At 55.5% G+C, this 114976-nt stretch overlaps 3 protein-coding genes across 5 annotated transcripts; 1 reads left to right on the forward strand and 2 right to left on the reverse strand.

Moving 5' to 3' along the window:
* The first annotated feature begins 801 nt into the window (after positions 1-801).
* EMX1 (empty spiracles homeobox 1) lies at positions 802-15269 on the forward strand. Of its 2 annotated transcripts, XM_039333917.1 has the most exons (3): positions 802-1492; positions 5026-5210; positions 14583-15269. In XM_039333917.1, the coding sequence occupies exons 1-3, from the start codon at positions 1099-1101 to the stop codon at positions 14748-14750; spliced, it is 747 nt and encodes a 248-aa protein (XP_039189851.1). In that variant the 5' UTR covers positions 802-1098; the 3' UTR covers positions 14751-15269. The 2 variants fall into 2 exon arrangements, 1 of the variants encoding a protein (XP_039189851.1); XR_005555561.1 differs by lacking the exons at positions 802-1492; positions 14583-15269 and adding an exon at positions 1502-4497 and having other exon boundaries at positions 5026-5147.
* A 4375-nt stretch (positions 15270-19644) lies between these two features.
* On the reverse strand, positions 19645-74831 carry SFXN5 (sideroflexin 5). Of its 2 annotated transcripts, none has more exons than XM_039333854.1 (14): positions 74634-74831; positions 70480-70548; positions 61555-61632; positions 57459-57485; positions 56613-56667; positions 55467-55492; positions 52633-52686; positions 50130-50186; positions 48658-48753; positions 47235-47325; positions 46284-46399; positions 44683-44768; positions 37858-37975; positions 19645-23415 (listed from the first exon to the last, which is right to left on the reverse strand). In XM_039333854.1, the coding sequence occupies exons 1-14, from the start codon at positions 74688-74690 to the stop codon at positions 23338-23340; spliced, it is 1008 nt and encodes a 335-aa protein (XP_039189788.1). In that variant the 5' UTR covers positions 74691-74831; the 3' UTR covers positions 19645-23337. The 2 variants fall into 2 exon arrangements, with proteins under 2 accessions (XP_039189788.1, XP_039189789.1); XM_039333855.1 differs by having other exon boundaries at positions 48658-48723; positions 74634-74828.
* Positions 74832-76329: 1498 nt separating this feature from the next.
* Positions 76330-109565, reverse strand: RAB11FIP5 (RAB11 family interacting protein 5). The gene is made up of 6 exons (XM_039333866.1): positions 109069-109565; positions 96982-97418; positions 95691-96357; positions 88678-90843; positions 79026-79212; positions 76330-78241 (listed from the first exon to the last, which is right to left on the reverse strand). Exons 1-6 carry the CDS (start codon positions 109446-109448, stop codon positions 78041-78043), a joined length of 4038 nt encoding a protein of 1345 aa, XP_039189800.1. The 5' UTR covers positions 109449-109565; the 3' UTR covers positions 76330-78040.
* Between the last annotated feature and the right edge of the window lie 5411 nt (positions 109566-114976).

Raw genomic sequence — 114976 nt, forward strand, 5'->3', positions numbered from 1 at the left:
ACAGGACGGGGGAAACTCCGGAGCCGAGGCGGTCCTCAGGCGGCCGGGTCAAGAGGAGCCCCCGACCGTCTCGCTTCTCTCCCGGTCCGCAGGTAGCGAGGCCGCTGCCGCGGGCTCCACGGGAGGGGCGCGAACGGGCCTCTGTCGGTGGAAAGACGCCGCGCCCGCCCCGCGCTGGGCTTGGGGGCTCTCAGTCTTCGGAGACGGACAGAAGCGGCCGTTGCACCCGGCGAAGTTCGGCTCCTCAGCCTGCAGTTCTGCCCCGAAGCGCCTCGGCGGAACTCGGAGGGCGGCTTCCGTGCCTCCGGCTGCGCTCGCGACCCACACCGCTGCCCCTCCCCCTCGAGAAAGTGCGCGAAAGCCGACGCGACGGAGAGCTCCGTCGGGGCTTGGAGAAGCCGCCCCTGGAGGCCTCAAGGCCCCCGGGAGCCGCCAAGGGTCTTCGGCCTCGGGAATGGCCCTTCTCCTCGACAGGGCGGCGCCGGCTCTGCCTTCTGCCAGCCCGGCCTGGGCAGGGGGACTCGGGATGCGGGCGCCGCGAAGAGCCCGGGCGGGCAGCCGAACCCTCCCTCTGCCGAGCGCGATCGCTCTCTCCGCCTGCCTGCCTTCTGGCCAGCGCGAGGGCGGGGCGGCGGGGGCGGATCCGGAGCTCAGCGCAGCCTCCCGGGCGCTCCAGTCCGCCTTTTGGCGGCGACCCCGCTGCCTCCTCCCCTCCGCCTCCCTCCCTCCCTCCCTCCCTCCGCCTTTCCCACATGCCCTCCCCAACCCTGGGGCAGGTGAACCTGGCCAATCAGAGGGGCGGGCCGCAGGTACCCGGCTTATCTGGACGGCTAGCCAAGGAGCGCGCCCACTGCGCACCGGGTGGATGGGGTGGGAGGCGGGCGCGCGGGTGAACCACGGGTGGGAGTGCGGCTGCCACCTCCCCAGAGCCGCCTGGCGCTGCCGCTGCCGCCGCCGCCGCCGCCGCCGCGCCCTCCCCGGTCCAGTGCGCCCGGATCTGCTGCCGGTTCGGGCCGGTTGCGCGCCGAGCCTGACGTGGATCCCTCGTGTCCCCGCGCCCGGGTCCGCCTGAGCGCCGCCCTCGCCCGGCCCTGAGTCATGTTCCAGCCCGCGGCGGCGTCCAAGCGCTGCTTCACCATCGAGTCCCTAGTGGGCAAGGACAACGGCCACCCGCTGGCAGAGGAGCCTCTCCGTCCAGCCGCCGCCGCCGCCGCCGCCGCCCTCGGATACCCGGCCAGCGCCGCCGTCGAGGCCTTCGCCCACAGCTTCCAGGGTTCGGCCGCCGCCGGCGGGCGTTCGCTCTACGGCGGCCCGGAACTGCTCTTCCCGGAGGTGGTGAGCCACCCGCCCGCCCTTGCCGTCCATCCGCCGCCGCTGGGCTCCTCGCACCTGCCCCCCTCGCCTCACCCCTTCTTCGGCCCGCAGCCGCGCGACCCGCTCAACTTCTATCCCTGGGTGCTGCGGAACCGCTTCTTCGGGCACCGCTTCCAAGGTAAGCAGCGCCTTCGGGGAGCCGCGGGCACGCGGTCGGGGCCCTTCGGCGCCGGCCTTGGCGCTTCGGAGCGGCTGTAATCGCCCGGCCTGCAATCCGTGCCAGGTGGCAGCCGAGCCCCGTCGGTCCCGTAGGGAAACCGAATCGCGATCCGGGGGCCGGGAGAAGTTCCCGCTGGCCAGAGGCAGCGCCTCTTCCCACCCGAGGGGGACTTTGGCAAAGGGCGGCCCGAGTTTCTCACCCTATCAAGGCAGCCGCGGCCTTTGCGCTGCCTTGGCGCAGCCAGCTCTCTCCTTCCCGGGCCTGTGGGCGACCGGCGCGGGCCTCGGTGCCCGCGGGAGGGGCGTTGCGATTCAGACCCCCGCTAAGGCGCCCCTGTCGGGCAGCGGCGGCGCTCTTTGAACCTCTTCCGAAATCCGGCCCAGCCCGGGAGCTCGGCGGCAGCAGGAGCAGCCCTGGGTTCAGGCGGCACCTGGGGCCGGGGCTGTCCTCCCGCCAACGGCTCGCTTTGTCCTCCTCCGACCTGGGAAGGCCCGCTGCTCAGGCGTCGCTTCCCCGGGGAGCGTTTAGGAGGGAGCGGTGCAAGGGACTCAACGAGGCCGCGGCCGCGCAGGGGCGAAGTGGGCGCCCAGAGGCAGCGAAGGCCCTCGTAGCCGCCTCTTTGGTGGAGCCCCGCAATCCCTGCTCCGGCGGGGAAGGACGGCCCTCGGGAGTGACAGGGAGCGGCGCCCCGCAAGGGAGCGATCTGGACCCGCCGTGCAGGCCCGTCCAGATGCTCCTCGCGGCGGAGAATGGCCTGGCTCTTCCCGGCCTCGCTGCGCTGCCTCGGAAGATGCATTTTGAGCGTGAGGAAGACTCCAAGTTCAAATGGGCGCTGAGGAATTACAGCCGCTTCATTCGATCCGCCGGATTCCGACCTCCGCCAGGCGGGAAAAGGGACTCCCAGCGAGTGCGGAGCGGTCCTTGAGGGGCGCGGGGAAAGACTTGAGGTTCAAGGAAGCCTTTTTCCCCGAACAGAGGCTCCTTTTATTTTTCCGGTCGCTGGAGGGAATGCCGGCGGACCCCGGGGTGGCTCCCATCCATCCCAGCGGAAACCGGCGCCGATCCGTTCAGAGAAGGGGGCCTGAACCCCGCCAGGAAATCTGGCGGACGTCTCGTCCCTTCCCCTCCCTCCCTCCCTCCCTCCCTTCCGAGAGGGGACCCTCTTGGTTGGTTGGGACCCTCCGCAGGCGCAACCCAGGAGAAGAGTGGCCCTCCCGGCCCAGCAGAGGAAGGCCGGCCCGGTTGTCATCGGGGAACCACGGGCGGCGCCGGGCCTGCATTCCACCCGCAGCTGGGCTGTTTCGGAAGAGAGTAAAGTGGTCGCAGAGAAATGTAGCGCTGCGACCTTCGCTCCCGCGGGCAAAGGGGGACCTGCGAAACGGGCCGGGAAGCCTCTCCGGGCGCGTCCGGCTCCCTCTTCGCGGCCTACCGGGGGAAGTGGCTGCGAGCACAGCCTGGCACCAGCCCGCCTTCGCGCCCGACCTCCGCTGCTCGCCTCGCTTCACCCAAGAGCCCCCCCCCCCATCGCTGGAGCCAGGGTCCCTCGTGTTTGCCCGGGAAGCTGCTCGGCCGCGGCCTGGAAGGAGCGCGCCTTCGAGGCCTCTGTTCGTCGGCCAGGAGGGCAGAGCAGGGGAGCCCTCTTCGCCGCGTCCCGGGGAAGGGGCAGAGGCGGCGCGAGGAGCCCCAACAGGGCAGCCGGGGGAGCGCTGGCCGGCCGAAGGGATGCCGGGCGTGGACTGAGGGAGGCTCTGCCTTCCTGCCACCCTCGGGGGCCGTTGGGCTCCGCTCCTTCTCTTCCCCTTTCCGTCAACGTGAGCTGTGCCCACCCGGTTCCCTTGCCCGGTGTGCGCGACCCTCCCCACCAGCTCTCCTGGAGGAAGCGCCTCCGGGCGGCGTGCCGCGCCCCGGAGACCCTCCTGCGGGTTCGACCTCCCCTCCAGCAAGCCAGGCGCTCGGAACGGACTTGGAGGCCGCCTTCCCGGGCTCGGCCTCCACCGAGCGCGCCGCTTTCGAACCGAAGGAGCGACTCTCACTTGACCTGCTTGGGGGGTCCAGGCTGAAGGAGGCAGACCTCGCCGGCCCCGCCGAGTCCTCCCCAGCCAGGAGCCGCCCCGGGCAGATCCAAGTGTCCCGCTGCCAGAAGGGCAGGAGACGAGCCTCCTGCAAGGCCCTGGCGGGCCAAGTGACCTTTAGACTGAGCGCCGGCCCCTCTCGGTTGCGTTAGGCAGGCGGAGAGAGCGACGCTCGCCCAGAATTGCCAGCTCCGTCCGGACGTCGCTTCCGACCAGTGCCCGGGGGAGAGGGCGCGCTGGGAGCAAGGCCGGAGCGTTCAAAGGAATTGGGAGCCCTTCCCCGGAGGCCCTTCTTTCCGAATCGGGCTCTCAAAGCAGGAAAGGGCGCCTGGGCCGAAGGGCGCGTCTCAGCGCTGAGCCCGGCCATTTCCCGGCCTTGGGGGGTCTTTAAGCCGAAGGCGCAACCAGCGAGACCCGAGCCAAACCGGAGGCAGGGCTTGTTGAACCAGCTCCCCCTCCCCACCCCTTGCGCGGGGGGGGGGCATAAAGTCAACCACCCCCTTTCTTGGCTGGGGGTTGGCCCCACGCAAGACCGAGCCATCTGCCAGGACAGTTCCTTGCCTTCCTTGAGGTGGGCCTGTGGGCGTCGAATTGCTCAGCCCCGGAAAGGAGAACCCTTTAAACGGCTCCCTCTCTACCCGGGTCCCTGCTCCTCCCGCGCCCTAAAGAGAGGGATGGGCTCTTCCTGGCCGCCAAAGGCAGCCGCAGCTCAGCCCCCGAGGCTCGGTGTCGACCCTTCCTTTCACACAAATACAGAGAGAGAGAGAGAGACAGAAACACACACACACAAACACCGAGAACTGGGCTCCTCCTTTCCCTTCCCACAGCCTTTTCCGCGTGGAAATGTTGGCTTCCTCCTGACTGCCACTTCCTTCACAACGTCCTGACAAGGTAGGCCTCCAGTCCCTCCATACGGTTGTCGAATTGCTTTCGGGGAAGAACAGCCGAAAGCGCCGAGGAAAAAGCGCCCGTGTCAGGGTCTGCCTCTCACCTCGCTTTTAACGGCTGCCTCGGCTCCCGGGGAATTGCAGCAAGGGGGGGCGCCTGGTTTCTGATCTAGATCCAGCTTTAGGGCGTCCCAGGATTCCCCCCTGAACACGCATCCCGCCCGAATCCTGCATCTCCGCTTCCCCCTCCGCCATTGACTTCCCGGCGCTGAAACGCCGACCTCTCACCCCTGGGTGCGCCTCGCCTCCTCCGGGGGCTCCCCTGCTTCGGCCCTGCGGAAAGGGGCAGCAGCGTCCGCCTGGGACCCACCTCCCGCCTCAGTCCCGCGTTTGCCTGGTCCGGCAGCGGGTGGCGGCGGGAGGAGGGTCGGCCTGGGGTCTCTGGGTGCTGAGGGCCGGAGAGGCGTCCAGAGGCGTCTTGCAGGGGCCGATCCTGGGCGGTTGGCGCTGACCGGCTGCTTTCCCTCCGCAGGCGGCGAGGTGTCCCAGGAGAACCTGCTCTTCCACGGGCCCTTCGCCCGGAAGCCGAAGCGGATCCGCACCGCCTTCTCGCCCTCGCAGCTGCTGCGGCTGGAGCGCGCCTTCGAGAAGAACCACTATGTGGTGGGCGCCGAGCGCAAGCAGCTGGCCGGCAGCCTCAGCCTCTCCGAGACCCAGGTGGGCCGCGGGGCGGGGCGGGGCGGGGGGGGACACGGGGCCCTTCAGTGCGCGGCGGCACCGGCCAGGGCCACGGAGGGGAGAGAAACGGGGGGGGGGAGGCCGGGAAGGTCCGTTTATCTAAAGCAGGGGTTCTCAACCTTGGCAACTTTAAGACTTGTGGACTTCAATTCCCAGAATTCCTCAGCCAGCAAAGCTGGCTGAGGAATTCTGGGAGTTGAAGTCCACAAGTCTTAAAGTTGCCAAGGTTGAGAACCCCTGATCTAAAGACTGAAGCTGCCAGGGAGACGCTGCTGGTTGCCCCCGCGCAGAAGCGCCCCCCCCCACCCCACGCAGCCCTTTCCCCCTTTTTCCTTTTGCCGCTGTTGTTCTACACATTGCTTGCTCTCTGGGTCCCTATAAAGTTTTCATCTAAACATTTGGATCCTTACACCCTCCAATGAGCCAGCGTGACTCAACGATTTATCAGTCTATTAAGCCTCGCTTCCCTGTACAGTTTTGAAATAATCCAACTCGTTAAGGTCAATTTCGCTCGTGAAGTCATGCGTGGAGAGCAGGGTAGTTGATTTAACCGTTCCGGCCTCAGGATTGACCCTGCCTCTTCAAACTTTTTCTGGTTCCTGGCAGACTCACCAGCGCTGTACAAAAACTCTGTTGATCTGAGCCCATTTCTCTGAAAACCAAGGTGTCAACCAGAAACGTCCTCCTGAGCGTTTTAAGCGGATGCCGTCCTTGCAATCCCCTGGGGGGGGGGGGAGGCTTTCCGATCCCTTGGCAGAGCCACAGGGCAGGAGGGGTCAGAGAAAACCATTCCAGTTGGGGCCCATAGATTCCCAGTTATGCTTCCCACAGAAGTGGAGGACAGCCGTGTCTCAATGTCTGTGTATGTGTTCGTGTGTGTGTGTGTGTGTGTGTGTGTGTGTGTGTGTCTGTCTGTCTGTCTGTCTGTGTGTGTGTGTGAAGAGGCTACGCAGGGAGACTCCGGAAACAAAATAAAAGCGACCAAACGGTTTGGGATGAAACTGAAGCGAAGGAGGAAGCTTTGAAAGGAATAATTGTAGAAACATGGACGGGACTGTTGCTGAGATGCCAGAAACTGGCAAAAACTGAAAAATCCCTGGTCCAAGGAGGAAAAAAAAAATCCAGAACAGCAGAGTCATAAATGTGGAGAGAATATTGAAAAACGGTAAAGCTGCAGGTTTAGATGGTGTGACTAGAAAGAAGGCCGGCTGCAACCATAGCTGACAATTGGGGGAAAAAAAACCTATTATCGGTTCCCTGCGCACGTGGGGGGGGGGAGGAAGCAGGGCAGAAGGCAAACGCCAAGGGGTGGGGGTGGGGGTGGGAGTGAAATACGTCCTGGAAGGTGTTTGGAAGAATTCCGTACAAGAGGGAGGAGGGAGGAAAGCAGGAGAAACAGGCAGCGCGGAGCAGAATTTGCTGTTCAGCATGTCGCTGGGAAATGCAGGAATGTGAGAAACACAATTTATGTGAAGCTCGTGGCTTGAGACAAAACCCCGGCGCTGAATTGAACAGGCTTCCGTCGTGAACTGTTTTGCACCACCTCGGAGCGGAAGGTTGCTGCTGCGTGTGAGGTGACGGGAGGAGAGTGTGCGTGTGCATGGATAAATGGGAAGCTTGCAAAAGGCCGGATGCTGAAGTGAAGGTGTTTCGTGCAATTACAAACAAATGCAGACGAAACACTTGGGGTGGAATTAAGAACGTCCCGGTCGGAGGCATGGGTGTGCCTGTGTTTTTGCACGCAGGGGAGGTCAACGTGTTGAAGGGTTTGCAGTGAGTACCGCGAGGAATCGGGACCTGCAATTCACTACCTGGGAAACCGCCGTTTTCTTAGCAGGGAAAACGGAGCGAGCAATTGCAGGTTGCACGAAAACAGCAACTGGGGGCTGGAGAGGAGCGCCGGTGCCTCGCTGGGACGTTCGCCAAAAGGAGGAGAATAGATGAAGAATGTTTGGGGCGCCCAAGTGCTGGTGGGGCCATCGCGGCTGCTCGCGGGAGGAGACGTGTCGTGAAAGCGGCGGTGGATCAGCGGGGACTTCAGGCCGTATTTGTGAAACGCGACAAATAAATAAAACCCGGAAGTGAGAGTTAAGAAGGTCAGGAGAAACGGCAAAAATACTGGGACTTTAGATATGGGAGATGAAACAAGAAAGCAATTGGACCAGGGAATTGAATATTATTTTGCCTGAAAAGCCAGCGGTCTGCGCAAAAGAGATTTTCTGAGAGTTTGGTCGCAGAAAGAAAACAAGTGAAGATCACTCGGAAAATAGAGATAGGCAGGCAGAGGAGGAGGAGGAGGAGGAGGAGGAGGAGGAGGAGGAGGAGAGAAGAGACGAGACGGGGGCGCCTAGCCGCTCCTGAAGAAACAGACAAGGGGAGACAAGCCAGAGGACCAAACGGGGGATCGATCCACTGGAAGGAGGCGGTTTTGCCAAGATAAATTTCCACGGGGCTTCTCCATCCAGGTCAGAGTGGTCCCAAAGGTGTTTTTTCAGGAGACAACTGGACTTTGTTTTTCTTTGAAGACCAAACGTCTTTAAAAATAAAAAAAACAGTCCAATTGCCTCCTGAAAAAGCATCTTTGGTTTTGCCAGGATAGGAAGCTACCGAGAGGTATTTGAGGATTTTGTATTAGTTTAAATTTAGCTGTATTTGCTTTCCCTTTTTTTGGCATAACTTTCGTTTCTGTGTCTCACTTTCCCCTGCTCCCTTTCTGCACTCAATACGCCATTCCCTGGCATGGAGTAGCAGGACGGTTGTGTGTGTGTGCAAATGGCAGCGTACATGGGAAAGGCAGCTGTAGGATTAGTTTCCTGGATATCCACCTATGTATGTGTGTATGTATGTGGTGTGGGGTGTGTGTGAAGGTGCCCTTATGCAAAGACTGCGATTTGCACACAGTAAAATCAACTGCTGGCGCCAGATGCATCATGTCCTTGTAAGGGCCATCACTGGGAGGCTGGCAGGGTTTGTGGGGGTGCCGTGGCTGCGGATTGTCAACTTCCCAGTTGCCTACAGTGGTTTATGAGCCCCTTAGAAGAAGCCCAGAGAGGAGTGGCCCTTGTGGAAGTCGTTGGATACAAGGCAGGCAGCAGATAAGTGTCATAATAAATAAACGGGACCCTGCGCCGGTCCCTCGCGGGTGAGCGTGGCTGGGCTTTCACAGTTGCTAATCCTGCTTGGCCTCACTTCACCAGCTGCTTTGCGAAAAGGAGACCCACCTCGCCACATTCCGGCCTCTTCCGGCCCCCTTGCCTTCGGGGGACGGGCAGGGGCTCCCTGCGGCCCCTCCACCGACTCTATTTTGCACAGACCCGGAGAGACCCTCCCTCAGAAACCGGCCCCCAATGGGCTGGGAGGAGGCCGGGTCCCCACGAGCAGCCCTTGGTCTCCTCAGTAGACCTGGGGGGGGGTTCAACGGCCTGCCAGAGGGGTTCAGGGTGAGCGGACATTTCTCGGGTCCAGCTGAGTGCCGTCGGCTGAGGCAGCTACAGGCGGAACGGGGGGGTCCTTTGTGCGGAGCAGGATAAATGGCCTCTTCGCTGTGTAAAAGGTGGCCTGGGAGCGGCCGAGAAGAGCAAAATTCCCCCCCCAAAGGTTCGCCTGGCTGGGGGTCCGGCGGTGGGTCCACGGGGGGGGGTGTAAGGTGATCCGCCTCCCCTGACGGGAAGGTAAGCGCGGGTGAAGTGGGCAGGTGTGTTTTTGGCAAACGGGTGTAAGGATTGGATTTCAGAACAAACGGCCCTCCTTGAAAGGCGCTGGAGCTTTTTCTCTGGAGGGGGCGACCCCTTCCGAGGCGGGGGAGGAACGCGACCCTCTTGGTCTGGAGGGGGCGGGGAGCAATGCCGAGGGAAAATCCCCAGGAAACCAGAAGGTGCAACACGCGCTGTTTGTTTAGGCATCTCTCGCCGGCTTTAAATAATGCGGGATATTCCTGAATTATCATCCTGATTCACAGCTGAGCATTTATTTTCAGGCGAGGCAGAGATTGGCAGCTGTTCTGCGGGCGGGGGTGGGGGGGTTAGACTCCAGCGTTACTTCTGGGGTCCAAGGGTTGCGGCCTGTTGTATGTTGCACATACACAACGCGCTGGGGGGGGGGGAGAGCAATCAAGCTTTCTGGGGCTCCATTTTTCTCCCGTTCCTCCTGACAATTTAGTCGCCTTGAGACTCAATTTTACTCCTCACCTGTTTCCTCTCCGAAATTGGTTGGAAACCAGATTACAAACGTTCCTTCCGATTTCAGCCACGCGGTTGCGGGGAGCAGACTTGGGGGGGGGGTCGCCCAAAAGCGGTTTGGGAGGTCGATGCGATCCTCAGCCTCTGAATTGCTTCTTTTTGATCTCAAGACCCCCACCTCGGTGTGTCTGTGGGTGTTCCTGTGCAGGTAGACTCAGAATATTCTGGAACGCACCACAAAGGCAATATTTGTTTTTTTAAATAAGAATAGATTTTGTGGGCCTTCTTACTTATTTTATTGCTATAGGTACAAAATTTAAATACTTTTTTTCTTGGAACGGATTACAGTTACTGCGATAACAAGGAATTTGCATGTTCAAAGATAAACTGTGCCCAGGCCAAGGGCCCCGATCCAGGGAATGTCGCTGTCCTTCAGAGCAGGGAGGGGTCTCCAACTTTGGCAATGCTGGCTGGGGAATTCTGGGAGTTGAAGTCCACAGGTCTTAAAGCTGCCAAGGTTGGGAACCCCTGCTTTAGAGAGAGAGAGAATTGGGGGGGGGGGCAGAGAGAAATGTTGCCGCTGGAGAGGAGTGAGCAGCGCGGTGGGGCAATGCTGACTTCCTGGGACAGGGAAGAATCCGTGGATGGACCAAGGAATAGGGCGAGGTACAGTAGCCGTGACGGAGGCCTTTTTAATTTGAGGTTGGTACTTTCTAATTAATCAGAGGGGGGGGGGGAACATGATCAGACTGTTTTGGAAACCTTTTAAACTTAAGGAAATTTTGTACCAGAAATTTTCCTCCTTCCATGCCTCCGTCCGGGAGTAAACTTCTTCCATTCTCGGAGGAAAAGGAGAGTCACAGAGCCGTCTCTGACTCCCCCCCCCCCGCAGGTTTCTCTTCGGTCCTCTCAGACAGACCCGGAACTCTGCAGCAGCCCGGAACACCCGGCGCACCTTTGTTGCTGACCATTAAGGAAAGTAAAATGTGAAAACAGAAACTGGCAATTCCGCAGAGGGGTGTTTTTTTTTTTTTAGGTAATTTAATGGGTACTTAGGAACAGAGCGTAACCACGTAAAAACAAGGTCATTTACGGTGAAAACAGATAGAAAACAAGTTTTCCTGACCAATGCCAGGAAAAAAATATTTCTTCATTTTTACCCTTTTCTTTGCAAAAAGCGCAATTCTTCCCAATTTGTCCTTTAGCACTCTGCCGCAGGCGCTTTGGACGTGTCTGGCTTCTCGGTAGACTGCGCTGAGCTGGGGAGGGAAGTTGCTTCCTCCCTCTATCACAGACTACAACTCCCAGCATTCCCTCCTCCCCCCCCCAGTTCCACCACGAGGATTCTTCCAGCACTGCTGCCCAGGCACTGGTTGACTCACTGTGGTTTGTGCAATAATTTTTGTAGCAAAGTAGGAGGACCGCTTATTTTATTGCCACGGGAATAATAATAATAATAATAATAATAATAATAATAATAATAATAATAATAATAATAAAGTTGGAAGGGACCTTGGAGGTCATCTAGTCCAACCCCCTGCTCAGGCAGGAAACCTTACACCATTTCAGACAAATGGCTGTCCAGTCTCTTCTTAAAAACTTCCAGTGTTGGAGCATTCACCACTTCTGGAGGCAGGCTGTTCCACTGATTAATTGTTCTCACTGTCAGGAAGTTTCTCCTTAGTTCTAGGTTGCTTCTCTCCTTGGTTAGTTTCCATCCGTTGCTTCTTGTCCTGCCTTCAGGCGCTTTGGAGAATAGCTTGATTCCCTCTTCTTTACGGCAGCCCCTGAGATATTGGAATATCCTTCCTCCCAAAACAGTTCAGAGGAGTTTAGTAACCCCACTTTGGATTAAATAACAGATGGAACAAAATAATGTACAGATAGTCCTCCATTTATAACAGTTCATTTAGCAACCATTCTAAGTTACAGTGGCACTGAAAAAAGTTACTTATGACATTTTTTTTCACACTTATGCCTGTTGCAGCATCCACATGATTTGGCAACTGACTCATATTTATGACGGTTGCAGTTTCCCAGCATTATCTGATCCCCTTTTGCGACCTTAACAACTGCAGTGATTCACTTAACCTGTGGCAAGAAAAGTCGTAAAATGGGGCAAAATTAACTGAACAACTGTCTCATTTAGAAATGTTGACCTCAATTTTGGTCATAAGTTAAGGACCACCTATATTATGTGCCATTGTCCCAACTGACTCCTAGCAACCTCCTCACCCCCAGGATGACCTGTCCTGAGGCTAATCCTGAGGTCTCCCAAGGGTGTCCCTCCGCCCCCATCACCGGAACTGATATTTATTTGTGATATTTTAGTGCTTATTGTTATCTAAATTCCAAAATAGGCCTCCGGTAAGGAGGAGAATAATCAGTGAGTCAGGCTGGGTGATGAGTGATGGGTGTTGGGCTATGAGCAAGATCACCCACGGGAGTGTGTGTCAAAGCATCTAGAGATGCCGCAATTGTGTGGCCAAAATTCTGCCTCCTTTTCACGTGTGTTGACTGTGTGGGCACCACCAGCACCTGGATCCCTCTGAGAGGATGCCTGGGAAATACACTTGGGGTCTGAAACGCAGACTGTCCTGCAGAATCCCTTGTCTTTTAAAAACAGTGCAGATGCTTCATGGTGCACACCAGTGTTTTCTTGGGCCCGTCCACCACCACTGACTGCAGCCCCTCCGAGAATCTGTCTCTTCTGAAGCCCCCTGCAAGAGGGGCAGTCACTGTTCTCACGGTCAGAGTTCCTAAAGCAGTGTTTCTCAACCTTGACAAATTTAAGGCACGTGGACTTCAACTCCCAGAATTCCACAGCCAGCATTGCTGGCTGTGGAATTCTGGAAGTTGAAGTCCACATGCCTTAAAATTGTCAAGGTTGAGAAACACTGTCCTAAAGGAAGAGTCCGGTGTAAGAAAGAATTCTTCCGTTTGATTCTCATGAGGCTTCATTGAGATGCCCCCATTCTGAACGGGGAGACACCCGTCTTTCTTCAGCATCTTCTCTGTATTAAAGGCCTCGATCACTTCCATGCGTCTCATGCCTGCGGCAAGGGGAGGCCCCGGTTCTGGACTTGCTGATGTGAGAACTGAAGCCCAGCATGCCAGCAAGAGGTAGCTCTGGGTGGGTTTGGCCACCTGAGGGCACCAAAGACACTTCCACGTGTGGCTGGCACAGGCCTGCGGAAAGGATGCTTGACCGGCCACACCAATCTCACAGATTTTCCACAGGGACAGAGTCGTATTAGAATGGTGGGGATTTTGGAAAGACCCCCCCCCCAGGGGTCCTCTGCATGCTTCGGGGCACATCTGCAGGAGGAACCATGCAGCTACCACATAAATCAGGTGTGTTCCTGAGCACGACAGGCTGGCTGTGAGTTCTCCTGCAGCAGCTCTCATACCTTTAGGAGTTGGGCAGAAGAGAGAACTAGGGCTCTATGTGTTTGTGTGTGTGTGTGTGTGTGTGTGTGTGTGTGTGTGTGTGTATCAGCCAGCAGAGCTTTCTAGAACAATTGGAGCCATCAGGAGCCTCTGTGTGGGGCTCTTGATTCCTTCTCCTCCACGGCTAACACACTTTGCAGAAACTTTACGAGTTGGGGACCAAAATGGCTCTTTGGGGCAGATTCATGCAAGACTCCCCAGAGGGATTTCAAAAGAGCAGCCAGGAAGCCCCATGGCTGGAAAGAGGACCTTGAGGGTCTCCCCAGCCATTCCAGGAGGGATGCTTAGGAGAGACCAGCTGAGTAAGAAGAGCAGAATGAGGCAGAATCGCGATGGAGGTCAACCAAGCACCAGCCCTACAAAACACATCTCTTTCCCCAGCTCCCTCTCTGCCTGATGTCTGTTTACATTTGGATTCTCAGGTGTTGTATCCTCCTCCCGTGATCCTTAAGTGGTAAAATTCTCCTCCGGGGTCCTCTGATGCAGCTGCCGAGGCAAATCTGGGGGGGGGTCTGCTCTGTGCCAGAGATGTTATCTTAGTCCCAGATCCAAAAAATTTAAAAACCACACAAGTCAGCTGGTTTCTCAGGAATCCTTCATGCCTTTCCTGGCGGGCAGCTTCTCAAACTGGCCAAAATTGTACCAGATTCTGGACAACATTTAGATAAAATTCACCGGGTCTTTATTACCATTGTCTTTCTTTGTGTGACTTAGAGGTATGTTTTCCTATTTAAATGTCTCCGTTATTTCTTTTAATGCCAAGTCAATGTAATTTCCACCACCAGAGTATGGCTGGCAGGCTAAGTCTTGTGTGGCTTCTCCAGAGGCATCTCCATCCTCGAGGAACGAGATTCTTAGTCTCTCCTGAACATTTCCAGTCTCCGCAACTTCCTCTGTGATGCCCTTGTGTGTTTGTATTTGTACTTTGACCCACAGCAAATAAACAGAGCGAATTGTGGCTGTTCTTAGCAGTGTCCTGATAGGCCCCCTTTTCTTTGACTTCTGCTGAGTCCCAAACCTGAATGAATCCACTCTGATGTTAGAGGCTATGAAATGTGCAGATCCACAAAATTTGTTATGTATGTGCAGGTATATATATGTGTGTGTATGCACAAACACACATATGCATATATTCTGGATTTATATAAATGGCAACATAAATTCTCTTCTATTGATAGTTCTGACTTTTGGTTTATGGAGGCCGTGGATCTCCTCCCCAGGCACTGGGCATGCAGCCCCTTCCCCTCCTGGCAGGCAGACCCTCCCTTAAGGCGTTTCTCCCTCTGAACCGGAGGCTTGTGGTAGCCCTGAACGCTGCTGGCAGCACCCTGCCCCCCCCGCGCTCTCCCCAGATGGAAGAACGCCCCCCCCCCCGTCGCAGAAGCCATGGGGCTGGGAGAACTTTTGCTCTGGGTAGAGTTGGTCCATTTGGTTGGTTTTAGCTGGGTTTTTAGGTGCCTCTTTCCAGGTACAACTTTGATCCTCTTGGACAGGGAGGTGAAAGTTGAATAGGCTTCCATCAATGACTAAGCACCGGATCCCTGAGGGTGCTTCAGTCCAGAGGCGGTGAGCCTGCAAGCCTTGGCGCAGAAAATGCTTCCCCCCAGGGGTGGAAATTCTCCACTCTGGTTTCCAAGAGTGGAGAATTTCTAAATTCTAAATTTAGAAATTTCTAAATTTCTAAAAAATAACTTTTTTCCCTTCCTTCTCTACTTTCGGCCAGGTGAAGGTCTGGTTCCAGAACAGGAGGACCAAATACAAAAGGCAGAAACTGGAAGAAGAAGGTCCTGAATCAGATCAAAAGAAAAAGGGATCCCACCACATCAACCGATGGCGGATCGCCACAAAGCAGTCCAATGCGGAGGACATTGATGTCACGTCCAACGACTAGCGAGAGACGGGAAGAGGCGGCCACGGGCGAGCAGGGCCCGGAAAGGACCGTGGGGGAAAGCGAGGACCCAGCGGAGACCCAGCTGCTCTCCCCTCCACCAGGGGCGCCCCCTTCTCGGGGAATCTGGGGGGAACCTAAGGACACTCTAGGAAATCATCGCTTCTCTCCTGGGATCCTGCCTGCTGCCCAGCTGCCCCCAGGCAGCCTGTGGAAGCCTGGGACATGCCCAGCCCAGCCGGTGTGGGGGGCCGGGCAGCCAGGGAGGAAGGGAGGTCCTCTGCCAGCTGCGTGAACAAATACATTCGTCCACCAAGCCCTCCGCCACACTCCCGTCCCCTCGCCTTTGTTGCACTTTGGTGGGATAATTTTTTAATCAACAGAAAAGAATGCATTTTTACTTTAATTTATTATTTTGTGTCTCTGCATTTGCTGGGGCTGTGTACATACTCTGATGTCATAGATAGCAAGCAGCTGTTGTGTGTGTTGCTGTGCCGTGAATAAAAATAACCTGGGTTGGAAGTGCAAGGCCTGATTGCAGATGGCTCCCCTGCAAAGAGGCTCCTTGACCGGACCTGGGGCCCCTCTCCTGGCCTTTGGCACCCTTCCGGACACCCCCCCCCCGAAGCTTTAGAGACGGAGGGCAGGGGAAAACTGCTGGATTCAGATATGGGGTGCCTTCTGGGGCAGGTGGGGGCAGCTTTCCTTTTGATTCAAGGGGGGGTTGGCTCCTGTCTCTTCCTCTTCCATGTCCAGGAACCCCCCTCCCCCCCCCCGGCCAGGTTCTGCAGGAAGAGGCATGCTGGGGGCCAGGTGGTGGAAGGGACAAGCCAAAGCCCTGGCAGTTGCCTTGTTCCCCAATTCCTGGTGTGCACACCAGACCCCCAAGTTTGGGTCACCAGAAATCCTTTAAGCAGGAGCTGCCCCCCTTCCGACAGCATCCATGGGTTGGGACTAGCGGGGTGCAGAGCCTCCCCTCTCAACAACCGGGCGGCCTTTGTCCCTTTAGGGAAGCCCCCACCCACCCAGGATCTGCTCCTTGAAGGGAGCTGGGGGGAGCAGCGCCACGTGAGGACCTTGAACGGGTCGGCTTCTTGATGGGCGGCCAGGAACTTCTGCAGTGGAGACCCGGCTCGCCTGGTCAAGGCGGTGGGTCGGTGCAGGATCTCCACGCTGGCGACCCCGCCAAGAGCCCCTGCTCCGCCCTGTCCAGCCTCACCCGTGGGGGACCAAGGAAGGACGAAACAGCCCTCCGTGCCCCCCCCCGTCCTGCCGGCTCTGCCAAGGGAGGAAGCGCCGGGACTTCGGCGGGAGCAGCGCGGACGTCTCTGCGGGCGCCTATCCGGGGCTCGGCCGATCAGTCGGCAGCTTTCGGCCGCTCGGCCGCTGCCTGCCCTGGAGATGCAGCCGGGAGGAGCGCCCGCCAAGGCTTCTTTGCCGGGACGGCTGAGCCCAACGCGGGTGGAAGAAGGGGTGCGACGCCGAAGGGGGGGGCTCCAGGGATAGATTCCCCTTCCAGGAGACCCCCACCCCGGATTAAAACGAAGGAAGAGGCGCCAGTCCCGAGACGGATCTGTGAGAGTAGGACAAGGGGAGGGCGAGGGTCGAAGAGGGTTACCCCTTGTGAGGCAGCGTCAACCCCCAGATGTGGACAGCGGAGACACGCAGAGGGCCCTTTCCTCCTACAGTCGTGGCAAAGCGCTTCCTCCTCCCCCCCTTCCTCGTGTTCGTGAGGACTGGGAGGGTCTCGCCCGCCCGAGAGGCTTTCTCAAATTCCACTTCTGTCCCCAGACTCAAGTTTTTTTAAAAAAATCTTCGGCTTGATTGGCTCAAGGTTATTTCTTTGCTCATGAGAGGGAGTTGAATTTCCCCCCTTCACACTTCTTGTAAAGTTGGTCATTCTGGGGGGGGGGGTGAGGGGGAGAAGGTCTGGCCATAAATGGAGGCGCCTCTGGGTCCCAGATGACATCGGGAAGAGCCTGGGCCTGTTGTCCCTGGGGAAGAGGGGGGGCAGGTGAGGGCTGCTACCTCACCTGGGGGCTGGCTGTGTCTTAGCTGGCTTCCTCTGAGGTGGGGGGCTGAGAGACGGGTGAGGGTCTCGTTGGGTGAGGTCTGAAGGGGGCCCAGATATGGCCTCTCCCCAAAGGGTTGGCCTGGAGTTCAAGGTGCCGGGCAACGATCATCCATGGTCCACGCTTTCTCTTTTGGGGCAAGGGCTGCAAAGCATCTGGAAGAATTAGAGCTGGGCCGTTTGCATTCAGGACGCCTTCAGGACCTGGGATGGGATCGTGCTGGCCACTCTCATCAATTATAGATTGGCCAAAGTTGGAAGGGACCTTGGAAGTCTTGGTCCAAGCCCCTGCTCAAGCAGGAGACCCTAGACCAGTGATGGCGAACCTTTGAGAGACCGAGTGCCCAAACTGCAACCCAGAACCCACTTATGTATCGTCGGGTGCCGGGTGGTCGTGGCCCATTGGCAGGTGTGGCCCATTGGGTGGGCGTGGCCCATTGGGTGGGTGTGGCCCATTGGGTGGGTGTGGCTGCAGTGGTAATGGCAGACTGGGTGGGACTAAAAAGTTCAATCAATCAATTCCAACTTTGCGAGATCTTTTTTTTTCTCCTGCAAAAAATTGACTGATTGAACCTTTCTTTTTTTTTTTTTTTTTTGCACACTGGCAAAGGCCTAAAGCGAAAAGGTTTTATCAAACCCAGCTGAAGGCCTAGGACTGGGGCGATGGCATGCGTGCCCACAAAGAGTGCCACCTCTGGCACCTGTGCCATAGGTTCGCCACCACTGCTCTATCCCATTCCAAACAAATGGCTGTCCAATCTTTTCTTGAAAACCTGCATTGATGGAGCATCCACAACTTCTGGAGGCAGGTTGTTCCACTGGTTAATTGTTCTCCTTGTCAGGAAGTTTCTCAAGCATGGTTCTCTCCTTGATTAGTTTCCATCCGCTACTTCTTGTCCTGCCTTCAGGTGCTTTGGAGAAGAGGTGGACCCCTTTTACCATTACTTGAATCAGGACTTATGTAAGGGACTGCGACCTTACCTGTCCAGGTGGTTCTCCTCATGGCCGAGAATACCCTACTTCTGGAACACCTGTGAGGGTTAGAACTGGAGCCACCGTTCTGTGGTGGTGCAAATTCCTCCTGAGTGGTTACTCGCCAAGGTTGGGGCACCTGAACATGCAGTGCTGGATGGCTTTAAGTTTTCCTCTGCCGCCTTATTCAACCTCTGTAGGAAACCACTAGGAGACCTTTGTTGACTTTTGAGCTACAGTAACATCAAGTAGATCTTACCTAGCTGTACATCTCTGCCCCCAATGTAACGGAAGCGGTGAGCATCCAGGCGGAAAAGATGGAGGCTAATAGAGAAGGCAGGCAGGTGGGCTTTCACAATGCAGACCCCCTCCCTCAAGGGCTGAGCAACTGCCCGGCTGCTGATTCTGCTCTCCCGGAGGGAGTGGGTCCAGAGCAGTGTGTTTTATAAACGAGGTAGGATCCGGCAGCTACCCAAGGCACACAGGAGCCCCACTTCCTGCCAGGGACAGCAGGAGGGGACTCTAAAGTGGGCACCCCTTCTTGAATTCAGCCCCCCCCCCGGGAAGAAGCCATCTCCGCAGTTTAGGGTGAGCCTGCTGGCCTTTGCCCTTCAGGAGGCCTGCAAAGACGCGGCTGCTTTTGCAAGATTTGGGGATCCCGCACCTTGCCTGCTGACTTCTTGTTATTATTGCACTGAAATTGTGTGCAGAAAAGGAATTTCTGCATTTCTCGTTTTTTTCTATGAGGTGGATTGGCGCTATGCATTGGTTGTGAGCTGCTTACGTTTGCTTGATAGAAGCAGCAGAAAAGCCCTTTAACTCAGAGGCCCCCAACCTTTTGGGCACCAGGGACCGGTGCTGTGGAGGGAGGTTTTTCCACGGACCGGAGGGTGTGTGGTTTTGTGTGCTGCCTGCATCCTGCGGACGGGGCTTTGCTTGTTTGTGCGGACCGGTTGCTGGCATGCCTCAGCCCTGTACCGGTCCACGGATGGGGGGGGGGGGTTTGGGGACCCCTGCTTTAATTCACTTAATAAATAAATCCTGACCTGCTACTTCAGCAAAATCTTCCACTGTGACCACAGGTTGGCATTTAGAACAGCTCAAGCTTTTTCCTCAAATGGGCGCCAGGTTAGAGAAGGGGGCAAATGAGGTTCTCAGCTGGGTGTTGCTCCCCCTGCGGAACTGGAGTGGCCTTGGGGCGTGGCTGGATCACCCCCTGGTAGAGAAGACAGAGGGGTCAGTTGACTTTGGAGGCCAAGGCAGGGAGAAGCAGGAAAAAGATCCTGAAGAAGGTTGCCACCAGAAGGACCGTCTCAGAAGGACCATCTCAAGAAGACTTAGCCGCCCTGGTGGCCTTTTTCCGCCTATTCTTAGCCAAGGCGATTGCAGGAGTCCCTCTGCCCCCCCCCCTCAGCACAGCGGTGTCCTTCTGCCCTGCTGGTGGTGAGCTTCCCAGGAAGAGCTGGCAGGACGGACGGGCAGGACTAGATCAGGTGCACCTGGGGCTGATGAAGGAGATCTGAGATGCTTTCTGAGCTTGGTGGTTTTCTTGCAGACGGTTCATGACCCAACTAGGTAATATCATCAATGCTAGGAGGGGGGGTTGTGGAGAGGAGGAGGAGAAGGAGGACGCCACCGACTATGGGGTTCTTGGTGCTCTCTGCGCTTGGCTGTTTTTTTGCAGAGGTTTCATGGCCCAACCTACAACTATTCTACGTTCTCCTTTATTGGCAGGGGAGACCTTCCGAACACCGTAGGCAGCGCCCTCGAGATAGCGAGGTGGGCAGCGTGTATACGTTTAATAAATAAATAAAACAAGAGAGAGATCGCCTGTAAAATACCGAGGCAGAGATGAGCAGTTTGAGGTGTGCTTTTATTCTAGAGTTTAGAAGTGTTACAGAAAGTGTTATGATGATCAATAAATCTACCGAGGAAGTTACAAAAGACGCTCCTGAGCACTTCGCAATTGGCTCACCCGGACGGAGGCACCTGTGCTCAGAAAGTGAGGTCGTTGGAAGACAAAGGATGGCGACCGCCCCCGACCGACGGTTTTGGGGCTCAAGAGAGCCGTAAGGTGCGTTGAGATCAGTGCGGATGCCGGGAGGCGCAGGGCAGACGCGGTTGCTGCAACCGGTTGTGTTTCCCTACCTTCGGCGGCTCTGCTGCTGCCCACCCGGTGGGCTTTCACAATGCAGACCCCCTCCCTCAAGGGCTGAGCAACTGCCCGGCTGCTTAAAAGCCTAGTCCCCTCCCCGCCCCAGCAGTAAATGCATTTGTGTGACCCCACAGAAATTAGGCTAACGGTTTCACCGGGGTTAGAGTTGCAAGACACGAAAATAACGCTAATTACATTTTAATTCCTGTATTCCAGTTCTTTGCGCAAGCAGAACTGCCCACAGCCCCTGTCCAGGCTAAGAGGCAACGCAGTCTTAAGTAAGTGTTTACCCCCTCCTCCCCCCTCAGCGCACAGAACTCCCTGGAGATCGAGACCCACGGAGGACCCCTGACTTAAGCCGGTTAAGACGAGACCACTCCCCACAGGAGGGAGGCGCGTAGGAGCTATCCGGGTGGGAGATGAAGGCCAACGGGCTGCACGGCGTGGCCCTTCCTGGCCCCACAACTCCTGCATTGGGGCTCCCTCCAGCTGCTCTGTGGGCCCAGCCTCTTTGCCAGGGGACTGGCTGGCTGTGGAGCATGGGCCACCCAGGTGCCATTGGCCAGGAGGCCGAGGCCGGGTGCTGCAGCTCCGAGGGAGGGGGACACGGTGAGGACCCTCTCCCCTCCCAAGGAAGGCCGGGAGTGGGTTGCGCATCCCCCGGCCCCGCTTCTCCCCGCAGGGCCAAAAGCCGGTTCCTGCAAGCGGGGTCTCGGGGGCTCTTGGAGCCCCGCGACCCTCGCCGGCCCCTCCCTCATCTGCCGCGGGTGGGGGCGCGCTTGGCTCCCTCTTTCCGCTTCACTGCAGCCCTCATTATTCCTTAATTAACATACCCAACAAATCAATTAACTACTCCGTTCCTAATTAAAAGCTACAAGAGACGATCATCTCATTATTATTAGCTGCTGAGCTGAGCATCAGCCCGCCCGCCTCTCCGCCGCCCCCCAATTACGGGAAGCCAGGAACGCGAAGGGCGTCGCGGCTCCTTTTGTGCTCTCGGAGCGGCGGCGGCGGCATTAATGAGCCGCCGGGCCGGCGCGTTGCGAGGGCGGCACTTGGGCCCCGCGCCCGGCTCTTCTCGGGGATGGCGCGGGACGGGAGCCCCCCGCCAGCCCTGGAGCATTGGCCGGGCAGAGCCCAGACCCGACCAGGCGCCCTCCGGGGCCCTTCCCGGGAAAAGGGGGGCTTCGAAGTGAGAGAAGGTTCGGTTGGGCTGCGCTAAAAACATCCCTGGAATCCTTGGGGGGGGGGAGGGAGGGGTGTTAAAACAATCCGCTGGGATCAAGGTGAAGCCCCTCCCGCTGGGAGAGCGAAAGCCCCCGACGGGCTTGGATTTCACGACCAAAAGAGGTCCCTGGGCGGAGGGCGGGAGGCTGCACGCACATACACAACACACACACACAACACACACACACACCGACCCGGCCCCGGGCACTGGAGAGAGGCATTTCCTGCCACATTCCCAGCTGGGAGATGGGAGCTGCTGAGTTTGAGCGCCAGGGGAGGGGCTCTCGGAGGGGGGGGGGCTCTCTTGCTCCCTGCGGGGTCTCGGAGCAGCTGCCCTTTGGGGCACCTTCCCCACTGACAGGTCTGATTAGGCGAGGACCAGCAGGGCTCCCCGTAACTCTGAAGAGCCCTGGCTGAGCCCCCCCGCCCCACATCCCTGGGAAAGACAAGACCCAAATGCACCCAGCCCCAGACTGCGGGGGTCCAAAGAGGGGCTGGGGAGGGCTGGGAGGCTGTCAGGATGGTGCCAGGCCTATTGGTCCTGCCTCCCCCAGCAAGGCCAGCTCTGGCTGGAGGCGCCATCTCAGCCCCCTCAAGGCACAAGGGCTGCGTTCACATGTTCGGGGTTGCCCTGAAATTGAATCTCATAATACCTGAGTTTTCACACCACCCAAAACAAGAGCAAGGACAAAGAAGGGAGATTAAGACTAATGAATGCTGCAGAAAGTCACTCAGCCGCTGACTCCGCCAAGGACCTGATTAAGGATGCCGTGTGAGCTGTGGCACTTCCTGTGGCACTCACTCTGTTGTGAAAGCCTTTCTTTCTCTTTCTTTTTCTTTCTTTCTTTCTTTCTTTCTTTCTTTCTTTCTTTCTTTCTTTCTTTTTCTTTCTTTCTCTCTCTCTCTCTCTCTCTCTCTTTCCTAATCAACTAACCAACAGTCTTCGGCACTTAGCCTCAGACACCAAAGCTCAGCCCCCCCCCCAGGAAGGGGTCAATCAGAGAAAGGCCCTCCACAAAGGGCCCCTGGGCTGCAATCAGTCCTGCCTCTTTAGCACCTGCAGCAGCCACAATGCCCAGAGTGGGGGGGCACAGCCCTGGAGCCCTTCAGGGGGAGCCAGAACAAGGATTTCCACCCTTCAGGGGTGGGGTGAACAGGCCACCTATTTTCAGTGGGGTAGAACCAGCCTCTTTCAGCCCAACCTCTAAGGCTCTAGGGCTGTGATTGCTGCTGCCCCAGGTGTGGCTGCCTCTCCAGCCTGTCCCCACCCCGAGACCCTCCCAGTGGGGGGGGGAAGGCAGTGGGAAGAGCTCTGCCCTGGCCTCACTCCCACGGCTGGCCCCATAAAGAGGCCCTCTGCTCTCGGAAGAGCCCGTGGAAAGGGCCACTGCAGGGAGGGTCTCTCTCCACCGTGAGAGTCTCAAGCCAAAGAATCTGCCCCCCCAGCACAGAAAGCTGCAGAAGACGGCTGTGCACAGGGGGAAGGGAGTGGGGGCTGGCTGGGGCCAGAGGTTGTGGGGGAGGAGCAAGGAAAGAGGGCCATGCAGACCCCCCTGGGAAGGGCTTGGGACCATAGTGACCCTCACAGCTCCGGCCAGATTCTGGGCAAGCCAAGCTGGACGGGGTCCTCCTCGAAGCCCCCCAGCCCAGGGACTGAAATGCCTCCTGCCCAGAGTTGCAGCTCAGACCCCCATGTTCTGCAGCTGTTTCGGCTGCTCCCCCCCAAATTGTCTGGGACTGCAGCTCCCAGTGTGACTGTGGGAGCCTGGGGACTCTGAAAGCTGCATCTCCACACATCTGGTGGGGGGTGCCAGACTGGCCTGGAGCTCAGCAGAGCCAGAGGAAGCCAGACTTTCCACCAGCCCCCCCCCAGTTCCTGATTCTTCCCCCCCCCCGTCTCTTTGTGCTGTTACTGTCGCTAATTGAGAACTTTAAATATTAATCTTTTCGACCAACGTGAGATACCGGGTCTCGGAAAGTGCTAATTTACACTCCGTTCTTGACGGAGGGAAGATGTTACAAGCCGCAGCTTTGTCGTCTCCTCCTTCCTATTGTATTCCGCCCCCTCCCCACCCACCCCCTCCTCCCTTCACGCCTCTCGGTGCTGCTGCTGCTGCTGTTGCGCAGTCTTGGGTGCCGCCGCCGAGAGCTGGGCTTGCTTCCACTTACAGCCCTTTGTTGTAGGTGACGGTCTGGCTGGTGGTGGCCTGGGCGATCTCTGGCTCCAAGCGGGCAGTCTGGATCTGCAGAGAACAAGGCATGAAACGGGGTTGGAAGAGGAGCCGGCGGGCCCAGGGATGGGGGCTGCAGGGGCTGCAGAGAGGAGGAGAAGCCTGGCCCTGTGGAGGGTGCCACCCCAGCCCACTGGAATCTCCTCTGCTCACACAGCCCAGTTCTCCCATCGCACCGTCCCTCCCCCTCTCAGCAGCCCACGGACTCCATGCCAAGCTGCAGCTCTGGGCACCTTTCCCAGCAATACCTGGAGATACCAGGAAGGAACAGGTAGAAGGTGCAGGGTTACAAATAATCAGGTAGTTTAATAATAATAATAATAATAATAATAATAATAATAATAATAATAATAAACAATTGTCGATAAGAAAGACAAAAAAGTCTGGATAGTGGATGTGGCAGTGCCTGGAGACAGCAGAATAGACGAGAAAGAACTGGAGAAGATCACAAGATACAAAGACCTACAAATAGAAATAGAAAGACTGTGGCAAAAGCAAGCAAGGGTAGTACCAATAGTCATAGGCTCCTTGGGTGCAATCCCAAAACAACTGGAGCACCACTGGAACACCATCATCACCACTGACAAATTTGCTATTAGTCAATTGCAAAAGGCGGCCTTACTAGGAACTGCTTCCACCCTGCGACGATACCTGAAATACCATCAAACATCCACATCTGCCTATCCCAGGTCCTGGGTAAGGACTCGATAGGTAAACAAAATGCCAAATCCAGTCTGAACATCTGGCTGACTGTGCGATGATCCATAATAATAATAATAATAATAGTTGGAAGGGACCTTGGAGGTCATCTAGTCCAACCCCCTGCTCAGGCAGGAACCCTACACCATTTTGGACAAATGACTGTCCAGTCTCTTCTTAGAAACTTCCAGTGTTGGAGGCAGGTGGTTCCATTGGTTAATTGTTCTAACTGTCAGGAAGTTGATTGGCCCATTAGCCACAGCTCAGCCGGGAGCTGTCAGGAGTGGCCAGAGGGGGGACATTCAATGGAGACGGACCCTTTCCCAAATGAGGAAGCAGGGTTGAGGCCAGAATGCCTGAGCAAACGCAGCTATCCAGACGCAGCAACTTGGGGAGGCCAAGGACAGCTAGAAGGTCCCCCCTCCAGCCACTTCCCTCACGTGGAAGGCAAAGGAGACGTTTGTGGCCAGGTCAGGCCTGCCAAATGTGGACAGGGTCTCCATCCCTCTCTTCACTGAGACTCAGCCCTCGACGCCTGATGGCCGGGACCCATTTCACCCGAGACAAGCAGAACTGCCCACCAGAGCATCTGGGTCACAGCAATGCTGGGTCCTTGGCAAGTGAGGCCTGCTGTGGGCAACCGACGGCAAGTCTCTTGGGCTGGCCTTAACCAGGAGTCTCCTAAGGTGGCCACTTTAAGACATGCGGACTTCAACTCCCAGAATTCCCCAGCCAACAATGCTGGGAGTTGTAGTCCACAAGTCTTAGAGTGGCCACGTCTGGACACCTCTGGCCTTGACCGTTCTCAGAGGAGCCTGAAGAAGCTTCTGGAGCCCGAGAGCAGCACCTCCTCCAAGGAGAAGCTGGGCCTCCCCTGAGGTGCTCGGAGCAGCCGAGGCAACGAGGCGTCTTTTGATGCAAGGCCTCCCCACTGCAGGCGAGTAACCCGAGAAGGGGCTTTGTCTTCACTGTCAAAGCCAGATTCCTCTTTCGAGCAGGTGTTCCTCGTGAGAAGGACAGGTGGCTTTAGAAGGCTCAGCGAAGCCTGTTTGGCCCACTGCTTGAAAGCTCAGGGGGTCTCCGTCGTTCTACTCGCTTCTGCTAGGCCCTGGGCAGGTGGGAGGTTTTGTTACCTGCTGGGCATCTGCGTCGTCGTGGGACGCTTCGGGGCCTGGAGGGCAGAAAGGCGGCCAGCAGCCAGTCCCAGCCCCTCCTGCTGGGCTAGGTGCAGGGGGCTTCTGCTCTGCAGTGCCTTGGCTCTGGAGCCCCTTCCCCAGCAAGCCGGGGCTGAGAGGCATGGTGTGTGCAGACATGCTCCTGGAGCACAGCTACCAATCATCCCCGGCCAGCATAAGCGGAGGCCGAGGAACCCACCCATTTACGCTACTCTAACTAGCAACAGCAAAAGCACTTAGACTTATCTACCACTCCCTAAGGGCTTAACGGCTCTCTGCGAGTGGATATACATTTTAATTCACTTCCCCCCCCCCCCGCAAAGTTACACCAGTTGTACACCAGTGAGGTTAGTGGAGTCTGTTAATACACAAGCAGAGTTCTGCAGGAGCCCCCGTGGGTTTTCGCTGTGGGGCAATCCCTGGGCTTGAGGGCCAAAGCCTGCCCCATCGGTAGCCACACCTACCCGGTCTTCCCAGGCAAGAGGGATTGCCACGTTCAGCACCCCCCTTCCCCCCCCCCCAACCTCGGCGGCTGCCTTTGGCTGACTGTCTCTTGGAGGGACAGGTGGGAATCAGAGGAAGTGGGAAGAATCATCTGGAAGAATCGCAACAGCACAGCTGTGATGCCGAGCCCAGAGGAAATGCAGGCACAAGCCAGCATTCGGAGTTTGGAGGCTGAAAGCAAAGGAGGGCGGGGGGGGGGGAATAGGGAGGTCCCTCTGGTGCTTCGACTGAGGGTGAGGCGCGCCCAGGATGAGGACCACCTCCCTGCAGTCTATAAGCCACGATGGGGCCCCAAAGGATCTGCTGCCGTGTCCAGCCAGGGCTGTCCCCTCTCCCTCTGGGCTTGTTTCTTTGGGGATCCTGGGAGATACGGGGGGACCACCTCTTCTCCCAGAATGGAGGGCCCCATCACCCCCCTCTAAACAAGACTGGCCCTTTCACCCTTACAGACCCCACACCAGGCAGAAACCTGCCCTTCCTTCTCACATGCATGTGTGTTCTCGGCGTCACAACATCCCACGCTGGACGCTCCTCGCAAGCCACCTCAATGCTGCCCCTAAGCAAAGTGAAGCGGGCCCTGCCCCTCTGCTCCCCATGCCAAGGGATGGGGGGCGTTGCTTCCCTCGGCATGTCCTTCTCTCGCTTCAAAGACCCCCCCCCCAGGCATCCCCAAATGCCCACTCCTCCATCATGTGCAACTCACGTGCCCCATTTTAGTCGGCTCCAAGATCCCAGGTGGAGGACTTTTAAAGGGCGAAATAGGTTTGCAAGACTTAAGGAAGCCGGATACCTCTTTTAATCCCCCCCCCAGACCCTTTTGGCTTTTCTAAGACTCTGAAGACAGGGCGGCCCCCCCAGGGTTGAGGGAACCCATCTCTGGGGGGGGTCCAAGTGGTGCCCTCCCCTGCCAGTCAGTTCCGTTGGCTTTGGATAGGGGTTGCTTTTATGATTCTTGCAAGATGGTTTGATTTGTGAGTTGAATGACCATGTAAGTAAAAGAAGTAAATAAAATAAATACTGCCCCCCCCAGTACTGAACCCTTGTTTTGGTCTGCCAAAGGGGTGCAGGGCCTGAAGACCACCCTCTCTGCACCCTGAAAGGGGCAGAAGGACCCTGGTCTCTCCTTCGGAGGCTCACCCGTGCAAAGCAGGACACTCGCTCTGCTCCTTCAAAATTATTATTTTGTAACTTTAAAATGGTACCGATGCGTGGCAGTGCCAAGGCTGACACAACAATGCTAGGAACCTACATGGAAAACCTAAAAGCTTTTGAAAATGTTTAACCTAGTTAGACAAATTAGCAAAAATTTGTGCAAAACAATTTAGGTATTTAAAATATTCAATGTTTTTAAAAACTGAAAAACTGTTCTTAGCTTTCAGCTGCAGAAACCCAACAAAATATAACATCCAAGAAATCTTAACATGAGGTGCAACATAACCCTTCACCAAAGCTGTTAAACAGTTCCTGGTGCATCCTGGGAAATAGCACTTCATTTATTCAAATGCACATATGTCAGGTTTTTGCACCATATGTCATTCCAAGCTATTTACAGTAATAATTAAATCTTAATCAACGTTTAACCTCTGTAAAATGTTTGAAGGGATCTAATCACCCTTCAGTCTGCACTAATGAAGCAGAAATATATAAACATAAAAAGAAAATGATATACACCAGAAAAAAGAAGTAATTGCAAAATTGTATTTCTTTTAAATATCATCAGCAAGTTATGTAAAGGAAGCCGAGGGGGTATTTTAAGGGAAGACATCTTGGGTGTCAGAGGTGTGAGTAGCTAATTTTGTACTGCTATCCATAGCAGATGTAGCATATTTTCTCTTACAGCCATTATTAGCAACTTCACCATTCCTTTTCTTATTTAAACACAAAGCAGAACGCGGAAAGGGGGACGCGGAGTGCTCCTGCGAGGGAAGGGGGGGGACCGACTGCCCGGCTGACGTGGAGGAGATCCACTGTGCCAGCTGCTGGAAAGTGTGGGCCCACCAAGCCCAGAGTCCTCTTGGCAAAGCCATGGAGGCCACCTCTAGCTGGCACCATCTTGCCCTGCTCCCTTCCAAGGGGCCAGAGAGGCTGAGATGGGCAGCACCGATGGGATGTTGGCTCGTACCACAGACAGGCAGAGAGAGGTCCGCCTACAGCCTCTGCCCACAGGGCAGCCCACCCCTCTCTGGGTCACCAAAGCCCCTGCTGAAGGGGTCTTCACGTGAGGAAGATTGGCAGGTCCTGTACTCCGAAAATGGGCAGAAGAGACTTCGGCTTCCTTTCATGACTCCTGGGCCAGCCGGTCATTTCCAAGCATCCTCTCTGTGTAGGATGCTCTCCAGGTCTTCCTCCTTCTCCCGCTGTGAATCCCTTCCAGTTTCGCTACATCCTTCCTAAAAGGGGGTGCTCCGGGTTGAAGCCCCACAACCCTGGAGGTGGGGTATAACCGAAGCAGAACAATAGAGGAGCCCAATGCGAAGTTGCCTTTCCTATTCTCACCACAAAACCTGCTGACTTACGCTCAGTTTATAATCAGCTCAGTGTTTCACTTCTGCCTCATAAGTTGAAAACCTCTGCACAGCAGGTGGCCCCTAGTTTGAAGCCAGATGCTTTGATCTCTCGAATTTTCCTGAATTCTGAATTTTGTTTCTTTTTAAGTTGGTTCAATCTGAACCGATTCGTCTGAACGGGAGAAGTGTGCATCCCACTCCTCACTGATGTCATAATAAAAGTATTACACAGGGCCCAGAACCAAATCCTTGGCTTTTCCACACAATACTTACTCATACGATAAGGATTGACTGAAAAGCATGATTTGGGAGCAATTTTTGGACCAGCCGTCTAACCACTTTTAGATCATGCCATCCATCTGGCATCGCCACGAGGGACTGTGTGAACTGCTCGCTTGGAACCAGACATATTATTACGGCCCCAGCATTTCCACAATTGATTAAGATCCTATTCAATCAAACAATAAGATGAGGATGACCTGGCAAAACTGGTTATCCATTTCGGAAAGAAGTACTACATGAACAATTCCTATTTATTTTAAAAACCTGAAAAAGAGATGTCAACTTAAGTGGGCCTCTGGATTGCCTAAACAATAAATTGTATAATTAATGCAATCTTAATTATGGTGCATTTGAAGGTATAATGGTAAGTATGGTGGTGCTTAAGAGTTTGTGAATTTGTATTTTCCATATTTCTGCATAAATATGATCTAAAACCTGATCTCTTCTCCATCCAAGTCCTCCGATTGGATAAAGAGCACCCAATTAAAAAAATGATTCAAAAATATTATACTTGTTCGTTGATTTATATTTTTGACTCCTGAGTTTAATTAAGCTCTTTTTATCTAGTTTGAGGACTAATGTGGAAAACAGTAACGTTTTAGATCGTGTTTATGCAGAAATATTGAAAATTCCTAAAGGTTCACAAACTCTTAATGTCTATGGCAGGGGTTCTCAACCTTGGCAACTTTAAGACTTGTGGACTTCAACTCCCAGAATTCCTCAGCCAGCAAAGCTGGCTGAGAAATTCTGGGAGTTGAAGTCCAAAAGTCTTAAAGTTGCCAAGGTTGAGAACCCCTGCAAGAGTCTCAATCCTCCAGGTGCTAACTCTTAAGTATACTCTAAATGGGTATTTAATGCAAAAGGAAAAAATATGGTTCCCGACAAATCTACACTGATTTCTGGTAAGTACTACACTGTTTTTAAGGGAATTATAGAGCAACTGCACCCGGTCTGCTTAACCAGCTTTCCAGGTGCTCTTGCCCGCCCGTCTGGCTGCAGTTCCCCAAATCCTCTGCTGAAGGAGAGGATCCTCAACGCCTCCAGCAGCCAATTCCTGTAGCACCCTGGAGGTTGAAACTCGTGGAAAGCGAATAGGGATGCTCCAGGCACACTTCCTATCAGTCTCGGGTTTGAATCCTACCCTTCTTTCTTTTTTTTCTGGCTGCCTGATGGAACAGAAAGCTTCAGTTGAAGAACACTGAGCAATGCAGTCTTTTCTCTGATCCCTGGAAGAATTTTTTGGTTTGTATTTCTGAAAGAGGTCTTGAAGATCATCTAGACCAGAGGTCCCCAATCTTTTGAGCACCAGGGACCGGTTCCGTGGAGAGAGGTTTTTCCGCGGACTGGAGGGGGTGTGGTTTTGTGTGTGGCCTGCATTCCACGTGTGGGGCTTTGCTTGTTTGTGCAGATCGGTTGCTGGCATGCCGCGGCCCGGTACAGATCCAGGGATGGGGGGGTGGGGGGTGGGGACCCCTGATCTAGACTGAGCAAAAAGGCCCGTGTTTCAGGTCCTCTGCCGAAGGAGAGCCCCATCTGCAGCTCAGCGGCTCTCACTGTTTGTTTGTTAATGTCTCAGCAAAATCTTCTTCCTTGTAATTTAAACTGTTTCTTGTCTAACTTCCTGGAGCAGCTCTGGACAGTCCGGCCCCATCTTCTACGGGGCGGCCCTGGGGTCCCTGCCCCGGCTGGGAATACCTCAGCCCAACAGGGAGAACATTTTTGGAGCCCAAGGATGGAGGTCGGTCCCAAAGCCAGTCGAGCTGGGCATTCTGCACTCCGTCCACTGTCTCACCTGGGACAGGCCCACCCTTCAAGCAGGGGAGGGGCTAATGGTCCCCTCCAAGCCCCTGATGACCAGAGAGGGGGTCAGGCCCCGGGAAAGCCGGCTTAGCGTCTTCAAGGGGGCTCTTTCAGCCTGGAATGGGCCAGCTTTCCTTTCAGAGGCACAGAGAGAAGCCACACCTGGCCAGCCTTTGTTTTCCAGCAGTGAAGACCGCCAAGGGTTTGCCTCACTCCGCCCCACCCAGCCTGGAGAAAGAGTCGCCCAAGGCTGGGGTGTCTCGCCTGCATTTTCCTGAGGAACCTTTGGCCTCCGAAGGTCTCCATCTGCTCCTCCCCACAACACCTGGCCTTTTAGTCTCCATGGCAAAGGGGGCCGTGGCGGAGGTGCCCGCTGGGAGATCCCAAAAGGGCCATTACCTGCTCTGGGGCGCAGAGCGGGGCCGTGCCGCTTCCGGCCTGGGCTTTGATCACCTCCGAGTGTTTGACGTTCTAAAGCAGGGGATGTCCGAGGGATGAGTGATGTTCCCCAACAGCTTTCAGAGCCTCCACTTTCTCTTTGCCAAAGGAATCGGGAGATTCTTCCTCTCCTTTGAGTTGGCAGCTGAGCATCCAGCTCAGCCTGCAGGTGCAAGGTGTGAAAAGGTGCCTTTGAACCTCTTGTCCTGATCCTCCCTGGGGGGGGGGAAGAATCCTCTGTTTGCACAACAGAGCCCGGGAGGAGAGGACGATATTTGGGAGGGCGGTAGGGGGAGGGAGGAAATGACCACATCTGCAGCATCGGGCCCAGTCTCCCTCCCCACAGTTTTGAGGCTTCAAGGAAGGGTCCCAAGCCCAGCGAGGAGGGGGGAAACCACGTGGTGCAAAGGACAGTCGAAAGGCTGGGAAAGCAGAGCTTGGAGAAATTTGGGGAAAGAAGGCCGTGGGGGTCTCTCCAGGGTCATCTGGAGAGGGAGAAGAAGCAAAGCCACGAGGTGGCCAAAGGGTCAAGGGCATTTCCTAAGAGAAGAGCTGGTCCAGCAGGGACCTTGGCTCTGGTCAGCAGAGGCCAGAGGACCCTCTTCCCCGGACGCCAGGCCCCCAGGCTCTGCAGGAGGGAGGCTCACAAGGACGATGCTGAAGGGAACAAATCTTTAAGAAGATTTGGTTCCGTATTAATGTTTAACTCCTTGATAGAAGCTTTTCTTCCTTTTTTTTGAATACTGGACCCTTCCTAGGCTCATGCAGGGCAGCTTTGGATTCAATCAATCAATCAGAACAGAACTGGAAGGGACCTTGGAGGTCTTCTAGTCTAGCCCCCCGCTCAAGCAGGAGAACCTATACCATCTCAGACAGGCGACTGTCCAGTCTCTTCTTAAAAACCTCCAGTGATGGAGCAGCCACAATTTCTGAAGGCAACTTCTGTTCCACTGGTTAATTGACTTCACTGTCAGGAAGTTTCTCCTTAATTCCAGGTTGCTTCTCTCTTCGGTCAGTTTCCAACCATTGTTTCTTGTCCTGCCTTCAATCAATCAATGAAACAATCAATCAATCAGAATTGAGCTGGGGGGACCTTGGAGGTCTTGTAGTCCACTGCTCAAGCAGGAGACCCTCTCCAATATCTTCTTCAAAACCTCTAGTGTTGGAAGACACACAACTGCTGGAGGGAAACTGTTCTACTGATTAATTGTCCTCACTGTTAGAAGTTTCTCCTTAATTCCAGGTTGCTTCTCTCCTTGATTGGTTTCCATCATTTCTTGTCCTGCTTTCAGGTCCTTTGGAGAATAAGTTGGCCCCTTCTTTGAGGCAGCCCCTCAAATACTGGATTAAACAGCTCATTAAGTTCTTCCTGGTGGTTCTCAGAAAATCAGCACTCATCACGGGAAAGCAAGCGACTCAAGAGGACGCAAGACTGCAAATCCAGGTGGATCCTGTGTCTGCAGATATTGTGGGTCCAGGTGTGTAAAAAGAAAGCCAAGCTAAGCCAACAAGGTGTCCTTTGTGGAGTTTTTTCTTCCTGGGAACCATATGCAGCATTTGAGGGAGCTGCTGTCTTGCAAAGTCCCCCCCAACCACCTCAAGCCAGTTCATAAAGCCACAGCATTAACCGCAGGAAGAATTCACCTACATTTTAGGTTGTAAGGGAAAAAGTGGGGCTCTGTGTTTTTCGATTTGATGAAACGTGTGACTCCTTTGTGGGTTCTTCTTACAAGAATTCTAGTCATCTTATCACCATGTCCATCACCTTTCTTTCTCTGTTCCGTGCCCCCATCTTTTAAGCCAGACATCATAATTTGGGATAAATCATGCAAAATTCACCAGATTCTTGCTCACCGGCTGATCCAGAAGCTGTTTCAGAACCCCTAGTGTGAAAATGCCTTTCAGTGCCCCCAGGTTCACGCTGAGAGGAGTATCTTGGTCCATCTCTGGCCGGACTTCTTTGTCACACCCAGCAGGGAGACAGTAACCAAGATCCATGCCTCTGCCTGAAGCCTCCGTGGACAGAGGCAGTTGCAGCCTCTGTGGAGGTCAGCCAAGGAGGTGTCGCAGCACCTTTAATGACCTCCAGAGAGTGCAGGCCAGGAGGCGCAGACCCCTGGGTCCAGTGTCTTTGGGCCTGGGGAGGCCAAAAGAGGCTTCTGGAGAAAGAACCAGATCTTCACTTTCCTGTTTCCTGGGAATTCTTTGCAGCCGCCTTCATCCTGCTAGCAGCCACTTTGGCTGGCAGACACGGCCCTGCGTGCTGCTGCTCCCTGAGAAGCCCTGGCCGGCCAGAGGGTCACTAGAAAGAAGACATTTGGCTGCCTGAACGGAGGGGGAGCAGGAAGGCATTATTTTTTGGGGGGGGAGGGGCTGGAACGGGCAACAGATCCAAAAGCAGGCACTTTAGCAGCTCATCTCTGAATGACAAAACACACACACACACACACAAACACACAGCAGGACCCAGCTCTCCCTGCAAGACTCTCACCCCCCCCCAAAGGTCAGCAAGATCTGGAGATGCAGGAGGGCAGTGGGGGCCTGACCTTCCTCACCGGGGTGGAGAGAGAGATAGAAACAGCAGCCTCTGGACGGACTGAAATGAGGCAAATTCTGACCTCCAATGGGGGGGGGGGCTGCGTGAGCAGGAAGAAAGCCAGAGCGGGGTGAATGGGGAAGGCTGCCCGGTGCTGCCAAGACTGGCATCTGCCCGTCTGCAGGGCAAAGGCCTTCCGGGCGTCTCTTGGTGGGTTCAGCCCTCCAGCGGTCTCAAAAGAGCCCGAGAGAAGCAGAAGCATGAAGGGGCCTCTCTCTCTTTCCAGCAAAGTCCATCCAGACCAGTGTTTCTCAACCTTGACCATTTTAAGGCATGTGGACTTCAACTCCCAGAACTCCACAGCCAGCATTGCTGGCTGTGGAATTCTGGGAGTTGAAGTCCACATGCCTTAAAATGGTCAAGGTTGAGAAACACTGATCCAGACGGCAGTGAAGGAAACCTCCCAGGCTCCAGGCAGCCTTCTGGTGGTCCGCCTCTGGAGACCCTCAGCCGTCCAGGGCTGCCCCCAAAGGGTCTTCTTCAAAAGGCAACCGGACTTTCCTGGTGTTTCCTTGAAGACGTTTCGCTCCTCCTTCACGAGGTGAAGAAGCTTCTTGGAGGAGGAGCGAAAACGTCTTCAAGGAAACACCAAGAAAGTCTGGTTGCCTTTTGAAGAAGCCCCCTTGGGACTTGCTGAGATCTCCACGTCTGGCCACAAAAGGAGACAGAGGAGGGCACTGCGAGGCACCAGGGGGGACCTTCCCTGCCCTCCGGGGATCCTGCTGCCCCACTTCCACCAGAGGATCCCAGCCACACAGAGAGGCTCCGGGGCTGGGCCGCCCGTGTGGCCTCTCCCTCCGGGACGAGTGCTGGGTTGATGTTTGCCCAGCAAGGCCAAGAAGGAAGGTGCCAGGAGGGAGAGGGCAGGTTCCCCACTCCTCATCTGAAGCCTCTTCCGCACTTTCCTGACTGGCACACCTGGACTTGGAAGGGGCCCCTCCGAAGCGGCTGAGCAGTTTCTTTCAAAAGAAGGATTTGCCCCCTCTGCTGCTCCTTCCTTCCTTCCTTCCTTCCTTCCTTCCTTCCTTCCTTCCTTCCTTCCTTCCTTCCTTCCTTCCTTCCTTCCTTCCTTCCTTCCTTCCCTTTCTTTTTCTTTCTTTCTTTCTTTCCTTTCTTTCTTTCTTTCCTTTCTTCTCTCTCTCTCTCTCTTTCTTCTTTCTTTCTCTCTTCTCTTTCTTCCCTCCCTCCCTCCCTTCTCCCAGGGAGCCCCCAGGCCGAGCAGTGCCAACCCCTTGGTCCCACCTCTTGGCCCAGGAGAGACCCCTGCCTGACTGGTTCTGGCAGGGCTTGGGGCACAAGGGCCACCCTGTACCCAGAGTCTCCAACTCTCCTGCCCAGGATGAGGTCCAGAAGGAGCTCCTGCTGCATCCATGCCAGTTCCAAATCTGGGGACAAGGCGAGGCCTCTGGGGCGGCGGTCTGGGGCTGGGCTGAAATCCTGAGGGCATCCTGGCCACACTCTGCAAGGGCTTCACACAATGAGCACCAGCCACATTAGGTGTTGGGCAGCTGACTTGCTCAGGCGACTTGCATGAACGCCAGTCCTTTGTTCTAGCAGGATCCAATTCCTGCAACGCAAACGGCTGACATCTTTCCCTGACGCTGCGCCGGTTCCAGCCCTCCTGATACCTGGGAACAGGCCCTGCGCTGCACGGCGAGACCCTCCCACCTGCCCTGAGGCAGCGGACAAGGCTGGTCCCACCCCAGCCTCCCTGCGGCCCTTCCCATCAATGCCGCCTCCTCCTCCTCCTCCTCCCCCCCCCGTTTCCCAGGCAGGAGCGCCTTTTAACTGTGGACACATTTCAGCCTCACCAGATCTGCTAATTATTGACAGTTGGCAGAAGAGGAGATGTCACTCCCCCCTCCTGTTAAACTGCATCTAATTAGTAATTGCTGCTTCACTGTCATCGTGCGGCTGCTGCGGCAACACCACGGCTCGTTGGCTCATTAACCTCTTGCTTCTCCAATGGCGCCTGCCAGCAACGGGAGGCTCAGACAGATGGGCGGAGCTGCCCTCCTGGTCGCAGAGCCTTCAGAAGGAGGCCCGGGCCTGGGCCAGACCTTCAGCTGGCCTTCAGTCCGTGGAGGGGCAGCTTGGGGTGGTCCGGCCGGCTGCGGAAGGAGAGTTGCTCCCAACCTGCGCTGGGCAAGGGCTGCGCCAGGCAGCTCCTCACAAGGAGAGGCTAGAAGGTTTGGGCGACTGAGGGGCACCTGCTGACGCCCATAGAGAGGAGTACCATGGGGGGGGGAGGAGGAGGAGGAGGAGGAAGAAGAGGAGGAGGAGGAGTTTATTCCTTGCTGGAAAAAAGCAGCAGCACCATCCAAGGCCCCCTCCTTCGGGAAGGAGTTTGAAACTTGAAGTGGGCATCACGCAGGGCATGGCTGCTGACCTGAGGGGGGTTTCAAGGTCCTGGACCTGGCAATGCCCGCTGACTCGGAGGGTTTCCAACTCATCTCTCAGGCACTGGGGGGGGGGGAACTAGGAGTTGCCCTCTGCAACTCCTGTGCCTTCCACCCCCCACTTAGCAGCATCTGGCTGGCCCTGCAGAGGAACCCAGCGCTGGGCTCCCCTTCAGCATCCCTGCTCTGTGCTGCCACCCCCTTCCCGCCCCCCTCCCAGACTCTCAACTGAAGCTCTGGCAAGCCAGAATCCCTTTGGATGGGGGGGGGTGAGCCAAAGAATTTTAATCAATCAATCAGTTAGAAAGATTCCCTGGAGGGGGGCCAAAGGCAAGACTCAAAGGGGCGATGAAGCAGCCAGGGCAGGGGGCACAGCTGGGGGGGGGGGCTAGGCAAGGGGGACGAGGTGGAGGAAAAAGGGGCCCCTTTTGCAAGCCCACCCCAAGCGCCCCCTTTTCTCCAGTCTCGGGGCCCCTCCGGGAGACTCTGGGAAATGGGAGCCAGCCAGGAAGGGAAGGGCACAGCTCATCACAGGTCCACTTGCTGCAGGAGAATTCAACCATTCAATTTATTTAAAATAGTTTAAAAATATTTTAACTCTTGTCATTCACATTTCATTTTGTCTCTCCTTTGACCTCCTTTCTTGAAGGAGTCTGTTCCTCTATTTCTGTGATATTAGTGTCACTCTTGTCCCGTGGCCAGTTGTCCCGTGGCCAGTTGTGGCAGGTCCCCCAGGAGAACCCCCCTACCCTTTCTGGCCCTCCTGCTGGGCACCGGGAATGGCCGAGGCCTCATCCCTGTTCGCTCCAGAGCCACTTGCCCTCCCAGGCAGGCAGGCAGGCAGGCAGGCAGGCACCGCCTCCACCCCGCTGGCCCTCCCAGCCCTTGTCTCAGGAGCCCCGGGGAAGGGGGCTCCAAGGGGGGGGTCCTGCAAGTGGGACTTCCGGTCAGGTGGCCTCCTCCATCCCTGCCTCAGGAGCCTAAGCCAAACCCCCATTTCCTGCCCAGAAAGGCCACCTTCTCGGGGTGCCGGGCTCCCAGCCTCCGGGGCCCAGGGTTGCTGCTGGCCCCTGCCCCTTTGGGGGGGGCTTGCAAGGGGCCGTTTTCACTCCTCCCCCCCAGCCCCATTTCCTGCAGGGCAGAGCAAGCAAAGGCGGAGTCCCTGCCCCTGCCTGAGAGGGGCTCTTGCCTGCTCAGAGGGCTCCCCTCGGCTTATCCGGGTAACCCATTAAAGTCCTTTGATCAATTAAAGTGCTGCTCTAATTAAAACGGGGCAGCCCACCCCCACCCCAGCCCCGCTTTTCATGAAAGGGCTTCAGAAATTCCAGGTGGCCCATTGCAAAGCCAGCAGAGGGGCGGGGCGGGGGGGGGGCGCGGCGGCAGTCCTCTGAAGCTGCCCTTCCCTGATCTGGGGACACAAAGGAGGAAAAGATTTTTCCTGTCCAACTGTTGCCCAAACCGGGACTTTCACATGCAAATCCCGTGCCAGCTTCACCAATCCAGAGAGATTTAAACCACCACATTTTATTTACTTCTCAAATCTGCAGGCAGCACCATTGCCCTCCCGCTATTTATTTACTAGTTATATTGGTTAAACCCTTCCTACAGTGAGTTGTTATTTGCAATCAAACCCAGCACCCCATAAAGTTAAAGGGACGCCCTCCCAAACAGAGAACCACCTTCAAGTAAGGGCCACACCTGCCACCTTGGGACAAAACCATCAAAACCTTGTAAATGGCTCAACAACTTCCTGGGGTGCCACGCACTCTCTGTCGCCCACCCCAAAGACTACAAGCAGAGATCTGACCTGGGGGCTCCTGGAGGGTCCCAGATCATGGTGGGGGTCCCATCCATTCATGGAAGCAGCCCTGGGTGCACTCCAAGCGGGATCCACAGGTGAGCAAGCGCCCTGCCCACGGAGGCACTGAGCTGGGGCTCTGGAGCAGGCGGGCTCAGGACATCCACGCCCGCCCCTCAGGGATGCCCCTGGCCCCTTCCACAAGAGCGCCCCCTTACCCCCCCGGGGGGGGGACCAGAACGAGCGTGTCACTGACCTCGGACATCTGGGGGAAGAGGCTGATGGCCATGGGCAGGGCGAGGCCGAAGGCGGCAAGGCACACGAGGCTTTGGACGGGGAGAAGCATCCGAGGTCGGGAGCGCAGGAAGGCCGTCCTGCAAGACAGACAGACGCCACCGTCAGAGAGAGAACCCCACAGGGACCCCCTTCTCCGCCCCACTCGCCTCCCAGCAGCCCTCTTTGGAGAGAAGACCCAGCAATTTAGCCCTGAGGGTCCTGCGGTGAAACAGAGTCGGAGGCCATCTTTTGGGTGAGGGACTGGCCCTTGTCACCCACCCTGGCCAGAACGCCCCGATTCCCCGTCCTGGCCAGCCAGCCAGCCACTGTCTGTCTGTCTGTCTGTCTGTCTGTGTCTCTCTCCTTCTGTTCCTCAAGGACCCACAAAGGGCGAAGCAGGAATCAGGACGAGATTCAGGACCGACACAGGAAGATTTTCTTTGCCCCCAGCAAAACTTTGTGAGGGATGGACAAGACAGTGAAGGCTCTCAGTGACCCCCCCCCCGCGACCCTGCCTTGGCTCTGAGGGGCCCTTGACAATTGCCCTCTTTGCGCCCAGAGGATGAGGGCAGCATTGTCCACTGAGGACATCAGGCCCCTGCCCTTGCAACCTCCATTTACCTGCCTTGCCTTCATCCCTGAGAGCTTTGGCAACGGGGTCATCACCTCCCCAGTCGGGCAAGGCCCTGAGGGGCTGCCCTTGCAAAGAGGCCGCCATGCCTAAGGGGACTGGACAAACCAGAGCCGTGGAGGCAGGGCAGAAGGACGCAGGCGGTCACCCCCCCTTTTTTTCTCTCATCGGGGGAGCCTCTCCCCTCCATCCCCACATCTGGTAAGGGTGACGGGAGTCCCTCGAAATTCCACCCAGCACCTTCGCAACCAAAGCTGGCAGCCCACTGGGGCCCGAGTGGATCACGCCCGGCCCCTCTGGGCTGCTGCCCCTCTTCCCTTTTGGGGTCTGCCTTCACTTAATTACAGCCGCTGGGCTCCTCCACATTTATGCGGGGAGCAGAACCAATTTAGAGCGTTGCTGGTGAGGCTCCCAGGTGTGACTTCCACCCTGGGCGTTTTCAACTCGGACCCATTCAGTTCACAATGGCTGCGGCCTCCTAATTAGCAGGAGTTATGGCCTGATTTAAAGAAAAAGCCTTAATTATCACATGAAGTGCCACGTCTTAATTGGGACTCAGATCTCAGCATTTGTAAAGTTCAGGCTAAATGACTCACAATTAAGCGAGAGGGAGGCTCGCCCCCAGCCTTCAGATCCCTGCTCTTAAAATCGCAGCAAGCCCCAAACGCGGCCCGCAAGGACGCCACCCTCATCCTGCACACCAGCCAGGGCGCGCCTTGCCCACCCCAGGCCTCTGCCCCCCACCTTCCCTGGCTTTCTCTGCCAGGTGTGGGCTAAGGAGCAGGTCAGCTTTGGATGGAGGCCGTGAGGTCACCGAGCCCCAAGTGGGAATTCACTGGCGGGAATCCGGTGGCAAGGGGAGCCCTGGGAAGCAGAAGGGCCTGGCGGCTCAGCAGGCCTCTCAGTGGGAAGGTCCAGGACAAAAGGCCGGGCTGGATTCTTTGGACTTTATGATGGAGCTATGGCTGTTTCCATTATCTGCGGAGATTCTCTGTCATCCGGGATCCTGGTTGTCCGAAAGGGGTTTTTTCCAAAAGGCAACTGGACTTTTCTTGTTGTTTTACTTTGAAAATGTTTCACTTCTCATCCAAGGAACTTCTGCAGTTCTGTTCTTTTTCAAAACTGATGAGGTGAAATGTTTTCAAGAGAAAAAAAAAAAAAAACAAGAAAGTCCAGTTGCCTTTTGGAAAAGGCCCGTTTGGATTGTTCTCACTGCAGCCGAGATCACCAAGCCTGTGTGAGGAGTCCCTGGGTGTCATTCACGTCCGTGATGCTTCCAGAAGCTCAGCTGGAGCAAAATAAAACCTCCGTCCTTCTGCGGGGCAGCTGGGCAGCGCCTGAATCTGATATCACAATCCTTAGCCAGGGGTAGGCCACCTTGGCTCTTTTATGACTCCTGGACTTCAACTCCCAGAATTCCTGAGCCAGCCATGCTGAGGGGAAAGGGAGAGGTTTCCAAGCTGAGCCATGCTGGCTCAGGAATTCTGGGAGTTGAAGTCCACGAGTCATGAAGGGGCTAAAGTTTCCCTCATGCTGGCTCAGGAATTCTGGGAGTTGAAGTCCACAAGTCATAAAGCGGCCTAGACCTAGGCCAGGGGTAGGCAAGTTTGGCTCTTTTATGACTGGTGGACTTCAACTCCCAGAATTCCTGAGCCAGCCACGCTGAGGGGAAAGGGAGAGGTTTCCAAGCTGAGCCATGCTGGCTCAGGAATTCTGGGAGTTGAAGTCCACGAGTCATGGGGGCCAAGGTTGCCTACCCCTGGTCTTAGCCATGATGAAGTCCTCTTCTGTGTGTTTCCAACCCAGCTGATACCCCACAAATAAATCAACGGCAAGGAAAAGCAGAGTGGAGCCCTTGGCCAGGCTCGGGGTCATCCCCCTCCCCAGGGCCAGGCCCTGCAGGACCTGGGGGCCGTTGGAGGGGGCAGCTTAGGCTGAGCCTTTCCCGGTGGAGAAGACTCTGAACATCCCCTCCAGAATATCCCCCCTTTGAACAGTCAGCAGGAATCAGCTGGACTAGAAAACAAATCCACTTGGGCACGCAGTTAGTCCTCAACTGAGCCCAAAATTCCCATTGCTAAGCAAGTCAGTGATTAAGTGAGTTTTCCCCATTTTACGACCTTTCTTGCCAGAGTTGTGAAGTGAATCGGGCTTCCCCCCCTTTGACTTTGCTTGTCAGCAGGTCACAAAAGGGGATCCTGCAATCGTCATAAATATGAATCAGATCAAGGGCAGCCCTCTCACTGCCCTGCAGCCCCTCCTGGCTGGGGGCAGGGGGGTGTCAGTGCTGGTCAGCCCACACCATGCAGCCCCCTGGGGCTCTCCAAAGTTGACTGCTTTAAGACTTGTGGACTTCAACTCCCAGAATTCCCCAGCCAGCCGGAATTCTGGGAGTTGAAGTCCACAAGTCTTAAAGTGGCCAAGTCCGGAGAGCCCTGCTTTGGAAACTTGATTTGAAAAGAACAACTGGCATCGGCCCAAATTTCCTTGGGGTTCCCAGAATGCTTTAAAAGGGGGCCCTAATACTCGGAGGCCTGGAAAGAAGGGGGCAAGACTGGGATGGGAGGCAGCGGACCCTCCCCCTCCAGCAAGCAGTAACAACCACAGTGGAAGTGGGGGTCTCCTGGACTGATGACCAGGAATTAGGGGACAGTATTAATTGTGAATACGTATCGATGGCTTCTCTCTCTTTGGTCACTTGTAATCCTGATGCAGGGTCAGCAAAGGACAGCAAGGACAACCCCCAATGTCCTAACCCACCCAAGAACACACGATATCTTTAAGGAACACCCAAAAGGGAACATGTTTAGCTACTTCTGCTTTCTGCCTTCTTATCTACAGTGTGCCAGACTTACTGGGTGCAATCTTTATCTTATGTGTGTCAGCTTTGCTGGATGGGTTGCTTATCTAATTATACAGAATAAATACAAGGGTTTCTTGTCATTTGTTGCTCCCCTCATTTAGAGGAGGCTGTCTCTATTCAGCTGAATAATAACGTAAAACTTAAAAGGCACTTTCTGGCTTCCTGTATTTCTTTAACCAGCAAAACCTCAGAACCTGCATATCAGGACCGATTGTTGCCACCCTGAGTGGCCTCTGCCCCCCTGCCAAGAGAGACAGGGTGCCCTTCTTCACAGCAAGGGCCCCCAGGGCCTCCCCACAGAGCCCCCTCATCTTGGAGACAGGAAGCCCCTTCTAACAGCTCAAGGGGGGGTCGGCAAGCCAGGGCCTCCACCCCCAAAGGGACTCGGAGGAAAAGATGGTGCAGACGGTACATCTGTGCTGCAGACACGGCATGTCACTGAGCTCGAACGCGCACCTTCCCTCAAGTTTCAGCACATGGCTGATTAGCGGTTCACGTTCTGCATAATGCGGCAGCTGTCACCGGCGTCTTCGGAGGGTCTGCAACACCTTCCATATGGAAGTTGCACTTGGGACGCCCAGACCTTCTCGGGCTTGGTGCTCCCGACCGGCAAGGGCCTCGGAGGTGGAGACGGAGGCGCTGAGCGGGAGACGGCGGGAGTGGGGGAGCTCAGGGCAGACTCCGGAGCTGGCAGAATCCGGGTGGGGAACGAAGGGCCGTGTTTATAGTCAACAATGCTGGCATTCGATGTCTCTGGTCAGAGCCACGAAAGAGGAAATGAGGGGTGCTGGGCGCTCTCTGAGCTGGTTGCTTTCTTGCAGCCGTTTCATTGTACGAACAGGCCACAGCATCACTGCTACAAGGGGAAGAGGGCTGGGGAGGAGGAAGAGCAGGAGGAGGTGGAGGAGGAGGAGGTGGAGGAGGAGGGGGGAGAAGGAGGAGGAAGTGGTGATCCTTGGGTTATTTTCTGAGTTCGTTTTTTTTTCTTGCAGATGTTTCATTACTCAAACTAGGTAACATCATCAGTGCAACTAGGGTCATGAAACATCTGCAAGAAAACCAAGCTCAGAGAGCACCCCCCCAGTCCTCCTCCCCACCTCTTCCCCCTCCTCTCCATAGCCCCCCCTCCCTTCTAGCACTGATGATGTTACCTAGTTGGGCAATGAAACAACTGCAAGAAAACAGCTAAGTTGAGAGAGCACCAAGCAGCCATCATTTCAACCCTGAGCTGTAGATGTTCTCCTTTATTGGACTGGGGAAAGGCAGGGGCTTCTGGGGTAGCAAAGGGACCCTTGTGGGCATCCTCCCCCGACTGCTGAACCCCTGGCTCAATACAGGCTGCCTTGCTCCCCCCCCCCGCCCTGACCTGGCAATGGAGGCACCGTCTCCCCAATCACAGGATCCTCAATGCTCAAAGAGTAGGAAACTCTCAAGATCTGCTTGAAAGAGGGGGGTCACCACAAGCCCCCCAAGCAGCCTGCAAGAGGGAGTCTCTTCTCAGCCACTGCCCCCCTCCCTCCCTGCTAGAGCCACCTTCATTCAAGGAATCTGATCTAGCAAAGGTCGAGATGGCCAACTCACAGTGAGCAGGTTGGGCAGCCATATAAATTTGTTTAATGAATAAACAAACCGTTTTGATTAGAGAAGAGACAATATCTATATTTATTGCTGACTGGAAACCCCTTATGGGCTTTTTGCATAAAACAGAAAAAATGAACGTGTGAGCTGAGGCTTTGATGGTTAGACAGGACAGATTGTAGAAAGAAGAGACTCGCGATGTAATTTTAGAGAAGGAAGTAAATCTACAATTGTACTTATAACTGCTGCAAAGAAGACTGGGAGTCTCAAAGGTGGTTTTTCAAAAGACAACCAGACTTTGTTTTTCAAAAGCAAGAAAATGCCTTTTGCCTTTGGGATAAGCAAGACCCTGAGGGACTGGGAACCGCCACAGACAAGACCGGAAGTCAATTTATGTCTTTTTTCTTTCTTTTCTATTTTTCTTCTACTTGAGTTATTTTCTTTTTCATTTTTTCCTCTCTTCCTTTTTCTTTTTTTCCATCTTTATTTTAGTTTTTAAAACTTTCAATAAAATGAACTCAGACTATATAGAGCAGGGGCTCCCAGCTGGGGGTGCGAGACGATATTCCAGGCGGTGCAAAAACTTGGGTTTTCAAAATTATAGCATATATGCATGATTCGTTGCCGTTATCTAGAACTTTTGTAAGGGGTGTGAGAATATATCAGAAGCGTCTTCGGGGTGCAGGGTTTAGAAAAGGTTGGGAGCCCCTGATATAGAGGTTTAGCACAGACTGGGAAAGAACATGGTGAAGGCCCGCTAGGATGGGGCAGGTGCTCTTTTATCCAGTGCGAATGCTGGGCAGTCCCACAATATATGACAGACTCCACCCCAGTTTCAGCTGGGGAACAGTGAGCAAAAATCCAAAAGCTCTAAGGAATTCCTCTTGGCACCCAGACAAATCAGCCATCAACAGACACACAGTGATAAACCACATTTACCCACCATTCGAAAGAGACAAAAAAAGCTAAGAAGGAAAAAAAAAAAAAAGACCAGAGCACATCCTCTCCAGCAGCCCACGCCAAGATAAGCAGGGATCAGCACCAGACAAACAAAATGGGTGGAAAACAATACCCAAATCCAAGTAACTACCAAGGAGAAAACCACATCCCCACCAATAGTGGCAGGGCAAACTACTGTATAAAAACAGGGAGCCAAGCCCACACTCGCTTGCACCGTTGATCTTAACCAGTAAAGTAGCGAAGCATCTGCAAAAAAGCCAAGCTCAGGGGGGCACCAAAGGACCACCCCCCCAGTTCAACCCTGAGACCCCTCTATTGTTCCTGCTACATGGTGCATTTCCCAGACACGGATGGTCCTTCCGTCTCCTCGTTTTACTTCTACTTCTACTTTATAGGTCGCCCAGAGTTGGGTAGCTTCTAAATGTAGTAAGTAAATACACAGAAATTAAGGAGCTTCTCATCAATTATGCAGATGACATAAAAGTGGATGACGGAATGAGACGGCAACCTGCGTGGCTGGAAGTTTCTCTGCTGTGTGACTCCCTTTCCGTTTTCATTGTGAGACATGGGAGACTGTGCTACAAATGGGGAGAAGTCAGGAGAAGCGTCCCTCCTTCAGAAGCCTGGCAGGTCCCTGTGCACTCATTATGTGGAAAATTACACCCCAGAGCACCCCATCTCCTCCGCCATCCTGGGAGGCCTTGACTCCCCTCCCTGCTCCTCCAGCCCCATAGGGAGCCCCCCCTCCCCAGGGCCACCTGCGCCCCACTTACTTCTCAAGGAGAGACATGATGATGGGAGGTAGAACCAGGATCGGCATCGGCAAGACCACTCTCGTGAGCGCCGTCTCCAGGAGGGCCTGGGGAAACGGGGGGCAGTTGCTTAAAGGTTCGTCGCCAGCCCTCCCGGCAGAAACAGTGGGGCAGGACTGGGCCTCTCTCTCACCCACCACCAGGGAGAGCCCTGAGGGGTTTTTCCAGCTGCGCTGGGTCAGTCTCAGCCCACCGTTTGGGCATCCCACTGGGGCAGGGAGCCGCCGACTCTGGAGGGCTCTGGCAGGTGGCCGCCAAAGGGACCATTTGGGGGTCACAAGGACGAACACTCCAAGAATGTTGCGCTTGTGCAAATGGGCCTTCCGCAGGCTGTGCCCACCCTGGTGCCTTCGGCATGTCTTGCCGGCACCTCCTTGCCTGCTGGGAACAGGGCTGAAAGGATGCAACTGATGAGGACCCCGATCTCTGACACCTCTCCCCCCATCGCTCTTGATGCCAGCCCTGCAATTTGCAAAGGTGCCCTTAAAGTGCCCGCCCACACCCACATGAGCCGCTCGGTCCAGGACCTTCTGGACTGCCACAGAGCCTGGGCCTGTGGGTCATCTGTCTGCCCAGGTGGGTGTGCTGAGGCTCAGCCTCTCCCAGATTGGGAAAAGACCCCCATCCAGGTCTCCCATGCCTGCCCCTTCTCATTCTTTGCAAAATGCCACCCCTCTGCATCCTGGAGGAGGCAGCAACTGAGGGGGCAGCCCCCCCGGTGCACAGTGTGACTGCTGCAGAGCAATGCTTAGATCTTCTGGGTGGGGCTGGCAGTCCAAAATAAAAAGCAGTATAAAAATGTTTTGAGTGAGGGGGCTGCAGGGGGCAGGCTTGACCTTGACCCGGGGTCTCTAACTTCCCAAAAGCCGGGGGTCTCCATCTCAGAGGGGCTCTGCCAGCTGAACAGGCGTCCTCTTTTGGGCGGTGTGAAATACAACAGTGACAGAGTCGTGCCCATCAGTGACACAATATGTGAGGCTTTGTGTAGGTTATCTTGGCAAAAAGCTGCCCAGAAACAGAAAGGCCCGGAGTGTCTGCAGATGGTAGGGCTGAAGGAAGAGGTGGGGGCGGGGGGAGGAGAACCAGGCAGGTGTGGGTGGGGTGTCAGGAAACATCTGGAGCATCTTCCCACAGACACAGCTGGTGATCACTAATTAATTCCAATCAGGGAAGTTAGAATTTCTCCTCCCATCCTCCATTTGCCACCCCACAATTGGGCATCCGGACCCTTCCCTCTCGGGGGTGGGGGCAACTGTGGAGGGAGGCAAAACGCCTCCTGCTCTCCTGGACCCCCAGATAATGCCACCCCTCTGCTGGCAGGGCAGAGTGTGGGGGTTGGGGGGTGGGGACCCCCCAAAAGCCTTGACCAGCAGCGGAATGCCCCTTCCCCATAGCACAGGCCCTCCTCTGCCAGTAGCAGAAATTCTCAGAGGGGCGAAGGGGGTGGGCGTCTTTCCTCTCTCCCTGCGCAGTCTGGCCTCTGCACGCCCATCTTGGTGGGACCCCCGATCCCCCCTGCCCCTGGCAAAAGAGGCCAGCTGGGATCCCTGAGAGGCACGTACGTGTCTGGCAGCGATCCGGGACGATCCAACCACGTTCCCTTCCGCATCCAGGACGTTGATCCCTTCCTCCAGTTCTAGGTGCCTCATCAGAACCACGTTGCAGATGTTGGCACTTGCTGGGGGGGGGGAAGAGAGGGAGAGAGAGGAAGAGCTGAAAAGCCATGCTGGAAGGAGGGGGGAGCCCTCTGCCCCACTGCTTTCGATCCCAGAGAAAAGGGTGGCGATAGCTGAATTTGAACTGTGGCTTTCTGATTCCTTCCCCCCCCCCCCGGCCTGGGTGAAATTGCTGGGTTGGGGGATGGCGTCATAGCTTGGGTAAGCCCCCCCTGCCAGCTCCATCTGAAAGCACTTCTTGCAGCCTCAAAGTCTCCGCTGGAGTCATTGCCCCCACCCCATGCCACCCTCTTCCCCCCCCCAGACCACCAGATGCCCACAGGTGCTCTGGCAGAGCTTTTCCTTCCAGAATTGCTGTCCACCCCCCCTCGGTGTCTCTCCTCCCCCAGAGTATCTCGGGCACCCCCAGAGTCCCCCCCAGACCAAGCTGAGGCTGTCCCCAAAGCAGCAGAGAGGAAGCAGCCTGGAGAAGCTGTGGGCACAGCCATGCCTGGGGGGGGGGGGCTGGCTCCATTCCTGCCCTCCTGCCCCGCAAGGTGAGTCTGGGAGGCCCCAGTCCGGAAGCCCCAAGGGCCTGGTCCTCGAGATCAGGGTAAACAGAGGCCGGGCCGCCTTCAGTGACCCTTGCAAATCCCAGGGTGGGGGTCTCCGGGATACAGCAGCCCCGTGTGAATCAGGGGAATGTCTTACCCTGCTATACCTCCTGCCCAGCCCAGGGGATATCCGCCCCTCCCAAGCCTGGACACCCTCCAGCCTGGCTGAAGCCTGGCTCCAGAGCCCCCCAGGACCCCAGCAGCAGCAGCCTCTGGGAGAGGGCGGGGGGGGGGGGTGTCTCACCTACGGCAGGGAATGGCACGAATCTCTGGATCAGGAGCCGGGTGGCTGGCGTAAACTGGTTGGCTCTCTGGATGAGAACGTTAAGGCCCACCTGCAGGGGAAGCACACCGAGGGAGGTCAAGGGGTCACGTGCTGGGCGCCCAAGGGAGGGATTCTTCCTGCTTCTCCCCCCCCCCAAATTCCCTCTGCTAAATGCTCATCAACTAAAGACAGACCCTTCCTGGAAGTCTGAACATGGCAGGTCGCTGAAGCCCCCGCAAGCCATGAAGAGCAAAAGGCTCCTGTGAGATTCAGCCCTGCAGTACCGCACCATGTTTAAAGGGGCAACCACAACGTACCTAAGTAGGGTCCACGTGGCCTTTGCTCTTCACAAAGGGGCCCACTTGGCCCATCAGAGTATGTGGGGCAGAAGTCAGGCAAACGGAGACCTTTAATTCTACCCACCCCCGCAAGCTCAGAGGCAGGAAAGCAGGCAAGAGGACCCGAAGCCCATCATCCACTCCCTTTCCCAAGGAGGAGGTTGATGGCTTCAGCCAGAGAGCTGCAGAACCGGGACGGAAGCTGCTGCTCCTTGCTGCCTGACCGGCCTCAAGGCTGTGTGCGGTTCCCTCGCGGTGTTAAGTGGTCAGCAGAGCCAGGCCGGCGGGGGTCCCCTGCTCCACGGCAGATGCCGGTGGGGGATTCGCAGACTATCAACGCATCTGCAGCAGCTCCTGACAGACAATTATCAAGGTGGGCCGAAGCAGGGAGGACGCCGCAGGGCGCCGTCACCAGTGAAGTGGTGTTGCTGAGAGGCGGGGTGGGGCAAGGGGGGCGGGGGAAGGAGGGGAAAGGAGAGCCGAGCAGGGGGGGCTGGGTCAAGCAGCCGCCTTCCTGGCGCAGAAGAGGGGCGAGGGTGGGCAGAGCCCCGGGGGCTCCTTGGCATGGGCATCTCTGAGGTCAGCCGACTGCCGAGGGCTGAGGAATTCTGGAGTTTTGTCCGGGAGTCCTCAAGTCGCCATTGTTGAACCGTTGTACGTCAGGGACTCCCCATGTTCAGATCTGTCCTTGCAGTCCCTGTATGTCTGTTGACCTTTGCTCTCCCCTCACGAGGGGCAGACTCCCCCCATTCCTCCCTCCTCCAAGACCGGGCCTGCTCATTGGCTGAAACTATGGAACAGGGAGGGACTCTCTTGGGCCCGCCTCCACCTCTGTGGGGCAACCCCCGGGGTCTCCCCGAAGACCCTGCCTTCCTCCCTACAGATGCTGGGTGCACAAACTGCCTCCTGTGGGGAGCCCTGTGGGGACCCTCACTCCACAGGCTGTGGGGGGGGGGGAATCTTCTTGCAGCCAGGGAGCTGCCCCCCCCCCGAGCCTAAGTAAGCGAGGGTCTTCTGGCTCCCCCTCCCCTGCCCAAGAGAAAAAGCCTTAAAGGGCCACTCACCGCGATGGAGACGGCACTGACCACAGCCCCCAGGTAGCCCTGGATGAACTTGAAGGTCGGCGACGGCTGGGAAGGAGGAGGAAGAGGAGGCAGCGCCTGAGTTCACAAGCAGGAAACGAGGGGGGGGGACAAAAGAAGGCCTGAATGGAAATGGGGGGGCGCTCCTGGGGTGTGCAGGGCCTCCAAAAGTACGTGGGAGATGCTTGGGCCCCACAGGGTGGCTCAGGGGCAGAGAAGGGGCAAGTGAGCCCCGCCCCAGCCCTTTGTTTGCAGCCCCCGAGACCCCCCCTCAATACAGCCCCTTCATGTCCCCCTTAAAGCCCAGCTGTCAATGTTGCTAACATCGGATGTTCTTGCTTTGACAACAGATGGAAATGCAGCCATTTTCTCGATTGCTTTTAGAATTAGTCGATGCTGGGAGGGGGGATGTGGATGAGAGTCTAGCTAGTCCCAACAATAATAACTCAGCTGTGGGAACCCAAGGTCATTGGGCCCAGAGCTGATAGAGCAGTGTTTCTCAACCTTGACAATTTTAAGGCATGTGGACTTCAACTCCCAGAATTCCACAGCCAGCAATGCTGGCTGTGGAATTCTGGGAGTTGAAGTCCACATGCCTTAAAATTGTCAAGGTTGAGAAGCACTGTGATAGAGTTTTGGTGGGCTGGAGGGCTGGGGAGAAAGCCCCTGCTTCAAGCTAATTGGGGAATGTGATTTATGACTGTTTATTGGAGGAGGGAATTGCACTTTGCTACTTTGTGTATGTGGGGGGGGGGAATTCAGTTTTTGGCTTTAACTATGTAGTGCCGATTCTCAAATAAAAGATTCTTTAAGGTAAACAATGCCTTGAAGTTCCTTTGAAGAGTTCCATCTGTCGGAACCATGACAGACCAGCACAGAAACTGGGGCTTTTTTTCTGCTGGTGCTGTGCAAGAGCTCGGAAGGAGCTGTGGGCCTTGTCCCTCAATTCCCCCAAGAATGAAAGCAGCCCACCCCAAAAAGATTGGGGGGGGCTCTGAACACCTGGAAAGCCAAGCCAGCTGGCGAAGCCCAACTGGCCTGGGAGGCTGAGGGCCCAGCGACAGGGCTGTCTCGAGCGCTCTGGGGCCGGAGGGCTGAGTGGGGCAGGGGTGGCTGGCTGCTTCCACAAGCCTAGGGTTGGGCTCCAGAACCGGCTCCAAGAGCCGGTTGGTGGGCCTCTTAGAGGAGGAGCGGGGTGGTCCCTTCTGGGCAGCGCAGCTGGCAATGGGGCAGGAGGCCCTGACCTTCCTGAGGGACAGGCAGATGCTGTGCCCAGCCCCAAAGGACGGCAGAGGGGCCTGGCGGGACCTGGCCTCTGGACCTTGGGCCAGGGGGTGATGGGCTGACCAGTCCCAGACCCCGGAGCTCTCCCCGCACCCCAGGAGGATGGTCTGGGCTGAGGGAATCAAGCTGGAGACGCCCCCCCCCGGGCGCTTATGTACAGCCCCCCTCACCTTGGTAGCGTTCCGGTTTGCATAGTTGACACAGGCATTGTGGCTCTGATTCAACCACTAAAAAGAGAAAAGAAACGGGCAACGCTGGTTAAAGGCCGCGGGGAAGAGGGTGGACACAGGCAAGAGACGGCCGGGCTGGGGGCAGAACCGCCAGAGAGAAAAGAGCCGGATGAGGGGGTGAAGCAGCCCTCCCAGGGGAGCCTCTGGTTGGCGTGGAAAGCCTTCAGTTGTCCAGTCTAGGCGATGCGGCTCTGTGTATCTGCGACAGAAGAGCACCCCCCCCTCCGAGGCACCAGTGCCCAAGGGCTCACCTCTCTCTCCCTGGCCATTCACTTGCACGCATGCACGCACACACCCACGCCCAACTCCCTGGCCTGCCTGCTTTTCCAGGTCAAATCGGGTCCCGGCTGGCAGATGCTGCCAGGAAAAGAAAAGAACCCCTGACGGGGACTGGGGAGTCCAGGTACCCCTCCCCCCACCTGACTGGCTAGGCCAGGGAAAAGGGGCAGACAGGTGTTTGCCCAAGCCAGTTGTGGGGGGAGGGCCCCCAGGCGAGCAGCCTGCTCGCTCTGGCCCTGCAGATGCCCTCATTCCCAGGGCTGCCAAGGGAGGGGCCCTGAAGAGAGAGACCCCAGAGCTTTGGGCTCGGATTCTGAGCTTGGAGGGTCGGCTACGCCCCCTTCAAAGGAGGCGAGGAGGCAGCAAATTCTGGGGCGGACCCTCTCCCCTCTCCCAGGTGGCACCTGCTGCCCGGCCCCCTGGGTGCTGCAATCGCCCCCACTCCCTGCAGAGAGCAGCTGGAGAGCAGGGCGGGGGGCAGGGAGGGGAGCATTCTGCCACTGACCTAGGACTGGGACCGCCCCCCCAAAACCTGTTCCGAGGAGGTCGATCCGGGGGGGGGGCTCCCCCAGGCCTACCTGGACAAGAGACCTGCCGAGGCCTATTCCTGCAAAGGGGATACTCTATCACTACTGGGGGGGGGGAGCACGCCAGCCCCCAGGGGCTGCCCAGGGCCGGCTCCCCCTTGGCTCATGTTGTCTGCCAAGGGGGAGACAATTCAGTGGCCTCCTCCAGGCCTCCCCTCCTCTGGGGCACAGGACCACCATCCCTCCCTCCGTGATGGCCTTGGAAGGAGAATGGCGCCCTGCTTGCTGCCTTCCTCCTGCAGCCCTTCCCAGGGTATGGCGGCTCCAGCTGTGGCAGGACAGCCCCCCCCCCAGATGGGGGCAGTGCACGTGTGTGTTGCGTGTCCCCGAGCAGCCTGGCACTATGAGCTGAGCTGCCCTGGGTGCTTACCTCCCGGCCCTGCCTGCCCTTCTACTAAGGCGGCTCTGCAGGGGCTGCTCTGTCCCTCTCCAGCTGCTGGGAAAGGAGGCCAAGCTGAGAGCAGGGAAGAGAAGAGAGAGAGAAGGAGGGAAGGAGTCAGAGAAGCAGGGAGGGAGGGAGGGAGGGAAGGGGCGGGAAAGGCGAGGGGGGAGGAAGGAAAGGGGCTAGAAAGGCAGGGCAGCCTGTGCCAGGCAGGAGAAGGTCTGGGGGGGGAGTGGGGAGGCAAAGCCCCCCCCCCCTCTCCTGGGTAAAACAGTTTTCCAGACCTCTTGCAGAAAGCGGCAAGTGAGAGGAGGATTTATCCTGAGTTAGCCACTTTTACCTCGGCCTGAATGCCAGACACCCTCACCTGCCACCTGGAAAGAAACCTCTTTCACAATACAAGCACAAACACACACACACACACACACACACACACACACACACACACACACACACACAAATTCAGGTCTGGCTTTGCACAGGTTCTTCTGCCCTTCCAAGCTGCTGAGAACGCAAAACTGGCCGTTTTCTCGGTTTCTTTTTCTGCGGGTCCGGCGGGCTCACCAGACACGGCCACACGTTTCGGACACATCCTCACAAGCACAAATGAGGGGAACAGCTTGCTTTTCAGGAGGATGACAAACATTCTTAATTGGTCTAGCCCTGTCGGGGGTTTGAACACAGACCATCTTCGGTCTGTGTGTCTCAGCCGGAAGAGCCATGGGACCCTTTCAGCTGGCAATTGGGGGGGGGTCCCTCAGTTTGGTCCAGGACTTCCCCCGTCCCGTCCCCATAGCTGGAGGACTGGGGAGCATCCACAGCAGCCCCTGGACCCTTGCCCAGGAAGGCCTGGTGTGCTGTAGCTAAGGGGAGGGGGAAACCCTGCAGAACGGATGAGGATCCAGAGGGCCAGGGAGGGAAGACAATGGATATAGGATGGAGGGAGGGAGGGATAGATAAGGAGGGGAGGGGAGGGCTCACCCAGGGATGGGCCCAGAAGGGCAGCAACCATTTATGAGCGATGACAGCTGCCCCAGGTCCCTTTGCAGAATGAGAGGGGTGGCACAGAAGATGAACGAACGGAAGAACGAACGGATGAATGAGCAAACAAACAGCCTGAGCAGGAGACCACTGCTTGAAACACACAGGTGGCAGAGGCTCCTCCTCCAGGCAACGATGGGCACACAGTCCTTACCTGCCAGAAGATGGTGGAGGCCAGAGTCTGGTTTGGCAGCAGGAGACCCACAACCTGTGGGGGGAAAGGGGAGGTTTCAGAAAGAGGAAGGCGCAAATGCCAGGCAGGCCAAGCCTCTCCAGAGGGCCCCAAAGGTTCCCTGGGCATAAAACGGAGGTGGGCGAGCACCGGCCGGGGGGGGGGGGGAAGCCTCCGCCCTGGGCACGCCTGCCACCTGCAGAAAGGGAGGGCCTGTTTCAGCACCCATCCAGCCTGGCTGATGCTGAGGATCCCCAGGCACAGCCCCTCCCCGGACCCTGACTTTGGCCCACATAAAGCGGCCAAACCAGTGCCCCACTCTGCTGGCCACTGCTTCCCAGACTTTTGGGGAGAGGATGCAAAGGGCTGCCTGCATGGGGGAGGCTGCCTGCGTGGTCAAGGCCGGCAGGGATGAGGGACTTCACCCTGCAAGCCTGCGTCTATCTGCAGAGCACACAGGGGGCCCTCGACTTATAAACCATTCATTTAGCAACCCTTCAGCTACAGTTGCTCTGAAAATTATTCACCAGGGGTCCTCGGACTTACAACCGTTGCAGCGTCCCCTTGATCACGTGATCAAAATTTGGGCACTCGGCATCCAGCACGTATTTACCAGGGTCGCGGTGCCCTATCTATGGTCACCCAATGGCCGCCTGGGGCTTGATCCGCCGGCTTCTGGCCAGCCAAGCCAAGGGGGGGGAGGGGGGAAGCCAAGTTCATTTAGCAATTTTGAAATTCGCCTCACATACTTAAGAACCATGGGAAAAAAAGGTCATCAAACTGCCTTGCTTAACACGGAAAATCTGGTCCCGACTGCGGTCGTAAGCCGAGGGAGATCTGTGCTCTAGATCGTTTTCCTTGAGTGGCGGGTGGATCCTGGGGGGGGGGGGTGGAGGCGGGGAATGGCTGCAAATGAGTGAGAGGGAGCTGCGCACCCGCCTGCAATGGGGGGGGGAGGCGCGGGCGAGGGGCTGCCTGCCCGTCTGCCTGCAAGAGGCACGTGGAGCGCAATTCCTCCATCTGGGCCGGAATCTGCCAAGAACCTACGGCTTCCTTTCCCGTTCCTGGCGGAGAGGAAGACAATAAACGAAACCCCAGAAGCGGATTCACTGCGGATCTGCGCCCACAAAGAGACGGAGAAAGTGTCCTTGGGAAAGGCAGCCGTTCAAAGCCCCCCCATCCCACAGCCCCATTCATGGCTCCCACCGGAGACAAAGACTCAGTTCCTGGTGAGGAAAACGGCACACATTGATTGCTTGGCTTCAGATGGCCTCCTGGCCTCTGGATGAGGCAGGCAGAAATTCAACCAGTGTGGCTTTCGGCAATGCAGACACATTGTGTGGGCCATACATAAGTGGGACCCAGGCCTGAATGGACCAGCATTCCCATCCTGCTTTGGCAAATGCCTTGGCCAGCAATGATGGGAGGTGCCAGGTGGGCATGGCGGGTCGGGCTCTAAAGCACCCAGGACGCTGCAGTTCTGGAGCAGCCAGGCCCGTCTGCTGGGGCTGCCCTTGTAGGCCAGAACCCAGGTGGCTTCTGAGGCGGCGGGGGTCAGCTGATTCCAGAAGACTGGATCGTCTTAGCTTCAACTGCTAAGAAAGGGGAGGAGGAAGAGGAGGAGAGGAAGAAGGAAGGAGAGGAAGAGGAGGAAGAAAACACGGACAGGAAGGGAAGAGAAGGGAAGGGAAGGGAAGGGAAGGGAAGGGAAGGAAAGGAAGGAAGGAAGGAAGGAAGAAAGAAAAGAAGATAGAGGGCTCCCAGCCTCCACCCACTCTCAAAACACCCCCTCCTTCCTTCCCAGTATGCTCAGTTGAAGACTCAGACGGGGATTAAGAGAGCTGCCAATTATGTCACTACATTTCACAGATCAATTGGCATAAATGTTAAAATTAAAATGTAACATTTGAAAATCTTTTTTTTTTTTTTTTTTGCTTTATGACAAGGGGTTCCAGTTTATCATTTACAGCTTGCGAACGGAGCGCCGCTGACAGCTCTCAGCTCTTCTGACAGGTCTGGATTTGGGCCGATTCTGGTGTCAACCTGATCGCTAACTCAAATTTGTGTTTAACTTTTTGCAAAGTTAATTACAGATTACCACCCAAATGTTAAACATAAATAAGGACACCTTTCCCCTCTTTGCGCTGGGAACCCTGCCATGCCTTCCTTCAAGAGATCATTACTGCGAGGCCCATATGTCTCCGGCAATGTGGCCAGAACGCTCCCCGAAGAGCTGGAGGGAAAGGCAGCCCCCCTGGGGGAAGATGGCGGTGATGGCGGCAACGGGGGCCTATGCTTCCCCCGGAAGGAGGTGAGGCGAGGAGCTGGAGCCGCTGCAGACCCGGACACGCACAGGACTGCCCCAAGCAGACATCTCCCCACCGGCTTCGCCTACTCCCTTAAAAAGTCCCGGAGCCCCAGAAAATGGCAGCCAAGCATGATTCCACCTCTCTGACTGCAGGTCTCCTCTTGCGTCCCTGTCCCCGAGGCTGCCTCCACTCGCTGAGCCGGCCTTCCCGTTTCCTGGTCCTTCACCCCCCCCCCCCCGCCAGCAGCAGCCATGCCGGGCGGAGGCCGAGGGCAGCCCGCCCACTTCAGCCGGGCGCCAGGGTCCCAGAGAGGAAAAGGGTCTTTGAGGCCGATGCTTCACAAGCAGCCTAGTAAGGCAGCAGCAAGCAGTCAGGTGCCTCCCGGGGGCTTCTTGGCGCCTAAGGACCCCGTCAGGAACATCCCGACTGAGCCAGAGAACCGGGAGTCAAAGCTAAAAAGGGCATTTCTTGCTATGCAGAACAAAGGTGCGAGGCTTTCACACTTACAATAGGCGTGCCAAAAGGAATGTAACCTAAGGGAAAAAAAGAAAGGCATTGTTTGAGACCCAGATGCTCTGGATGTGGGTTGCAAGAACTCAGGTGAACACTGGAGGGCAGCACAGAGAAGTCCGCCTCTGCCATCTAGTGGCCAGCCAGAGTTTTGCAGCCCAGATTCTCAAATGGGTGTAAACCAGGGGTAGGCAAGCTTGGCTCTTTTATGACTCATGGACTTCAACTCCCAGAATGCTGGCTCAGGAATTCTGGGAGTTGAAGTCCACGAGTCATAAAAGAGCCAAGCTTGCCTACCCCTGGTGTAAACCAGGACTTGCAGAAGGTCCATGAGGAATCCTGGGAGGTGTAGCCTGAATGCACCTAGAACCTGTTGGGTCAGGGACGGATGGCCAATATAACTATTTCCTTAGTGAACCTAGGTGGCCTTTCCTTTCTCCCACCAGACAAGCAACAGAATAACAGGGTTTCACTTCGGTGCACACAAGGGCAGAGTGTGAACTTATAGGCACGGGACACCTGAGTTGAGGAAGGTCACGTGGGCTCATTAACCTGCTCTCAATCGAGGTCACCCAGGGGGATGAGAATCCAGGGTTGGGTGCGACTCCTGTGGCCACTCAGGGCAGGAGGCCAATTTCATGGCTCTCTCTGGTGGAATATCTGGGACCCCTCAAGCCTTAGGGCAGAGGTCCCCAATCTTTTGAGCACCAGGGACCGGTTCCGTAGAGAGGGGGTTTCCCGTGGACCGGAGGGAGCGTGGTTTCATGTACTGCCTGCATCCCAAGGATGCGGCTTTGCTTGTTTGCGTGGCCTGGCTTCTGGCATGCCGTGGACTGGTGCTGGTCCACGGACCGGGGGTTGGGGACCCCTGCCTTAGGGTGACTGATCTCATCATCCTCTCCCTCTTTTAACTATCTGATGGTTTACAATGGGATGGAGGCAAGGGAGGTGAAGGGGCCCTCGGCTACTGGGATCAGACTGGGCTTGCTACGGTCCTTCCCACCGAAACCGAGGGAGAATTTCTCCCGCTGAGCTGGAGACGGGTCATGGAGTAGCTGAAGGAGGCACTGACCGCACACAGAAGCACCAAGGTTTGGAGAAGGAAAGCACCCCGAAGCCCAGCAAATCTCCACAGGGCCATACCTGACATTCGGAAAGGCATGAAAATGGTCTGGTTCGTGTCCGGGTGGATGATGGCCTAGAAAAGCAGGAGACGCAGTGAAATTGGAGGCCGCTACCCCAGAATCTGCCACCCTCCCAAGTAGGCCAGGCAGGAAACCCCCCCCCCCAGGTGAGCTAATTCTTTTTTATTATAAGGCTACAGTCACCAGGTCTCCTTGCAAATGTGAAGGTACAAACCTTCCACTGTCACTTTTACGGACTGATTAAACTTGGGCAGATCCTTTCTAAGTTTCTCCATCTCTTCTTCCTCAGTTGCATCTCCTTCCCCTCTTACCAGACCATTCCCGGGACAGCACCTCCCCACCCTTTCTGAGCTCCTTCCCATAGTCCATTACAAAAGTCTGTTTCTTGGTGTGTGTGTGTATGTGCGGGGGAGATCAAAATCACACCCACCCATCAGCCATCCAGGCCGAAGTCAAGCTATTTGGGGAGGTGGAAGAAAAGAACTCCAAACTCCAGAGACTGGACAGCCATTTGTCCGAAATGGTGTAGGGTTTCCTGCCCGAGCAGGGGGTTGGACTAGATGACCTCCAAGGTCCCTTCCAACTTTACTACTATTATTATTATTATCTTTTCCCAACCCAGGCTCTGGAAGGGCTGTTTCCCCCCCCCCCAAGTCCTTGCACTTTGAAGAAGCAGATGGGAAATGGAAGACCAGGAATCCCTGGGGGAAAAGACTCTCTCCCACGGTGTCCAGGATGGCTACTCGGGGACCCCCATGGTCACAAGGGCGCCCCGCCTTCTCTGTCAGGGCCAAGGGCAGCCCCAGTAGAAGCATTCTCCATTCCCCAGGAGGGAGCAGGTTACCTGTTTTATTTTCTGTGCTCTCCAAAGCTGGAAAAGAAAAAGACAGGATTAAAGTCGCTGGTCCAAACACGCAGGCCGAAACTGACAAGGGAGACCCTTACCCAAAAGGCAGCCTCGAGTGGGGGATGGCAAGGAGGCGAGCAGGAGGTCAGATACATTCTTCCGGGGTCAGCTCTGGGGGGACACCCACCTCATCCCTTAATACACTGCAGGGAAGGGGGGGATGACTAACCCTGTCCTACAACGGGACCCGGAGAGATGTGTACTGCTGGTCAGGTGGGGCCGTGGCAACTTTGCCCCCTCTTGGGGCAAGGAAGGGTCTCTTCCTCCCAATAGGCCAGGGGTAGGCAACCTTGGCTCTTTTATGACTCGTGGACTTCAACTCCCAGAATTCCTGAGCCAGCTATGCTGAGGAGAAAGGGAGAGGTTTCCAAGCTGAGCCATGCTGGCTCAGGAATTCTGGGAGTTGAAGTCCATGAGTCATAAACGAGCCAAGGTTGCCTACCCCTGGCCTAGGCCAGTCATGTCAGAATCCCAGGCCGAAGGGTCCTTAGGAAAAGAGCTGGCTAGGCGTCTCCAGCCCAGCCCTAGAAGGGACACGGGGTTCAAGGAGACGGTTTTTGACGTCCCTCTTGGGTTCGACCCTGTCAGCAGCCGAGGGCCTTTATGCAGCCCATTAAAAGTGTTTCCAAAATCAGAGACGCCTCAGGGGCTCCTGCTGGACATCTGGGCACTTCTGTGGCCGAGACGTGAAGGCATCACAGTCGGCATCTTGAGAAGACCGTTTCTCGTGTCTCTATTTGCCACACAGAAATGTTTGGGGTGCCCTAGCCAAGAAAATAATCGAATAAAAGAAGGAAAAGGGTGTCATACAAGAAGGGCTTCCGTATGAGACTCTCACCAACGACCCAAGGATCCAAACTGAAATAGGTCTTTCGTGGTTCAGGGTCCGATCAGTGAACAAGGGAATATGCACTGCTTTCAGCTTCCTGTAAGCTCTTCTCTTATGGTTTCCACACACAAACCTCTGGTTTTTTGGGAATTGTTTTTGACCACATCCACAAAATTTAATGGAACTGCAATTCAATATTCAGCTGGCTGACAAGCACTGCCCCCCCACTCGGTGCCTTCTTCCCAATGCGCTCGGCCAATTCATCGTCCCAGCCAGTAAGGCACATCTGGAGTCACCAGGGTGTCCGAGGCTTAGCAGGCCACTTGCTTGCCCATCCTTCATCCTCCGGGCAAGAGATGGCTAATGGGAGGGACCCTCTGGATGACCCCCCTCCCCAGTCTCCTCTTTCCCATCAGCCTTTTCCTTCTCACAACAACCTCCGCTTCAGAGCAGACCCCGCTGTTTTCAGCTTGGTCGGCTCTCAAACAGCTTGGTCGGCTCTCCGTGTCTTAGATGGCGCTTAAATTGGCCTCCAAAACACTTTTTAGCACCCGAGCAGTCATAGACGCTCCCCCTGACTGGACGTGTGTGGCTGACTCAACAGACATCAGGGCTGGAATAGCTGGGGTGGGAAAACCGGCAGAGGTGCCTGGCTGCCCTCCAGCTGTGCAAATCAGAGGCTCAATCTTCTCCTGATCACACCCGGCCGGGCCAGAGTGGAGGGGTTTTACACAGAGGTAAAACAGCAAAAGCAACGGCAGAGCAATTCTGTAAGTGACGAGGTAATAAAAACTCCGAGCACTTAACTAACACTTTACCTCTGCTAATTAATTAGTCCTGACAACATCCTCAAAGGAAGTTAGGATGGGAAGCTGGGAAGGATTCAACCGCTGCCTGGTCACTAAATGGAGCAGATCCCAAAGGCTCTCCCAGGGGGGCCCTCTCACACAATTGTGTGGACTGCAGGGGGCACGGGCAGGTGAGAAAAGGCTCTTTTCTAATGTTAATTACAACTGGAAAGAAAAGGGAGGGGGTGGGGGGGAAAGGACTATCCTAGTTTGGTGGGGAAACAGCCACCGTGGAAGGCAGAAGAGCCCCCCCCCGCCCCTTAGGTTGATTCTCTCCCAAAAGATCTCTGATTCTGTTTGGAATCTTTTTGGTGGTTTTCATTGTCATCCAGTTTGCCTTCTTATCTTTTTTGGTCTCCTCTTCACATTTGCCCCTTACAGCCTCTTTTGTTTCCTTCCACTCTCTCTCTGAGATGGGGGGGGGGGTTCTTGAAGAGGGGAGACCTGTGCCAAGCCCGGAGCCACAGGAAGCTGGATGGCTGACCTGGAAGCTGCTCACAAACCGCTCATGGTCCAGGGGATCAACGCCCGAGGCCAGCCAGGGCTCTCAGCCCTGCAGCTTCAGGGCTGTTCCACAATCTGTCCAGGCCAGGTCCGGCCCTGGAGACCCCTGGCCTGAGGGCTGACCCTGGCCTCCCTAGGGACAGCTGGAAGCAGAGCTAAAGCATGGAGCCACCAGGGAGAGCTGGGATCTGGGCCGGGAGAAGCTCCTTTTTTCAGAATTCAGCTGCTTTAGACCGGATCACGGGCGTTGTAGGAAAAATCTTTATCAGGGTCCAGTCCAAGCTGGGAATAAACAACATGGCGGCTGCTTTGGAAAGAAGGTTGCAGTTTATTGAAGAGGAGAGCCAGACAGAAAGATGGCTTTGGAAGAAAAGAGAGTGAGCACATGTAGGGAGTGGGTTTTTATACCCTGTTGGGCTTTTGTTTGGAGTTGTTTCTTGTTCCTGTAAAAGTCTTTGTATTTCCTGTGTCATGTACTTGGACCTGACTCTGAGTGTGCCCTTTGGCATCTGTGGGTTAATCCCATTATGTCCTGTCTTAGAGTTTGGGTGGGGTATGTAGATTTTAGGTGTCTTTGTCTTCCTAAGCTTTCTAGCTGGAGGCCTCCAACCTTCCTGAATGGATTATTACATCTGCATTTCTACAGAGCTAGTTTCTGCTTGGGGGAGGGAGACTTGCGGCTATTAAGAAAAAACTGGGCATGCTTTTCTGCCTCTCTAAGATCCTTTGAGGAAATATAATATTCTGCCCTTTTAATATTTCCTTCTCTGGGGGGGGGGGGGGCTGACTTCCCACACAGGCATCTGTGAAAAGTGGCTAGTCCTCAGCTTTCAACCGGCCACTTAGCAAACACTCGAAGTTGCGTCCTGCCTGGAAAAAGGGAATGATGACCCTGTTCTGAAATTCGAAGGGTTGCCTCCCCCCCAAAGGCCATGGGGGGGCCTGGCCACACAGCTGCACTTATGGGTGTTTGCAGTGCGACTGTGTTTGATGATATTTCCGGAAAACTGTGACATAGCAAGCAATGGTTTGCTTAACGACCATGGTGCTCATTTTATGACCACCAGGTTCACTTAATGACATCACAAAAAAAGGTTCTCAAATCACGTTACATGGACAACCTCACTGATGACAATCACGACATATAACCGAAATGGGCTGGCTACATCGTGATTGTGTGCTAGGGGCTCCCTGTATGGACCCTTGCCTGGCCAAAGCATCAACTGCAGCTGGATACCACCCATTCATGAACACCAGTTACAGAATCCAAACCCTCAAACGCTTCAGCCAGGATCAATGAGGATCAAAGGAAAATGCTTGAAAAAAACCCGGCAGTTCCACCGGGCACATCTCTGCCCTTCTGGGGGATCTTTTGGGATCTGGCAAGGGAGGACCCCTCCCTCAAAGACACCGCCCTCCACAAACTCCCCACCCGGCCACTCTTGAGCAGAGACCTCGAGGGCCTTGGTGGCACCGTTGCAGGGCAGGAGGGCGCAGCTAGCACACACCTGGCCTCCACATCGGCCTCTGACTACCTAGGCCAGGGGTAGGCAACCTTGGCTCTTTTATGACTGGTGGACTTCAACTCCCAGAAATCCTGAGCCAGCCATGCTGAGGAGAAAGGGAGAGGTTTCCAAACTGAGCCATGCTGGCTGAGGAATTCTGGGAGTTGAAGTCCACCAGTCATAAAGGGATCATAGTTCCCTATACTGGCTGAGGAATTCTGGGAGTTGAAGTCCACGAGTCATAAAAGAGCCAAGGTTGTCTACCCCTGGGCTAGCCTCTGGCTGTCCCCAAACCAGGCCCACGTCTCTCCTTCAGGAGATGGCCGAGCTCCGTCCCCTCTGGTCACCTCTTTGTTGCTGGTCCCCGGGGGCAGTGAGCCCTGCTTGTAATCCTCCAGCAGCTGCATGGCTTCCTTGAGGCGACTCTGCAAAGAGACAACAAGCATCACACACATACACACCCCTTGAGGAAAGGAAGGCATCCTGAGAGGGCCAGGCCGGTGCCCACGCTGCCTGGCTTCCCATCGGAAGACGCCACTTGGCCTCCCACTTTTGGGCCATGCCCTCCGCCAGCTGGGGGGAGTGGGGGCAAGAGAGGGAGATGCTCTGGGAAGAGTGGAGAAATCTGGCAGATCCAGAGAAGGGCAGCACCCAATGGCCCTGGACAAATGACCAGGGAGTGCCCTTTTCCGTCTCGTAAGCTGGACTTTCCACCAAAGGGTCAGCCACCCAAACTGCAGCTCACATCCCCCGGTGCTGCTGCTCTCAATGGGGTAGCCCCAGAACAGCCCTGGAGGCGGAAGGAGAGGGGGGCATTCGAGGCCCAGAGAAGGAGAGCCAACGCCCCCCCCCCGCCTGCTGGTCTGAGCCTCTAGAGCCAGGCCGGTGAATGGTAGCCAGGCAGCCAAGGAAATGACCCATTTTCCTGTGAAAAGACAGCCGGGCTCTGCTTGGCATTCCGGGGAGACTCTCTCCCCTCATTAGCAGGTTTTGGGACACCCCGTCTCCGGGCCTCCTTTGCAGCCGCTCTCTGCGGTTCCCTCCGCTCTTCTGAATGGAGGCTCAGAAAAGGCATCAATGGACCGTCTTGTCTTCCGTTCTCTCCCAGTTACTATAACAACCTTGGCAGGGCTCAGCTGGCTGCACAGCACGAAGGCCCTGAGCAGCACAAAATGGCCCCCGGCTGGCCTAAAAGGCTCTGGGTGCCTCTGTCCCCTCTTTTTGGGGGGCTGAGAGAGAAGCAGCTTGCCCTGAGGGAAGAGACAGGAGTGCAAAGCTCCGAGAAAGGTGGGCCTGGAATGCCCCCCCCCCACCTTGCCCTAACCCACAGGTCGGCAACCTGCGGCTCCGGAGCCGCATGCGGCTCTTTGAGCCTTACCCTGTGGCTCCCAGCCTCCTCTGCCATTTACAGAGAGACAGAGACAGAGAGGGGCACTTGCGCTACCCTTCTCTCTATATCTGTCTCTCTCTGTGTTTGTGTTTGTGGTTTTGTGCGTGCGTGTGTGTGTGTGTAAAAGAGAGTAGACTCACGTTCTCCGACAAGGTGAAAAGCTTTTTGGGCGGGGCTCCTCCCTTTGCTGCGTCTCTGCAGGAAGCAGGAAGGGCAGGAGAGAGCTAGCTAGCCCAGCTATGCTGACTCAGGAATTCTGGGAGTTGAAGTCCATGAGTCATAAAAGAGCTGAGGTTGCCTACCCCCGAGCTTGTTGGAGAACAGCTTGAAGGCAGCTTGCCAGGTGAGCAGAAGATCGGAGAGAGGGAGGGGGGGAGAGAAAGAGAGAGAGAGTGGGGGAAGACGACTGGCAGACCAAGAGCAGAAAGAGAGAGAGGGAGGGAGGGAGGGAGACAGAGAGAGACCTTTTTGACATCTAAAATGAAGATAACACTGCATACAGTATATCCTGTTTTACCTTTATGAGATATATGTATATGTATGCATGCATGCATGTATGTATATTTTAAAGGTAAAAAATGATATATGCAGTGTTATCTTCATTTTAGATAGCAAAAGGGTTTTGGGGCTCCCAGTGTTTTGTTTTCGGTGGGAAATGGGTCCAAGTGGCTCTTTGAGTGTTTTGGGTTGCCTACCCCTGCCCTAACCCTTCACGCCACTGCCTCGGCCCACTTCCTTCACAGTGGCTGCTCCCGGGGTGGCGGGCACCCCACACTGCTGCCCCATCTCTGCCACCTTTCACAGGCAGTGCTCTGCTTACCACCAGTCACTTAGTGATTGCCTGATGTTGCAACAGACCCCCCCCCCAGGTACTTAGCATCTGACTGCTGCCCCCATCCCCACCATCCTGGGATCGCATTTGGGGGGCTCGGGAACTGGCCGGCATTTGCACCTGCTCACCGTGTCCCACAGTCCCAGGGATGCTTTTACCCAAAACAGCATTTGCACCTGGGTCCTGGCACAAGCAGCCCCTCGCGAAGAAGTGTCTGCGGCTGCCATGAAAATATTGTGAATCGGGTCAGTCGGATGGTGACCCACTTTACAACCACCACAGCTTATTGACCGTTGTGGCCAGGCTCCATTACAGTTGTAAGTCAAGGACCACCTACGCACAATAACAGCCCCCCAAAGACAGAAGCCCCCGCAGGCTGGAACCAGCTTGGCCATCAGAGAGGAAAGAGGCCTTTCAGTACAGCCCCTTTGGCCCCTTCCTTCTGTGGGGGAGGGGGAGAAAGGCAGGATGCCCCCCTTCTCCCTCCCCCCCCCCGCCTGCCAATCCCCCTCCAACTCCCCAATCCCCTGCTGTGCGTTAGCAGGAAATGTCGCATGGACTAAATTAGCTTCACAAAAAATCTGCTGAACTCTTCAGATAGTCCCACACAGTTTCATTACAAGCAATTAAGAGCCTAATTTTAAGCAACGAAGTCTCACACCTGCCAGGAAGAAGGCAGATCCTCTCAGCACACACACACAGACACACACACACACACAGCTCAGCTCCATAAGGGGGTCTTGAAAGAGTTTGGCACATGGAGCCTTACTCGGCAAATGGCGGATCTCTGGGGATCAGGGCCAAAGCCTAAGAGGCAGGGGGCTCACCAGCTTACCCAGGATATATGTTTGTTTATCCTGACTTTTTGTGGCTGTTGTTTAGCAACACTACATGCCATTCTTTTGGCAGGATTCAAATTTAACGTCCACAATGAAAGAAATTGTTAACATGCTGTAAGTTGTAAGAGGGCTAAGGGTCTACTACGGTCTGGATGCTGAGAAAGGGAGGCTTTGCAAGCTTTGCACAAAAGAGGAGCCCAGCGCAGGAACCAAATAGTCCAGCTGGAAGGAGCGGCCACTCTTCCCTCACACATCTGTCCAGCAGCCTCCCATGGCCCCGAGGTCACCAGAGTCTTTGCCAGGAGAGCCACCAGTACCAGAGCCGGCTTTAGTGGCACTTCCACACTCCCCGCCCCAAATGAAAAATGTTAATTCAGGAAAAAAATCACTGGCATTTTCTCCTTCACGGATTAATCACTCTAGAACAGGGGTCCTCAACCTTGGCAACTTTACGACTTGTGGACTTCAACTCGCTGAGGAATTCTGGGAGTTGAAGTCCACAAGTCTTAAAGTTGTCAAGGTTGAGGACCCCTGCTCTAGAACAGTGGTTCTCAACCTGTGGGTCAGGACCCCATTTGGGGTCGAACGACCATTTCACGGGGGTCGCCAAACCATGCTGTCCGCCATTTTTCCCCCTTTTCCCTAGCTGTCCTACTCCCTCTTATTGGTGGCCACGCCCACTTGGGGGTCACCACAACATGGGGAACTCTATTATGGGGTCATGGCATTAGAAAGGTTGAGAACCACTGCTCTAGAAGGACTAGGAGAAGGTCAGTGTTTGGGCTCCGTGGACGCTCATCACTTAGTCGTTGGTGCCTGCAGGTGGGTCCCCACAAAGGAGGAATGTATGGGGGAGGGGGAAATGACGTGCACACTTGGTATCGCATCCAGTGCGTAAGTGCGGCTTCCGATCAAGAGGGGTCCCTTGCAAAACCTGGGGTCTTCCTGTCTGCACAAGGAAGGTATAGGTCAGGGGTAGGCAACCTTGGCTCTTTTATGACTGGTGGACTTCAACTCCCAGAATTCCTGAGCCAGCCATGCTGAGGGGAAAGGGAGAGGTTTCCAAGCTGAGCCAGGCTGGCTCAGGAATTCTGGGAGTTGAAGTCCACAAGTCATGAAGGGGCCAAAGTTTTTCCCATACTGGCTGAGGAATTCTGGGAGTTGAAGTCCACGAGTCATAAAGCGGCCTAGGCCTAGGCCAGGGGTAGGCAACCTCAGCTCTTTTATGACGCGTGGACTTCAACTCCCAGAAGTCCACGAGTCATACAAAGCCAAGGTTGCTACCCCTGGATAGGCGGGTCTCCTGCTTGAGCAGGGGGTTGGACTAGAAGGCCTCCAAGGCCCCTTCCAGCCCTATTCTGATTGACTGATGAAGGTCAGGACCTCCCCCCCTTTGCTTGGGAAGAGGGCAGAGGCACAATCCGCTCAGGCAGAGCAACTGCTCTTCCCTTCTTGAAAAAGACTTTTTTATCCTGCCTTTTATTATTTTTATCAATAACTCAGTGCAGCAAACATAACACAGGTAGGCCTTGATTTACAACAGTCCATTTAGTGACCGTCTGAAGTTACAACGGCACTGGAAAAAGTGACTTAGGACCGTTTTTCACCCTTACAACCGTTGCAGCGTCCTCGTGGTCACGTGATGCAAAATTCAAACTCTTGGCAACTGACTCATACTTATGACGGTCGCAGTGTCCCGGGGTCCCTTGATTCCCCTTTTGCGACCTCCTGACAAGGAAAGTCAATGGGGAAGCTGGATTCTCTTAACAACCGGGTGTCTGAACAACTGCAGTGATTCCCATAACAATTGTGGCAAGAAAGGTCGTAAAATGAGGCAAAACTCACGTAACAAGTGTCTCATTTAGCAACAAAAAGTTTGGACTGAATTGTGGTTGTAAGTTGAGGATGACACATAGTCGCTCTTTCCCAACACTTCAAAGCAAGGTGTTTTTTGTGCTGGGGGGGGGGACGGCTGTTCACAGTGCACCCCTTTTTCTGCTCTCACCCTCCGAAATTCAAAAATTAATACTTCAGTGGAGAAACCCGAAAGAACTAGTAAAACTACAGCTAAAGGTTTTCTCTTTGCAGAAATCTAAAAACAAACCCTGTTCAGTGGGTGCCTCCTTTATTCCCTTTGTTTTTACTGCTATAACCAATTATTTCTGTCTCCCAACAAGCTGGCGTAATTCTGTTACCTTTCCACTATACTAAACAGGATGACAAGTGTGATCCTGCCAACTATCTGCCAATTTGTCTTTTATCTATAATTAGTAAATTGCGTGCTAGATTTCTATGTTATAAATTATTGGATTGGGTGCAACTGGAGGGGATGTGCCTTCTGAACTCTCCAGAGCTGTGTTTTTCAACCTTGCGGGTTTTAAGTTGTGTGGACTTCAACTCACAGAATTTCCTCAGCCAGCATTGCCTGTTGCTCTGCCTTCAGGTGCATTGGAGAACTGGTTGACCCCTTCTTCAATTTAAATTTAAATAACAGAATTGGACCTTGGAGGTCTTCTTGTCCAACCCCTTGCTCAAGCAGGAGACCCTGGATAAATAGCTGGTCTCTTCTTGAAAATCTCCAGGGATGGAGCACCCACAACTTCTGGTGGCAAGCTGTTCCTCTGATTAATTGTTCTCACTGTTGGGAAATTTCTCCCTAGTTCTAGGCTGGTTTTCTCCTCCATTAGTTTTAACCCTGTTCTGCCTTCAGGTGCTTTGGAGAATAGGTCGCAACCCCTTCTTCAATTTAAATTTAAAGTCCACTTAAATGTCCCTGTTAGAATTGGGTAATGGAATCGTGTGTCATTACCTAAGTAAACAAAAACAATTTGGGGTAAGTTTGGAAAGGTTTGGGAAGTGTTGCCCTATGGGCTACCTTGAAATCAATGGCACTAAAACTGAGTTTTCAGTATTCTCAAGAAAGTGTCCCAGAGGTCCAGCCAGTTCTAAGAACGGTGGGAGATGTATTGATCCAATCATTTAGGTGCTTAAGGGCCCACGTTTAACTTTCTACCTGCTGGACCAGGGGTCTTCAAACTTGGCCCTTTTATGACTTGTGGACTTCAACTCCCAGAATTCCTCAGCCAGCATCACGATGCTGGCTGAGGAATTCTGGGAGTTGAAGTCCACAAGTGATCAAAGGGCCAAGTTTGAAGACCCCTGGTCCAGAGCAAATGGCAGCTCCCAAACTCTGTCTTTCTAGTCTTTCCTCGTGTGCATAACTCTGATCTGAGGCTGTCTGGTGCTCAGTCCTGTGGCCTCTACAAGGACACCACAGGCTTCCAAGTCATCCAATTACAGTTCAGGAAAGCCATAAAAGTGAGTCCCTGAAGCAACTCTGGGGACATTCAAAGGGCAGAATTCAACAGCCGTCTTCCTCCCCCGGGGACTCATCAGAGGCTCTGGCCTCTGGCCAAAGCAGATCCCTTAAGGGACTTCCTTGGTGCACTGGACCTTGTTAGAAGGGGGTGTTTCTTCCCCAGGGAGAAATTAATCCTGATTTGGCTTTTCTGTCCTGGCAATATCCACCCTCAGCCTTAATAAAAACTGTGCAAATCTAAAAAGAGTATTTGGGACATCTAAATGGATAGACAGAATTTCCCCACCTCCACTGCACTGCAGGTCCCATCGCCGTTATTGGGATTATCCCTATTTTTTTTTTGATGTTTGACATGTTTGACAAGGGGGTTGTTTTTCCTGGCCAAAATTATGGGCTCCCGTTAGGATATCGAAGGACAGATTGTCTTTCCTTGAACAATTCCAACTTGTGTAGACTTCGATATGGAGAGTAACTCTGGATCATGTGTGTTGTTCAGGTGCCCAATTGTCAAAAAATTAATCTTTTCTTGCACTCAAAGTGTTACTGTTCTCTTTTTCAGTGACCAATTTCTAGATGCCTCCAAGAAAGTTGCCAAATTCTTATCAGGTTTAAGACTTGCAGTTGTTTCATCCATCCCTGCCACTATGAGGCTTGTTTTTTTAACTCTCTGTCTAGATCAGGGGTGGGGAACTTTGCCCCTTTTATGGCTGGCTCAGGAATTCTGGGAATGGAAGTCCACAAGTCACAAAAGAGCCAAAGTTCCCCACCCCTGGTCTATGTGTTAACACACCATCTTTGTATCTGATGGAATTTTATGACTGCTCTTGGATTGTAAACAAATCAACTAACCAGAATCTCTATTTCCAAAGCAGGCAGCAAACAGCTGGGGAGGGCTGTGCCTTTGCTACTCTGGAGCAGCTGTTTTCAACTTTGGCCACTTTAAAATAGGTGGATGGTCAACTCTGGGGAATCGTGGGAGTTGAAGTCCACACATCTTAACATTGCCAAGGTTGAAGACCCCTGGTCCAGAGCAAGTGGCAGCTCCCAAACTCTGCAGTTATAAGTGTCTTTCTAGGTCTTTCCTCGTGTGCATAACACAACATGGCCTGGTTGGTTGTGATGTTTCAGTCCTGGGGAGTGATAATTAGTTTTTTTGGGCAATTACTCCAAGGATATATCAAACTCTGGCACTTTTCAGGCTGAGTTCCTCTGCCTTGGTCAGGATGAGGCTCCAAAGAGTGGCAGCCACATGGAGGTGTTTACCAGGAGAGAGAGAGGAGAGAGAGAGAGAGAGAGAGAGAGAGAGAGAGAGGAGAAGAGAGAGAAAGAGGAGAGAGGAGAGAGAAGAGAGAGGAGAGAGAAGAGAGAGGAGAGAGAGAGAGAAAGAGAGGAGAGAGAGAGAGGAGAGAGAGGGGGGGAGAGAGAGAGAGAGGAGAAGAGAGAGAAAGAGGAGAGAGGAGAGAGAAGAGAGAGGAGAGAGAGAGAGAAAGAGAGGAGAGAGGAGAGAGAAGAGAGAGGAGAGAGAGAGAGAGAGAGAGAGAGAAGAGAGAGAAAGAGGACAGAGGAGAGAGAAGAGAGAGGAGAGAGAGAGAGAAAGAGAGGAGAGAGAGAGAGAGGAGAGAGATAGAGATAGAGAGAGACAGCGAGAGACAGAGACAAAGACAGAGACAATAAAACCTACACAACAACCCTCTCCAGGGACTCATCTTCTCTGCCCTCCCATTCTGTGTCCTTAATTCTCTTTTTCCGTCCCCCTTGCACACAAACACACAGGCACACATTTTAAAAAAACATTGGGGAGAAAAAATGGGATCTCTGACTGGTCCCCAAGTATGTCACAATTTTCTTCAGGGACTGTGAGGTGTAAGAAATCAATGGAGATAAATAAGTGCAGAGAAGGCACTAATAACGGAGGACAGAAATTAAGGGTGCTCTGGCCGGGTAATTAACTGCTTGCCCTCCTTAAAGTAGGAATCAGGTCCAAATGTACTTATACATCTATTAGCAGGTTAAGGTCTTTATAGGCATTTAATCCTTCCACAAAATGTTGATGAAGCTAATTATTTTGGAGGCCTCACACACAAACACCGAGAGATTTCACCATTCCTAGCTCCTAATCCATTTCATGCCAAACCAGTGAAAATGCATCAAACCATTTCACAATATGAATATTCCTAAATGCTAATTGCATAGTGAGCAGCAGAATTCCTGCCATGCAGAAGGAATCTCTCCCCCCCAAGTTCCCACATCCCTCCCACCAAGGGGTCTTTCTGGGGCCTGCAGCAGCTTCCTGCAGGGAGGCGCCCCAAGAATGAGGACTCCTGGGCAGCACCTGATGCGAAGGGAGTCCAAGTGGGGGCAGGTCTGCCCCACTGCGAGAGACCGAGGCATGGCAAAGTAGCGCAGAGGGAGAGGGCTGGAGGAGGGGGCAGGAGGGGGGTTGTTCCCGACCCCCATTAAAAGGGAGCATTCTGGGACGGGAGGAGGTGGAGGATGGGATTGGAGCCCCCATTCCCAGCCCCACCCATTCTGGGGGACAGCTCAGCTCCCACAATCCCAGCCGGGGTAGGGGGTTGCTAGGAACCAGGCAGGTCCCGGAGCCTTGCAAGGAAACAGGATGGCGGATGGCTTGGAAAAAGGGCGAAGGGGAACAGTGAACAAATCTAGACAACCCCCCCCCCCAGGCATCAAGGCCGCTTGCTGTTCTTCAGCTTTGCCGGGAGCTCAGCTGAACATGCCCAGGAAGGCAAGCAGCTCCCAGCTCCAGAATTAAACCGGATCCAGAGCCAAAGGGGTTTTTTTTTGCAGAGAAAAACGCCCAGGAAGCATCCAGGAGTGAAATACTCTCACTTCCAGGTGAGAGAAACGCCCGAGGAGGTGCAGAGACTCTACCTTGGTGACGAAGAGTGTGCGAGGGTCAATGATGTCCAGGAAGTGCCTCAATCTCCCATAAAACGAGGCCTGCGGGGAGACAGAAGCACCGGCATCAGAGAACTAGAGGGGCTCTCCTTCCCCTGGCCAAGCAACCCCCCCCAAGGCTGGGACCCCTGGCAGCCCTCCTGCCTCTTCTGCACGCCAGGCGACTGTGGCCCCCACAGACGAGCCCACCCACCAAAGCCCCGGGCCACTCTTTGCGCCGAAAGGCCTGGGGACCCCACCTCACTGCTGGGGCGGTGAGTGCAGGGGCCATTTGGGGCACAGTCTGGCCTGCCCCATACTCTTGGAGACCCAGGGCCCCTAGGTTGCCTGGGGGAAGCCCCCTGGCCCCTCAGCGTGGGGAACCCTGAGGCTCCCTGAGGCCATTCTGGGGACATTCCTATCACTCAAAGCCAGGATGTTGGGGAACCTCAAGCTCCACTTTTGAGTCCGAACCCCCAGATTTTTGCAAGCAGCCGGGGCCTCAGTGAAGAAACTGAGGCACCGCCGGGCAGAGCACCAGAAAGAGGCTGAGGCTGGCACTTCACAAGGGAAGCAAGGGTCGCCCTCCGCCCAGCACCCCGAATCTTCCCCTCCTCTTCAGAGGCAGCCTGAGCAAAGGTGGCCCTTCGATGGAGACCCCCCAAGGAGCCCCCCCCAGCAGTGGCACAAGAGCGGGTGAGGGCCCCCCGGGGTTCCTGGCCAAACGGCCGTTGTCCCAGCCCCAGCTGCCCCCTCTATGCCTCCCTGAGCAGGAATTGACCACCACACGCGGAGTGTCCATCTGGCAAAGACTGCTCTGCTCAGGGGGGGTACAGATCCCTCCCGGGCAAGGCTCCCCACTTTCTGTTGGAGCTTCTGCCAGCAGAAGTGCTTTTTTTCTGCTTGGAGCCTGAGGCAGGAGCACCCCAGGCGGCCCCAGGCAACGGGCCCTCGTTTGAAGGCACCCACGGCCCTCGGCTCTTCCTCAAGGGGCACCCGGGCACTTTACGTCTCCCTGGTGCAAAAGCTGCTCTGAAGGGGTCACCTGGATCAGCACCTGGACTGCCAAAGGAGGCTGGCACCCCCTGCCCACCTGCGTGCATTGCACAACCCTGGCCTTTTGGGACCTCAGCACGCCCAAGATCCCCCGTCCTGGAAGTGCTCCAGGCCCCTTCCAGGAGAGCATCCTTGCACCCCCAAACCCAGGCAGGTGCCCAGCCCATCCCGCGGGCACATCAAAGTGGCGATTCTCAGTCCCCCCAAGGAAGTGACCGCAGTGGAGTCCCTCCCTCCCTCCCTCCCTCCCACGCCCTGCCCAAGCCTGAAGAGTCTGAAGAAAAACTCCGTTAATCAGCACTGAAAAAAAATTTAATTGGTGCAGAACACCTCCAGCTTCTCCCTCTCACATGGCTTGGCTCACTTACAAAAGAACAAAACTAATTAAGCAAATCTTTTCATAAAATAAATTAGTTCTGGGCAGAGACACAGCAGAAAACAAAGCAGCCGCTCTCGTTAGCTAACCGAGCCAGACAGCTGGCCCGGCTCCCCACGCCTGTGCCACGCCGGCAGACTGGCCCGGAACCGGCTCCGTGGACCCAGATCGTGGATCCTCAGAGAAGGCGCATTCCTCAGGAACGTCACTGTGAGCAAGAGAGGATCAAAATCTTCGGTGCTTCCGACTCTCAGCCGTTTCCCAGCAGATGTCCAGGCAACCAAAAGCCTCAATTATTTCTGTCAGGCCACGTGGAGAGGCAGCCATTAGTGGCAGGCCACTTCCCCTGCCTGCCCTGGGAAAACGAATTCCCACAGCAGGAATCTTTTCCTTACCCAAATATCTCAAACAAGATTTGGATGGTCCCTTCCTGAATTTTTGAGCAAGTATGCATTTTTTTTTTTTGTATGTAAAGTGCAACACACCCATCTTATTCAGCCTGGAATTAAATGTAGCCTACCTGCCAATTAAATTTCAGGGATGCCCTGCTTCCTCTTTGGCCCTTGGAGTCAGGATCTCTAGTTCTCCCTGTGTGTTTCTCATGGAAATACACAGCTGAGCAATTCCAGCCATCACCCTCTTCTCTAGCCGGTTGACCGTCTGCTTCATTAACCTCAGTTGTTCCACATATACCCAAAGAGGCTTCTTTGTTGTTCATCGCTCATGCTGACCCCTTTGCCTTCCTGACTCCTTCTGTGCAGATTCGGGTTATTTGCTGATGTTCTGCTTTCTCTATGTGCTCCGTTCCATTTGTTAAACTTGTCCCTTTTTTCAGGTCTCCCTTTTCATTTCTCTTTGGGATTGATTGGGTTTGGACTTTAATTATCTCATTTCTCAGGTTCGCCAACTCTCCTCAACTGTTCCCCCCCCCCCCCAAGGACCTTCATCCATAGAATCCTTTCTGGTTTGCGCTTCACTAGTTGGGATTCTGCTCTCTTGAAATCTAAGCTATAATCTGCAACCCTCTTCAAACCCTCAACCCCACCTCCCATAAAGACACAAGCCCCATGGCAGGAGGTCACAGGGCTGCTTCCCTACTTGTTTGGGGTACCTGGGGCCTTCCCTGCTCCTCCCCTCCCCAAATTTCCTGCAACTTCTGATTCTGTTCATTCAGACTGCGGCCTCCCACAGCTGCCCCGCTGGACAAGGGCAAGGCTGGGGTGAAAAAGGGTGGCAGAAAGATGGGATAACATGTGGAAAAGGCTCCTGCTTGACTCCCTGGCCAAACCCTGCCTGTTCTCCGTTTGCTCACTTGGTGAGGGGAGTCAGCCCAGCAAGACCCCCAAAGGGTGGTGAGCCCCTCCAAAGGGATCGGCCCCTCTTCCGCAAAGGAGCAAAACAGCCTTGAGGAAGAAGCACAGGCTCCACCACACCCTTCAGAGGGTTCAAGGTCAGGAAGAAACACCCAGATAAGGTTTTCTCTCTTATCACCTGGGCAGGTTGAAGCCAGAAGGCAATTTTACGTTTATGAGCAAAGTCCACTGTTTAGAGATGTTTATGGAGACTGAACTTTGAATACAATCCATGGCAAACAAATCTGCAAAAAGGCCTTCCTGCCTGCTCTGGGCCAGAAGTAGGACAAGAGGCAGCCCTTCAAGGGCTCTGGCCCAGAGAAGGGCCAGAAGGAAAGGGAGCCTTTTGTTCTGCATCCCCGAAAGGCCGAAATTCCCCAATGGCAGATCAGGGACACTCCCGCCCCCCCGCCCCCCCCAGCAGCCTGGAATACCCCCCAGCAGGGCACCTTTGCTCCAGAAAGGCTGGCATCGCCAGGCAGGAAGACCCCGCAGGCCCTTCGTGGGGCGGCAGAGGGAGGAGGAGGAGGGGGCTCCCTTTGGCTGAAACTCCCCCCTCCTTCCCAAGGACTCGGCCGCCCCCGACGGCTCCCCCCCCGCCGAGGTCTCCGAGCGTGGGGGAAGGGAGGAGGGTCCCTGGGGTGCAAAGAGGGCAGCGGCGCTTCCAGGCGCCCCGGGCGTGGGTGAGCGCTTCCCGGTCTTTCTGTCCTTCTCCAGGCTCGCGGAGAGGGCACCACTCAGCGATGCCCAGATGAAGAGCCCGGCCCGATGCCCAGATGAAGAGCCCCGGGCCGGCTTCGAGGAGAAGGGCTCCCGCTGACCCCCCCCCCGCGCTGGAGAACCGGCGCCCCCGCCTCCTCCCTCGGGGTCAGCGCCCTCCGCCGCCAGCTGCTGCCATGCCCGGGGGGGCAGCACATCGGGGGGGACAGCTGTGCCCTGCCAGGGGTCGCACAGCCCGGAGCCCCCTCCCGCCAGGGATGCTGCCCCCACCGCTGGCACAGCCGGCACCGGCCCCTGCCAGAGACGGACCCTGCCCCCCCATCCCTCCCCCCCCGTGCGAGGGGCTACAGCGCCCAACTGCGGAGGCGCGCCCCCGGCCGCCTTCCCGCACGGACATTCGAACTCGCCACCGGAGAAGCCCCGCCCCTGGGGGAAAGTAACTGCCAATCAAAAGCCCTCCTCGCAACCAGGAAACAAGCGACAGCGGCGGCGCCCAATCACCAGGCGGGCTCGCGGCAGGGGGCGGGCTCGCGGCGGGAGTCGCTCTGCCTGGGCAGCGGAGCCCCCCGGGCGAGGGGCGGCGAAGCGCCCGCCCAACACGGCGCCCCCTCCCCGGTGCCGGCGCGCGCAGCCCCGCAGCCCACCTGCTCGAAGCGCGGCTTCCCCAGCTGGAAGGCCGGGTACCCCGCGCTCTCCGCCATCCCCGCTCGGCGCCACTTTCGCGTGCGGATTCCTCCTCGGAGCCTCGCCCGGCCCCTGGCAGCGCAGCCGGCCCCCGATTGGCTGAGGCGCACCGCAGCTCCCGCGGAGCCTGCCGGGGCGCGTAGTTCCCTCTGGCGCCCCAAAGGCAGTTCCGTGGCCGGACGGGCGTGGCCCCGCCCCCTCCGCGCGAGGGGTGCCTTGGGAAGCGTAGTTCTCCGCGCGGCCGTCGCCCCCTTCCCCAAGGAGGCGCCCCTGGGCGCGCAGGCGTCCTTTACGAACCGTTTTTAAAGAAGGTAAAAACTAACACCGATGTCAAGTAAGGAGGAAAAAGCAAAGAGGGTAAGAAAAGAAAAATCTTTGGAAAAAAAGTAAAGTGGCTTCTGATATTCTTCGTATCACCTTTAATATAAATAATCAGATATAATCACATTTCCGTCTAAAGTTAGGTCATATTACTCTTTCTATAATTTATCCAGTCTGGGCCTCGAAACTCTAAATCACAAGTCCCTTTTTTTATATTTTTAAGCAAAATCCCCAATAAATGTAAATGTGGCTTTTTCTCTAATCAAAGACGCCAGTTTACCCATCCCGGCTAGATCTGCCCAATTTCACCAGCCCCCCTCCCCCCTCCCCCGTGGGCAGTGCCAAATAACCTCTCCAGAGCAGCCATCTATTGAAATGATCTTCCACGACTCTTTTCTAACTGCACATCCCACAATCCTAGAAGCTTTGCTTTCAGTTTAAGATTGATCTTCTGTAATAGGATTCTGCATCAAGGTTTGCATGTCCAAACTTTTTTTTTTTAGCTTTTTTAAAAGCCCACGAAGCGTGATACAAGGGTCCTTCGTGTTCCTATCTCCAACGTAAACATGCACTGCCTGCGTGCGTTCTATATAATTTCTCTGGCAGACTCTGAGGAGGGGGCTCAGCCCCCGAAGGAAAATCCCATTCCCATCAGCAAAGCAGGGGGACCAGACGGAGCAAGCAGCCCCCCCCCCAAGAGAGAAGCTCCTCCAGCCCTGCCTGGCTCTGCCCTCCAAGCTCTGCCCCTCGGCCTCTTCTGCAGGGGTGAGCAGTCTGCACAAGGGGGTGGGGAGAGCAGTGCCCCCCCAGCCAGTTAGGAATAGAATAGAGCTGGAAGGGACCTTGGAGGTCTTCTAGTCCAGCCCCCTGCTCAAGCAGGAGAACCTATACCATCTCAGACAAGTGACTGTCCAGCCTCTTCTTAAAACCCTCCAGTGATGAAGCACCCACAACTTCTGGTGGCAAGCTGTTCCACTGGTTAATTGTCCTCACTGTCAGGAAGTTTCTCCTTAATTCCAGGTTGCTTCTCTCTTTGTTCAGGTTCCAAAGAACATCCCACAGAGCAGGAAGCCGAGAGAGAAGCCAGCCCACTCTCTGCAGCCCCCAAGCCTGGGCTGCTGGAAGGGAAGCAAGATGGGGCAGGGTGCACAGCCAGCTCCCAGCCCTCCTTATGCTGCGGTCTCAAAAGGCCATTTCCCACCCCCCACATCCCCTCAGCTGGGCACTTCCCCACTCCCTACAGTGGAAATCTGGGGATCCTGGAATGGGGGGGGACGCAAATTAGTCAGGACACCTGTGAAAGTGGCTATTGGGAAACACAAAGGAGAACTAAGCAACAATTCAACTATTTTTATTTTGTCTTTAAAGTGCTTAAAACAGGAAAGAATCAAAACTTTTATTAAACATCATCAACAGCACTTAACATGAGCCCCCCCCTTCCTTCCAGAGGCCACGCAGGACAAGGCGGAGCCTGCAATGGAAAAAGTTTCCCACGGGAGGGGGGGAGTTATGTGGCTACTTCCAGAGGTGAGGGGGGGGGGCTACACTGGGAGCCTCACCAAAGCAAAGGCAGGCCACGTCCAGCCAAGGTCTCCGAGACGGGGTCCACTCAAGAGATGGCCGGCAATTCGAGATGGCAGTCCAGGCGGGGGCACTCACTGCAGGCTCAAGGGTGACAGACACCAATCTCAGCCTAGGATCGCCAGCCCTGCCCACGCTCTGAAAGCATCCGGTGGTGCCCCCTCACCTGTCCCCCCCTCCAGACTCAGCAGCACCAGGCACCCAGTGCTTAAGGGGCAAGCAGTGAAAACATTTGGCAGAAACAGGACGAACAAAGATCTGGGGAGCCTCCTTGCCCAGCCATTTCCTGAGGGTGGACTGGGGGTGGTGGTGTTAGGGGCTTCCTTTCGTTTGACTTCCCTCGTGGTGATGGGCATCGGGGTTGCCTTGCTTCAGGCCTTCAGTAGCCCCCCCCCCCCAAGCCTTCTTGGCAAGGGAGCCAGGCTACCAGGAAGGGCCTGAAACCTCTAGACCAGGGGTGGGCAATTTTGGCTCTTTTATGACTCGTAGACTTCAACTCCCAGAATTCCTGAGCCAGCCATGCTGAGGGGAAAGGGAGAGGTTTCCAAGCTGAGCCAGGCTGGCTCAGGAATTCTGGGAGTTGAAGTCCACGAGTCATAAAAGAGCCAAGGTTGCCTAACCCTGGTATAGGATGCTCCAAGGGGACCAGGGATCAACCCCCCCCCAACTGCCCCCCAGGAGCTAAGGCATTCCTCCCGACTTCCAAGCATTTGTGCCTGCCTTAAAACCAGCCTCTCCTGGCTGTGAGACTTCTGGGGTCAGTAAATAAGGGGAGTGCCTATCCTCACATGCAGGCCAAATTTTGGGAGGTGGGAGTGTCAAAAAGGCACGTTTTTCTTATTACTTCAGGCAGCTGCCCCTTCTTCTGTTAGGGTGACGCTCCAGGCCAAGTGGAAGATGCAGAAAGAGGACAGATGTGGATGGTTTGGGCATGCACAGCCAGCCCTTGGTACTTCTCTGGGGCAGGCAGAGCGCCCCCAGGAGACGGCACAGGGAGGATCCGGCTGTGTGCTGGCAGGTGCTGTGTGCTGGCACCACCTTCAACACTTCTCAAATCAAGAGGAAGACACTAGCCCTCATGGAGCAAGGAAAAGCGTGTGTCCCAGGAGCTGTCCACCCAGGCAGTTTTTTCTGGGCCAGCCACCGGTGCCCTTCCCTTCACCCGCCCCCCAATGCAGACTCCCATTTCGGCTTGAGGGGAGGGGGGCATAAGAGGGCGGCAAAAGCCACCTGACGGCAGGGTGTTTGAGGTGACAAAGTCTGCAAAGGGCCAGGAGGTTCCCAGGGCCGCCCCTCGGCCAAGAAAAGTCTGTGATGCCAACAAGCCCAGAGACCCGCTGCCGGGGGTGGGGGAAGTGAGGAAGCTGGGCATCCTGGGGCGGGGGGGGGGGCTGCTATCTGCGCCAAAGGAAGGGAACCAAACCCAGGCAGGCAGGAGTGGGCGAGGCATTCCCGATGGGGGAGGCTACTGGGTGGCCTTGGCCCCCTCCCCGAGGGGGATCTGCAGCAGGGTGGGCGACTGCTCCATGATGCGCACCAGCAGCCGGTCGATGTAGCTCTCCAGCTCCTGCACCTGCTGCTCCTTCTTGCCCAGCTCGGCCTCCCGTCGCAGCAGAAGCTGGAGCAGCTCCTCCCGTGTCAGGTGGTGGTACTTGGCAGGGGGGCCCTGGAGAGACACGAGGGGGGGAGGAGAGAGAGAGATGGGGGGCTGAGGAGCAGGGTCTCCTGGGGCCACAGAGGGCGAGCTGGTTGTAAACTGCCTGATCAGCTGGAAGGAGTCGTGTGGGGGGCCAGTCAGAGGCCTGACCACCTACGAGAGCAAAGAGCCTCATCCAGACCTTTCCTGGGGGGGGGGCAGTCTTATAACATCGGCAGAAGACGATAAAGCGAGCAACTTGGATGGTTCGTTTGTGGCTCTGGTTGCCTGTGCCTGGCAAGGGCCCCCCTTCCCCCGGAGGGCTCCTTCTCTTTCCCCAGAATCCCCACCCCGGAAGGCTGCCACTCAAGGGCAGCCCTCATTTGACCATCCTCTCCCTGCCTAGCAGTCCCACCGTACCTGGGGCCCCAAACCCCAGTCCTTTGCCAGAGCCCAAAGACTGGGCAGAGGTGCCCCTGGGGAGAGGCTGCCCAGGAAGCCTGCAGGCCTCGTGACAGGTGCCAAGGGAGCCAAGAGGTTCTGGGGGGGGGCACTGAAAATCTGCAGCAGGAAACTAGGCCAGGCCTCCTGGCGAGGGGGGAGGGGGGAATCAGATGTCCAGAGTTGAAACCATGAGCAGTTGTGCCTGGCCAAGGAACCCAGAAAGGGCGCAGGGTGGCCTCCTCCTGGCTGGGCACAATAGGTGGAAGGCACAACCCAGGCACTAAAGATCCAGCCAGGCAAGTGCTCTCCACATTCAGGTGTGGATTCCCCAGGAGCACATCTGTCCTCAGCGGCTCAGCCATCATCTCACCTGTTTGGGCTCCGTCTTCTCCAGCTGTACTACAGAGCCCGCAGAGCTCCCACCAATGGCAGACTTGGGCACGAGGCGCTCCTGGCCAGCCGCCTTGACGGGGCTCGGACTGCAAGCCTGGAAGGGCTCCTCCTTGTGTGGGGACTCTGGGGCGGGCGTGCTTCTCATGGGCTTGACTGGGTGTGGACTGCAAGAAAGCAGAAGCACCATTACGCTCTCCTTTCAGATGGAGGGCTGAGAAAGGAACACCATCCCTGGCAAAAGCTATGGAGAAACCTCCATGAGGGCCAGGAAGCTGTAGAAAGCTCCCAGGGTCAGGCCCAAGAACGACAACCCAACCAAAAATCACTTCTTTACTTACTCACACTATGTGGACGGAATCTTGCCAGACTAAACCTGTACTACTCTCACAATAATGAATATAATAGAGTTAGGGTTATGTCACCATGAACTCATAGAGCAAAATGGACATAGCCAACAAACTCGGAGTGCTTGGGTATGGTTAGGAGGGCACTGACTTTTCTAGGCTGCCCTATCTATGTTTCCTGGTAAAATACATGGGAAAATCCCATTGGAGGAAAATTCCACTTAGGGTTAGGGTTAGGTCACCATGAACTCATAGAGCAAAATGGACATCGCCAACAAACTCGAGTGCATGGGTATGGTTAGGAGGGCACTGACTTTTCTACGCTGCCCTATCTATGTTTCCTCCTGGGAAAATACATGGGAAAATCCCATTGGAGGAAAATTCCACTTAGGGTTAGGTCACCATGAACTCATAGAGCAAAAGAGACACTGCCAACAAACTCAGAGTGCTTGGGTATGGTTAGGAGGACACTGACTTTTCTAGGCTGCCCTACCTATGTTTCCTGGTAAAATACATGGGAAAATCCCATTGGAGGAAAATTCCACTTAGGGTTAGGGTTAGGTCACCATGAAGTCATAGAGCGAAATGGACATCGCCAACAAACTCGGAGTGCTTGGGTATGGTTAGGAGGGCACTGACTTTTCTAGGCTGCCCTACCTATGTTTCCTGGGAAAATACATGGGAAAATCCCATTGGAGGAAAATTCCACTTAGGGTTAGGGTTACGTCACCATGAACTCCTAGAGCAAAATGGACATCGCCAACAAACTTGGAGTGCTTGGGTATGGTTAGGAGGGCACTGAGTTTTCTAGGCTGCCCTATGTATGTTTCCTGGTAAAATACATGGGAAAATCCCATTGGAGGAAAATTCCACTTAGGGTTAGGTCACCATGAACTCATAGAGCAAAATGGACATCGCCAACAAACTCGGAATGCTTGGGTATGGTTAGGGGGGCACTGACTTTTCTAGGCTGCCCCACCTATGTTTCCTGGGAAAATACATGGGAAAATCCCATTGGAGGAAAATTCCACTTAGGGTTAGGTCACCATGAACTCATAGAGCAAAATGGACATTGCCAAGAAACTCGGAGTGCTTGGGTATGGTTAGGAGGGCACTGACATTCCTAAACTGCCGTGTCTAGGTTTCCCGGGAAAATACATGGGAAAATCCCATTGGAGGAAAATTCCATTTAGGGTTAGGGTTAGGTCACTATGAACTCATAGAGCAAAATGGACGTCGCCAACAAACTCTGAGTGCTTGGGTATGGTTAGGAGGGCACTGACTTTTCTAGGCTGCCCTATCTAGGTTTCTTAGGAAAATACATGGGAAAATCCCATTGGAGGAAAATTCCACTTAGGGTTAGGGTTAGGTCACCATGAACACATAGAGCAAAATGGACATTGCCAAGAAACTCGGAGTGCTTGGGTATGGTTAGGAGGGCACTGACTTTTCTAGGCTGCCCTACCTATGTTTCCTGGTAAACTACATGGGAAAATCCCATTGGAGGAAAATTCCACTTAGGGTTAGGGTTAGGTCACCATGAACTCATACAGAAAAATGGACATTGCCAACAAACTCGGAGTGCTTGGGTATGGTTAGGAGGGCACTGACTTTTCTAGGTTGCCCTACCTATGTTTCCTGGGAAAATACATGGGAAAATCCCATTGGAGGAAAATTCCACTTAGGGTTAGGGTTAGGTCACCATGAACTCATAGAGCAAAATAGGCACTGCCAACAAACTCGGAGTGCTTGGGTCTGGTTAGGAGGGCACTGACTTTTCTAGGCTGCCCTATCTATGTTTCCTGGTAAAATACATGGGAAAATCCCATTAAAGGAAAATTCCACTTAGGGTTAGGTCACCATGAACTCATAGAGCAAAATGGACATTGCCAACAAACTCTGAGTGCTTGGGTATGGTTAGGAGGGCACTGACATTTCTAAACTGCCGTGTCTAGGTTTCCCGGGAAAATACATGGGAAAATCCCATTGGAGGAAAATTCCACTTAGGGTTAGGTCACCATGAACTCATAGAGCAAAATAGACACTGCCAACAAACTCAGAGTGCTTGGGTATGGTTAGGAGGTCACTGACTTTTCTACACTGCCTTATCTAGGTTTCCTGGGACAATACATGGGAAAATCCCATTGGAGAAAATTCCACTTAGGGTTAGGGTTAGGTCACCATGAAGTCATAGAGCGAAATGGACATCGCCAACAAACTCGGAGTGCTGGGGTATGATTAGGAGGACACTGACTTTTCTAGGCTGCCCTACCTATGTTTCCTGGTAAAATACATGGGAAAATCCCATTGGAGGAAAATTCCACTTAGGGTTAGGGTTAGGTCACCATGAACTCATAGAGCAAAATGGACATCGCCAACAAACTCGGAATGCTTGGGTATGGTTAGGGGGGCACTGACTTTTCTAGGCTGCCCTATCTATGTTTCCTGGAAAAAAAATGGGAAAATCCCATTGGAGAAAAAGTCCACTTAGGGTTAGGGTTAGGTCACCATGAACTCATAGAGCAAAATGGAGATTGCCAACAAACTCGGAGTGCTTGGGTATGATTAGGAGGACAGTGACTTTTCTAGGCTGCCCTACCTATGTTTCCTGGGAAATTACATGGGAAAATCCCATTGGAGGAAAATTCCACTTAGGGTTAGGGTTAGGTCACCATGAACTCATAGAGCAAAATAGACACTGCCAACAAACCCAGAGTGCTTGGGTATGGTTAGGAGGGCACTGACATTTCTAAACTGCCGTGTCTAGGTTTCCCAGGAAAATACATGGGAAAATCCCATTGGAGGAAAATTCCACTTAGGGTTAGGGTTAGGTCACCATGAACTCATAGAGCAAAATAGACACTGCCAACAAACTCAGAGTGCTTGGGTATGGTTAGGAGGTCACTGACCTTTCTACACTGCCCTACCTATGTTTCCTGGGAAAATACATGGGAAAATCCCATTGGAGGAAAATTCCACTTAGGGTTAGGGTTAGGTCACCATGAACCCATACAGAAAAATGGACATTGCCAACAAACTCTGAGTGCTTGGGTATGGTTAGGAGGGCACTGACATTTCTAAACTGCCGTGTCTAGGTTTCCCAGGAAAATACATGGGAAAATCCCATTGGAGGAACATTCCACTTAGGGTTAGGGTTAGGTCACCATGAACACATAGAGCAAAATAGACACTGCCAACAAACTCAGAGTGCTTGGGTATGGTTAGGAGGGCACAGACCTTTCTAGGCTGCCCTATCTATGTTTCCTGGTAAACTACATGGGAAAATCCCATTAAAGGAAAATTCCACTTAGGGTTAGGTCACCATGAACTCATAGAGCAAAATGGACATTGCCAAGAAACTCGGAGTGCTTGGGTATGGTTAGGAGGGCACTGACTTTTCTAGGCTGCCCTACCTATGTTTCCTGGTAAACTACATGGGAAAATCCCATTGGAGGAAAATTCCACTTAGGGTTAGGGTTAGGTCACCATGAACTCATACAGAAAAATGGACATTGCCAACAAACTCGGAGTGCTTGGGTATGGTTAGGAGGGCACTGACTTTTCTAGGTTGCCCTACCTATGTTTCCTGGGAAAATACATGGGAAAATCCCATTGGAGGAAAATTCCACTTAGGGTTAGGGTTAGGTCACCATGAACTCATAGAGCAAAATAGGCACTGCCAACAAACTCGGAGTGCTTGGGTATGGTTAGGAGGGCACTGACTTTTCTAGGCTGCCCTATCTATGTTTCCTGGTAAAATACATGGGAAAATCCCATTAAAGGAAAATTCCACTTAGGGTTAGGTCACCATGAACTCATAGAGCAAAATGGACATTGCCAACAAACTCTGAGTGCTTGGGTATGGTTAGGAGGGCACTGACATTTCTAAACTGCCGTGTCTAGGTTTCCCGGGAAAATACATGGGAAAATCCCATTGGAGGAAAATTCCACTTAGGGTTAGGTCACCATGAACTCATAGAGCAAAATAGACACTGCCAACAAACTCAGAGTGCTTGGGTATGGTTAGGAGGTCACTGACTTTTCTACACTGCCTTATCTAGGTTTCCTGGGAAAATACATGGGAAAATCCCATTGGAGAAAATTCCACTTAGGGTTAGGGTTAGGTCACCATGAAGTCATAGAGCGAAATGGACATCGCCAACAAACTCGGAGTGCTTGGGTATGATTAGGAGGACACTGACTTTTCTAGGCTGCCCTACCTATGTTTCCTGGTAAAATACATGGGAAAATCCCATTGGAGGAAAATTCCACTTAGGGTTAGGGTTAGGTCACCATGAACTCATAGAGCAAAATGGACATCGCCAACAAACTCGGAATGCTTGGGTATGGTTAGGGGGGCACTGACTTTTCTAGGCTGCCCTATCTATGTTTCCTGGAAAAAAAATGGGAAAATCCCATTGGAGAAAAATTCCACTTAGGGTTAGGGTTAGGTCACCATGAACTCATAGAGCAAAATGGAGATTGCCAACAAACTCGGAGTGCTTGGGTATGATTAGGAGGACAGTGACTTTTCTAGGCTGCCCTACCTATGTTTCCTGGGAAAGTACATGGGAAAATCCCATTGGAGGAAAATTCCACTTAGGGTTAGGGTTAGGTCACCATGAACTCATAGAGCAAAATAGACACTGCCAACAAACCCAGAGTGCTTGGGTATGGTTAGGAGGGCACTGACTTTTCTACGCTGCCCTAGCTATGTTTCCTGGGAAAATACATGGGAAAATCCCATTGGAGGAAAATTCCACTTAGGGTTAGGGTTAAGTCACCATGAACTCATAGAGCAAAATGGACATCGCCAACAAACTCAGAGTGCTTGGGTATGGTTAGGAGGGCACTGATATTTCTAAACAGCCCTATCTCGGTTTGCTGGGAAAATACATGGGAAAATCCCATTGGAGGAAAATTCCACTTAGGGTTAGGTCACCATGAACTCATAGAGCAAAATGGACATAGCGAACAGACTCGGAGTGCTTGGGTATGGTTAGGAGGGCACTGACTTTTCTAGGCTGCCCTATCTATGTTTCCTGGTAAAATACATGGGAAAATCCCATTGGAGGAAAATTCCACTTAGGGTTAGGGTTAGGTCACCATGAACTCATAGAGCAAAATGGACATCGCCAACAAACTCGGAGTGCGTGGGTATGGTTAGGAGGGCACTGACTTTTCTACGCTGCCCTATCTAGCTTTCCTGGGAAAATACATGGGAAAATCCCATTGGAGGAAAATTCCACTTAGGGTTAGGGTTAGGTCACCATGAACTCATAGAGCAAAATGGACATCGCCAACAAACAGATCAGAACACATTCTCTCTAGCAGCCCACACCCAGATAAGCAAGGATTAACACAAGACAAACAGTCAAACAAAAAAAAATATCCTAATAAAAAAACTACCAATAGGATAAAAACCACATCCCCACCAACTCTGGCAGGGCAAACTATTGTATATAAACACTTGCCCACATTGATTATGCTACATGCTTGGATAATGAAGTGTCTGCAAGCAGACAACTGAGCTCAGACTATCAAGGAATCCATATAGCAACAGCCATAGCAATAACACTTAGATTTATATACTGTTTTACAGCCCTCTCTAAAGGGTTTGCCCCCCAACAATTTGGGTCTCATTTTACCCACCTCAGAAAGATGGAAGGCTGAGTACACCTTGAGCCAGTCAAAATCGAACTGCTGGCAGTCGGCAGAGTCAGCTTGCAATGCTGCATTCTCATCACTGCGCCACCATAGCTCTTAATATACATCCACTAGATCAGTGAGGGCGAACCTTTTAGAGACTGAGTGCCCAAACTGCAGCCCAAAACTCACTTATATATGTCGGGTGCTGGGTGGGCATGGCCCATTGGGTAGTTGTGGCCAATTGGGTGGGCATGGCTGCATGGTAACCGCAGACCAGGTGGGACTAAAAAATTCAATTAATCAATTCCAACTTTGCGAGATTTTTTTTTCCCCCGCGAGAAGTTGAAATTGATTGATTGTTGAACCTTTTTCTTTTTTTTGCACGCAGCGGCAGAGGCCTAAAGCGAAAAGGTTTTATAAAACCCAGCTGAAGGCCTAGGACTAGGGCGATGTTGCGCATGCCCACAAAGAGGGCTCTGCATGCCACCTGTGCCACAGGTTCCCCACCATGGGAATATATCCTGAAAGGCTGGAGGAAGCACCTATCTTGCATCTTCCTCCATCTCCCTTCCTGCTCCGGGCTTTGCTGGCTCCGGCCTGCCCCCCCCCCTCCTTGGAAGGTACTGTCCCCTCCCCTCCTTCAGATCAAGCGAGCAAAGGGGGAGGGCCGGGAACCTCCCTTCCTCCCCAAACTCCCTCCTTCATCTCTGACCAGCCAAGGAACCCCCACTCCAAGAGCCTCACAAGAGGGCAGCCAAGATGGCTCCCGTATTGATCTGAGCTAGACCCCAGAAGATCCTCCTGGCTCATCTCAGCCCAGCCCCAACCAGGCCCTGGGGAGCACCCAGGTGGGCAGCTGCATCAGCACCCAGGAGACCCCTTTTAAGGAGGGGGAGGGAGCTCCAGGGCTGCATAATCATCCCTACAACTCTCTTGGTAGCCCACCGATGAGGGGTCCCCCCCATCCTGACTTACTGCAGGCTGAGAGATTTTTGTGCAGCACTAGTGCCACCTGCTGGCAACTGCGCCAACCGCTTTGCCAATGCCAAGGTAATTCCAGAGAAGGAATGTTAGCTCCCTCCAGACAGCTGTGCTAAATTTGTTGCAGCAAATCTCAAAACAGTCTGGGGTCATCTTAAAAGATTAACCTGTTTGTTACGGCACAAATCCAAGAATGTTTTGAAAACTGTTCACAAATTATAGTTAGGACATAGATATTAATTTGAAACATCTTTTTGACTTTACAGCTTGGGCTGAAATCAACATTTGGAACGCTTAAAGTATTGATGCAGCTGGAATCAAAACTTAAACAGTGTATTCAGCTGTATGTGGCTAGTCTGCAATAACAGAGTTGGACTATCCTGTTCAGAAAGCAAAGAGATTTAAAAATGTTGAATTAGTAACTTCCGGTCTTAAGGTGCAATTAACACCACTAAAATGTTTTTATTTCTCATTTGAATAGAACCCTCCAGTAGATATGCAGGAAGGACAGTATGAAATCTTTACATGCTGGAAGTGTTAATATTTTAGGAGTGACAGTAACTTGAATGAATAAATGAGGTTTTGTTTTGCAGCAGTGTGATTTCAGTTTGATAACTCAAGAATTAAAGGTGAAAAAGAATGATATTCTGAACATCTGGAATCTATTAAACATGAAGAATTTGGGGGTTTAGCATACTAGGGCTGCAGCTAAAAATAGTTTTTACGCTCATGAAAACATTCTATCACACTTGATTTAAAATCCTGGCTAAAAGAAATCTGTTCATTTTTTTATACAGAAAACTAGCCTCATATAAAACTGAGCTTTTTATTTTACATTTATTTCAACATATCTTTTTTTCCGATTCATCTGTTTTAAACTTTGTGACTGCCATTCTTCTTCCTGTTTATATTATAACTATGGGAGGAAGGAGGGCTCTGGCAGAGGAAGTGGAGGGATCGGCCTTCCCTCCGCAAGGGCTGCAAGGGTCAATGGGCTGAATGCAGCCCCCAGGAAGAGCAGGGGTCAGAGGTCAGCAGCCGTGGCAGCACCTGAAGTGGAGGGAGGGACGGGGGGGCACCCTTTTCCCTGCCTGGAGCAACCCAAGTGAACTGGCCGAGGAGGGGGGGCCCTTCTCTCCCTCACCCCCTGACCCTTTCCTACCAGACAGAGCTGGACAAGCCACACCGTCCTTTTCCTTTCTCACCTTTGACTTCAGCAGCTTTTCTGCTCCCCCACCGGCTGCCCTTGGGGAAGGAGAGCTGGACGCAGGGCCCTGACCGGCAGGCTTCCATTCGTCTCATTCTCTTAATTTTTTCCCTTGCACTGGATGTGTTACCCTCTCTCAGCCACCCAGAGTCGCTTATCAAGCAGTATAAACAGATTAAACAAACACAGGGGACGCCCAGCATTAGTGAGACTGACTCGGGCAAGACAGGTACAATAAGGCTAAAGCAGCACAACCAGGAGGCGGTTGCTCAGTTCCTACCCCTCCCCTTACAGGAAGAGGCAGGAGAGCCGGGGGGGGGGCAGGAGCTCCCACCACACAGCACCCCACGGGAGCTGCCGCCTGTCTCTGCAGGGGCAGCCCTGTCCTGGCTGTCCAGGCCCAACCAAAGGCCCCTCCATCCTTGGATCCTCTGCGGAACTATGCAAGACTAATCAAAGAGAGAAGCAACCTGGAACTAAGGACTAAACTTCCTAACAGTGGGGACAATTAACCAGTGGAACCGCTTGCCACCAGAAATCGTGGGCGCTCCATTGCTAGAGGCGTTTAGAAAGAGATTGGACAGCCGCCTGTCTGAAATGGTTGAAGGTCTCCTGCTTGAGCAGGGGGTTGGACTAGAAGACCTCCAAGGTCCCTTCCAACTCCATTATTCTGTTAAGAATCGCAGCACTTCCTCTCACAACCAGGGATGGATGTGAAAAGGCCGAATTCAAACTCCCCTCCTTTCCCCTGGGTGGGTGGCCCTTGCAGCTGCAGAGGCTGGGCTGTGGGGAGGGGGAACACTCTGCACCCACTCAGAAGCCCTTCAGCCACTGGAACACAGCTGCACCCAGGTCATCCTCTGGAGGCACGGGGACTACAATCCCCAGGATCCCCAGCCTGCAGAGCAGCTGGCCTTTGGGGCTGAGAATCTGGAGCACCGCAGGGGCTCCTGTTATGGGAAGGCCCCGTTTGGGGAGGGCTCCGGCCTCAGAGCCAAACGCTGCAGGGGCCTCCCCGGCTGGCAATCCAGGCCCACTGCCGGCCTGGCCTCAGGCACCATCCCTGCCAAGCAATGCTGGTTATTTCAGCTGAGGAGCCTTTGGGGAGTCAGGGACCCCAACGTTTTCCACCTCGCCCCTGACCAAGAAGTGGTGGCCCTTACCATCATCAGGGGGGCTGGCCTTGCACACGAGAGCCCCCCACCCGCTAGGGAGGGAGAGAGCCCTGTGCAGCTGGGAACCAGGAAGCCAGCTCAAGCTAGAAATGGGGAGGGGAGGCCAGAAATACGGGCCCCCGCCCAGGGACCCCAGCACACAGCACAGCCTGGCTCAGCCAAAGGAATCAGCAGAGAGGCCCCAGGCAGAGAGATGGGAGGCACACACTTGCAAAGTAGCGCACACAGGCACGGACACACAGACACACACCTGGGCACAGGGCCCACCCTCACCTGGCCATTTGCTGGCGTGGGGCGTCTTGAGCCAGCAGCATCTCCACGGGCAGGACTGAAGGAGCCGAGGCGTCCGTGCTGGGGGGCGAGAGCAAGGGGAACGGGGGGCCTCCGCTCTGGCCATCCGCTGCAGCCCCTCCACCGGTGGCTGGGGGCCTCAGGGCAGAAGGGAGGGGGCAGTCCGTGGGGCTTGGGAGGGACTGGAAATAAGGGGTGGAGAAGGCCAAGGGCCGGGGGCCGGGCCAGCTGGGGGCCCCCGGGAGCTCCGCAGAGAAGCTGTGAGAATGGAGCTGCCTGGGAGGGCTGGCCGCTGCAGGAACCCCCCCGGGGCCCTGGGTGTCGACTGTGGGGGAGAGCGGAAGGATGGCAGCCTGAGCCCAGGGGGCCTCTGCAGCAGGCACCTCCACGAAGGGGTTCTTCTGTGGCGAGGGGGCGGCCCAGGGGGCAAAGGGGTTGCCTGGGGTCAGCGCAGGGTCCTCGTGCTCGCTCTCTGGCTGCCCCCGGCCCTCCTGCCAGAAAGAAGCCTTCCGGAAATCCATGGCTTGGTCGTGGGGCAATCCTGAGGGGAGGTCCGGCTCGTGCTCTGGCTGCAAGGGGGCCAGCCCAGGGGCCACATCGCTCTGCCCCAGGCCGGACAGGGTTTCCAAGCTGGAGCCCCCTCCAAGCAGCCCCCGCTGCTCTTCCAAGGCGGACCAGAACGGCAGAGACGGGCTGGGCTCAACCTGTGACTCAGGGGGTCCCTGGGGGGGCTTGGGGGGTCCCTGGGGGGGCTCGGGGGGTCCCTGGGGGGGCTCAGGGGGCTGGAGGACTCTCTCTGAGCTCCACAATGAGGCCGACCCGGGCAGCCCCATCGGCCAGGCACCCTCCAGCCCCCAGGGGGCAAAGCCGGCCTCCCCATCCTGCCTGGGACTCTCAGGGACCCCCGAGAGGCCTAATCCGCCCAAGGAGAGCTGGGAGGAGCAGGTGGAGAATGGCAGGGCCTCCTCGCTGGGCCCCTCGTTCGTGGCCAAGATGGTGTCCCCTGAAGATGCCTCCTGGGCCCCCCGCTCATCATCCCCCCGAGCCTCGCCCTCTGCAAGGGCCAGTGGGAGGTCCTCGGGCCCCCCCGAGACGCCGGCTCCAATGATCACTGCTGGCACCAGGGAGACAGCAGCCGCTGGAGGGGAACCAGCTGCCCCCACCGGAGGGAAGTGCTGGTGGGGCTCCAGGTCTGCCTTTCTCAGCTGTGGACTCTCCGGCGTGCCCCAACCAGCCCCACTGGCTTCCTCGGCGAGCTGGAGAGGGGGGACCCTCCTTGCTGGCTTTGGAGGAGGGGTCCCTGGCCCCCTCGGCACCTCAGTCTGTGCTGGCCCCCTTTGCTCCTCCTGGGCAGGGCCTCGGTTGATCGGGGCGGCCCCCTCGGCCCCCACGTCCTCTCCCCTCTCGGGGTCCCACGGCAGCCAAGAGGGCTCGCTGCTTTCAGCGTCGGGGGTCGGCTGGCCTCGGGGCAACGTCTGATGCTCTCGGCCCCAGTCCAGCTGCTCCGAGGAGGGGTCAGCCAAGGACGGGATGGTCCGGTTGCCTGGGCAGCTCTCCGGTGTCCAGCTGAGCGCTTCTTCTGGGGCAACAGGTACTGTCTGCGCAGAGGAGCCCAGGTGCACCACACTCTGGCCACGGGCGGCTTCCCCTTGGGCCCGCTCCTCTCGGAGGCCTCTTGCTTTGGGGGCAGAGTTCGCTCCCTCCCCGAATGCCCCCCTCACTAGCAAGGCCTCCCCAGACCCACTCCAGGCCCGGCCTCTGTCTCCAAAGGGGAAGCCCAGCCAGTCCGGAGTCTCCAGTGAGACCCTGTCAGGGCTGGGGGGCCCTTCCTCCTGCTGTGGGGGGAGACCAGCTGCCCCCCCTGCTGGGCCCAGGGGCTCCGTGGTGGGAGGGGGTGCGGGCCCAGGAGCGGCTGGCTGAAGGCGGCTGGCGGCAAAGGCATCAAAGCCATCGTCCCCTTCCACGGGTGGGTGCGCAGGAACGGCAGCAACGGCAGCAGGCGGCGATGGCTGAAGGTGGCTGGCAGGTGGGGTGGGGGGCTCGGGCTGCGCTTCTCCGGCTTGGATGGAGGGAGGGAGGCCCTGAGCCTCAGAGACCACCCCGGGGTCCTTGGCGAGCTCTGGAGTAGCAGGCAGGCCAGGCTGGGAACTAGGGAGAAAGCGAGCAGGGAAGCAAGTTTAGTATCTGGTCGTCAAGGAGCTAGTCCTCAAGGAAGGGCCTGTCTGGGGCAGGGCTGGGGGTCTTGTAGGAGGGGCCCTCCAAGGGGTGCCCTTGGCAGTCAGGAGGGCAGAAAGGAAGGGCGGCTGCAAGGTAGCCAGCTGGGCAGGCAACTTGGGGGGCTGAGCAGAGGCAGCTTCCCGGATGACCCGGAAGGCCCTGGGAAAGAAGAGAAGGGTCCCCCCCCCAACTCTGATCACACACTGGTCACAATTCAGTGCCACAAACGATTTAGGTCCACAACAGCCACACACACACACACACACACCGATGCGATACAACCCCCCCCCCAGTGCCCTCATGGAACCACAGCAAGCAGTCTTTGCAGAAGCCAGAAAAATGGAGAACTTAAAAGCAGCACAAAGCAGCGGAAAAAAAGTGGGTCCCCCCTTCACGGTTGGGGGGGCAGGCTGGGCCTCCCCACACAAGGGTCTGGACTACTCCAAGGGCACGGTCCCTCCCAGACTCTGCCCCCAACGGGCTTTCCACTGGGGACTTGCCCCCCCAAGCTTCTTTGACCTTGCCCCCCCACAGCCCTGGGACTACCCCCCCAGGATGGCTTTGAATTCCCTCCCCCCTCCTGAAAGTCCTTCTTTTCCTGTCTCGAAAGTAACAATGCTGCACCCTTTATTGGGGGTGGGGGGCCTTGCAGGGATTCCGGGGACTGCCTCTACTCTCCCTTGAAGCCCCCAAGGCTGCCGTGGCTCCCCCTGCGCCCTGGCTTCCTTCCTCCATTTTTTATTTTACAATTTCATGCTTTTATTCTCTTCCCAATGCAGGTCTGGGGAGAGGGGCACTGCCAAAGCCTTTCCGAGAAGCTCAGCTCAGGAAGTCAGAAAGTCAGCCGGACAGTGCTGGCCCCCTGCCAAGACTGTCTGCCCTTCCACAGAACGAGCCCCTCTGGCAGCAGAGAAGCCCACCCCCACCGCGGACCTTGGACAGGCAGAAGGCGGCTGGGGGGGGGGGAAGGCACTGCCCAGCCCTTCGGCTAGATGGGCAGATCTCTCCCTCCGGACAGCCGACACCGTTTGCCTTCAGCACAGCTGCCCAATCATCCGAGGTGGAGGGGGAGTGGGCACCCCGCAGGCACCCCAGATCCTCTGTCATTCTTGGAGCTGGGAAGGGCAGCCCAGGCCTCCTTCTCCACTAGACAGGCTGAGACCAGGCTGGATTTGCCTACCAAGGGTAAACCATCGTGGAACCATGCCCCGTCCTCTCTGCCACGGGGTGCCTCCTCTCCTGCCTTGGGGATGCTCTAGCTTCTCCCCAAAATCACTTCTGACTCTGCGGAAGAGCCGGAGGGCCAGGAAACTGCAGGAATCAGCCTTTCAGGATCCTTGGTCAGGTGCCAAAAACCTGCTCCACACACACAAAGGCCCAATTTAACCGACTTATGGCCGGCACCCACTTGGAGTCCGATAAGGGTCAATGCAATTTAAGGGAGGTTGGAGTTAGTTCCTTTGTGCCTATGTGACAATTCCAGGCTGATTCCCCTTTTCACTCCTCCCCCTAGCTCTGCCGGTCCTTCTCCGACAGTCTTGGCCTGATCCTTCCACAGTTCTGAGCTGCTCACTTGCCTCACCTTCCAGTCAAATTGTGGCTTTTCTGGCCACTATAAAAATTCTTCAGTGGGCACACGGATTGAGCTACCCTCTTATGCTCCCTTTTTAAACCATGCACAAGTTGTGATCTACAGTACAGATAATCACGGACTCTGCTGCCTTTTCTGTTACCCCCCAGAGGCAGGCAAAGTGAATCAGGGATGTCTGTGGGGGGGGGGGGGGACTGTCTCCCCCAAAGGCACGTGAGAGAAATGCAAGGGGGGGGGCCTTTGGTGCTTTGCATGTTCCTCAGCCGGGCATCTTCCTGAGCCCTGGGCCACAGTTGTATTTCGCTCGCCAAACCCAAGTTGTGAGCAGCTTTGCCAACTGCACCATCTTCCGAAGAGAGATGGAAAAACAGCTCAGCTGCTCTTTCAACCACGGCTGCAGCTGAGTTTTTAGAAATGGTTTCTCAGCCCACTTAACTTCCCCCCCTCCGGATCATCTGGCTCTGCTTCAGCGGATAAACCTGTTGCTGAACTAGCCAGACGGGTGGCATAGAAACGTAATAAATAAATCTATCTTCATACACATCTTTAATTTGGGATTGCCCCCCCCCCAGAGTTCTTCAAAATGGCCCAAGGTCTTCCTGTGCTGCTCTTTTTCGGTCTTCTCCCGTTTCCCTCTCGGCAGAAAGGTTTCTGAGATCTTCTTAAATAAAGATCTTGTCCTGGCTGTCCAAGGGCTGCTTAGGTGGCAGCAGTTCCTGCCCTCCGCTTGGGGCAATTTTTCCTCTGGCTTTCTTCGGCTTTTGTTTTTTTAACCTCTCCGCTGAAGGTCTTTCCCCCTTATTTGCTTAACAGCATTTTGGAATAATTTTGCTTCCTGACATCATTTCAGTTACTCATCAAGTCTAATCCGCTGCGTCTATTTTTAGCTCTATCTTGTGATGATACGGAATACAGCGGAGGTCACTCCTGGCCGGCCTGACCTTTTCCTTTCCTGCCGTTGGGAGAGGCAGGGAACCGTTGGGAGAGGCAGGGAACCGGTGGTGGGTCTCCTCCTTTCTGATGGCCCAGCAGAAACCCTGACCTTCCCTGCCCCCATTGGGAGGTTGCAGGGGGGGCTCCTCTGGTGGCCTTGAGGCCGGGCCTGCCACGAATCTGGATTCTTTTTTTTCCTGGCTGAACTTCCTCCCCTCCTCCTCGTGATGCCCTGAAGCCAGATCTCCGTTTCTTTCCAGATGTTTGTTTACTTCCCACTTGAGCACTCCGGTCTCCTGTAATCAGGATGGCGGCTCTTTTGGGTGCATTGCTGAGCACACCCTCCCTCCACTTTTGTGGGTTGCTGTGATACAGGCAGTCCTCAAAGTTACAACCGATCTCCCTGGGGATGCTTACGATTCAGTTCCAAAGGTCCAATGGCCACACCCCCTGTGGTCACGTGACTCAATTTCGGGCAGCCGATCCGTATTTACAACCGTCTGCATTGTCCCATGGCCGCGTGACAGTGTTCTGCGGCGTTTCTGCCCAAAACCGACACTTGCATCCAGTTTTCAGCAAAACCAGACAACGGTGAACAACCAATTCATTTAATGACCACCACAAAAAAAAACTTTGTAAAATCAGGCCAGACACGTGGCTGACCTGTTTTATGGCCATCACAAATTATGACCATAATGGGGAGCTTCCGTTAAGAGTTATAAGTCGAGGACCACCTATACGAATAAGGTTAGCTGGGTTTTGAATTGAGGTATGTGACCCTAACACCATTGTGTTCATGATGGTTACTCCGTTTCTTCTGCTTTTTTCGACCACAAGAGACAACTTGCTACTCTTCGGTTGTAATATGAGGTGACCCATGCCAAATGGCCAGCATATCAACTTCCAGTCTGGCCAGGTCGCCTTCCGCCGTGGTCCTCTCCTTCCCTCCAGCCGGGCATCGTTCCCAGCTTCAGCCCAGCCACTTCAGAAGCATCGAAGCTGCTGCTGCTGCTCCCGTTTGACCTCCACTTTCCTCCCATAGCTTCTTGGAGGCCGTCTGACCAGGGCTCGGGGTCATCGCCCACTATCACGTTGACCTTGACATGTGAACGCCCACTTGGTTTTCTCACTCAAGCAGTGGGAACCGTTTCCAGCGGATGGTCACTGGCCTCCACCCCAATCTATGCAACCAGGCCAGAATGTTGGAATGGGGGATCCCCTCTGGATGGGGTGGTGGACCCTCCCTCCCCCAAAACTGCTCCAGAGGCCTCTGAGACACGCAGGCCCTTTCCCCGCCACGGAAGCCCCAGACCCAAAATGGGGGCCCAGCACTACACAGAGGCTGCTTAGTCCCTGCAGTGCTGGCTCCTCCGTTTTAATCCCGTTTTCCCCAAAGGAACTCAGGAAGTAGCTCCAGGGGCTCCTGAGGGTCCGGAAATGACCACAGCTCCATTCCAGTGGCCGCCATTTCCAGAGAGAGGTGGAAATGCTCTTTTGGGGCTGCCAGCAGATGGATTCTTCCACCCAGGGGGGGCCTCCGGGGGCACACGGGGTGGCCAGGAAGCAGGCAAGGGAGGAGTGGAAGCCCAGCGCTGCGCGTCTCCTACTAGAAAGCCATTACAGCCGTGCAGGGGGCAATCCAGAGTGATGGGCTGAACTGGGACCCTGTTCTCTTCGTCCCAAGCTGACTGGTGCAGCAAAGAGTGGTGATTTTCATCTGGGGGCCCCCACCCCCACCCCCACCTGCCCCCTTCTAGATTTCCTCCTCCCTTTTGCTGCCCTTCCAAAGAGGGCCCCCCCCCGGACTCAAATGTCCAGCTGCCGTAATGACAGAACAGACCCCATTACAATCAGGCAGTGGCCAAGCACAGGCGGTCCCCAAAGGTCCTCGCGGGCCCCGTTCCCCCCTGGGCAGGGGTCTCGGAAGCAGCTGCCACAGTAACGTTGCCTCGCAGCCTTGCCACAGGTGTCGCCCTGGTTCATCTCCCACCTGGCCTTCCTTTCCACAGCAGCTGGATCCTGGCCAGCAGCTGCATTCATGCCAATTGGGGATTTCCAAGGCAATCCTGGCACTGGGAAGGTTGGGCAACCCCCCAAACTCAGGCAGCTGCCCCCGGCTCCGCAATCAGGCGCCTGAAGTGCCCCCGTCCAGGCAGCTGCCCCTCCAGGCGTTCCCTCCCACCTGCAAAGGGTCAGCAACAGGGCTGGACCAGAAGTGCCCCTTCCAACCGCCGTCCCACAGATGCCGGCTCACCTGGGCTTTCGAATCGGCTCTCTGGGATCTTGCTGGTAGATCCAGCCGCTCCGAGGTTCTTCTTTCCCTCCAGCTGCAGCCTCCAGACTCGACCCGGGCTCGGGGCTCTGGCCCCTGCCGTCCCCACGATGGCCCCTCTTGTCCTGAGGCCTCACCCTCCTGACCTCCGGGGGGAAGGCCAGGGGGGCAGCCATGGGAACGGGCTGGCTCTCGGCCTGCAGGCCCTCCTCCCTCCTGGCTCGGACCCGCTGCTTGTTCAGGGCGATGGTCTTCACAGACAGCTTGTCTTCTTCCTGCGCCGCCAAAATGGGGGGCGACGGGATGAACCGGGGGAGATCTTTCGGGGGTCCTTTCTGGAAACTGCTGGCAGCCCAGGGCGGCAGGTCTGGTTCAACAGCAGGCGGTCCGGCCACCGAGGAGCCCCTCTCCTGCTTGCCGGGATCGCTCTGGGTGGGAGGACGGGGGGCCAGCGAGAGGAAGGAGGGCTTGGGGGAGGGCTCCTCGCAGTAAATGTGGCTCCCATTGATGCAGAGCGAGGACCCGGAGGAGGAGGGGTCTTTGGGGGGCCTCAGGCCCTGCAGGGCTTCTGGCAGCAGGTTGATCTGGGCCACGTCATCGCTGAAGGCCCTCTTGTGGGTCAGCTGGGGGGAGGGCAGAAAGTCTCTTCCTGGGAGGGAGGGAAGGAGTAAAGACCGGTCAGCCCAGCTGCTCTGCCCCACAAAGGGAAAAAATGGAGGAAATCCCCTTCATTTGGAGTATCATCTTTTCCAACTCACACATTTTATTGAAAATCAGAAGGTTTTGTGGCCCACATCTTACGCCTTTAATAAAAATTGTAATTGGAAAAAGTGCTACCAAACCTTTTGGGGGTTTCCCCCCCAAAAAACTGGGTAATTCACCCAGCTTAAAAGTTGGGTGGTGCTGAAATGACCGTCAGACGCTCCATACCCGGGGGGGGGCTCACTCCCAATCCCCTGCCTTGCTCCAGACGGGCCACGAACGTCTCTCCTCTTGCACCCAGGCCTCCAAAAAAGCCCCCCAAAGCCCCTCCTCCCCAAGACGAGACCCAGAGGGGCCCCCCTGCCGGATACTGCAGCCGGGCAGCCGTCCGTTGTTCCCCCTGGGGGGGGCACCGAGAGCAGCAACTCAGCCCTCTGACTCAGGAGGGCAAAAGGAGCAGCATCTGCGGGAAGGGGGCGGGGGGGGCATCCTAGAATCCCAGGGAGGGTCTTTCCAAGGCCAGCCGGCACAGCCCCATCCCTGGCCACCACCACCACCCCGGCTTACTTACCGGCAGGGTCGGTGGAGAGGCTGCTGTGCCGGCTGGGCGAGGCCGCCCCCTCGGCGCTGCCCAGGCCCCCCAGGCTGCTGGCGGAGGAGAGGGTGCTGGCGGAGCCCAGGGAGGTGCTGGAGCCGGTCAGGGAGGAGCGGTGCAGCTGGCTCCTGAAGAAGAAGCCCCCCCGGGCCTTCTCCTTGGGGGGGCCCAGCCGCAGGTCCTCGTCCAGGGCCCCGCTGCTGCTGGGCACGATGGCGGAGGAGGAGTCCAGGTCGTAGCGATGCTTGCCCGTCATCTTGTCCCTCAGCCGCCGGAAGGGCGAGCGCGGCTTCTCCTTGACGGACAGGTCGAACATGCTGGCCGTCAGGGTGGGGCGGGTGAACTGCAGGCTCAGCTGGATCTCGCCCCGCTCCTTCTCCTTCTTGCCGGGCTTGGAGTGGAGCTTGTACCACCTGCGGGGACAGGAGGGAGGGCAGGGCATCAACCCAGAGACCCTCGCAAGGGGCGGGGGACGTCCTCGCGACCCCTCACTCCCAGCTGCCCTTCCCCGCCTGGCCCTAACGCTGTCCGGCCCCTTGGCAGGGACGTCTGGGAGCTGCCACTCCAGGGGCACGAGGTTGGGGAGTGCCCAGAGAGTGCCCTGCTCTCTGCCACCCTCTCCCGGCCTTCTCTTCCTGGGACTTGCCCTGATCAGGATTCGCACGGAGGGCCCTCTCTTCTGCTCCGGCACACCCCACCCCGTAAAGAGGCAGGCCGGTCCCTCCTCTGCCCCGTCTCAGCAGGGCTGTGCCCAGGGTGTGTGTGTGTGTGGGGGGGTTCTTCTTCCTTTCCACCAAGAAAAGCCAGCAGCTGCCCCACCCACACAGCTGGATGGCCACAGCTGCCAGGCTGCAATCTACCATCCTCCCACAAAGGGTCCGCTCTAACTAAGCTCTGGGCCCCCCACCCTTGCAGGTTCCCCTATGAGATGGCGGAGACCCTGCCTGGTCCCACCTTTGCCCGTGTGCCAACTCTTGCAAAATGCCCCCTCTGTGCCAATGAAACAGATGCCAGGGAACTGGATGCAATGGCTCTCCAGAATGACCTCAGGGGCAACAGCAGCAATATGGGCAGGTCCAGAGGCTCAGGAGAACCCCTCCCTTGCTTCCTGGGCAGTAAAGGGGATGGGGGGGGGGACGAGTGAAATGGACTTTCAGATTTGCAAGACCCCGTTAATGTAACCCAGTGTTTCCCAAACTTGACAATTTTAAGGCATGTGGACTTCAACTCCCAGAATTCCACAGCCAGCAACACTGGCTGTGGAATTCTGGGAGTTGAAGTCCTCATGCCTTAAAATTGTCAAGGTTGGGAAACACTGGTGTAACCTTACAATAAAGCAGCTCCTCACCTGAAGTCTGAAAGTCCACTTCTCCTCCCCGTCCCCTCCACAGCCCCCAGACTAGGGAGGGTCTCTTCGGTGCCTCCGGCTCTGCCCACATTCCTGCCCAGGGCAGGGCAGCTGCCATGACTGCTCCCGGATGTCTCTCTCCGCCCTGCAGCAGGAGTGGGCGACTGTGGCCCCTTGAGGACCTGTGGACTTCAACTCCCAGAATTCCTGAGCCAGCCAAGCAATTCTTCCCACAAAAAGACAAAATGTTTATACACCGTTTTGGAGTCCAGATTAAATGAGCCCGCAGCTTAGCAAACGACTGGCGAAAGGGGGCAGCTGTGCCCTTCCCTGTTGCTACCCTCGTGAAGGACGCTTTCGGACAGACTCAGCCCTGCTCTTTGCCCTTCCTCGTGCAAGGCACCGGCCAGCCTTCGCCAGCACACCCAGGCAAGATGGTGGGCAGAGAAGCTGCCACAGAAGCACAGAAAGCAGAGATGGAAATGACCATCAGGCCGCCTGGTCCTTAAGGAAGGGGCACTGCGCATATAAAGAGAAGTTATAATGCTTTAATACAGTGTTTCTCAACCTTGACCATTTTAAGGCATGTGGACTTCAACTCCCAGAATTCCACAGCCAGCAACGCTGGCTGTGGAATTCTGGGAGTTGAAGTCCACATGCCTTAAAATGGTCAAGGTTGAGAAACACTGCTTTAATAGAATTGGATTCGGAAATGGATTTAGTTAAAGATTGTATGGTAAAATGGGCCCAAAATATTCAAGAACCGATTCCATTGGATCTATGGGAGGTAATTTGGGTTAGAAATGTACCCAGGTCCAAAATTTAAGAGAAAATTTTTATAAAATGTTTTATAGATGGCATCTGGATCCTAAAAAGTTGTCTTGTATGTATCCCAATTTACAGCCCAAATGTTGGAGATGTGGTAGCTTGGATGCTACTTATTTTCATATCTGGTGGACTTGTAGAAATATAAAAGCTTTTTGGATTAAGATTTGGTGGAACATTCAAAGGATTTTTAGGAGAAAGATAAAGTTTACTCCACAATTATTTTTATTGGGTGTTATTGTAGATTGTGATGCTAAAGAAATTAACTTGATGTTGAATTTGATAACAGCTGCAAGGTTATTGGTAGGGCAATATTGGAAGAAAGATTCCTTGCCTACTATAGAAGAATGGACGCTTAAAGTGTCAAATTTAGCAGAAATGGCGAAAATTTCTGCTTACTTGAAGGATCATTCACAAGAAAGATACATTTCGGTCTGGAGAAGATGGATAGATTATATTCAGAATAAATATGGGACTAAAAAGTTCCATTTTGTTTATGAGTAAATTTTAGAGTATTATTATTATTAATAGTTTATTATAGTTGAATTTTTTTATTCGTTTTATTATTATTTTTAATATTAGTATTGTTTAACAATTTGGATATTGTATTGTTTAATAATATTGACTTGTTTATATTATGTTTATTTTTAATAAAGGGGAGTTAAAGCGCATTATGGACTTGGTTATTTATACAGTTGGTTAATGTTAGTTAGAGTTTGATTATTATATTGGTAACCCTGTACTCAGCTCTGGAAGTGGGGGAGGGAGGGGGGTTGGGGTGGGTGGGTTTTGGGGTGTATACTGTAATTTTTATAAAACTTTTCAATAAAAAAAGGAAGGGGCTCTGCAGATCTTGACCCCCACCCTTTAAACAAAGCAGGGCATAACTGCCGCAACCCAATTTATATAGCTGCCCATCTCCAAGGTCCCTTCCAACATCGTCATCATCATCATCATTATTGTTGTATTATTATTATTACTATTACCATCTTTACGGTCTCATTAGAACAGTAAATGCCATTAGCACAATCATAACTACAGGAAAGCCAAGGAAAACTTCGCAGTCAGAGGCACATCCAGGAGTCAGGTCTCTTCACACATTCAGAGCCCCAGGCCCAGCCAGGTCTTTAGGCATTACTTAAGGCCAGCAGGATCAGGCCCCCCCTAATCGCCAGAAGTAGAATATTCCAGAAGGTGGGCACTATGGCAGCAAAGGCCCATTTGCCAGGCCCAGCAATCCCTGGCCGATGGGAGCCGAGCGTGCCCCCCCTGCCAGACCAGACGGGATGGGCAGAAACAACTGGGGAGAGACCCCAGTCCCATGAGTCCCCCAGCCCCAAATCGTAAGGGCTTCACAGCTGACAACTAGCTGGAAGCAGACAGGGAACCAATGCAGCTGGCAGAGGCGTCCCACGCCTTGAAATCCGAGACCGTTAACTGTGCCTGCAGCCCTGCTCTGCGCCAGTGGAAGCTCTCAAATGGACCTCAAGGACGACCCCAGGCAGGTCACCCTTGAATTTTGCTTCCGTAGACTTTATATTTGCATAAACCGTTGCTTGCTCTTCTGCCTCATGTTCTCTTGAGGCAGCATAGATGGGAAGGTCCTCTGTCTAAAACAGGGGTAGTCAACCTTGGCTCTTTTATGACTCGTGGACTTCAACTCCCAGAATTCCTGAGCCAGCCATGCTGAGGGGAAAGGGAGAGGTTTCCAAGCTGAGCCAGGCTGGCTCAGGAATTCTGGGAGTTGAAGTCCACGAGTCATAAAAGAGCCAAGGTTGACTACCCCGGTCTAAAAGGTTGAGCTGAGAGGGGGGGGGGTGGTGGTGTTTGTGTGTGTGTGCACTGTGGGCCAAGGAGGAGAGGGAGGGAGGGCCCATCCCTGCCCCAGCTGCCTCCCAGCCAAAGGGCCAAGGAGGATTTCCTACCGGGGCAGCCTGCAGGCGTCCTGCCTGTGCTTGGCAACGCAGACCAGCTTCCCCAGCTCATCCCTGCCAGCCCGTTTCCAGAGAAATGTTTATTTGGAGAAGCTTCAGGAAGGTGGGGAAGCACTTCCCAACACATGACTCAGTGGAGGCCTGTCAACATCACACTTTTTCCAGCCCACAGCGAAGGAGAGGACAGATCCACCACAATCCAGCCTGGGCAATCTAGGCAGACCTTTCTCCAAAGCCCGGGCAGAGCTGCTGGGCCAGTTTGCTGCTCCTCTGTTTGCTTGAACAGGGCTTTTCAAGCTTTTTACCCATTGTACCACTTTTAGGATATGGCAATATCCAAGTAACACCAGTTGCCTAGCAAGGTGTCAAAAACCTGATGACCCCCCCCCCAAAAAAGGGAAAAAGTGATAAAAGTACAGGTAGTCCTCGACTTACAACAGTTTGCTTAGTGACTGTTCAAAGTTACAGTGGCACTGAAAAAAGTGCCCCACAAGCCACAGCTGAGCAAGACACCTGCCTGCCCACCCAGCGGCGCTCTTCCTCCTGTCCGAGGTTTTCATTGTTGTGAGCATTTCTGTTGAGGAGTGGCAGCGGGGGTGGGGTGGGGGGTGTTTGGTTTTTATTCCCCCCGTCTGCTGGGTGGTTACAGCAGGTTTTGGACACTTCACATGACCCTGGGACACTGTGACTGTCGTAAGTATGAATCAGTTGCCAAGCATCTGAATGTAAATCACCAGACCCTGGAGATGCTGCAACATTCCAGCTGATCGGCGCTTTTTCTGGGCTCAGCAGAAGCACCAGGATCAGCGCTGAGCTCCAGCTGGAGCCTGGCGCTGATCCTGGTGCTTCCACTGAGCCCTGACAGCCCCAAAGAAGTGCCAATCAGCTGGAAAGCAGCACTGATCCTGGCGCTTCCGCTGAGCCCTGACAGCCCTGCAGCTCCAGCCATCTCTTGCTCAGGCTTGTGCGGTGCTGCCACCGGTTCAGCCCATTCCTCTCCCCTGCTACCACTTTTCTAGGATGGTCGCGTACCACCTGCCAGGTGCTAATGCACCACAGGTGGTACCCGTACCACTGGTTGAAAAGCCCTGAACAGGCAGCCACCGGCTTTGGGACTCTGCTCGCCCAGTGCAAAAGGGCCCGAGGGAAAGGCTGCAGGGCCATGTTGTGGGGCCCCGCAGATCTGGGCCTCAAATGGCCCCTGTACCTGGCAAAGAATCTGCTTACAATTTCCAGCTTCTCTGCTCCATTCCTTCCAGGGAGGGGCTTGCTGGCTCAGCCGCTGAATAGCCCCCCCCCCCGACAGCCCAGAAGGGGCTCAGCGGGAGATGCTCCGGCCAGGGCTGCCAACGGCCCACAACCCTCCCCACAGCTTCCGACAGGCCTGCACGTTGCTTCCCCAATACTGTCCAAAGCAGATGAGTGACAGACGAGCAAGGCAGAAAAGGGTCCCCCTGCTCCAGAGACAGAAGAGACCCCCGTTCCCTCTGGGTGCCACTTGTGGGGTTCGAACCCTACGTCCTTCTGGCTGCTACTCTCCTCCCTGCCCTGCATCCGGGAGGCCCTGCTCGACTTCTCTTTCTGGAACTGGCAGAGCCAATTCCCACCTGCCGGCTTCGGCCCTGGCATCCCGAGTGCGCTGCCAACCTTGGAGACGTTGCCCAAGGTGCCCAGCAGGCGTGGCAACAGAGGGCTCCCTCCCAGCCAGACATCCAACAATGCCGTGCATTAAAGCAGGCAAAAGGCAACCGTTTTTCTACTCTCAGAGGGCAACGCCTCAGCATCGCACACTTGGGACACGGGTTATTCCGGGATTCCCAGGCCCGCCTTGGGGGACACCCCTGCCCCAAGGCTTAGTCTGAGCCAGCCCTCTTCTCTGTCACTTCTCAGCTGCCAGAACAAGCCAGCCCCTCCCCATCCCCGGGATGCACTGACTGACATGCTCCAACGTGTATCTTACAATATTCCAGTTAAACCAAAGCCAATAAACACAAATTTTGGCAGAACAGCAGCAAAACCCAAGGCCACAAATACACTCCTTAGTGCAGGGCTAGGCAACCTTGGCTCTTTTATGACGGGTGAACTTCAACTCCCAGAATTCCTGAGCCAGCTGGGAGTTGAAGTCCACGTGTCATACAAGAGCCAAGGTTGCCTAGCCCTGCCTTAGTGTCTCAACTCCGTCAACCCTGGGAAAGACTAAAAACTCCACAAAGCAATTCCAAAAGCACCACTTTGTTTCCCGAACGTCAGGCAAGAAAACGCCAAGCGTTTTTCTGGGGAAGGAGCCCTAAGTGGAAAGCACCGGTTTGGGGTCTCCGCCCAGAATGGGATGGGAATTGGGGGCTCTCTTTGGGGTGGATGGGCTGGGTAGAGAGGGGGCACTGAGGGCCAAGCCACGCAGGAGTTTTTAGGGCAATATGAGCAGCTCAGACGCCTCCCAAAAACCCAGCTGGCATCACCAGTGTTATGTGAGCATGGTGGTTCTCCCCCAGGAGGGGCTGTACCCAGAAGGAGTCTTCAAAGGAAGCCCCATACAGAATATACAGCAGTAGTCTATTCTCTTGCTAACAAAGGTAGGGCTGAAAGGTCTTGTGCTGAGTGTGGTTGTTTTCCTGCATTTTATGACCCAACTAGGTAACATCATCGAGGCTAATAAGGAGTTGGGAGTTGCTGAGTTGACATTCTAGTGGCAGGCCCGGTCAGTGCTGTTTGAGTGGTCTCAGAGGTTGTTTAATGTTGGCTTGTTTGTCGGTTTCTTAACTGGGGTATTGTTTACTTGAGGTAATCTTTGCTCATCTGGGTGCCGATTGCTGGTGGGGAGCAGTTTTGGTGAGACTTGCTGAGCAAAGGCCAGCTGCTTCTGTTTCCCACCTGCTTCCTGAGCGCTTCCCGCGAGTCCGGATCTCCCAGCCACGATCCCTGCAGCTTCCGAGCAAGCGGCCTCCCATCCCGAGTCAGAGCACACAAGAGCACCGGCGTCTCTAAGCAAAAGCACCTCCATCCGGCGGGGATTCACTTCCACGCAGAGCCTTGCGGCCTCCAGGCTCTCTGTGTCCCACTTGGCTCTCAGAGGCCCATCGGTCAACCTGCCGATGACGACATGTCGCCCTGAACCAAGGAATGGGGCTGCCATCCCCAGATGGTGAGACTGCTCTTCTGTGGGTCACCCATGGGGCACCTACCAGCTTCTCTTCCAGTCTTCTACCTGCCTCAATGAAGTTTTCCTCCAGTCTTCTCTGGTGCTGTAATTACAATGACCATCAGGCTTAACCTGCACAACCAGCAGCGGGCTAAAGACGGTGTTCCCCAGCTTCTTCCCTTTTGCACTGAGCCCAGAGCTCCTGATCTGCTCCTCCTTCCTCCACTGGTGAAGGCAGGACACGGTCCCAGTGGGTGGAGCTGCTGAAGAAGTTCTCCCCAACCCAAGACAAGCTGCTTCCTGGTGCAGAAGCTTTATTCTTATCATGCCCCTGGTCTGCGCCTCTCCAGGAGACAGTTCTCCTCTTGAAGATGGCCTCTCTTGAAGAGTCAGGGCAGCCCCGGAAGGTCCCATTCCGTTACGTCCTCCAGGAAGATCCAATGCCTGATCTTCCACTGGATCCCTTCGGCCACTCCAATCATCTCAGAAGACCACGCTGGTGACCATGACATCAGCAACTGCTTCCCCAGGGCTGAAGGCCCCGACAGACATTTTGTACGTTGCCCATGTGCCACCCAGGCCCCAATCTCCACAAGCATGAGAAACACTTTCCCCCTCTGCCCGAAGCTATGCCGGTCACGAATGACCGACGGGCTGCTCTCAGCAGAACGACGGCAGGAGGTCCAAAGGGCAACCAGGCTGCCCCCCACCCAAACCCTCTTCCACACTGACCACAACATCCGGGGATTTGTGACTGATGGTTCCAAAGTCTCAAGCCGTAACTGTTGTCATATAAAATCCCCCCCTCTGTACACAGAGTTTTTCTGAAGGAAGGACAGCCATCAAGCAGGGCTGGCATAGTGAATGCTGCTGGATGCAAGCAGTTACGCTTGATGACCTCTTAGGTCTTTTCTTTTCCAACTCCGAGTCCCAAGAACAACGGGTGGGCTTCAGGAAATGCACGATTCTGAGATGCTGAATTTTTTGATAGTGAATCTGTAAATCACCAGGCAGCTTGTGGCCACCATTCCTTATGAACTCATTGAATCCCTGGTTCTCGGCTTTAATTCTAAAATATTTTAGGCAGAAGCTGCACAAAACTGCAATTTCCTCTGCTGGGTGTGGAGATAACCCTGATGGACTGGATGAGTCACTAAGGAAGGACATAAGGCAACTCATGACAGAGAGAGAGAGAGAGAGAGAGAGAGAGAGAGAGAGAGAGAGAGAGAGAGAGAGAGAGAGACAGAGAGAGAGACAGAGACAGAGACAGAGACAGAGACAGAGACAGAGACAGACAGAGACTCAAAGAGGGCAGAAAGCCACGCTGGCTGGCTTTCAAGATTCCCCACAATAAAATTGTATTCCTGGAATCCGGGCAGTGCCTGTTTCCTCACCTGCCCCCCCCCCCAAGAACTGACACAGGGTGCCCTTCACTCTTAACAGTCTTCAGATCTGCAAAGCAACTCAAACGGGAATCAAGAGAGGTTGCAATGCTGCCAGGTGACGGGAAGCGGACAAGGGCAATGGTCACTCTCAAACCACCTCCCGAAGTCTAGGGGGCCGGACCTGAGGTCTTCTGGGAGAGGAGAAAGGTCTAAGAGCCCCAGCTTTTCATCCTTCAGATCTGTTCAGCCATAAAGTCCAAAGGAAGCACCTTGATGTTTGGACTTGCAAGCCAACGAGAGCTGCATTCCAGATCCGGCAGGGCAGGCAGCTCCAGAGGTCCTCTGGGTGAAGCAGTAGGGCCTGGAGGGACCCAGGACGTGTGTTGCCTTCTGTCGTGGCGCCTGCCTTGGGGAACAGCCTCCACTCTTATTACTGGCCTTCTGGAGCTGGCTTTTAGGATGGGAAGGAGCCCGGTCCAGGGAGGGTGGGCTGGTTAGATGTCATGGTGGCTTGTACTTGCCTCTTGTAAATTGTTATGGATTGCTGCCTTTTTATCTCTGCTGCCCAAGTCATCCCTATAAATAAGAGTTTTCCTATTCTGGTTCCCTTCTAGGGAACAAATTCCTACAATTCCCAGGCAGTATGGCAGCCGTGCAGGAATTCTGGCTTACGCCACTCTGAGAACCTCAGCTTAATCTTATTTTCCCAGGGCTCTCCAGAAAAACCGGATTGGGATTTCCAACCCTCCCAGCTAATGGAAGAGAAGGCTGGTGTCAGCTGATGGCAGAGGCCCTCCTGCAGGGTGGACAGTGGCCATTCCCAAGCCTGCACTCACAAAAGTGTGTTAATTAGTGCTTGATTTCAACACGGCCAGGAAACCTTCCACAGCTCATGCAGCCTTGCAACTACCCCCAGACCTTTGCACCAAGCTCAGCTTGCAGCCGTCCAGGCTGAGCAGCAGCTGGTGAGAGAAGGGGAAATTGCTCCATCCCGCTCGGAAGCAAGGCAGGCCCTGGCTCAACCAGGGGAAGGAGCCCCGGCTGTCAAACGGCCTTCTTCCACACCCGAAAGGAGCATGTGGCTTCTTTGAATTGAGATGGACGCATTCTGCTACAGGGACGTGTCTCCATCCGGATTCCAAAAGCTCTGAAGTTCGGGGGGGTCCTTGGTGCTGAGGACCCTTCATTTCAACTGAGCTACAGAAACTCTTCTTTATCCGTATTCTGAAGTTTGTTTCCAGCAAGTCTCCTCAGGTCCCGAAATAAAAGCGAAGAACGTTCCCCACGTTTGTTTCCACCTGGACCAAGCCTAAAGTCTTCCCTCTGTTTTGTGACTCCACTGCTGAAGCCCCCACTGGTGAGCACCACCAAGGAGGGCCTTTCCGTGCCCAGCACCTGCCATCCTTCCTCTTAGAGCTGAGCTGCCCCACCCGCTCAGCCCCTTTTTTTCATTTCAGTGTTCACGTCTGTGACCTGCGATGCCCAGAAGTCCACCAGATGAGATGCCACCAAACCCGGTTCTCTTGTAGTCTGTCCAACTTTCTTTGGAGGCTTCATGAGAAGCTGCAGGAACGGTTACTTCCAGCCCAGCACTCCTCTTTGGGAGTTAGCCCTGGGGCCAACCTAAATTTACCCCCTTAAAGTTATCTTATTATAGAAGAGAAACAACCCCGTCCTTCTTCCAGCGCATCTTCGGTTGCTTCTTAATTTCCAGCAGATTCATCTCACGATGTCTGAAAACGCGGGACCTGAAGGGAAGCCCCACTCAAGTCCACCCACAGGTCGCAGGAGAGGCTGCTTCCTACGGCTCCTGCAGGCACAGACCGTGCTGAAGGTGGTCATGGCCACCGAGAGATTCTGCCGGAAGAGGCACAGCTGGGTCCAGAGGCGGCTGGAGAACAAACAGTCAGCCTTATCTCAAGTGAACAGCCCCGAGTTCACACAATTGTGTGACATTTGGAACAATCGCCTGTGATGAAACCGGCCTTTTCCTGCACCAAAGCAGGGAGTAGAAGGAGCTTCTGGGCCAGGGGGCACCCGAGGAGATAGAGGAGGGGTGCCAGGGACAAGCCAGTGTGTCACCCCAACTGATGCACTGCACCCCGGGCAGGAAGAAAGCCCTGGCAGCGCCAACAGCAGCAGCAACCCAGCCACAGGTCAGCCCTGCCAGCAGGCCCACACATTGTCCCCTTCTGGGCAATAATGCAGGCCCTTTTCCACTCAACATGAAATATTCAAGGCAACAAATGACCAAGCAATTTAGCTATTCAAAAACACAGAACAAAAACACAACCTGGGCCAAAGTCAGCACATGACACACCCAGAGTGCAGCTGGTGGGCTCCCTGTTTATAGCGCAGGCCTTCAGCAAGGCGAGGGCAGTGCCGCTGGGGGTGGTCAGAAATGTAGGTCCTCCCAGCCAGTGCCCTCCATCGGGGCCTGGTCAACTCCCGACCCCTCCCCTGGAATCCAGCAGGGGAGAGGGCACCCCACAAGACGGCTCCCCCACACTGGCGCCCCAACCTGCAAAGCCCCCTCCCAAGAGGCCCCAACTGGACGCCTGCAGAAAGTAATGGAAACAGGACTTATGTGGCAGAAACAACTAGCCAAGCTGGGGGGGGGGCTTTTAGTATCAGCCGCTGAAAGTCACCTTCCCACACCAAGGTGGGCAATGTTGCCTGGGAATTATGGGAGTTGAAGTCCAGCCTGGAAGGGGAAAGTGAGGAGCCATCTGTGCAGTTTCACCAAATGGACCGGATGGGAAGGAAGCCTCTCACCCCCCTCCCTGCCAAGGTTGCAGGAGCATCCGTCTTCCTGGGAGACCCTGCAATGCCCCCCCAGAGGCTGGCGGAGTGGGGAGACCAGGCAGGGATGCAGCGGCCCTGGCCCCTCCCAGAGGCACCCCAGTTTCTAACCCCCCCCCGAAGCCTGCCAGGAACCAGCCAGCAGGGCTCCTCCGCAGGGCATCAACTGCCACGGGGCAGGCGGGGGGGGGGGCTCGCTGCAGCCTTCCAGATAGGACCAAACAACCTGCAAGTTTTGTCCCAGATGTGCCCAACATCTGGGGAAACGGTCTTGGGGTCAAGGTTCCCCTGGTGCGGGGGAGGGGTGGGAGGGCCTGGCCTGCCTTCTTCCAGCCCAACTGCACCTCCGCCCCCCCCCAAGGTCCGGACCAGAAATCCAGGCGCCCCAGCAGTCCCCCCTCCCAGGGGTCATGCCAGGCTTCCTCTCATGGCCCCCCCTCCGCACAAAATGGACCGGACCTCGAAATGCCTCCCCCGCCTGGACGGGGCCAAGCGGGGAATCCAGGGGAGGCCCCGCCCGGTGTTGCAAACCCCACCGGCCCCCTCCCCCGCCCCGGGAGTGACTCGGCGTTTCGGGAGCTGCGGGGGAGCCGCGCTCTGCTCGCGCCCAGGAGCCCGCGCGCCACTCACCGGTCCGGGTGGGCGCGGCCGTCTTGCAGCAGCGCGGCCAGCGGGAGGGCGGCGCGGCCCAGGAAGCGGTCGGGGCCCACCAGCGCGCGCTGCCAGACCACCAGCTGCAGCAGCTGCGGGTCCGGGCCGGGCGGCGGGGCCGGGCGCGGGTCGGGCGGCGGCAGCTCCAGCGCGCACTCCTCGGCCCAGCGCGGGCAGCCGCTCCGGTGCGCGGCCACGGCGGTGCGGTGCTTCTGCCGGCCCAGCTGCAGCGCCACGAAGGCGGCGTCGCCCGGGCCCCCCTTGGCCCGCAGCCCCCGCGCCTGCACCACCGCCACCTGCACGTGGCTCGGCAGCCAGGCCGGCGGCGGCGACTCCTCGCCCGCCCGCGGCAGGCTCATCCCGGCGGAGGGGGGCGCAGCCGGCTTCTGCGGCAAAGTTTCTCCGGCTCCCGCGGGCGGCGGCGACGGGCGGGCGGGCGGCGGTGCTGCAGCTGCAGTCGGGTGGCCCCGCCCAACGCCCCCCCCGCGCCAGGAGGGCCCCGCCCTTGCGGGCTGGCTCCGCCCCTCGTCCGGCCGAGGGGGGCGTCCCGCGCAGAGCTCCCCCGGCGGGCGGGGCCTCCGGGCCGCTTGGCGCCCCCCCCCAAACTTTGCGGGGGGACGGCAGGAGCTCCGGCGAGCGGCGGCGGCTGGGCTCAAGGGCACCGGGGGGGGGGCGATGGGCAGAGCAGCGCGTGGCTCGCGGGCTACTCGGCTCGAGTCCGGGCAGAGCCGCCTCGCGCACTTCGGGCAGCCTCGCGCGCCTCCTCCGCGCCCCGGGCCTCTGCAGGGAGCGGCCCTCCTTCGCCCGTCCCCCGGCCCCAGCGGGCTTCTGGCCGCCCGGGTGGGGGGGGGAAGAGCGGCGTTCCCGCGCACCGGCGGGCTGCACTTGGGCCAGGGGCTCCGCCGGGAGCTCTGCCAGCTGCGGAGCAGCCCGCCGCAGCCCTGGTTAACCTCGGTGCAGATGCAGAGTTCCCCCCCCCCGGGATCCCCCCCGGCCCTCCGGCAGCTGCCCACCTGGCAGGGGCTGCGTGATGTGAGTGCAAGAGGGCCGGGGGGAGGCTCGCTCCTCCAGAACGGGGGGGGGTCTGGAGCGCGAGCATGCGCAGAGCAGAGCACGTGCAGCGCAGGGGAAGGAGGCGCTGTTGTGGGTCAGGGAGCCTGGAAAGGCCGAGTATGTTTTCAAGCGGGAAAGTTTAATTTTATAGGCCCCTAGACTCCCAAGAGTCTCTGCTTAGCTTAGAACTAAAATCCAGCTTACTAAAAGAAAAACACAAGAGACCCGAAAATCAAAGTGCAAAAAGTCAGATCAAACCCCCAAAGTCACTGACCCCTCCCACATGGCCTGGGGGACCAGCAGGTCTTCCAGCAGGGGAAAATGTCCACTTAAATCAGTGAGATCCTAGTTGACAGCCCTCCAGTGGCTGGCAAGGCTAGAATAATCAGCTCTGTTTGTAAAGGTATGTGGGAATGGGGAACAGGAGGAAGAGCTGCAGACCAGCCTGAGGTTTAGTCAGAGGCAGCTGAGCCCCCAGAAGGACTGGCAAAGGTCTCAGAAGGGACCCTCCCTAGTTTCCTGGACCGTAAAGGTGAGGGGGGGAAGCTATGTACCCTCAGACCTGCAAGATTCTATTAACATAACTTCACAATAAAGATAACACTAATATTCCTGAGTGTGCTTTGTATTTGGACTACCTTGCAAGGCTGGCAGAGTTGCGCTGCAAAACTTTCTTTGCTATTAGTCTTGGCTGCCATCTAGTGGTCCTCTAGATTTGTGCAAGCCCAGGGGCGGCTGCAACCAGCCTTTGCTGGGAAAGGAAGGTTCAGGCTGCAACCCAGCGAAGGGAGGAGCCATGGTGGGCCTCCAATACAATTCTGCTACTTAGTGCCCAGCCAGACGTCCATTGCACAGGCTTTAGCCCTGGATCACAGCACAGTGACGGAGTTGAGAGGGTAGAGAGAAGTTGTGGCAGGCCAAGGCTGGGCGTGGGGGAGGAGGTAGAAGCCATAGTACGGAGGAGCACCCTCTCATGGACCAGAAGCTCCAGCAAACTGTCCTAATTTACTGCAGATCTGCTCTAAGGAGCCAATATTTCTCCACCGTGGCAACTTAAAAGGTGTGTGGACTTCAACTCCCAGAATTCCTTGGGGTGAGCCTTCGGGAGACTGGGACAGGAGAGGACACCTCTCAGGAGCTTTGGATCGCATGGCCTCAAACGCCGGAGAGGTCAGGAGATTTGGGCAGTTCAAATGAGTATAAAGATTGTGGCAAGCTGAAGCTTTCTTCAAGAATCTGACCGACTGGCCATTAAAAGAAACAAACAGGAGATCAGAGAGGCATTCAAGGCTGGCAAGACCTGGATCTGCTGCAGGTGTGGTCATCTCCCACACGTGGTGTCCTTTGGGACACTCTCCAAGCCATCAGAGGGGAGTCACTGGTCTTCTGTCTTTTCTGAGGGGTCAGTTCCAACGGACGGCTGTGGGGGGAAAGAGATGCCCCAGAGAAATGATGCCGTGAGACGCTTTGTGGGTCTCAGTGAAGATGGGCCCCCTGGAGGCAGTGGGTCAGCTGGTGCTTTTATGGGCATCGCAGGGCAGGGCGCCCCTCCGGCCCACAGGCAACAAATTGGTTCACCCCCCACTTGGTGCCCACCGCGGCAGTCTGCAAAGGGGCTGAAGGGCTGCCGAAGTTTAACCATGAAGTTGTCCCTCAGCCACTGGGCTGTCGCTGGGGTGGAAGGACACAGCACACCTTGTGCCTTTACACAATTTCAGGATGCAGTGGACACTTCTTTTTATATATATATAATATTTTATTGATTTTCTCATTTTACAATTGAATATTTAAACAGCAATGTGATGACTGGGTTAATCAATAGTTCAATAGTGTACATAATACTTTAGCATAAATCTCATGTTACAACATCAAATATTTCCTCTCCTTTTCCATTAATATCTATTATCTCATATTGGGCTAGTATAATTCTTATTGCTATCAACTAAATAAAAACATCTTTGTTACCATTATCAATAGATTTTAGCTTATACATATCTTAATTGCATTTGCAGTGGACGCTCGTGTCTTTTGCCTGATCCTAAAGCAGATCCCTCGGGATCCTGCTCTGAGCCTGAACTGGGCTGAATGGGCTCTTGTCCTCTGCCAACCCCAGAAGTCCAGTTTGAGGAGAAGGGAGCCTGGGCCACCTCTGAGCCACGTGTGAGAAGGGGCCCCTGTCTGCCCCCCTCTGGACCCCGAGGAAGACTCAGAGACGCTTCTGCTCTGTCCGGCTGGGAGCTGCCTCAGTTCCCCCAATGAGGCTCTGGCTTCTCCAGCAAGGAGCGCCAAGGCCCCCTAGTGGCAGATCGTGGGAAGGGAGGGACCTCGCCCTTCCACTCCAAGCTGCTGTGTGTGTGTCTGGGGTGGGGGAGCACATCCCCAGAGGAGGGGAAAGTAGGGCGGCTTAACTGCAGCCCCCCCCCCGCAGCTGAGCCCAGAGCGCAGAAGACCTGGAGCCCCCTCACTCTTGCCATAATAAGGGCAACTGTTCAGTGGCTCTTCCCTGCCTTCAGAGTCCTTCTGCTCAGCCTGACCATGGCCACTTGAGATGGGAAGGGTCTGCAAGCCCAAGAGAGACCCCCTGGCCACCCCCCTACACACACTCAGCTGCAAGGGTCTCAGGGAGAGAAGAGGGAAGGACGGAGGGGGCACAGAGGCACTTCCAGCCCTTGTTGACTCTTGGGTTGAAAATAAGGCCCCCTCTGCCTCTTCAGGGCTTGACTGCTGAATGCAGAGGCTCCATTCCAGCCAAGAACTACTAAAGTGTAACAAGCAGTAATTGCAAATTAAGCAGCTATTAATCTGCATTCTTCTTTGGAGGGGGGAGCGATGTATTTTAAATGGTTCAAATATTGTTCTATTTTTAGAGGTCATTTTGGTTCCTGGTCTCAGAGCCAGACTCCCGTGCTCCACTCAGCCTCTAGTGGCAAAGAACCCGGGGGGGGGTGTTCCATGAGCCACGATGTCCCCCCCCCATTTCCAGAGTCTTTTCTCAGAACACTAGACTGCTAAAGCCACTTGGATCCTGCTCAGACCTCATCTGCTGGGGCAAAAACCTCCTGGCCACCCCCACTGGGGGCTCCATGACAAGGGACAATTGGGGAGGGAGGGAGATTGCAACAACACCCGTTGAGGCAGTGGGGCCCCCCCCAGCAGCTGCAGGGGTCAGTCAGGAGTTACTGCAGGTGTGAAACCTTGCAACGCCAACCCACGAGAGACCCTGTTCCTTGGTGGGGCCATAGGGTACTTTCCCCACAGGGCGCTTTCGAGAAAGACTCCCAAAGGTTTCCCCACTCTGCCAAAACCCCGAGAGAGGGCAGAAGTGGGGAGCCCTCTCAGCTCTGGCCCCCTGGCCACAAACCTTCCGAAGGGAACTTGCAGGTGTGGGCGGCAGGAAGGAGACGAAGCCCTGGGCCCACCTGGACCGGAAGAGCCGGGATGGGCCATTCCTTCAGCCCCCTGGCCCTGCCTGGCCTGCCCCTCCTCCTTTGCAGGGCCTGCCAGGGGGTCTGGTGGGCAGGCTGAAGCCCCTGAGCCACCCAAGAGAAGGCACAGACCCAAGATGCCCCCCCCAGGGTTCCTCCTGCAGTACCAGCCTATCTTGGCCCAGAGACCCTGCATGCCCCCCCCTCCTTTCTAGGTAGGTACCCCATGGTTGGGGGCATTGCTGACACGTGTTCCAGGGGTCTCCACTCCATTTCTGAGCCACCGTCCTGGATACGTCCGAGTGAGGAGGGGTCACCCATTGGCAGAGCCTGAGAAAGAGGCCCGATAAGGACGATGAATAGCCCCCCCCCATGGGGAAACCTTCAAGGGGGCTCAGTCCTGGGGGGCAGCCCAGGTGACAAGGTCACTGAGAAACCAACCTTAGTCATCCCACCATGCCTCCCCCCCTGCTCAGTGGACCCTCTCTGGCTGATTTGGCCAGGGGCTTTCTGCCCCCCACCCCCTTATCTGGGGATCTCTGCTCCATGGAAAATGGTGCCGGGTCTGATGGGAGGCAGATAAGGCAGGCTCCTTTCCTCGCTCGGCCCCAGCAGCCTGCGCTATCTGCCCCATCTCTGCCACCACGCAGCCGGGGCTCATTTTGGCTTAATGTTCCCTGCTGCCTTTTCCTGCGCCCGCCAGGCACAGGGCAGCGGTCGTTCCACTCGGGAGCCCACCGTTAGCTACAAGGGGGGGGGAGAGGAAGAGGTTTCTTGCTGTGCCGGCTACCCCCCCCCCCATTCCCTGCCCCAGCGACACAGAAGGCAGAGTCCTCCCACCAGACAGAACCAGCTCTCCTACTGCAGGGTTCCCCTCCCCCAGTAAGATCAGTAGGCCCCCTGAGAGGCTGCTGCTGCCCCCTCTTGGCCTACTTCTGCAAAAGGGCTTCCCTGCCAGTTGCTGGACTGGGGGGGGGGCTTCCAGGGACTCCTGCAGCCCCCCAAGACAAACCCACCACATTGCACAAGCCCTGAAGAGGTTCCCGAAGAAGCTGCTCAGACCGACGGCAGAGCTTGCTGTCCGGGGGGGGGGGCACTGGTGGCTGGCTCTCAAGCAGCAACTTGGCAGTGCCAGTCCCAGGCGGAAATGGGATTTTGCCAAGGCCACCCATGGCTGCCCCACTCAGCAATCTTGGCCACCCATTCATCACCCTTCTGTTGCTCTCTGGCAATTTGGAAAGGGATTTGGACAATGGGGGAGGGCAGATCTGCATTTCTGGGAGCCATTCATGCTCCAGGAGGATCTGGCTGCTGGGGGGGGGGGAGCAGAGGAGAGCAAGCATAACTTGAGAAGTCACTGCAGGCACTTTCCCGAAGAGTTGGGGGTCAGCAGGCTCTGCAGAGACCAC

Source organism: Crotalus tigris, unplaced genomic scaffold, assembly GCF_016545835.1.
Source record: "Crotalus tigris isolate CLP2741 ecotype Arizona unplaced genomic scaffold, ASM1654583v1 scf7180000024513.1755786, whole genome shotgun sequence".
Taxonomy (NCBI): domain Eukaryota; kingdom Metazoa; phylum Chordata; class Lepidosauria; order Squamata; family Viperidae; genus Crotalus; species Crotalus tigris.

What these genes read in the sequence shown, in the direction of transcription:
- SFXN5 (XM_039333854.1), bottom strand. Translation starts at nt 74,690, where the DNA reads ATGGCGGAGAGCGCGGGGTACCCGGCCTTCCAGCTGGGGAAGCCGCGC. An exon ending in TTCCTTTTGGCACGCCTATT is followed by an intron (nt 52,687 to 55,466) that starts GTAAGTGTGAAA and finishes TTCCCCCCACAG; the next exon opens with GTTGTGGGTCTCCTGCTGCC. An exon ending in CGTGCCATTCCCTGCCGTAG is followed by an intron (nt 46,400 to 47,234) that starts GTGAGACACCCC and finishes CCCCCCCCCCAG; the next exon opens with CAAGTGCCAACATCTGCAAC.
- RAB11FIP5 (XM_039333866.1), bottom strand. Translation starts at nt 109,448, where the DNA reads ATGAGCCTGCCGCGGGCGGGCGAGGAGTCGCCGCCGCCGGCCTGGCTG. An exon ending in GAGCCGATTCGAAAGCCCAG is followed by an intron (nt 90,844 to 95,690) that starts GTGAGCCGGCAT and finishes CTTTCTCCCTAG; the next exon opens with TTCCCAGCCTGGCCTGCCTG. An exon ending in CCACGCCAGCAAATGGCCAG is followed by an intron (nt 79,213 to 88,677) that starts GTGAGGGTGGGC and finishes GCTTTCTTGCAG; the next exon opens with TCCACACCCAGTCAAGCCCA.
- EMX1 (XM_039333917.1), top strand. Translation starts at nt 1,099, where the DNA reads ATGTTCCAGCCCGCGGCGGCGTCCAAGCGCTGCTTCACCATCGAGTCC. An exon ending in CTTCGGGCACCGCTTCCAAG is followed by an intron (nt 1,493 to 5,025) that starts GTAAGCAGCGCC and finishes TTCCCTCCGCAG; the next exon opens with GCGGCGAGGTGTCCCAGGAG. An exon ending in TCAGCCTCTCCGAGACCCAG is followed by an intron (nt 5,211 to 14,582) that starts GTGGGCCGCGGG and finishes ACTTTCGGCCAG; the next exon opens with GTGAAGGTCTGGTTCCAGAA.